This window comes from Grampus griseus (genome assembly GCF_964374135.1).
Source record: "Grampus griseus genome assembly, chromosome: 6".
NCBI classification, from domain to species: Eukaryota; Metazoa; Chordata; class Mammalia; order Artiodactyla; family Delphinidae; genus Grampus; species Grampus griseus.
The window spans coordinates 7,494,004-7,630,125 of NC_139000.1; the positions used below are offsets into that span (position 1 = coordinate 7,494,004).

The window sequence follows — 136,122 nt, forward strand, 5'->3', positions numbered from 1 at the left end:
AACATTTGGAATTACGGCTGGAATTAGGGTTGAGGATAAGGTTAGAGTTAAGCAAAATGACTAGTATAGAGTTAAAGAGGGAAAGATATCTTGCTGTAAGTTTTTTTTTATATAAATTTACTTATTTATATTTATCTTTGGCTGCGTTGGGTCTTTGTTGCTGTGCACAGGCTTCTCTAGCTGCGGCGAGCGGGGGCTACTCTTTGTTGCGGTGCGCAGGCTTCTCATTGTGGTGGCTTCTCTTGTTGTGGAGCCTGCTCTAGGTGAGCAGGCTCAGTAGTTGTGGCACGTGGGCTCAGTAGTTGTGGCTCATGGGTTTTAGAGCACAGGCTCAGTAGTTGCAGCATGTGGGCTCTGCGGTGCGCAGGCTTCAGTAGTTGTGGCTCGTGGGCTCTAGAGTGCAGGCTCAGTAGTTGTGGCGCACAGGCTTAGTTGCTCCACGGTACGTGGGATCTTCCCGGATCATGGAAGATGATCATGGATCGAACCTGTGTCCCCTGCATTGGCAGGCGGATTCTTAACCACTGCACCACCAGGGAAGCCCTCTTGCTATAAGATTTGAAATTAGCTACCAAAACGAGGTGGGAGAAATAAATAAAATAAAAGGAAGGATGAATTAATTACAGGAAGGTCAACGTTAACTAGCTAGATTGAGAACTAAGAGAGTAAGAAGTGGTGGAGGTGTGGAGACGTGGTCCTACAACTGTGGTACTGACAACAGTATAATAACATTGCATGCTGTATAGAGAAGTGGGAAAAAAAGGGGAAAACCACCAATAATCCTACCATCTTAACTAAGCATTATTATGGTTCATTCCCTTTGTTTTTGCTTCCTACATGTCTTCTTTTAAAGTCTTTATTGGATTTTTTTCAAATCATAAGAGTTAAATTATAGGGACTTCCCTGGTGACACAGTGGTTAAGAATCCGCCTGCCAATGCAGGGGACACGGGTTCAAACCCTGGTCCGGGAAGATCCCACAGGCCACAGAGCAACTAAGCCCGTGCGCCACAACTACTGAGCCTGAGCTCTAGAGCCTGTGAGCCACAACTACTGAGCCCGCGTGCCACAACTACTGAAGCCCGCGCGCCTAGAGCCCGTGCTCTGCAACAAGAGAAGCCACCGCAATGAGAAGCCCTCGCACTGCAACAAAGAGTAGCCCCCACTCACTGCAACTAGAGAAAGCCTGCGCGCAGCTACGAAGACCCAACGCAGCCATAAATAAATATAAATAAATTTATTTTAAAAAGTATTTAAATTATGAAACTTGTAAGTTGTGGAAAGTAAAAACCACACCCATCTCAAAAAAAAACAAAAAAAAAACAAAGACTGGCCCAAAATGCAGAGTTGGGTTACAATTGTGTTTGGGAGAGGCTTCGTTCCTAATCACTCTGCAACCAGAGTCCCTTGGAGTCCTGGGTTCACTAAATTCTCGGCCTCTGGGCCTTTGTAAATAGTTTCCCCCCTGGAATACTACTCTCCCACGTTCTTGTCTGGCTGACTCCTTTTACTGTGCAGGCTTCGATGTCTCTTCTTCCAGCGTTTCCCCAATGTCCCGAATTGGCTGGTGCCGCTTAAATGTGCTCCTGTAACCCCATGACAACCTTTATCACGTTACACTGTCATTGCTTCTTACTTACTGCTGGCAGAGAAGCGCTGTGTGGCAGAGACCCAGACACCGTGACTCCCAGCTCCTCCTTCTGCAGACAGAGGCAGGATAATCCAACTGTCTGCGATCTGCAACAGAACCAGAGCATGGGCCTGGGTCACGCCGTCCCCTGAGCAGGACGGGTTGCTGTCCAGCATTAAAGGGGAGCTGGACTGACGTTCCCAGGTGCTGGGTCCCAGGCAGTTGCTCATCAAATCCCTGAAGCACTCTCTGGAGGTAGGTACTTGTGGCTGAGACAGCAGCTGGTCCCCATCAAATACCTGGGTGCTCACCCAGAGCAGTTCAGGCCACATGACTAGCTCTGGACCACTGTCTGTGAGCAGAAGTGACGTCTGCCCATTTGGGGGTGAGTCGGTTCAGAGCTGACGTGTCTTCTCCATCTCTTTCCCCCAATTGTGGGTTCCAGTGGTGAAGCTCCAAAACGTAGGAGGGCCACCAGATCCTCATTGGACTTTGTGAAACAAAGGCACATTTACTGCATTTAGCCAAGGAGGTTTGGGGGTCGTTGAGGCAATTCATGCTAATTGCCCTCATGCATACGGCACTACTATCATTTCTACTCATCGAGGCCAAGACAGCTGCCCACGGTCACACAGCTTGTAAGCGGGCAGAGCTGGAACTCAAGCCCAGGCCTGACTTGCATGGCTGGTGTTTAGAAACTAAACGTACTTCACCTCATGAAAGCCTGTCCCCAAGCACTGCTCTAACTTCTGAAATCTCATGAGAATGTCCAGCGGGAGCAGTCAGAATACTTGGCGGGTCCGAGTGGACTCCTGCTATTCTGGATTGCACTCCGCAGTTGCAACACTCAAGCTGTACTTCTGCCAGTGATGGTCGTTCAGGATGAGCAACACGCGGTGAGGAAATGACAACAGCTCACCCATGCTTGGCAGAGAATTACAACTGGGGAGTGGAACCCTGATTCTATAGATCAGGGAAGAATTCCTCCCAATGTCACTATTTCACTCTCAGCCCTTACCCACTTGTTTCCCAGCCCAGAAAGGCAGTGTTGCACACCAGAAGCTTCAGAGTTAAGACCTGGGCTCAAATCCCTGCTCTGCCACTTACTGGCTGTGTGACCTCAGGCAAGTTACTGTGCCTCTCTGAGCCTCAATTTCCTCATCTGTAAAACGGGGATAGTAATACTAATTCCTCATAGGATGGATTGAAGCACTAAGAGATAATGGATATAAGGCACTTAGTACAGTGCCTGGCACATGGAAGTTTGTTATAATCCAAGGCAGGCTCTCTTTTTCCAGGGTAGGATCGGGGGCTATCAGAGGAGAGGGAATCATACAGATTCGCACCCAAATCGCTCATATGTTTATTTACAAACAGGATACACATACACATACACAGGTATCACTGGAACATTTCAGGAACCTCAGGGCTGGGGACACCCCTTCCTGACTCGGCTTGGGCTCTCTAGAAAAGGGCTTCTGACACTTTCTCACTGGAAAGCCTGTAGGTGCTCTGGTTGGGCTTTCACTGCTTCTCATGTCCACATCGGCCTCTCCCAGTGGGCCGTGGACAAGGGGCTGTGAGCTCAGTCATTCATGTCCAGGTCAAATTCTGGATACAACTCTTTGGTGGTGACACCTCGGATCACAGCTGAAAGGAAGGAAGGAAGGAAGGAAGAATGTCCAGTGGGAGAAGTAGGAGGGAAAATGGCCAAAATCCTGGCCTACCCAGGACCCTCTCCAGCACTTTCTTCCTGCTCCCCTAGTTGGCCCAGATAACCCTCCTGCTACCCCTTCCAGGCTCCTCCACGGTGGGCCCTGTCTGGTCCCTCCAAACTAGACTCACTTAACCCTCACCCACGTGAAGCAGCAGCAAGAGTCATGTGCTGAAAGTGTAAGTGTACACTCACATTGCATCAGTGGCCAGCTGCAAACCCTGGCCCATGTGCATGCCCTTGCCACTTGGTGATGCCCTTCCTCATGCCTCCTCACAGACTCTTCTCTCCTCCCAAGGGAAGGGGTCTCCTCAGAGGCCTGCCCTGATCACCCTGTCTCATCCCCACCTGCCACCCTGTTCATACCTCAATATTTTCCATCTGTCTTTTGTCTCCTTCACTGCACTTAACACATTTTATAATTCATTTATTTGTGTTCCTTTACTTCTTGACCATTCCCCTCCCCCACCCCAACACCAAAACGTAAGTCACATGAGAATGGAGACACTCAAGTGTCTGGTTCACCAAAATGTCCCCATACCCTGTTGAGTAGCACAGAGTAGGTGCTCAGGAAATACTCACTGAATGAATGAAAGAGGACACTCCGCCTGCTCCAGGTCCTATGACCTGGAAGGACAGGTCTCAAACTGGGTTCTGTCGAAACAAGAGCTTATTCCCCTTGGCCTCTAGGCGACAGTCCCCTCACATTCCTTTCTTCTTGGGCCCTGATCGTCCTCCACCCACTTCTGTTTTCTCCCTCCCCTCCTTTGAGACCCATTCCCCACTGACACACGGAGAAGCCCTTCCTGCCGTGGAATCCCGGATGCTGATGGGCAATTCTGCGACAAGAGCTACAACTCAGGCAGCCAGCGGGCAGACAGCCCAGCTCTGGGCACTGTCCCAAATGGTCCCTGCTGGCTGAACATCAGAGTGGCCACCGATCCACGCCAGGTGATGGAACCAAGGCCACCTACACGTTTCCTCACCTCCAAGGCGGGCTGTCCCAGCCAGCTCAGACACACAGGTGCCTGTGTCTCGGCTCGGCCCTCTAGATAGTGAGACTGTGTTCGAGCAGGAACAAAATACCCCTTTAAGCCACAGAGTTCCCCTTGCACTTTCTGCCTCTGTAGCATGTCGGCCACCTGAGGCGAGGCTGGGGTCTCCATTGGTCTGAGTAGGCCCCGGAGGACTGGGAACCCTAGTCCTCAGGCAGGCGGGTGAGCCCAGACTCAAACCTGCCTATAGCTCCAAAGCAGGCTCTATACCCGAGGGAAAAACCGCAGGCACTCAGGTAAGAGCTGTACAGCTGCTTCGCGAGGTGGCCAGGAAGGGGGAGGGCATTCAGGGAGCGTGGCAGCTGAGAATGGTAGGGGGGTTGGGTAAGTTTAGAAGGCCCAGGAGCAAAATCCCACCACCCCTGGGGCATGGGGACTCCCTCACCTAGTCTGCCTAGCAGCATCTGGCCTACATCCTTGATGTCATTATACTCATGGAGCTGGGAGATGTGGTCCTCCAGTTCATCGACACTGTAGCCTCTGGGGTGAGAAATGGAGAGAGAGAGAGAGGGAGAGAGAGAGAGAAAATATCGTTGAGAAAGCTGCTCCAAGGTTCAGAGAGTAACGAGGCATCTATTTAACAAATGTTCACTAAGGGCCTACTGGGTGCTTGGCATTGGGAACTAAGATAGTGATGCCAAGATAGACCCTGCCCTCATGAAGCTTAAGGTAGGGCAGGAGATCTGCCTACTCCCTCACTCCTGGCACATTCTCCCTGTACTCTTAGGGAGGCAGCCTCAGCCACGCTGGTACTATGTAACCCTGGTCACAGCCAAGGGATTCACAGATGGGCACATGAGTGGCTAATCAGATCCCCTCAAGGGTGACATGCACATTCAAAGGCTGCTCAGTCTGTGCCATGTGACTGGAGCAAAGGGCATGGGAAAACCCAGGAGTTGTGGAAGAGCCAGCTTCCCCTGGGCACTGAAAACCCCACCTGCGGAGGGAGGACAGAGCCCATGTGCGGACAGAAGCAGAGGTAGAGACCGTGGGCCCCAGAAAAGACTGGGAGAGCCATGGCTTTCCAGTTCCCAGGTCCCCTTATTCTCCTGGGAATTCCTGGCACAGTCCTGTTTTTATGCTAAGCTAGGTTGCAGTTACTGGGCACTAGTTAAATGTTATCTAGAGATTCCCTGGCAGTCCAGTGGTTAGGACTCGGTGCTTTCACTGCCATGGCCCAGGTTCAGTCCCTGGTCAGGGAACTGAGACCCTGCAAGCTGCATGGCGTGGCATGGCCAAAAAAAAAAATAAAAGTTATCTTAAGCACACTGAGGAAGCCAAAGAGACTTACTCAGATATTAATTGGGAGATTTCCTCGTCCAGCATGTCCTTCTTCTCCTTCAGCTTCTGAACGTCAAGGTGCAGAGAATCCTCGCTGGCCCCATCAGCCTGGCCAGACTTGGGAGATGGCCGCTGCGTGGCACAAAGAGTCATAAGCCAGACTGACCAATTATCTACAATTCAGAACCTACACATTATCCCCCAATATCCACTCCCTGCTTCTGGTTGGTAATAGACACCCTCCACCCCAGAATAAGACATTTCCCAGCTTCCCTTGGAATTAGATGTGGCCCTATAACTAAGTTCTGGCAAGTGGAACTTAACTAGAAATAGCATATGCGATGTCTGGGAACTGTCCTTCCAGGGAAAGGGCATGCCTTTCTCTAGCCTTCCTCTTTCTTACCAGCTGGAGGGATGCTGGAGTTGGTGTCTTGGATGATAGAGGTTATGGGTCCCTGATGACTGTTGGTCCCTGAAGCCACCATTATTTGGGGTTTTCTTTCACTCCCAGCCAAACCCAACTTTAACTAAAGGGCCCATCCTGGTTCCCAATCTGACCCCAGAGAATCTTGGATTCTCCTGTCAAGTCTATGATGTCACTGGCTTTATAATCGCATTGGGTAGCAAAAGCCATCCCTGGGGCTACAGTTCATCTTTGTCCTTTCTGCGTCTACAAGCTGTGAAGGGCGGTGCCTGGTACACTGCTAATTTTCAGGAAATGTTTGTTGGAGCAACTGTATAATACAAGAGACCGAGGAAGACGTGGTTCCCATTCTTAGGACAGGGGATTTTAACCAGTCAGTCAACACATCGTGAGTAAACACTAGCTACCATGGCAAAGGCTCCAGGGGTTCAGCAATGGATAAGACATCAAGCCCGGCCCCCTGCCTTCACGGAACGTATAGCCTAGTCCCAGACATAGAACCCCCAACAGTCACGCTCTTCCTCCAGAAATTTCCGTTTAAAGCTCTGCTCACAGGTCACACGTCATCAGAAAGTCCTTTCCTGACCACCCCGTTTACATGGCCACACCTCAATCACTATCCTTTTGTCCTGATGTTTTCTAACATCTATCACCACCTGACATATTGTATATTTCATTAATATTATTTTCACTGACGGCCTTATACCACTGGAGTGTAAACACCATGACGGCAGGGACTCTGTTTTATTCACCGCTGATTGCCCTGTGTCTACAACAGTACCTGGCACATAGTAAGCACTATTTCGAATGAATTCGTCAAATTGAATGAGTGAATGACAAATAACCAATCAACTAACTACCAGTCTGAAAAGCGCTTTGAAGTTGAAGTACAGTGTTCCAGGGGAGTGGCTAACAAGGCTATTGGCCTGAGCCCGAAGTGGGCCTAAGACTTCTCTGAGGAAGCTCAACTTTAAAGGATGAGTAGGCATCAGTTTGGCAAAAAGCTGGAAGAAAAAGTATTCCAGACTTTCCAGACTAGAAATGCCCTAAGGCAGGAGAGAGTACACGTATTTGAGGAAAACGGTGTGGTTTCCATGTGGGTAGAATGGGTGAGGGAGGGATAGTGGTGTGAAAAGAACAAAACCAGCCAGCCACTTGTGGTGCTGTCAGGAAGGATGAGAGACAGAGCCCATCTGGAGAGCCTGGGGGTACCACTGACAAAGTACAGGACGCTGTTTCTTCTTTGAAGCTTGGTGGGCAGGAGGAAAAGATGGGGAAGGACTGAGGAATGACCTAGAGTTTCTCAGCAGAATGAGGTCAGCTGGGGGAAGACCTTGAAGAGGACTGGGGGTGGGTCAGCTGCTGCTGGGGACGGAGAGGAGGGCTGGGAGCAGCAGTGGGGTTGCAGGGTGGAGGGCAAGGAAGGGGGCACAAGCATACTCACAGGGGATCGGAAAGCCCCGCGGCAACTTTTGGAAAGTCCTGCTTGAGTCCTGTAGAGGAATCCGAGGGAAAAAGGCTGATTGGACCTAGAGGCCGCTTTGGGAGGAGAGGGGTACTGTGAGGGTGTGAGAGGAGGAACTGCTGTGAAGTACAGAGACCGGGACTGGATCCGGTTGGGAAGAGGGTAGATAACGCTCCCGGGATCGGGGTAGGGATCCTGGAGGAAGGAGAGATTCTGATGTGGAGCAGGGGAAGCGGGGGGGTGGTCTCTGGAAGCGATCCCTGGGGAGAGAAAAGTCTGGGGCAGAGCTTCGGGGAGTCAGGAAAACTGACTGGGAGGAGATGTGCTTTCCCCCTGCTGTCCGCTCCTCGCCCACCTCCTCAGCCCTGGGGTCCGGGGCCCCTGACTCGGGGAGCTCTGCAGTGCCGGAGGGTCCAGGGCGGGTGCGGAGAAGCGGCCTCTCAGGTCCGCCCGGTATTCGCAGTTCTCTGACGCACACCGAACCTCCACAGAGCTATAGCTACGTAAGCACGCTGCGAGATCCGGCCCCGCCCTTCCCCGCCGTTCGTCGACCAGGTGGACAAGGAGAGCGGCTGCGCACGCAGTCTTATTAGGCCTTCCCCCGTCCCTCCTGGTAAACTGTGGTTTAGCCACGCCTCTTTCCCTTTCAACTTTCTCATCGACTAATAGGATTAGGGATTTGAGGCTCTGCTCAAACCACTGCGGCCTAGTAACGCCCTGGTCCCTCCTCTTTTGGCTTCGTCTCACAGCGGCGCTGTGGCTGCCGGAAGCAGTTCCGCAGTGCTTGCCGGGATCGTGCTGATGTGGCCCCCCCCCTTTCCCCCGCCCCGTCCCGGGATGTCGGAAGAAACCCGACAGAGCAAATTGGCTGCGGCCAAGAAAAAGGTAAAACGTGCGGGGTCGCGGCTCCCTGACCCAGCCCGAGACCCCTCCGACGGCCGGGCCATGGCCAGAGTCTGTGCTGCCTTCGAGGCACACGGGGCGAGCCTCTCGGCGCCCCTTGGCGTCCCCCTCCAAAAGTATTCTCAGCCAGTCCCGCCCCCCGGCAGCCCAGCCCCCGCCCTCGCTTGTCACCCCGGGGTGACTTTGGGCCGGTGACCCCGGGGGCTTCCCGCACCAGGCTCGGCCCTCGCCTCCTGCCGCCCAGAACCGGACCTCCTGGGTTCCCTGGGCTCCCGGTCTCAAGGACCTCGGTCCTGGCCTTGCGTTCCCCTCCTCCACCGCTGAACGGCGACTCGGGCATCGGTAGGGAGGAGTGGAAAGTAGTTACGTCATAATCCCCCTCTGAACTGTCATTACCGCCACGAGCCCGGTGTTTGATCTTACTACCCAGTCCCCCTGTGTTTTCACATTCTTTCCGGATTCTCTGGTCGCAGCACAAATTTCTAGCTTGAAGGGGACTTGGGACTATGGGACCTAGGTCCCACCTGGGTTTCAGGCTCCCTCACTCTAGACTGTACCCCATCCTTTGGTGTCGATAGCGTAAAAAGCCAGTGATCTCGAAACATTGACAATATCTCTGGGTGGCAGTGGGGAGAATGTGCTTTGTTTAGTTTGGTTTTTTCCCAGGTTTCTATCCAGAGAGACTTTCACAGTTTTAATCTGAATCTTCTACCTTACATTCTAATGCGCTGTGATTCTGAGACCAGAATGCCCGTCATTCAGTGCTCCTTTGGAGTGAGATCTGCTTATCCTCTGTGGAACAGATCGCGTGAAACTGAACTTCACAGCTGGGACTCTTTCCCAAATCATCATCTGAACATGGGTTGCCCTGAGTGCCACAGGATAAACATGGGACTGGAGCATCAGTTTTGCTTGATTCTCTTAAGAGAGAAAAAGCCTTTTATATTAATGTGCTTAGGGATGACGTTTGCATAGATTTGTAAGATTATAATAGACTTCTCTCTGAAATGGTGTTTGGGTTGTCCTCTTTCTGTTACGTTCCCAGATTCACTAGGGGTGTGTGCCTTCACTGCCTTCTGCCATTAGGATACACTGATGTAAAAGTTTGAGAAGCAGTGGTGTGCAGCTCTAAAAGAGGTGTAAGAAAGGACCCTGATGTCTGATTAAATGTTTACTTTTCCACCTCTGCTTCCTGTAAACTGTAAAGTAAGATGTGAATATAGGGGGCTTATAGGTCTCATGAGCCTCACTGCTTTTCCTTTTTGCAGTTAAGGGAGTATCAGCAGAAGAACAGCCCTGGTGTTCCTGCAGCAGCTAAGAAAAAAAGAAAGATCAAGAATGGCAGTAGCCCGGAGAAAACCACTTCTGGTGGTTGTCCTTCACCTGAGGATGTGAGTCTTGCCACCTTCCAGGGATGGGGTGCTCAAGGGACAGCAGGAGAGGGCAGTGGTTAAGATTGTGGAAGAAATGTCAGATATTGGCTAAGAAGTTTGGGTTTGAATTCTACCTCTCCCTCTGTTGGGGATATGGTTTTGGGCAAATTGTTTAAGCTCGTTGGGTCTCTGGTTCCACATTGGTAAAACTGGGGTAATACTGTCTTACACTTACGAAGTTTAAATGAGATTGTTGTGGTTTTTATAACAATCCCCTAATACAGGGCCTGGTGCAGAGTAAACATTCAGTAAAGAGTAGTTGCTATTTGACTTACTGCTCTGGTGATCTTCCTCAGCCCCGTCCTCAGTGGGAAGCCAGGCAGTGAGAACAGCCTCTTGTCCTCAGGCTCTCCATTTAGAGGCACCAACAGAACCCCAGGGTGTGGTGAGGAGAGTCCCTAGTCCCTTGGATTAGGAGATCATCTGAGTTTCAAGGCCATCTTTGCCACCAGCTTGCTGGGTGACTTCAAGAAGATCACTTCTTCCCCTGGGCCTCAGTTTCCTCATCTGTAAGATGACACTGTTGGATCAGATCCTTGTCTTTCAGACTTATTTTTTAGCTGTAGCCCACTTTGTTCAAGCGGACCCTTGTTCTGAAGTCTGGTTTTTAAAAATCTGGGCCTGAGGGTCTAAGAAGCTATTAAGAGCTGCACTGTTGGCCTAAGGAGCTATGTGACTGCATTGTTCCGGGGACTTTTCCATCTGTTTACCTTGATTTCTGCCTCTGGCAAGGCAGCAAGTGGCTGTTTGGATAATGGCACAGGCTGTGGTATTGATCCCTTTCTGTCTTTTCCAGCATTCCATTGCCCTGAACCCATCTCTTCTTCCTTCCCTGACTCTCTTGCTTCTCTAAGCCACTTTTCTCTTTCTCTCCCTGCCCTTGTTTTTCCCTTTTCGCCTCCTATAGATTCAGGACATTCTGAAGGTGCTGGTGTCCGACCTTAACCGCTCCAATGGGGTAGCGATCCCCCCATTGGACAAGTGGAAGGTGAGGCAGTGCCGAGACCCCCTCTCTGGCTTGCTCCCTCCCAGCTCTGCATGCCCTGAGGCTTCTCTGGTTTGGGGGATACTTGGCCTCTGGCTTATTTTATGTTGCTGTCATTAACCCTGGGCCTGTTCATGTCTGCTTTTCACCTGCTTGGTTGATTGGGTTCCCCCCTGACCCCCCCCCCCCATCTTTTATCGTCTTGGAGAAGGTGAGATGCTCCTTGGAGGTTAAAGGTAACTTGGGAATAGCTTCCAGAGCAGGTGTGTGGGATTTGGGCTCTTTGAGCCTCCAGTCTGAATGTCCGTGGTGCTATCAAACTAGGAGAGGTTAAATAAAACCAAACCTTCAAGTCTTGGCCCCTGGGCATCTGACCCCAAAAGACCAATAGACCACAAAGTAGTTGGTGATTTTTTTTTGAGTTGATCAGTTCATTTTGGTTTGGCAGTAGGGAATGTAGGGTTAAGAGAAAAGGAGTTTGCATTATAGTTACAAGGATTGAGGTTATTTTTTTCAGTGGAGCTATCTGTAAGGGATGTGAGGTTAACCAAACGCATGAGTGGTCAGGACATTCTGCCCCTATTCTCTTTTAAAAATTAACTGGACATTTAACCATATTCAGTGGGCCCTTGAGAGCAGAGGCATGTTGCTAGGGGCTGTAGAAAACAGATGAAAGAAACATTTGGAATATGGCAATATTCCAAATGCTCGACAAGGCAGAGCTTGGTTCTAAATGGACTCGAGGCTGGAGGGTGTGGCATTTGAGGCCGGTTTGAAGATTAGAGGTGGGTAGCAGTCATCCACATTGAGAGTAGGGGAAATGGGAGTCCCAGGCAGAGGGTGTAATACAGGTAACAGCCAGGATTATGAGCTCGCAGAGTACTTTCCAGAAAGGCGGGGAGCCTGGGGTGCCCCTGGACTAGGAGATGACCTCCTCCGGACATGATGTTGTCACTTCCTCCTTAATTAACTTCCTTGGGGGACATCTGCCAGGCTAGAGGAGTAGGGCTGGAAGGGGGCCAGGTCCTGCTGGAGATGGGCACGGGGAGAGGGGCTGGGACGGGGAACTGTTGGCTGGGCTTAGAGAGTCTTTCAATCATCAGGACTGCTCATGCCCAGTCGGTCGGGTCTGTCCAGGTGCTGTGACTCACCTTGTTGACTCAGAGGAGATGCTGGGTGGCACGGAGGGGAGCGCAGGCCTACAGGAGTCCCGAAGCTGTGCATCTGTACTCTTGTTCTAAGACCCTGGGCCCGCATCCTTCTGCTCTCCTGGAAATGAAGACCCAGATCCCCATATTCCCTTCTTGTCGTTTTAAAATCCTCTCTATATCAATAATTGTTTCTCACTTAAGTTTTCTGCTCTAGTAGTGCAGGCCTGTGATTGCAGTATCCTGGGCAGAGCTGATGACATTTCCAGAACTGAGGACTAGTGGATAGAACAAAAACGTTTTTTTTTTTTAATGGAATGGGACATTGGAGGGGAGTGGACAATGTTTTTTAAAATTCCATACTTAGCTATATGACTCAAAATTATGAAATAACTTGGTTGCTCACAAAATTGTCATATTAAGTATATTTAAGTCCTCAGAAAAAGACTTTTTTCCCCTTCTGAGCTTTCTTGTTTCTAATGCTAGGGATCCGTGGGCACCCAAGAGGCCAGGAGGGACCCAGGGCTCGCCAGGGCCCCTGGCTAAGAGTGTGCTCCCCTCCCACAAAGTCTCGTGCCTAGCCAGCTGCTGAACCCCTGCTCTTACCTATTAGATTCAGTAGTCCAGGTTGACAAGGCAACACCAGGTTCTGGCGTCAAAGGTCACAGCGTGGACAGTCACCAAGCAAACAGCTTGATTCATCTTCAGCTCCCCAGGCTCTGTGCTGCTTGCTCTAAGGAGGGCAGTAGCTTTGGGTTTTCAGAGGCCAGGGCTGAGGCTCCAGAGAGCAGGCAGCCCTTTCCCCCAAGAGAGGTGCAGCCTCTTCCTTCCAGACTCAGCTTCGTTGGCCAGGCCTTGGCTCCCCGGTGCTCTTCCCTCGTCAAGCTTTGGCTTATCAGCCCTCTTCCCCATCTCACCTATTGAACATTAGATCCCTTGAGCCAGAGGCTTGGAGTAAGTGTCAGGCCTGAGCCTGGAGAGAGGCCGAGTGGGGCTCTGGTCAAGCAAGTGGATCCATTTGGGCCAAGAGAGAACTTCTCCATGGCTCCTGGCCCTCAATCCCACGTTTGTTCTCCAGGATGACAGGAGTCAAAGCGTAGACGTCTTACCTCTGGTTTCTCAGCTGTTTCTTGGTTGGGTAGGTGTTTTGGAGCCAGGAGGTTGGGATGGGTAGTGGCCATGGTTTTCTTTTTACCTGTAAGAGCAGGGAGAGCCTTCTCGTTGGGCAGCTTCTTTCCCAGCAAAGGCCTGAGTCATGGAGACACACCAGTAGTTGCAGGAAGGAGGGAAGGAAGGAAGGGAGAACAAGAAGAAAGAGGCAGATCGCTCTGCTCCTTCATCACTGCCACCCTCTGCCCAGCGTGGGGCCCCGGGTGAGGGGCCCTCTGGGCACAGACTGGCTTTCTGGAAGAGCAGGGCCTTGCTTCTCCCTGACTTGGCACACCTTCCTTCCACCTGCTGTAGCTGCCGTAGGTCAGCCAGGGAGCTGAGCTCCAGGGAGAACAAGGCCCTCGTGTTCTCGAAGGAGGCTGTGCAGTCCCGGAAGGCTGCAGACTGGCCCGAGGTCTGGGCGAGCCGTAGCCACCCCCCAGAGTGGCTCCCAGCATGTGTGACTGTCACTCTGACTGCAGCAACACCTGTCCTACCCGCTCTGCACCCCTCCATTCATGGCAGTGAGGCGACTTTTGCCCTGCGTGGCCCCCTAACCCCCTGCTCTGTTCTGTGACAGGCGCCCAAAGACCGCGCCGCTCCTGTTACACCGTCTGCTGATGACACCGTGTCACCTGGCGGTGTCCCTTCCCCCTGTGCTAGTCCCCCCCGTGTCACTAGCATGGCATCAACTCAGGTTCGTGCCTCTTCCCCCTTGGCCTGCTGCCCCACTCTGTGCTCACCCCCTCCTCCTTCCTGGAGGACTGGACCTACCGTGGAGCCTCTTCCCCTTTCTTCAGGTAGCTTGGCTCCTAGAGCAAGGCGCCCTTCCTGAGGACTGGGGTGGGGGAGGCCAAGAGCAGGTTCTCCTTGAGGTGCGGGCAGACGGAAAGCGGTTGGAATGAGCTTGGCGCCATGGGTGGTTCTTACTGGAAACTGAATGACCGATTCATACGTTTCTTTCCAAACAGAACCGTGATGCTGACAATGATTCTAGTCCCGTTGACGAAAGCACGTGAGTGTCTCCCGCGGGGCCAGCAATCCCTAGGCCACTGCCCGTGACCCCCTCTTTCCCATCGAGCCTCCTGCACCCCTGACTGCTGTGTTCATCCTCAGATCTTTCTCATCCACTGAGAGCCTGCGACAGCTATCTCAGCAGCTCAACGGTCTTGTGTCCGAGGTACCACCCCCAAAATTGGAGCCCGGAGTGGGCTAGAGAGGGAAGGAAAATATGACGGAAAGAAACCGAGACAGAGGTTCCCAAGAGGAAGGGAAGGTCCTGGGACCAGGCAGCTTGGCTGGATGATGTTTAGCTAGTCATTACTTCTCTGAGTCTCTTTTTTTTTTTTTTTTATAAATTTATTTATTTATTTGTTTGTTTGTGGCTGCATTGGGTGTTTGTTGCTGCACGCAGGCTTTCTCTAGTTGTGGCGAGCGGGGGCCACTCTTCGTTGTGGTGCGCAGGCTTCTCATTGGGCTGTCTTCTTGTTGCAGAGCACGGGCACTAGGCGTGCGGGCCTCAGTAGTTGTGGCTCGCGGGCTCCAGAGTGCAGGCTCAGTAGTCGTGGCACACGGGCTTAGCTGCTCCGCGGCATGTGGGATCCTCCCAGACCAGGGCTCGAACCCGTGTCGCCTGCATTAGCAGGTGGATTCTTAACCACTGTGCCACCAGGGAAGCCCTGAGTCTCCTCTTTGACGCTGTCCAAATGAAGGGGTTGGATCATGAGATTGGTTACATCATTTTATCCTGTAGATGAGAGCTGCTTGGGAGGGGGGGACAAGGGGGAATTAAGAACGAGGAGAAATTGGCACAGGAAGGAGTTAAGGGGCGGGTGGCAAGTTAGGCAGAAAAGGAAATGTTGCCAGTCGATGGGGAAGATGTTGGAGGGCTTAGGCCTTGAGGGGGATAGATCACGTTTCCATGTGAACCCTTTCATCTCTCCTAGTCTCCATCTTACATCAACGGGGAGGGTCTAGCATCCTGTACTGACATAAAGAATCTGGAGGTAAGGGGGCCTGCACTGTGGCCCGGTGACCCTGCAGGCCAGCCCCCACCTGCCCCCACCTCCCTCCTCCCACAGCGGGGGCTGGGTGCCCCACTACCAGCTGACACAGCCCAGACACCCCCCAACCCTAGTGATCGCTCTCTCTGCCTCCCCCACCCCTCCTCCAAGTCCTCCTCTTCCTCTCTGCATGCGCCTCAGAGCCGGTACCAAGAACTATCAGTAGCCATGGACTCCAGCAATCTAACAAACAAACAACTCAGTAGCAAGATAGAGCAATTGGTAAGAGTCCAGCGTTGTCCCCGGATTCCACGCTGCCAATATGGGGCCCCAGTCTCACCTTGGGGCTCTGAAGAAAGGGGCTGGGGACCCCGGTGCCAAGGGAGAATGGGGTGCAGGGGGGCCTAGGTCTCAGCTGGAGGGACCCCGAAGCACGGCACGCAGCATGGCTCTCTCTGTGGCTGCCCTCTTTGCCTACTCTGTTCTCCAGAGACCCCCGCTTGAGTCCTCCCCACGCTTGCCCTGGGGCTGTTGCCTGTAGGGGGAGCACTAGCTTGACCGGTGTGTCCCAGCCCTGACTCAGCCCCTGATTTGTTCCAACTTGGACCTTGGACAAGTCAGCTGTCCTCTCTGGGCTTTAGTTTCCTGAGGAGGTAGGATTAGAGGGTGTCCAAGGTTCCTTTAAGCTCAAAAAATCAGAGATTTAAAGGTCCTTTTCGTTCCCATATCTTTGCTCTTAAGAACAGAACCTGGCCTGCAGTGTGTGCTCAGGAAACATTCCTTGAGTGAATGAATGCCCCCTTCCATATTGTGAGCTGGCAGAGGGTGGTCTGACCTTCTCAGACTCCATTTCTAGAGGTTTATGTCATTGTCCCTTCAAGGGAATCAGATCCAGACTCTCACTACTGTAGCCGTGATTAAAACTTCCCAAGACCCAAAGTCTCTTAGCTTACGAAGCGTTCATCCATTTATGTCCCCATGAACTCTCCCTTTCTAACCCATTCCTGGCCCCTGCCCGTCCCTCCTCCTTGGTCTGAGGATCGTGAGAAAGGGGGACAATCTCAGTCACCTTCCTATGACTCTCCCCACAGAAACAAGAGAAACAGGAAACTTTGGATCGACTGGAAAAAGTAACGCGATTTCTTTGTCTGCTCCTCCCGTGGCTGATGGGTTTGGGGGAGGAGTCAGATGTAGAGGCCCATTCTCCTCTTGCCTGCTGGCAGCCTGGAGAAAGAGGGGGCCTACCCCCTGCCCCTCCCCGCCCATCCCCTACTCCCGGGGTGGCCAATTACCTGTTCTCATCGGTGGGCCTGTCCTGGGCCAGTGATGACATTCTGGGGGCTATATCCTTTGCTATTTCACCTCTGCCTACCAGTAAGAGCTGTTTCTTCTCTTTTCCTGCAGGAGAAGAAGGAATTTGAGAAGAAGCTCGTGAAGGAACAAGGGGCTCTGAGAGAACAGCTGCAGGTGAGTGGGCTGAACCAGGGTCCCTCACGGCCCCCAGGAAACATTGCTTTTCTGCTTTTAGCACTTGTTTGCCCTTTCTCTCAAAGGTCCACATCCAGACCATAGGGATTCTGGTGTCTGAGAAGACGGAATTACAGACAGCTCTGGCTCACACCCAACAGGCAGCCAGGCAGAAAGCAGGTGGGAATCTAGGCACCCTTTGACCCCTCGGCCCGAGGGGCGCACTGGCTGGCCTTCAGCGGGATTCCTTCTTTGGGCTTCCCTTCTCATGCTGTCATTTCAGAAGAGTTGGAGGACCTTGCTAATTGCCTGCGGTCATCCAGGCAGCGTGTGGGAGAGCTGGAACGGACGCTGTCTGCCGTCTCCACGCAGCAGAAGCAGGCCGATAGGGTGAGCCCAGCAGTCTGCCCATCCGCTGGAGGTGGTACGTGGGTGGGGTGAGCCTAAAGGTCCCTTCGGCAGCATGGAGTGACTTGCTGCCCAGAAGGCAGCACTGGCCCTGTGTTGCTGCTTTAAAGTTGTGTGATTGTGAGAAGCAACCCGGGCGCGAGCCCACAGCCAGAGCGCCAGCCTTGCCCTTTACTGGCAGCGGGCTCTGGCCCAAGTGCTAGGTGTTCGGGCTGTGAAGGTTCAGAACAGTATTTTTATCCGTTACCGCGCTAAGAGAGAGAGAAGTACGTGTGTGAAATACGTATAAGACAGGTGGGAAAGGATTCATAAAAGCCAGGGGACAGGAACAGGATGGCTGAGAGACGTGGCACTTCGGCACCTTCTGAGTTAGGGGCTGTGTGAGTGTATCATCCATTCAAAAAATGAACAAGAGATTACAATACAGTTTAATCCCCCCATCATATCTGTGGTCCCGCCCCGGGGAGAGAACATGGCTCAAGAGTCCCAGCTCTAAGTGATGTTAGGCGAGCCATTTAACCTCTAACGCTCCGTGTCGTTCACCCGTAAAATGGAGATAGTAATAGTAACTGCCTCCCAGGGTGATTGTGAGCTTGAAATGGGAATGTTGGCTGAGAGAGCGTTCAGGAAAGGTTCAGACGTGGGGCTGGTAACAGTGAGAATGATGGCAGTGTTACCTGCTGTCCCTGGGCCTGTGAGCCCGCCGTGAGTTAGAGCTCTCCACCTGCCTTTTCCACCCTTCCCGAGTTCTTATTAAAACCAAATGAGAACGTGAGCTTGGAAGTGCTTTGAAAAAGTATAAAGCCTGACACCAGGTGAGGACGTGTTGCTGGGAGTCGTCCTGTTGCTGCTGTTAGTCTGCATCTTCCACCTCCCTTCTCCTGACCTTGCCTCTCTGTGTTTGCAGTACAACAAAGAATTAACCAAAGAGCGAGATGCCCTCAGGCTGGATTTATACAAGAACAAGTAGGATAGGGATAGTGGGGGAGGGCTGGGAAGTGGGGAGGAGCCGAGGGAGCGGGTGAGGAGCTGGTACAGCTTCGCATGCGTGCAGAGCCAGGCTCTGCTGTCCCAGCTGTGCCACCGACTCCTGCTGTGGCCTCAGGCCACTCATGTCCTCTCTGTGGCCTGCCACTTGTGACTCTTGATCCTGGGGTCCCTTCCAAAGCAACTGTTCTGTGGTTCTGTGGCAAAGGTAGTGGGTTGGTCACCGGAGTGACCCTTTCTGTTCTTTACTCACGCCTCCCTCCACTACCGCCGGTCACAGCAAAAGCAACGAGGACCTGAAGCAGCAGACCTCGGAGCTGGAGGAGAAGCTGCGGGTCATGGCGAAAGAGAAGGCGGCCATGCAGCTGGGGATGGAGGAGCTGCAGAAGAAGGTGGAGATGTCCGAGCTGCTGCTGCGGCAGGTGGGCCTGGAGCCCCAGGGAGTGCGGGCCCCACCTGGCGGGGCCCGGGCCTCTTAGGGTCACTGTGGGTGGCCTCCGGCCAGGAGCCAGAACATTTGGATCCTCGTTCTGGTCCTGCCATAGACTCCTCTAGAGATAGGAGAAAAACTGGGGCCTTGCCCAGACCTCTGGAATCAGAAGCTCAGGGATAGGCCTTTTTTAGTTTTATTTTTAAAGCATCCTGGTTGAAAACCATTGTTTTATGGATGACAGTTACAAGGCTAGCCCGAGAGTCCGCTCCCTTCCTCTCGGGGCCAAGCCTCCAGGTAGACAGGGCGCTCAGGTCTCAGAGAGCCTCCTCTTTAGTTTTCCTGCATGCACAGTGATTCTCTGCCTTCCTGCCCTCAGTAAGGGTACGGTTAAAGTATGCCATGTTCATTTATTGGACTACTATGTAACCATTACAGAAATTGAGTATATCTTGTTTGCAGCAAAGTGAAATTAAGGTGCAGAACCATATATGATACACCCCGTGACAGCACAACTGCACTGTGCGTTAATTAAACGTGTTTGCGTGTGTATGGAGAAGGGTCGAGAAGGATACACACTGGATTGGGGTGGTTGGGGAGCCATGAGTATTTAGTAAAAATAAAGCCTGTGGACCTGGTTCTAATAACACGAGGACAACCCTGAGTTGTACGTTGACCTTTTGGGGGGCATTGCGTGGGGCAGCCTGGGCTTCCCAAATCCAACCTCATTTTTCACCATCCAGTTTTCTAGTCAACCTACCGCTGACAGCAGCCAGCAGTTACAGCAGGCCCTGAACGAGCAGGCACAGCTGGAGACCCACGTGGAGCGGGTGAGATTGTGCAGGGAGAGGGGTGCGGGAGGACGATGACCCCAGGTGACCGGGAGCAGGTGAGGCCCCAGACAGCCCGTGGTAACTTCTGTGCCCACTCTCGCAGCTGAAGGATTCTCTGAAGCAGCTGCAGGCAGAGAGAGACCAGTATGTGGTGAATATGAAAGAAGAGAACGCCGTTTGGCAGCAGAAGATGCAGCAGATGCTGGAGCAGGTGAGAGGTGACCTTCTACCCCCCTCCTTAGACAGGTCACCTGGGCATCTGTGAAATAGGAATCACGACACTTGCTGTGTGCAGCCAGAGGTGGAAGTGTGTATCTAGAGGGTGGGGGTGGAGAGGGAGGTGGTCGCCCGGCCTTGACCCCCTCCTGTGCTCTCCCCCCACCCCCCCACCCATGCTTTGGGCAGATGGGCAAGTTGAGGGAAGAAAAGGAGTGCAGCATGAGTCAGGTGCGGGAGCTGGAGACCAGTTTGGCCAAACTGAGGACCGAGATGGGTAAGCCAGGGCCAGGGGATCCGGGAGCAGGGTTGTGTCGGCGCTGGTGAGGGTGGCTGAGAATGGAGGTGAGTGGATGGAAGGGCACCGTGGCCAAGGGAAAGAGGTCTGTCCCAGGAGTTGGCAAGTCTTGCAGTTTCCCTGCGCCTCAGGGTCCCCATCTGCAAAAAAGGGGTGAAGTGCCCACTGTGGTCTTGAGCATAAAGATGTGAGGAACTCTGTCTGAACGTGTCTTGAAAGATTGAGCCAGGAAGCCAAGATTTGGGGCAAGGAGGCTGAATCAGGAGCTGTGGACCAAGAAGAGGGTGTTTTGGAGGGACTTCCCTGGCGGTCCAGTGGTTGAGGCTCTGTGCTTCTGCTGCATGGGGGCACGGGTTCGATCCCTGGTTGGGGAAATAAGATCCCTCATGTCGCACTGGTGTGGCCAAAAAAAAAAAACAAAACCCGGTTTTTGGAGACTGCAGAGGCGAGAGGCCCTGACGGTGTGCTCCCTTTCTCAGCTGTGCCTCCGCCTCAGGAGCCCCCAGCCGGGCCCTCGGAGGTAGAACAACGGCTGCAGGCGGAGGCCGAACAGCTACAGAAGGAACTGCAGAGCCTGGCACAGCAGCTGCAGGCTCAGGTGAAGGACAACGAAAGTCTGAGTCGCCTGAATCAGGAACAGGAGCAGCGGCTGCTGGAGCTGGAGCGGGCGGCCGAGTGCTGGGGGCAGCAGGCCGAGGAGCGCAGGCAGATTCTAGAGAGCATGCAGAGCGACCGCACCACCATCAGCCGCGCGCTGTTCCAGAACCGCGAGCTCAAGGAGCAGCTGGCTGAACTGCAGAATGGATTCGTCAGGCTGGTGCGCAGCCCTTCGCGGCCAGCCTGCCCTCCTCCCTGGCCAAGTCCTCTGGGGGCGGGGCGAGGCACTTAACCTGTCTGGGGCCTTGGTTTTCGCACCTGTAAAATGGGTGATATGGACCTTTTGTGAAATGGTGCCCACGAAGGCACGCTGTGAGTCGGAGAGCCCTGCTCCGAGGGTTATGGGGGGAAGGGGCAGACTTTCCTACCTGCCTCCACCCTTCCCTGAGCTGTGGGTGGCAGACACCAAGTTCTGGGGTCTCTAGCTGCATTGGGTGGCCGCTGATTGCTTCTCTCTGTGCAGTCCAATGAGAACATGGAGATAACCAGCGCGCTGCATTCGGAGCAGCACATCAAGAAGGAGCTGGCCAAGGAGCTGGAGCAGCTGCAGGGGAGGCTAGGAGAGCTGAAGGAGACGGTAAGCCCTGCCCCAGCGGGAGGGCCAGGAGATAGGCACCAGCCTCTGGGGAGCCAGGGACCTGGGGCCAGGACAGGTGACCCCAGAGTCCTTCAGAGCCTGTGACTGCTTGTTGCCCCCTGGCCTCTGATTTTCAGAGTTGAGTAGCCCTGGGCCATAGGTCATTGTCCCCGCTAGAGGCATCGAGCCCCTAATTAGAGGGGAAGAGAGTGTGTACGGTGGCCAGCTCCTTGGGTTCAGCCCTGGATTCAGCCCTCGCATCTCTAAGCCTCAGTTTCCTTATCTTAAAAGGTTAGCGGGACTTCCCTGGCGGTCCAGTGGTTGAGACTCCACTGCAGGTGGTGCGGGTTTGATCCCTGGTTGGGGAACTAAGATCCTGCGTGGTGGTGTGGAGCTACCAAAAAAATAGAAAAGAAAAAAAAAAGGAGGTTATCATTTTCCTCCTAGAGGTGTTGGAGATTAGAGAATCATGCATGTAAAGCCTTAGGCGTTCAGTGTGCACCTCACAGATGTTGGCTGGAGCTCTGCTTTTCCACCCGTCTGCGGCCTCAAGTTAAGATAGAAAGAAGCTTGCTATGAGGGCTGGGTGAAGGCGGCATGGGGCTCTGGGCAGCCAGCAGAGCCTCGCGGTGCCTGCCTCAGGCAGAGGGGTCTGTGCCCAACCTCCCCAGTCTATGGGCTCCGACTGCGGAAGTGAGCCACAGCCTGTCCTCACCCCCAGCGTCTTCCCGCAGGTGGAGGTGAAGAGCCAGGAGACTCAGGATCTGCAGCAGCAGCGGGACCAGTACCTGAGCCACCTGCAGCAGTACGTGGCTGCCTATCAGCAGCTGGCCTCTGAGAAGGCGGGGCTGCAAAAGCAGGCGCTGCTGCAGACGCAGCTCATGGACCAGCTGCAGCACGAGGAAGTCCAGGGCAAGGTGGCGGTCCAGATGGCCCACCAGGAGTTACAGGAGACCCAGGTGAGGGCGTCGGAGTGCTGGGCCCCTGACGGGAAAGCCTGCAACCTGTGTCCCTCCTCACTTTCTTTCCTGGCCTCTTAGGAGCGCCTGGAAACAGCCAACCAGCAGAACCGGCAGCTACAAGCCCAGCTGAACCTCATGGCTATGCCTGGGGAAGGTAAGTAGGACGGCCCGCAGGGAGAACACCCAGCCTGAGGAGCAGGGGGACTTTTAGCAGCATGGAATTGAGTTAGAAGAGACCTTTAGGACAGCGAATCCTCTTCCTGCAGCGAGTGAGGTGAGGGGCAGAGCTGGGCGGCACGCTCTCTTCCCGGCCTGCTCGCCCTGCCTTGTCGGGTTGTCTGAGGCCCCTCCATGTGTCCCCAGCAGGAGGTGGACCAGACGGTGAGGAGAAGGATGAGGAGGCCCCCCGGCCGAAGCTGAGCGTGCCGGAGGAGCTCGACAGCCGAGAGCTGCTGGTGAGCTGACCTCCTACTCCTTGCTTGTCTTACTTCCTACCTCCTCCTGTGCTTCCTCTCAGACACTCTTTGTGGTTTCCCTCCCTCTGACTTCTCTGGACCCCCAAGCTCCCCTGGGAGCCATAGTCAGATGCCATGTCATCCTTGAACCACAAGCATGCCCACAAAGACCCCGAGAGGAGGAGCATCCCTCCACCCGCCGCCCCTCGCTGGTCCTCAGTATCCCCCACAAAAGCATGCGCACACCTCTTGCCCGCAGGTGGCATTTTTTAACTCGGCCCTAGCCAGTGCTGAGGAAGAGCAGGCCCGGCTGCGCGGGCAGCTGAAGGAGGAAAAGCTGCGCTGCCAGCGTCTGGCTCACCTGGCAGCCGCGGCCCAGGACGGGGCGGAGAAGGAGGCCCCAGCCTCCGGGATCGGGGGGGACAGTGTGCCTGCGGAGACCCACCAGGCCCTCCAGGTGGCCATGGACAAGCTGCAGGTGAGTGGGTCGCCCCCAGTGGGGTCCAGGAAGGGTGGGGGCCTGCGGTCAGATCGCTGCCGAGCCCTGACCTGCTGTTGTGGCTTCAGGGCCGTTTCACAGCGCTCATGCAGGAGAAAGTGGATCTGAAGGAGCGGGTAGAGGAGCTGGAGCATCGCTGTATCCAGCTGTCCGGAGAAACAGACACTATTGGTGAGTGGAGAGGCGGGGGCCCGGGGCGGGGGGCCGAGGGCTGGATCGCGGCAGCCCCGCACCTGAGCCCTGTTCGCCCTCCCCGCTCCCCGCAGGAGAGTACATCGCCCTTTATCAGAGTCAGAGGGCGGTGCTGAAGGCGCGGCACCAGGAGAAGGAGGAGTACATCAGCCGCCTGGCTCAGGACAAGGAGGAAATGAAGGTAGGGGTCCTTGTGACCATCTCTGTGGGCGGGGGTGGGGTGGGGTGCAGGTGCTGAGCGCCTGTCCCTCCAGGTGAAGCTGCTGGAGCTCCGGGAACTGGTATTACGCCTGGTGGGCGAGCGAAATGAATGGTATGGCAAGTTCCTGGCTGCCCAGAACCCTGCTGGTGAGCCCACTACAGCGCCCCCAGCCCCGCAGGAGCCTGGTGCTGCCGAGCACGGTGGTGAGTAGCACCCTCGGGGAGGACCGGCGGGCGGGCAGGGGAGAGCTGGCACACCACTCCGAGCCCTGCCTCTCTCTTTCTCTACAAAGGTCTCCGCGAGGTGAGCCTCAAGGACAACGTGGACCCCACCCAGGGGGAAGCCCTGCGGGGCCAGACGACCCCTGAGAACCCCACTGCGCAGCAGATCATGCAACTGCTGCGCGAGATCCAGAACCCCCAGGAGTGCCCAGTCTTGGGTAGCAGCACCTGCGTCCCCTTCTTCTACGAGACTGACGACAACGATGAAGTGAAGATCTTGGTGGTCTAACTGCCTGACACTAGCGGGCAAAGACCGGAGACCTGGGGCTGGGGCGCTCTGCCCCTGTCCGTACCTGCTGCCCCGTCCCTCCTTCCTGGCACCCCTTCATCCCTAAAAAAACCCCTGAAAAGGGGTATAGCCCCCTGTCTAATGGGGGGAGACAAATAGGTGCAGACCCCTTGCCATCTTGGCCAGGGCTGTGTCTTGATCTCTGGGCTATTAATAGTTCCAGAAAAACAAAGAGCCGGAGGCTCAGTAAAGGTAGTTTATTTAAGAGGCTGCCGTTCTTGGGGAGCAGGGGCTCCCTGCTGGTCTCCTCACCCCCACCAAGCAGTCCTCCATTCAGAGGCACTTTGGGGCACAAGTGCCCCCCTCCCCCTTGCCCAGCCAGACAACTGGGCAGCACTCTCACAGGCCTTGGGCAGGTTGGGCAAACCAAGGCCAGGCAAGGACATAAGCTGGTGGCGGGGTGGGCTCCCTCCCCAGTGTTTATACTGTAACTGTGTAACATTTTGTATATTCTGGAGGTAGGGAAGCCCCCTGTATCACATTGGAGGTTGGCGCTGGTAAATGGGGAGGACCTTCTATTAAATATTTGGGGCTGGGGAAAATTATTTATTGATAGCGTAGGTCGGAGAGAGAAGGTGGAGGCGGGGACGGGTTTGTGCCCGGGTGATTCGACTCCTGTTTCACTTTTTATTTCAGAATAAATGAATTTAGCCATACTGCTTGTTCTTGCGTGTTCCTTTTTCTTCTGTCGCTGGGTCCTGTGCCGTGAGCACTGAACAGGGAGTGGGTCCTGCCAGCAGAGGGCAAGCTTCTGGTTGTGCTGGTCCCCAGTGTGTCTGAGCACATCCAACCGGGCTGTTAAGAGATCTTCCAAGGCCTGTCACCTGCATGCTGCCTGGTGAAGACTGGGGGTTCCCGGGGGACCGCCGTGGGGCTCTCGGGGCAGTCCTGCCTTAATGGCGGAGAGACTCAGAAGTCAGATCTAATCCCAGGGAGGGAAAGCAGGGTGCCACAGCACCCTGAGTGCTGACTTGTGGTCCAGGTGTTTTCCATTCCATCGCCCTGCCCCTCTGGTGGCCTGTTCTGCCTGTCCTTCCACAGTGCCTGCCTGGCCAGCACCTCACGGTCCTCCCTCCGCGCCCCCTAGTGGCCAGAGCCTGTTTCACAGGACGAGGATCAGCCGACTCCAGGTGCTTTCCCAGTAGGCCTCGGAGAGGATGCGGCTTTTTTCTCCACATCTTACAGCACCCTAGCAATAGCTGGGCCCTTCCCCATCCCTCACCCCAATGTTTAAACCTTTACCTCTCCCTGAGCGCCACAGAGGACACACTGTTCCCCATCATCCAGAAATGGGTTTTATTCTCAGCCAAGAGACAGCAAGACCGGTAGTGGTCAGAGAACCACACAGCTGCCAGTACGGCACCCCCGTGTTCGAGGGGGGGTAGGGACGGGAGGGCGGCAGAGGGGGGCTGGCTGTCCACAGGCTGCGTACGACGGGGGCTCATCGGAGGTGGCACGCTTTGGAGGGGGATGTCAGGGTGACAGCGTTCCCTTGTAGTTGGGCCACAAGACTCCTCAAGGACAGCATGGTGATTGATTCCCGACACTAGAGGTGAGGCTTGGCCATATATGTGTGTGTGTGTATATATATATATATACACACATATATATATATGTGTATATATATATATATATATGAGTATTTATAGATATTTATAGAACTGGGCAGGAGCAAGACCACAGAGGGGCACAAGTTTCACCAACGTCACGCCTGGATGTGTCAGCTCACCACTACAACAGACTAAGTCACAGATGAAGGGGAAGCTCTGGGGCCGGGTAGCCACTGTCAAGTCACAGAACAGCCGTCCAGGCAGGCTTGGAAAGGGAGGTCTCCGAGGAATAGGAGGGATCTGGTTAGAGGTCGAAGGGGGGCCTGGGGCTCTCAGGTCGGGATGGACTTGCCTGACCCGATCGGCTGGCAGTTGGAGAGAAAGCAAAGAGAGAACGGGAGAGAGAAAAGGGGGAGAGAGCTGGTAAGGCAAGGGCAGCCTAGCCCGGCAGTCAGGGGAGAGGAGGGGAGGGGCAGAAGACCCAGGTGTGGGCAAGGGTTCTGGAATAGAGAAGAGAGACGAGAAAGGGAAGGTAGAAGGGCAGGAGATGGGCAGGGTCCAGAGCCTTACGGGGGTCTGGGGTAAAGGCTGGGGCAGCGCCCACCCCTCCACACACGCTAGACTCTCACACACCACCAGGCAGTGCACCCACAGCTCCAGACACGTGCTCGGCCCCCTCTGGCTTCCCTCTTCTCTGGCCCCCTGTCTTTCAACCCACTGGCGCAGGGCCATCCCTAGCCTCAGGGAGTATGGGGCCGTGAGCCCCACGCGACAGCCACCAGGCCTGATGGAGGAACACACGAGAAAGAACACTGTTTGAACCAGGAGGGCAAAGCTAACAGAATGGCTGGAGGGAGCGCTAGAGGCCCCTCTGGGTGGGCAGAAAGCCCACGAGTCCTCTATAGGGACCCTGGGGAGGCAGGGAGGGCAGGCGGCTGGATGCCAGTGGCCACAGGCTTATAAGTCTAAGAGGGGAGCCTCAGCTGGTCGGGGGGCCGCAGGTCGCGTAGGTGAGGCTGGGCCCTTCCTGCTGGGGAAAAGCAGAAGAGCAAGAGTCAGTGCAGGCGCGGAGTGGCAGGCAGGCTCGCTGGGCGAGTTTGGGGCCCAGCTGGGGCGGAACTCAGAGAAGCTGGCTTGCCCAGGTCCGCAGACACCGTCATCCCCTTAGCGGAAAAGTGGAGGTCACCCCTAGGAGCAACAGGCCCAGGTGGATGAGCCTGCGGGCCGGCTACGGTGCTCCACCTGGGGCTGAGGACGCTGCCTTCAGTCCTGCACCAGCAGGAGTGACAGTACCGCGGAGGCAGGGGAAGGGGCGGTGTGACCTGCCTGGCCTGTGAGCTGTGCTCTGGGCTGATGGTGGGGGGGACACTCAGGCTTTCCCAAATCATCAAATAACCAGAGCCTTCACCCCCAGCTGCTGCTTGCTTGCTGGCTCGATAAAGGAGGTGGGACTTTGACTTCCTCTGCCCTATCGTGGATTCGGTTTCCAGAGCTCCCAGGCTGGGAGCTGGCTGCCCTGCCCCCGCGGCAGGGCTCAGATCGGGGAGTGAGTGTGGCACCCCAGGATGAGATCGCACCCCAGGGTGAGACGCCAAGGCCTCTGGGTGCCTGAGTCCAGCCAAGCTCCCTGCCCCTAACACCACGAACCATGAGCTCTGCGCTCTTTCTGACGCCTCCAGAGAGCACCCAGCTTTGCCTGCTTGGGTGCGGAGCCTGTCCCAAGACCTCCCCAGGCTCAGCCATGGAGGTCTTGGGCAGTGGCACTGAGTCCCGAGGCTCGCTGAGAAGGGAGGTGAGAGAGCCAGCTGGCAGCGAGGACAGAAAGAGGAAAGAATAAGTCTGGAGCTGCAGAAGGGAGAGGGAGGGGGCCTGCCTCTGAGGTCCCAGGTTCGCCCTGCAGTGTGGAGCTGGTGCGGCAGGGGGCAGACACACCGGTTCATGCAGCAGGTGGAGAGGCCTGTACCTACCGTGGCTGACGCTCCTCAGGGGTCACTGATAGTGATTCTGAAAGACAGCACGAAATCAACGTGGCAGTTCACGCTCACAGACGGGTCAGGCCTGGGGGTGGGGGGACACGCACACGCACACGCCCGGGCGTGCACACACATGCGGTGAGGCCCCACGGCCCCGCATGCACACGCTGACACACATGCCCACAAACAACACGCATACACCCCACCCCCCAACGCCCAGCAACCTCGCTGGCTGGCACGTGCAGCATGGATCTGGGGCATGCAGCCACTTGGCACACTGAAGCACACGCGGGGGCGGAGTCACAACACAGAAGCTCGCCCCCACACAGGAGGCATTTGCACCAGCTCCCTGCACACTCGTGCCTGGCGTGCTCAGAGGGCCACCTGCATTGCTCCAGAAGGGACAGGTCTTGCTTTCTTAGGGTCCAGCTTTCATGTCTCCACCCAAGAGCCTTCCATGGCTCCCTGCTGCTCACAGCACTGAGTCCCAAGTCAACCTCTTCTGTGGACTTTGAAGGTTCTCCTACCTGCCCCACCTTACCCAGGGCAAATTTGTTTTTCTTTTTCTTGGCCGTGCTGTGCGCCATGCAGGATCTTAGCTCCCTGACTAGGGATCGAACCCGTGCCCCCGGCAGTGGAAGTGCAGAATCTTAACCACTGGAACCTCCAGGGAAGTTCCCAGGGCAACCTCTTCTTATTCTTCCTCATTCTACCTGCACTCTGCTCTGGCCAGCAGCTCTCAACGCATTCCGCACTCAACTTTTGCCCACCTGCTGCTCCTTACCCAAACGCTCTCCTGACTCCTCACCACCTGAGCCTTATCTCCATCAACCCTGGGATCTCACCGAAGTCAAGCTGCCTTGAAGCTCCCCAGACTGCTCTCTCCTCTGAGGCTGTGACTTCCCATGTGTCAGCCAGACTAGAGCGGAGCAGGTACCAGATCTCACAGTTCTCATGTCACACCTCAGCACAGGCCTGGGCATGTCAAATACCCTTAAGAATCTGAACTCACATTGGAAGTTAGCAAATAGTTCCTATAGCCACTTTTGCAGTTAATGTGGCATCCCTATAGCCACTGCCTCCCCTGATCCCCACACCAACCCTGGGAGAAAGGCAGAATGTTAAATATCATTTGGTGGAAGGGAAACTGAGGCCCTGGAAGGGAAAGTGACTCGCCTAAAGGCCCACTCCAGTCCAGTGCCCCTGACCAACACCACGCTGCCTGCGTTACCCCATCTGCCTTGGCCGTCAGGTCACCATAGAGCAAGCCCCATCTCTGCTTCACTGTAGGTTCATGGAGGTTAGACCCATGGCCCTACCCTCCAGCCATCTGGAAACATAAATGGATATTATTGGTCTGATGTGTTCTTCCTCAGAGAACATGGCCAGTGGAAACAGGGCAGACTGAGTTAAATATCAGAGTGAGCTTCCTTGAAAGAGGGTCATGGATCAAGAAGGCAAAGGCAAGGGATGAAGTAGAACCCTTTTCCCTGGAGATTTCTGGGAATGGGGCAGCCTCCACTCCTGCCCGCACACCCACCACGTTGGTCCAGGCCAGCTAGGGCCAGAGGCAAGGGGAAGGAAGGAAGCCATCAGGCTGTCCCATGGCTCCCAGACCCCTTTCCCAGCTGCTCCACGTCCTACCGCATGCCTGGGTGCCATTCTTACACTCTCACATCCGTGTGCACGCCCACACACACATCACACACCTTGCTGGTCACACAGTCACAACCCTCGGGGACAGGTCCAAAGAGTCAGGACTGGGAAGTGCGGGCACCAGGGTAGCCCTGAGTGTAAGTGAATAAAATCTACCCATCCAGAGAGGATTTGGGTTCAGATCCTCAGACCTGAGGTAGGCTCACTAGGAGCTGGGAGACAGAAGTAGAGGACGGAATGGAGAACGGAGGAGAGCGGCTAGAAGGGGAAAGGAGAAGGGAGGCAACGTGTGGGAGAGAGAGAGAGTGAAAAAGGAGGGAAGCGCCATGCAAGTGCTGGAAAGAAGAGGGCAGGTGGGATGAGCCCCACGGCCCCCTCCCCAGAAACGACCACCTGCGGAACTCAGCGCTCCCTGGGGGCAGGCTCCGCCAGCCTTCGGCCACACCCCCGGTGGCTCTGGCACCCACGGTCCGAGTGACCCGGACAGAGAGGGCCGGCTCTGGCGACCTGGGCCGATGCTCCGGAATCCGGCCCCACCTCCCTCCCGGCCACGCCCGCCCGGCGGTCTCTGCCGCCGCTTTCAGCCCCTACTCACCTGGGGACCCCGGGCGGGGCGCGGTTGGGGCGCGAGGGCACCTGGGGGGGAGGACCGAAGGGGTCAGGGGAAGCCCCCGGCCTGGAGGGCACGGGGGGCGCCCCCCCTAGGGCGGACCCAGCAGGCGGAGGCCCAGGAGCAGGGCCCCGCGACCCGGGCCGGGCTGGGGGCACCGCGGGGGCTCGGCGCTGCGGTGTGGGGCTGGACGTGGGTGACCTGCGGGCGACAGGGAGCGAAGGACAAGGAGGGGAGAGAGATGAGCGGCTCCGCCCCACTGTGAGGCCCCGCCCCCAGCTGGGTGCCTGTCATGCCCATGCGCGCAAGCTCCGCCCCTCCGCGCCTTAGGTTTTCGCCGGAGTTTAAGCCCGCCCCCAGAGGCTCCAATGTTCCAGCTCCACCCCTCCCGGCAGCCAGCTTTCCACGGCAAGCCCCGCCCCGCGATAAGCCCCGCCCCGCGATAAGCCCCGCCCCTCGCTCCAGGTGGGAGCTATCCCGGTGACGCCGTCGCGTCACTGCCCGGTCTCGGCCCTCCTCCAGCGGGCCCCGGGCTGGGGGGCTTTGGGGCCGTGGGAGCCGGCCCTGGTACCTGCGTCCAGCCGGTACGCTCTGCACCTGCAGCCAGGAGTCGTCCACGGGCGGGGGCATGGGCGTGCTGACAGTGGTCGTGTTGATGTCGCCGATGATGCTGAGCGCCTCTTTCAGTGCGTGGTACATGCGCAGCATCTCGTCGCGCCGCTGCGCCTGCTCGGCCGACTCCTCCATCAGTGTGTTCTGGTCCCCGCACGAGTACAGGTTGGCCAGCAGCTCCGAGAAGATGAATTCCTTGGTCTGCGGGCGGGCAAAGAGAGGAGAGGGCTGGGACCTGACGCCTGTACCAATTTGCCCTCCCCGCCGGGCCCTACTAGCTCGGGGATGGGGCTCTGCCACTGCCTAAACTCAGAGATCTCCCTTGCTTCCCCGCCTCCCCGCTTGCCCTTTTTCTCAGATGGTCCAGAGAAGAAAAGTGAACTGTTCAAGGTCATAGATCTAGGAGAACACTCAGGGCCTATTATGCACCAGGACACCTGGTTACTCAGCTTATTTCAGCCTCAGTTTCCTCATCTGTAAAATGGGGTAGTTACACCCTTTCCAAAGACTTGTATGCTCCAGTGGACCAAAATAAGGAAGACGACAGTTTAAAATTTTCTGAGCCCTTGAGTAGCAGGTGTGAATGTGTGCCTGGATCGGGTGAAATGTGAGTGTCTGTGTGTAGGGCATGGGTTAATGTTCTCCTTAAAAATTCCCAGATGTTACCTGGGCCAGGCTCTGGAACATTTGTGGAGAGATGCTGAGGTTTTTTATGCCGTAGGCCTGTGTCTCATTTATTCATTATCTAAATTTATGTTGAGCACCTACTACATGCCAGGCACTGTGTTGTTATGCACTTTATATTCATTTAATCCTCAACTCTATCATTATCCATATTTTACATATAAGAAAACAGAGGCTCAGAGAGGGTAGTTCGTTTGCTCAAAGTCACACAGGGTTGAGGCAAAGCCAGGATTCCAACACAGTTCTAATTCCCTTCAGGCCATGCTTTTTCACTAAGCCATGGGTGGAAGTGGTTCCGTGGGGTGTGTATCTCAAAACATGGTCTGGGAGTTCTCAAAAGATGCATATTCCTAGCCCCTCCTGGAAAGCATTTAAGCATGCTTGGAACAACTTGGTTATGTGAATCTACAAAATAATATATGAAGCTCACATTACATTTCTATTGGATACCTCTGGCATGGACCCATGCCTCCCTCCCCAGACTTGGTCCCACATGACTAGCCCGTGGACCCATGCCTCCCTCCCCAGACTTGGTCCCACATGACTACTCCAGGCCAACCTGGCCACCTGCCTCCCTGGTCCCACGAGAGCACCCGCCCCCCACGCGGTGGTGCACCCACATTGTTGATCATGAGGTGCATGATGGTCTTAGGCATGAGGTCCCGGACAGTCTTGTTGACGATGGCCATGTATGAGTCCACCAAGTTCCGGATGGTCTCCACCTGCCGCTCCAGCTGTGGGTCCATGGAGTGCATGAAGTTGTCTGAGCCATTCTCCTCCGTCTCACTGGCCTGCCATTGAGGACAGGGCATCAGGATGGCTAGGACCTCAAAGCCAGGTTCCAGGCATCCCCAGGGTCCCAGCCCCTTCAAGGATGCCTGGAACGCTAAGATACAGAGAGAAGCAACCGGCCTGTACACAAAGACACCAGCTCCCCCATAGCTCTGGGTCTCTGGGCTCTGTCCACCCCAGTGCCTCTCAGGACCCCAAACCCTCATTCAGCCTTATCTTGGCTCTGACTCTAGTACCTAGAATTTGCCTTACTTTCCCAGTCCATAAATTAGGAAAGGACATCTCCAAGGACCCTTCATGATTCTAAAGGCCTGGCCAGATCTGTCGCCAGGCTAGAGTGCCTGGCAGAAGATGAGAGAGGGACACACTCACTTTCTCTTTGTCCTGGGAGGCCCACACCAAAGCCATAGAGGTCACCACACCAGCATTGCCATCATCGCCGCCGCCACCAGCGAGCACAGCCGTAGCAGACACACACAGGAAAAGAGGAGGGACTGAGTAAACCCAGGGCACTGCACCCCAACTGTAAGGCAACTCTAGACATTGTCACAGTGAAAGAGGGTAGAAAAGTGAAGGCAGTCAGAAGAAAGCATGATCATATGAAAGGGATGTCGGAAATGCCATCTGTGTCAGACAAAGAGTCATGTAAAACTGCACTGGAGAAGGATGGGAGGAAGGGTTAACTCTGATCCCACCCCAGAGCAGGTAGGGGGAGGATCCCTGCTATTTCTGAGCCCAATAAGAGCCGGAAAATATGGAATGGCTTGGCATCACTGTGGATGGCTTCCCCCGGAGCCCCTTATTTTAAGCAGCTTGCCCCTCCCCTACCTCCCCTGCCACTCACCCCAACACGCTCGGGGTACACGCCAGCTCTCAGGAAGGAGGCCTTCCAGCTATCCACCTCCTCCTGTGTCTCGCAGGCCAGTTCCAGCTGCCGATAATCCTTGTAGACGTTCCTGCAAGATGGGGCAGGTGGTGAGGGGAGATGGGGGGCAAAGCCCATTCACCTTGGTGGTTAAGGGCGTGCGTGGACTGGGGTCATCGTGCCTGTGGGCCAATCCTGGCTTTCTTACTTGCCAGCTGTGGCAAGTCCCTTCTTCTCTCCCAGCCTTAGTTTTCTCATCCGGAACATGGGTTAATAATAACAATTCCTGCCTTTTAGGGTCATTGAGAGGATTTAGTGAAATGAGCAGTAAAATACTCTATTAGAAAGGGACTGAGCTCTCATGAAAGGGGGACCCATGACAGTGCAGCCCCTGGCTTAGATCTCAACCCCCATTGGCCCCCTCCCAGGCTTTCCCCTCTTGGCAGCTGTATTGAACCCTCATCTCTGAGTAGGAGAAAGTCCGCTAGAGTCAGCCCTGGGTTGGGAGGGGAGAGGCCTGGTACTGCCAGTATCTCATGCAGGGCAGGTACTAACCGAGTGATTGCAGAAGGACAGGAGGGGAGGAAGGAGGGAGGGAGGGAGAGAGAGAGACGGAGAGGGAGGGAGGAAAGGCAGGAAGGAGAAAGGACGGGGTGGCGGGAGGGAGGCCAGGAACGAGATCTGGACGTGAGTGTAGCACAGATTAGAAACTCAACAAATATTTGTCAAGTGGGTGACTTGCTGGGGAGCCCGGGCAGATCTCTCCGTCTTCTGGATCCGTGGGCCCGTCTTTACTGCCCAGGGCCCCGTGGGAGCAGGCAGGCGCACCTCTGCTCCGTGTTGAAGAGGGCAAAGATGTGCTTGCTGGACATGAAGCCCTTCTCCACGTCCCGCAGCTTCAGGTTGTCCACGGACAGCATGTATTTCTTCTCTTTCTCCTGGGGGAGAGGGAGGAGCGATGGGTGAGGTTGGTGCTGTCTGTGCTACGCCTCACTCCCTAAGGATGCTCCATGTTGCGGCGCGGGGGGACCTGGGGCTGTAGACCACCAGCCCCTTGCACTGCGTGGGCGCTGTCTGATGAAACCCTGGCCACGGGGCCCCGGGTCTGCTGGGCACCTCGGCTCCCCACGGCGTTCAAGCCCTTCCCACCGCCTCCGCATCCATGCCAGAGCTCAAGAGCCTGGGGTGGCGAGGCTGAGCTTGGCTCCCACATCCTGCCCCAAGCCAGCCCTGGACGCAAGCCAGGCCAGCCCCAGCCAGGGACCCCGCACTCGGCCTCTCTTGCCGCCAGCCTGGTCGATGGGGCCTGCTCTGGATAAGCCTCTGACTTCATTTCCTGACTGGAGAGACGGGGAAGGGGGGCGGCCACCAGGCCTGGCAGCTTCAAAGGGCTGGCTCAGCCCACTCCCCACAGCTGCCCATGTGTTAGCGATCAGGCACACAGCACAAGCCTGGAGATGGTGAGTGTGTGTGTGCAACGTGTGTGGTTGTATGTCTGTGCAAACGTGCATGTCTGAGCACGTGTGCTCTCACCACTGTGCATGTGCCCATGTGTCCCTGTGTGTGCACGAGGGTGCCTGAGGAGGTGCCAGCCCGGCTGTGTGTGCGTGTGAGCATGTGTGTGTGTGTGGCAACTGTAAATGTCCATATGTCTGCGTGAATGTACCTGCGGGACCTGCGCTGTGGGTGCACGTACTTACGTGCATAGAGTTTTCGTAATGGGCTGAGTCTGTGTGGTTTATTTGTATCGTCTGGGAGGAGTTACGCTTATCTGTGGATGGCATGTGGGTGCCAGGCCTGTGTGCACATGTGTGTACGTCTGGTGGGGGCTGACACGTGACTGTAGGCTCCTCTGTCCTACAGACAGAGGGGAGGAGCTCAGGGGTCTTCGGAGGAGGTACCCCAGGATGGGGCTCTGGGAGGAGGGGAGGGGTTTCTGCTGCCTGTACCCCACTAGTCAACCCAACACCACAGGGTCCACACCCGGGGGCCCGGGGGGGGTGACTGTGTGGGTTTGGAGGACTCGGGGCTTGGGCATGAGCCTCGCCACGGATCTCGGGTCGGGGGTTGGGTTTCGGAGGACCCTGCTCCACGTCCTGGCGTCATCCTGCCCACCTCTCTCTGCCCCCCGCACCCCCCTGGCCCGTCCAGCCACATAAAGCCCTCTTTATGCCAGGCGGGTGGCTGGGAGCCCCAGAGGGCGGCTGGGGGAGGAGAGGAGGAAGTTGCACACGCGGCCAGGGAACATCTGGAAGCATTCGAGGGAGGCCCCGCCGCCACCCGCCCTGCGCTCTGCTCTGGGGTTGGACACTAGGTAGGAGCAGCCCCCTCCTTCCCGCAGGCCGGCCCGTCCCCAGGCCCCTCCTCCCCAGCCAGAGCTCCCGCTCACCCCTGCCACGTCAAAGGAGGCAGAAGGGGAGTCAGAGCAGAGAGGGGACCCCGGGCTGGCTGGGCTGGGCTGGGGACCTTGCATCTCCAGGACATGGGGCTGAAGCTCTCACCCGACGGACAGACACTGCAGCCTGGATGGATCAGAGGACACCTCCACTCCGTCTACCCAGTGTTTAGACTATCTGTTCAGGACTTCCAAATTGTACAGTAGTCTGCACATTGGTTAGGCTGGGCTGGGTTAGACCCTCGGCACCGCCGCTGGAGAGCTGGAGCGGCCCCCGCGCGCCATCCCAGAACCGGAGCCTGGAGCCGGGGCAGGGGGCTTGGGGGGCACAGAGTGGGCTGGGAGGAGGCAACAGGGATGGGGGCACCACCATGCTGTGGGACGGGGTGGGGTTGCTGATGGGTGGCGGAGGAAGAGTGAGAAGATGGGGGGTCAGTGAGGGCTGGGGATGTGGGCGGCTGCCTGTCTGCCCAGAGGATCACCCAAGTCCCAAAGACCAGACGGTTGGTGGCTGGGTGGAGAAGGGGGACAGATCACCCTCCGTTCAGCCCGGACCACCTCCCTGTCCCCAGCTGTTTTAGGGCAGAAAGATCCACTCACAACCCCACACACACACGCAACTTTACCTCGGCACGAACACACCTACAACTCGGAGACATACATCCCCACACTCGAATTTTAAACCACACATCCGTGTCCCAAGCACACACAAGTGCATGCACACACATGCGCACACAGACGCACACACCCGCTCACAATGGAACACCAGCCCTCTCCCATCCTTACATCCCCAACACGTACAATACACATCCTCAAACGTGCCACACGCACGCCCTCCCTCCTCAAGTCCACTCGCCACACATACACACAGATGCTTACACACCGGGCACGGGCACACACGCCTCAGGCACACATGGTTTGCCCCCAAACACACATGCAAACCCTCAAACACCGAACACGCCCCGACGCTTATACCCCAGACACTCTCCTGTCAAACACCCACACCCCACGTCCACAAGCCTCACACACACCCTCACCTCCCAGCACTCACTGCCCAGCCCTCCCCCACCCACACATACACTCAACGCCGGGGTCACACTCAACTCAACTCAAATGTACACACGAAGTTCCACAGAGACCAGCCCCCCGATACACACACACACACACACACACACACATATACAAGGACAGGGCCCTGCTCAGATATACTCCCTCCTCCCCCCAGTGTAGCCCGTCTCTAGCCCCCAGCCCCAGTCACACTGTCCCCTGGCCCTGTGCAAGGAACCTCAACACAGGAGCCCAAGGAATGGTGGGGCACGGGCACGTCTAGGAAGGCTGCCCAGGCGGTAGAGCAGGAAGCGGTCCCCACACCCGTGCCCCGCACAGCCTCACGCTCCACCCTTCGAGGGGCCCCATGCTCTGGGAGAGGCCAGGGTTGGGGTAATGAGGTCCAGATGGCTTGGCGCCCCCGCCAGTGACGACAGAGGGCCCCGCCCAAAGTGAGGAGGGGGGCCCTGCCTGGGGAGACTTGGAGGGGGCAGGGAGCAAGGACGGGGGCTTGGAGAGCGAAATCAGAGGCCACTGCCCCAGGCTCTGCTCCCCCATGGAGAGCACCTTCGCCTTCAACAGACCCCTCAGGAAGAAGGGGGTCCCTCCCCCCACTCCTTGGCCAGCTGGAGTTCATTACCACAAGCCCCCTCCCCCCCAGCCCTCCCTGCTCTCTCTGGTCACCTCTGGAATCCAGATGTGGAAGCCAAAGGGACTCGTTCTTAAAGGAGACCAGCAGCAGGGAAGGGGGGTGGCTGGGCTTCTCTGTGCCCAGTGGGCAGGGAGGGGTTTGGGGTGGTGTCTCTGTGGGGCCCCATCGCTCCTCGCCCCTCTGGCTGGAGGCACCCTGGGCATCCCCCTCGGACTGCTGGGGGCTGGGGGGCTGGGGTGCAGGGGTTAACAGCGTGTCTGGCAGCTGGACTCGTGTGTGTCATGGGCCTGTGGAGGCCACGGAGTAGGAGGCACGCCCTGGAGCAAGAAAACAGGAAGGCTGCGGGGCTGCTGGGGTCAGGGAGGGATGCCCAGCACCCCTGCCACCCCAGGGCGCTGAGCCCCAAGCTCCCCAGTCCTGCCAAGCCCTCTTCTCCATCCAGCCTGGATGAGCCCCCAGGATTGCCTGCCTCTGGTCCTGACCTCCCACCTCCACCCAGAGGTCTTTGATGAGAGTTTTAAATCCCCCTTTTGGGTGGTTCAGTCCACTCCAAGCCTGTGGTGGGGTCTCAGCCTGCCTCTGGCCACCAGCCAAACCCCTTGATGACCAGTGGCCCTTTACTTACCTCGTCATCCTTGTACCAGGACAGATTCTCGGCGGTCAGCACAAACCAATACTCCTTGGAGCCCCCCTTCATGATACCGATGTTGTTGATGGTCAGCCAGCCCTTCCGGATGACCTGGAGGGTGGGGGGGTGCAGGAAGTCAGTGGACAGAGGCCAGGATTCCCCATGGAGGATGGGGTGGGCAAAGAGAGACCCTCAAAAGCTCACCCCTCCCCCAGCTCTTCAAGGCCTGGCTGGTCAGAGAGGGTGGGGGCCAGACCTGCCCTGGTTTGAACCACAAGTGAACAGAGAGGAAGACAGAGGAAGGCAGAGGTCAGCTCAGGATAAAGAGCCTTCTGACAGAGCCATCTGAGTAGGGGACTGGTGGCTTTGGTAGGGGACGAGCTCCCCACTGCTAAAAAGTGTGCAAGCAGAGTTTAGGTGGCTGATTGGGCAAGATAACTCTGAGTATCTTTTCAGGTTAACAGTCAGTTTATTCAAAGACTTTTTCTGACCTCAGGGACTTTGCACGTGCTTCTGTTGACTCTGCCTAGAAAGCACTTCCTCCTGTTGGCCTGGCAAATCCTACTCATCCTCTGGGTATGAGCTCAGAAGTCACATTCTCAGGCAGACTCTCCCCGGCCCCCCATATAAGTCAGGACCCCTATTATAATCTCTCATCACTCCCTTAAGCTTTCTTCTATGACGATGACTGGAATTTTGAATTTGCGTGCGTGTGTGTGATTATCTGTTGATGTCAGTCTGTCTTGCTAAATTGTGAACTCTCTCCCTCACTGGTGTATCCCAGCACTTGGCAGAGGGCTAGGCAAACAGTAAGTTATCAATAAATATTTGTGGCATGAATACATGAATGCTGTGATAGTAGGGTTCTAAGAGTCTTTGCCTCCAAGCCCCAGGACAGGGGTGCGGTGGTAGAGCACAGACGCGGCGGGGAGGAGCTGAGCACAAATTGTCCAGACTCCTCTTCCCTGGAGAAGCCCAGAGTGACAGGCAAAGGTCTCTTTTCACAGCAGGAAGCAGCTGTCTCTGGGACTGTCCTGAGCGACTGATGCAGATTAGGGCCTGTGGATTCTGCTGCAAGGGCAGGGACACTGACCAGACCCTGGTGGTGGGACAGACTGAGGGGACAAGGGAGCCACTTCTGCTCCCTCCCCCAGCCCTGGCCTCCCTGGCTTCTCCCCTGAGCATCTGGAGAAGACTGAGCAGCCTGGGGCTGGCAGGAAAGCCCTCTGGGGTCAAGCCTGCTTCTAAGGCCCTCAAAGCGTCCCCCCCGCCCCCCGCCCCCACTCCCAGCCCTCCTTAAACCTCTCTGGCTTCCCTGAGAACCTTGCGGAGAACCCAAGTCACACAGCGGATCACAGCTAGTAGCTGCCTTAGTCATTAACAGGGATGTGGTAGCCAAGTGCCTCATGACCACCCTTCCACCCTGTCCCGGTCTGGAGAGGATCCCCTCAGCATCTTGTCACTGTCTTTGGAATTGAGTCTGAATGCCACTCCCTGGCCCTCCATCTCCCCTGTCTGACCAACAGACCTCTCCACCCTGCTCCCGCCCTGACTCCTGTCCTCCCTCGGCCACCCCCAGCTCTGCCCTCCTCCCTGCTCACCCAAAACCCCCTTCCAGAGCCCCAGCGCCAGGGACCTCCTGTTCCCCCCACTTCCACCCTGCCTGGGGCCTGACTACAAGCCCAGGCTTCCAAGGGGCAGGGCCAGAGTCTGACTCCTGTCCAGGGGCCAGCACAGTACAGGCACCAGTGAGTGTTTGCTGAACCGAATTGCCCTGGGATACTGCATTCATTAGCTCCTTCATTCTATTTAGCACCTACTGTGTGCCAGGCACTGCACTGGGGGCTGAGGATTTACTGGTGAACAGGACAGACCCAGCCCTTCCCCTTATAGGGTTCAAGAGGGAAATGATATGATGCCAGTAATCACACAAACACCTATATTATCACAAAGAAACTACAGCTTCTGGAAGAGCTCAGACTCTATGGCTGGTGGTACAACCGGGGCTGAGAAGTGATGTTTCAGCAGAGATCTGAAGGACAGAATAGGTAAGGAGGCACTGGTCTCTTGACACTTCATTCACTCTTTACTCAACTCTCTGGTAGAGATGCCAGCTTAAAAACATTCTCTCTCATCCATCCGTCCATCTATCCAACCATCCATCCATCCATCCATCCATCCATCCATCCATCCGACCGATATTTAAAGAGCCCCTACTCAGTGCCAGGCCCCTGCCAGGCATTCTCACCCACCCCAGCCCACATGGTCTACCTCTGGCTGAAGTAGATGCTTAGTTCATGCGCAGTGATGGACAGATTGGTGGGACTCTGTGTGTGGCTAGACCCTGCCTCTGGCCTGAGCACATATGTGGACACCCATGGGCTGGTGTGTGCAAACCAAAGGGTGCCCTCTTGACCTCTGCACATTCCCACTACAAATGGGTCCCCTCCTCCCCCTCACTACACAAACCAAGAGCCCCAGTCCTGGTACTCACCAGAATCTCATCCTGCAAAGAGGTAACCATAGCAACCACGAGAAGCACCGGGAGAGAGGAGAGAGGGTTACTGATGCAGAGTGGGAGGCTTGTGGCTGGCATCTGACAGGCTCTCTGGCCCCTGTGGGACCCTTCCCCTCGGGGGAGGGGGATCTCAGAGCTTGGCGTCCATCCGGCACCCTCCATCCCTCCGGCTGGGGCACTGGAGTTCACTCACCTGGTTCCCTGAAGCCTTCTTCTTGTTCATCTGGTTGCTCCTCTGCTGAGCACTAATGAGGAGAGAAAGAAGAGTCCCAGAAACTTCTCTCAAGAGGCCCGGCTTCATTGCTACTGCTCAGTGGGCACCAGACCCAGAGGCTTAACCCAACAGGCCTGGGTCCTACACACACATACACACACAGTCACACGAGGTGTCACCTCCTCTGACCAGGGAGCACTCACTTGGCAAAGCCTATGAAGTCCTCATGGTTGGTATTCATGTAAGCCAGTTCAATATCGATGAGGAGCATGACCTTCAAGGATACACAGGTCAGCAGTAAAGTGGAAAAGATACCACAGAGTTTTAAAATGCATGAAAAGCTGGGAGAAGCATACTTGCAGCATGTATAGAGTCCATAATAAATCAATGTATAAGCCACAATAAATAAATGTATCCATAATAGTATCCATAATAAACAAAGAATTCCTATAAATCAATAAGTGGAAGACAAGAAACACAAATCAAAATAGTCCAAGAACATGAATGGGTAACCCATAGAAGAAATGCATACAACCAATAAGGATATGTAAAAAATGCTCCCTCTCATTGATAAAGAAATGTAAGTTAAAGTGAGACCCCTTTTTAACCCATCAAACTAATAATAAATATTGATAATGACCAGTGTGGGCACAACTGTGGGAAGACAGATTCTCTCACATACCATTGGTGGAACTGTAAATTAGTATCACCTTCTTGGAGGGCAGTTTGGCAATATTTGACAACATTAAAATGCATATATTCACTTCTAGAACTATATCTCACAGATAAGCTCCTTGAGTGAGCAAAGATACATGTACCAGGGTGTTCAGTCTGGTGTGGTGTGTTGCAGAGAAAAACTGGGAACAAGCCAATGGCTATCAGAAGGTGAAATAGATTATGGTATCCTCTAAACTAAAAGGCACTCTACAGCTGTTCAGAAGAATGAGGATAACTTCCAGATTCTGGCATGGGAAAATCCCCTTTGCAAATAATTAAGAGTGATGGGATTTGTGACCAAATTGTGATGGGGGTGACATTCCTGATGCTCACTGCCGGGTTCAGACCCGGGCCCTGCTGCTTCCTGTGAGTTTGTCCTCACCGAGCTTCAAATTCCACAAATGAAGGGTTTCAGCCTCACAGGAGTGGTGAAGACACGGTGAGAGGAGGAAGGTCATGGGTCTGACCTGTAATAGGTGCTCAACAGATGTTAGCTACAATTATCTTCAGAGAAAAAAAGGCAAGACACACCGCAGGACTGTGATTCTTTAAGAGTAAGAGGAAATCTGGAATCTGTATGTGCCTAGGGAAAATGTCTGGAAGGAGACACACCACACTTTTAATAATGTTTCTTTTATGGGAGACTGCGGGCGGGGAAGCGTGAATGGAGGAACACTTACTCGTAAGTTAATGACTTCTATACTGATTGAACATTTTATTGAGTATTTCTCATTTTGTCATTAAAAAGAGACCAGTGAGGATTTAGAAACACAACATCGGCAACAAAAATGTGAGTGATTAGGGACAGCGCCATTGTGGAGAAGGGGTGTATGAGGATGGAAGCTGGGAATTGGGAGCCAGAGGTGGGTATAGACAGAAGATGACAGGGAGATGGCCAAGGGAAAAGGACTCGCCTGTGAGCTTTGTGAGAGCCATGAGGGAGCCTGCTCACCTCTGCCCCTCCCAGCTCAGAGGAGCATTCAGGGAATATGCTTCTTATTGAATGAACGAATGAATGAATGAATGAAAGAATATTTGATAAATGACTACATAAAAGGAAGGGAGGGCGCCTATGAGGGGTGTATGGTGACCCAGAGAAACAGCAAAGAGAGAGAGAGAGGCCCCAAGTGAGATGACCAGAGTATAGATAGTTGAGAAGCAGATTGTGGGATTGTAAAGTGGAGCGGCTTCTCTAGAAAACTGTATGGCAGGTCCTCAAAAAGTTAAACATAGAATTACCATATGATCCAGCAATTCCATTTCTGGAAATATACCCTAAAGATTTAAAAGCAAGCTCTCAAAGAGATATTTGTGCACCTGTGTTCATAGCAGCATTATTCACAATAGCCCAAAAGTGGGAAAAAACAGATAAACAAAATGTGGTCTATTCATACAATGGAATATTATTCAGCCTTAAAAAGGAAAGATATTCTGACACGTGCTACAAGGTGGATGAAGCTTGTGAACATTATGCTAAGTGAAGTTAGCCAGAAACAGAAGGACAAATGTATGCTTCCACTTATATGAGGTACCTAGAGTCATCAACTTCATAGAAACAGAAAGGAGAATGGTGGTTGCCAGGGGCTGGGAGGAAGGGGGAATGGGTGTCATTTTTTTGGGTTTGTTTTTGGCTGCGCTGTGGGGCATGTGGGATCTTCGTTCCCCAACCAGGATTGAACCCGCACCCCCTGCATTGGGAGCGTGGAGTCTTAACCATTGGACCACCAGGGAAGTCCCTAGGAGTCACTGTTTAAGGGGGACAGAGTTTCATTTTAGGAAGATGAAAAGTTCTGAAGATGGTTGGTGGTGATGGTTGCACAGCAATCTGAATGTACTTAATACCACTGAACTGCACAATTTAAAGCGGTTAAAATAGTAAAATTTATGTTATGTATATATTTTCTCACAACAAATAAGAGAGCAAGAGAGAAGCAGAAAGTTAATACAAGGAGAGAAAGTATAAGAGAGACTGAGACAGAAGAGACAAAGTGGGAAGAGGGAGGTGAGCCCAAGGGCAGGAGTGAAAGGTGAGGGAAGAGGGGGTGGTGCGTGGGCTCACCTGCTCCTTGGTGCGACCCTCGCGCTCCCGGATGTGGGTGGTCACGATGCGCTCCATCTCCTCCCGCAGCCGGGGGTACTGCTGGAGCTGCGGCGGGGGGGGGGGGGCAGGGGAGAGAGCCACGTACACTGGGGGCACGGGTAGGGGGCACCCAAACCCCACCAGAATCCAGGGCCGTGGGGTGGGAGGGACACACAGAATGCCCCACACCTGGGGGCCCAGGAAGCTGATGGCACCCAGCCACAGCCACCCCTTTCCCCCAATTGTGGGCTCCAAATGGCAAGTCAAGGGTCTTCCCAGTCCCGGGCCCTCTTCACTAGCCTACCTGGGCAACTTCACGGGGGCCGGCAGTTCCCATGAGCACAAATGCCTTGGGAATCAGCCTGCTCCTCGGCCGCCATCTTGGTGGCAGCCATCTTGGAAACAGACCTATTCGATTGAGGCCTCTGTTTGGGGCGCTGTTAGCGCCCCAAACTTTCACTGATCCTCAGGGCTACCCCTTGCCTCCTCAAAGGCTTGGAGGCACAGTCAGGTGGGGAATCAGGCAGGTAACAGCCCGCAGATTACGATCCAGGGAGAATCTGGGGAGGGCAGGGCCCGAGGTGCCAGGTGGCCTCCTGAGTCAGGCTGGGGACAGGCAGTGCTCCTTGTCAGAGCTGGGGGAGGGGAGCAGGGGAAGACCAGCAGCTACACAAAGGACATGCAGGAGGCACAGGCATGCGAGGGCATTGGGGGTGGGGTGGGCATGCGGAGTGGGAGTGCCAGCAGCATGAGCAGTACCCTGCGGGGGCCCTCTTGGTCGAATCCACCCGGCTTTGCCTCCCTTTGCATGCCCTGTCCCGGCACCGCTAACCCGACACATCTGCCTGGCTCAGAGCTGGCCGGCCAGCCTGTCTCTACCCCACTCCTCTGGGGGTAGAAGCTCAGCAGCACCCTTCTACCCACCCCCCATCCCCCGCAGTTTTTATCAACTGAGGCCAAAGGGAAGTTGCTCCAAACCCTTCCCCCCTGCCTGTGGACTCTGCCTTCAGCTCAGCCAGGCTCTGGACAAAACCCGGGTTGACTCCTTCTTCAGGACTCTGTTGAATATCGTGTCTTCCAGAGAGCCTACTGTGACCACCTCCATGTGCCCCATCCCTCTCCACCCCACTTCCCTCCCCAAACTGGACTGTAATTGCCCTGAAGGTAGGGCCCAGGGCTGGGCACACTTCCAGTGCCCAAAGAGGGCACGTTGAAAGAATGAGGGAATGAATGAAGGATGGAAGTCTTTGCCCTCCTTGCCAGGGTGAGCAGACATCAGCTCCTCTGCCCTCTGGCTCATGAACCGGCAGCTCCTTGGAGAGGGGGACTCGCTGAGCTGCTGATGGTGGGAGTCTATCCAAGGGGACTTCCTCCTCTGCCATGGAGGGGCCCAGGCTGGGCAAAGCTAGACCCACACCTTGTCCCTCTTCCTATCCTGGGTCAGGCCCCGCAGGTGGATCCCCCTATGTGGGAAGAGAGCTGGATGTTAGCGTGCCTGGGTCACAGGTAGTGATTCTGAGGGCAAGATGGAGGCCAAGGGGATGGGGTGGGGGAGGGGTGGGGGGCATCAGGAGAGGCAGGAGGATGGGGGAGAGAGCAGCGCCCTGGATGCCAGCCCAGGAGAGGCAGACTTGAGAGATGCCACATCCTCCCCACTCCCCCCTGACTGTTCCGTGGCTCTGCCAAGGGTGTGGCTCATGTGGCCAAGCTCAGGGGACCTGGAAGAGAGGCAGCCTGAGAGGCGGGGCTTAGAAACAGCACTGGCTGGAGGGACCCAGTGGACCCTTCTGCACCGAGAGGCTCAGGGATAGGCCATCACTCCTTCTCACGATCCCCGAGTTGGGGTAGATTTGGGACCGAGTCACGGCCACCAGCAAAGCCTCCTCTGAGATGGTCCCAAGTGCTCCCTCCCTGGGTGGCGTCGCGGGAGGGGCAAGGAGGGAGGAGGAGGGAGCAATTTGCCAAAGAGCATGACCAGTTCTCCCACTAACGGCCTGGATATTACATTTGTCAAGTTTTCCATGTGTCACAAATGACAGGGCAGCCTCAGCCCCTTTGAGAAGTTCTGTTCCCTTTGAGCATCTTTTTCCATTCTGGCTGCCTCTGAGCATTTCCAGAACTTTCAGCCAGTTTTTAAAATGGAACTTTTCTCTCTCAGGTCTTGGCTAAGTGGGGCAGTCAGCCTGGAGCCCACTGTTTAGTGGTCAGGAATGCAGGCCCTGGAGCCACCATGGCTCTGGGTTCAAAGCCAGCCCCCTACCCTGCTGACCTTCCTTGGGAAAGTGCTTGGACCCCTCTGAGCCTCAGTTTCTCCATGTGTGAAATGAGGTAATAATGGCACCTTCCCTCTTAGGGTTGTTGAGAGGACTGAGAAGCACACCCTGTGCTGGACATTAAACTCCAGATTTCATCCAGAGATGAAACTCTAATCCCAGCAGGGCTAGGAATAATCAGCAGGAATGGCTTGCTAAATTTAGAAGATTTGGGGAGGGAAAAAAAAAGAGGAAAATGGGTGAATTTTGCTATGTAAACAAAAAACTACTATGCATTAAATCAATTAAAAGGCAATTTTTTAAAGAAATAATTTATAAGCTTTCCTTTCTAAAGTTTTTGTTGATCAGTTTTTCTCCTTACAAAAATTTACTGACTCACTGTAAGAAATCTGAATATGACAAAAGTTTGTGAAGTAGAAATGAAAAAATTCCTGTGTTCTTTGCCTTCTTAAAATAATGGTTAGTAACTATGCCTTTGGAATTTTATCACTTATGTAGATTATTATATTATATATATTTATCATTTATATATATTACTTTCCCCCCCAAATTCTATACGTTCGTCTCCGAAACCTGCTTTTCCCCCCACAGTACATTGTGGAAGGACACGTGAATGGAAATAAATATCCCTTGCCCTTTTAACAACTATAGTCTTTCATTGTCTGTGTGATACCATAGTCAATCCCCTCTTGATGGACATCAGGGTTGTTTCCAAAATATTACCATTTACCCTAATTAGTGCTTTTTTGGAAGGCAATTCAGCAAAGTGTTCCACAGTTTTTAAATGTTTATATCTAGTAATCAGTCTTCTAGGAATCTATCCTAAGGAAATAATCCTAGAGAAAGAAAAATAAAATTCTTTATACACAAAGATGTCCATTGCCAGGGTATTTATAATATTGAAAAACTAGAGACTGTTTCAGTGTTCACCAATAGGAAAATGGTTAAGTAAACCGTGATAAATCTATTCAATAGAATATTATGCAATCATTAAAAATGTTCACATAGGGACTTCCCTGGTGGGCCAGTGGTTAAGAATCCACCTGCCAATGCAGGCGACACGGGTTCGAGCCCTGGTCCCGGAAGATCCCACATGCCGCGGAGCAACTAAGCCCATGCGCCACAACTACTGAGCTTGTGCTCTAGAGCCGGTGAGCCACAACTACTGAGCCCATGCACTGCAACTACTGAAGGGTGCGTGCCTAGAACCCGTGATCCGCAACAAGAGAAGCCACTGCAATGAGAAGCCCACGCACTGCAACGGAGAGTAGCCTCTGCTCGCCGCAACTAGAGAAAGCCTGCACGCAGCAACGAAGACCCAACGCAGCCAAAAATTAAATAAATAAATAAATAAATAAATTTATTTAAAAAAATGTTCACATAGACTATGTAATAACACCCACCAAAATGTATGTTATTAAGAGAAAAAGCAGGATACTAATATATTCACAGTGTAAATACCTAACAAAGTAAATAAACCTATGTATAGAAAAAAGAGTTTGGAGGAATAAATTGGTGAAAACTCTTTGGAGAGCAAATCTTGCAGAAGTTACCAAAACTGTGAGTGCTCACATCCATTGACTAGGCAATTCTATGCTAGAAATTTGCTCTAAAGAAATGACAGGATAAGTACTACAAATATATTTATAAGGCTATTCACTGCAGCACTGTTTGTAAAAGAAAAGAAAAAGTGGAAACAACCTAAATGTCTGTCAATAGGATATTGAATACATAAATCATGTCATATTTCTACAGTGGAATACAATTCAGCTGTTCAAGGGCATGATCTTTACGTAGCTACTACAAGGATTCCACTCCACATTGCTCAGTAAAAAAGAAGAGTTCACTATCAGTGTGGTCAGTGTGATCCCTTTTAGGTTAAAACCGGTGTATATTTGTAATTAGTTAGGAAGGGTGTGCTGCTAGCAGTCTTTATCTCTAGGGCTGTGAGCTTATAGGGACTTTTGCTTTCTCTGTGCAGTTTGAATATTTTGATAGCAATCATGTATGATCAGAACAAAATCAATACCGATAATTTCATTTTTTAAAAAAAGGAGTGTATTTGCAGGAAATGTACAAAAATCTCAGTGTGGCTCTTGGAAAGGGAGTGTTGTTGCCTCCTTTTCACTCTTGGGCATTTTCCAAATTTTCTCTAATTGAGAGTGTGTTCCTTTCAAAATGAAAACCCAAAATTTTTAAAAATTTAGATATATTTTGTGTTCTTTTGTAAAGAGATTTGAGGCAGCTTAAAATAAACTCGGTATTTTTTAGTTTAACAAAAGTTAAGATTGCATTGCTTAGTATTCATGATGCAGTGGGACCATGATTTAGATATCATGATATATACTATGCAAGGGAAAGTCCAGCCCAGATTTGATTCCACCTGGATCAGGCACTGAGTGGATGCTAATTTGCTTAATCTATCCCCATTTGGCAAAAGTGAGATAGGATTGTGTAAGGGGCGCACAGGACTAATTATATATGAGCCACAAAAACCGTGATACTTATTTAAAACATGAAGTTAAGGCAGATGTTCCCCCACCTCCCAGTGTAGGGAGCTTTTGCAAATACAAGTGAGGCTGGGCTCATGCAGGCCCCTGGGAAGCACTGCTTTAGATGATCTGGCGAAAAGTCCCCAAAATGCCCCAAAGCAGACAAATAGGAAAAAGCCATCTAAAAGGTCACGGACGACTCAAAAGAGGCTGACCCTGTCAAACATGTATGGATTACAGTAAAGTGAGTAACCCAATATGCTTTTAGGCAAATTGGTTTTGAGGGGCTCGGATAGCTCCCCTGCCCCAGGAGGCCCTGATCCCAGATCTCTTCCCTCAGCCTCCCTAAATCTGAATCCCACTCTGCTGTTCTTTTCTGAGACTCAGTTTTGTCATCTGCAAAATGGGGATAAGACTACTCACTGCTTAGGGTTGTTAAAAGGATTAAGTCAGATGACAAGGGCAGGCACTTAGCCTAGTGCTTGGCACACAGTAGGTGCTCAATAAACAGCGGCCATCTCCTTATCATCATCACCATCAAAGCGGCCATTGAGGATGCTTGGGTTAGAGCAAAGTCTTCTGGGAGAGGTGGGGGCCTGAAGGAATCATGAGTACAGTAGACCCGGGGTTAGAAGCCGGCATGAGACCTTGGGGCCAGGAATCAGCCGGGCCGGCCTGGGCATCTGGGTCCACCTGGGTGGCTGAGAGGCTGCCGGGCTTGCTCAGCAGTTGGTTCTTGCCCACGGGAGGCCCTGGCCATGAGGAAGGGGTGGCCAGGCCCAGCCCCTCCCGGGCGGCCATCATACCTTTTCGCTACACTTTCTGATGGTGGCTGTGAGCTCACTGACTACCATATCCACACACTTGATACTGGGCTCTTTAAGCTTCTGCACCTGCTTTTTCACTGTGGCTTCAAAAGCGAGGTCAGGTGTGAAGAGGCCTGTCCTGCACCCGGGGAGGAGGAGGGGAACAGGGGAGGAGCAGCCGGGGTGGGCGGGCGAGGAGAAGGAGGGCAGTGAAAGCCAAGCAGAGCCAGGGGCCGGGGTGGAGGATGGCACGGACACGAGGGAAGAGAGAGACACCGACACAGAGAAAGAGAGACAGAAGAGAAGACAATGTGAGCGTGGGACCTGGCCCTCCTGCCCACCTGGATCGGCACCTCCCAGGTGCTGCCAAGCAACCCCCAGGGCTCTGAGGGTGTGGGAGGGGTCTGAGGGACCAAGCCCCTGCCCCGTCCAAGGGCACTTACTGAGTTCATATTCTCCCCCCAGGGCTTGCCTCCCTCCTCTCCCCCACTCTTCAGCTACACCGAGCCTGCCCTCTCTCTCTTTGTCCTTTTCCTATGCCATCCTGCTGAGGAGCTGACCCAGGCCACACCCACCCACCCACATTCTGTTCAATTCTAGGTTTCCCAGAACCTCCTGTATTCGCTTCATCCCGACTCCAAAGCCCAGCACCATTCCCTATTCTCCACCAAGGTTGTTGCATTCAGCTGCCCAGGCTGTGCACTGCACAACTCCAGGGGGCTCCATTTCCATAGACTACGGGGCAGATGATGCCTCCTGGAGTTGCTGTGTAGCTGCCTGATCGCCATTCTCCAGCTCCCTGCTCTACTCCTGCCCTTCCCTTTCTCCTCAAGGGGCATCCTTTGCCTCTCCTCCTAAGGAGTCTGGAGGAGCTCAGTTTGGAAAGACAGAGAGAGAGAAGAGGAAAGACAGAAAGAGTGGAGATGGTGATAGAGAGGGGCCAGGGCAGCAGTGGGGAGGGGAAAGGAAGGGAGTCTGGGGCACTGGATTTGGAGTCCAAAGCCTTGGCTCCAAGTAACAGCTCTGCCACCTCCTAGCTCAAGTCCTCGGGCAAGTCACTTGATCTCCCGAGCCTCAGTTTTCCTGCTGTGAAGTGGGCGCCATCCTCCCTGCCCTGCCGTGCCCTCCTTGAGTGGTTCTGTGAGGCTCAAATGACATAGCAGAGGGGGCTCTGTCCCTGGAAGGCTGGATGTGGATGGAAGGGACGGGGAAGGTCCTGAGTGAGGGTCCTGAGTGAGGATGGCGTGAGATGGGGAAGATGAAGGACAGTGGGGAGTCAGGGTACCTGCTTGACCTGGGTCCTCTGAATCCCTCTGGTGTTCCAGGCCCCTAGGGCAGCACCCAAGAAGGTCCAGTACTTCATCTGTCTCCAGGGACAAGACTTCCCCAAGACCCCTCCCTGGAGCCCCCAAAGATGACCCCATCTCTGAGAGCAGGGAGGGGGCTCAGGGTCCCCTCTTCTCCCTGAGCTGGGGCAGCTCTTGGTGGGCTCTCAGGGCAAATTACCACCATCATACCTGTCTTTCCAATGTCTAATCCCTTGGTTCCCCTGGTCTGGGGGCCGGGGCTGGGTGAGGCCCCCTCAGAGAGTCCCCCTCTCCTGGACTGTGGTGGCCTGCCTCCCCCACCCCGCTGAGGTCTGTACATGCTACCAGGAGGCACTGGGGGAGGTGGGGAAGGAGCGCCTGGCAGCAGAGCAGGGCGGGGCAGAGGCAGGGGCTGGCCGGGCAGCTGGTTACCTTCTTGGTGCACTGTCTAACGGTGCTGATTAGCTCCGAGATAACCATGTCCACACACTTGAGACACGGTTCTCGGATCTTCTTCACCTGCTTTTTCACAATGGTCTCAAAGGCCATGTCTGGGGTAAAGAGCCCCGTTCTGAACGCCCGGAGCGGAAGAAGGGCACGGTGTCACAGACCGGCTCCTGCCAGGAGCACCAGGCCAGGGCCCCGCCCCGCCCCCCTGAACTCTGCCCTCGGGGTCCTCCCACTACCCCTGTCTGGACTTCAGTGTCCCCATCTGTAAAATGGGCAGGAGGGATTCTGATGAAGGCCTTTCAATCGAAGCTCTTTAGGGCAAGACAAGGTCTGCTTATAACTGTTGCATTTGTCCTGCTTTGTCTTCAGATTCTGCTCATACAAAATGTTCTATGGCTAGAAATGGTTTGAAAACTGTCAAACTGGGTTTTCTTTAAGAGCCTTTCTGGGAATAAAGCATTTTATTTTAAGACTAGGAAAGAGATTTTTTTTTCTTTTCTGTGCCTTAGCCAATGCAGTCTGTAAATTCCATGCCAAACCTTGGAACTGAACCTGCATGAAAGCAGTGACATTTCAGTCTTGTTCACTGCCTGGCACATAGCAGGTGCTTTAAGTTTTCTTGTTGAATGGACAGTGTCGATCTGGGTCCCTGGAGCGGGGCGAAGCTTTTTAGGAACAGTCTATTTTCCAGCCTTTGTCCCGGCTCCACAGGCCTTGGGGCTGGCTAGCAGGAGGGAAGTGGGGTGGAATGGGGCCAACTTCGGGCTAATGGGACTGTGGCAGGGTCTGGAGGGTTGAGAGGCCTCATCCCATCATAAAAGTTTCACAGACTAACACCTGATGCACCAGCCCAGGCCCTACCCAGTGGTTTGGGCAGCTTTGTTCTGGATAGCACTGGGGGGAGCTGTCCTACCCTGGGGATGGGCAGGGGGCCCAAGCCCGAAGGGTGCTTCCCCAGCCACCTGTGTCTCGGGCTCTACCCCACTGTTCTAGCCTCCGGGCCGCTCCCAGGGACAAGCAAAGGAGGGTAGCAGGCTGCAGGTAGGGGGATGGCCTGGGTCTCCCATCCACCTCCCCTATCCAGAGCCTGTCCAAGCTGGGAGCCAGAAAGTCACGGTTGAGGAGATTGGGGACTAGGTAGGGCTCTTGGTCCTTCCTCAGGGAGGCTCACTCCATCACTCCCTCTGTCTCTGCACTAGACCCCTCCTTCCTTGCAGGGTTCAGCTCCCCTCCCCGGTCCCAATACGTGCCTAATGCCATGTATATTCTTGATGGCATAGCTGATCTCCCTTCGGAGTTCCTTCTCGTCAAACTCCATCTGTGTAGGAGACAAAGAGATGGCTGGTCAGGGCCTGTTCTGCTACCTGGGGGGTCAAACAGGGTCCACCTCACTCCCAGAGCTGGGCATCAGGGCCTCTAGTGGGGTCAGCACATGTACGCATGAGAGAGTCTTAGGTAGGTGGGTGGGAGGGTAGTCCTGAGCCCTCCTGCCCCTGGGGGGTCTGCCTACCTTGACCAGTTCAAAGGGGAAGCGCTCATGGAAGATCCGGTTGATGCGGGCTCCCCCCGACAGTTCATAGGTATCGATCTGGTCCCCTGAGCCCTCAATGCGCTTCTCAAAGTCTACAGCAAATTGCTGGACCATCCTGGGGAGAGAGTGATATGACCTGAGGGGGCAGCAGCCACCTCGGGCAGGGAGCCCTGCGAGAGCCCTGTGCTGAGAGGCTGCGGGGAGTGGCAGCCCCATGATGGGGAGTCAGGAGTTGGGGAGGGCCTCACTGCAGCAGAGCCTTGGTCTTGCGCGCTGGGTCATCAGGGCGGAAGTTCTTGTACTCCTCCACCTCCTTCTCAATGGACAGCAGCTGGCTCTGAAGCTTGTTCCGCAGCCCTGGCAGCGTGTCCCGGATGTGGTTTGTCAGTTGCTGGCGGTGGGGGCGAGGAAAGGGTTAAGGCCATGGTCACAGACCCAGAATGCCCACAGGACCAAGCAGGGGCCAGGATGTCTGGGGCCCATGTGGATGTGGTGAGGTGCAGAGCCACAGCCCTGCCCACTGCTGTCCTGCCCACCAGAATGAAAGCTGCCTGAGGGCAGGGACTGGCACACAGTAGGTGCTCACAGAGGTGTATTAATTGAATGAATGAGTCAATAACTCCATTTTCAGTAGAAGCCAGAAATCTAGATTTTTATCTGAAATTGCCTGATCTTGACTAATTTAATAGTTTTAGACACCACAAGAGCCAGATGAAATGAATCAGGGGCAGTGATGGCTGGAAGACTGCCCCCTTGTGCCCTTTGGGTTTAAGGCCTCCCTTGAGGTAATTCTCAAGTTCTGAGGCTCACTCTGGTTAGGTCTCCACACGCAGCATCTCCCTGAACTACAGAATGACCCTAAGAAACAGGTTTCATCTCCATTATCACCATTTTACAGATGCAGAAATAGAGGCTCAGAGAGCTGGAGAGTCTTGGTGGGTGAGTGACAAAGCTGAGACTAGAACCCAGGTATGTGGCCTCCAGAGACCCCAGTTTTGTCCCATGCCACACTGCCTTCCTACTGTCAATACACATACACACACACACCCCTCAGTAATTCTGGAAGCCCCATTCCAGATGGAGAAACATCCTAGGGAAGCCCCTGGGTTCACCCCCTCCGCAGATCAGCCTCTCCCCATTTCAGAAGGAGCAAAGGTCTTTAGCCAACCATACTCCAATCCTAGCCCCCAAGCCCAAGCCCTTGTCAATGCCACCGTCCACACAAGGTCTTGGACTTCTCTCCATTCTGGGGCGTTCCTAGGGCTCCCCTTCCTGGCCTTGGACAGGGAATGGTCAGCAAAGCTCTGGTGCTACCTCACTGTGGGACAGTGGGCAACCCTCACAAAATACGCTTAAATGATTCTGTTACGCTGGTTTCTTGAGGCCTCATCCTGGCCTGAGCCCCTACCTGGTTAAGGAGCCCCTACCTGGTTAAGGACCTTCTGCAGGTAGGGCGTGCCCATGCGGTCAGCCAAGTGGCGGTAGGAAGGGTGGGAGAGGAAGAACTTGCGTTCAGCGGCCAAGGCAGCCGTGATATCCTTCTTCCCATCGATGTCCTTCTGGCTCCGGTTCACCACTCCAATGTAGCCTGTGGATGGGGTGGGGGTCAGGGGCAACCAGCCTTGTGGGGGGTGGGGGGCGGTGTTACGAGGAGGGGCAGTGGGGGTGGGTCAGGTGTGTGGCCTGCCGACCTCTGCGCAGCGGGAGCAGCTTGTTCTCCAGAACATCACGGGCATCTGTGCCCTCGTCCATCAGGTCCAGCTTAGTGATGACCCCGATGGTGCGCTGACCTGGGGGTGGCAGGAGAGGGTTGTCTACACCTGCACTTGCCCTCACACAGGCGACCCCAGGCACTCCCAATCCCACCCCACTCCCCCATCTCCCAGCCCACTCCCTCCCTTACCCACTGCCTGCCTCTGGTCTCCCCACCTCATTCATTCTCCACAGTAGCCAAAATGATTTTTAAAGGCATAAATCTGATCCCACCCCTATTCGCTTAGACCCTCCAGTGGCTCCCCCTTACGCTGTGAATAGACCCCCAGGGCCTTGCGCATCGGCTACCTGTGAAAACCTACCCTGGGGGTCCACCTCCTTGGCGACCTTGAGGGCATCAGAGTTGGCCAGGTCGGAGTTGGCTGGGGACACGGCCAAGATGAGGCAATTCTCCTTGGTGACGAACTGCATAAGCATGTCCCGGATCTGGAACTCGATGTCGGGAGGTTGGTCCCCCACTGGGACCTTGGTCATTCCGGGCAGGTCCACTAAGGTCAGGTTCAGCACTGGACAGGGCGGCGAGAAGGCGTGTTCAAGGCGAGGGGCGTGGCCGGGGGCGGGCGGATTAAGGAACAGGGCCGGGCTTAAAGAGGATCTGTTTGGGAGCGTGGCCGTAGGTGGGTGGGGCTAGGGAAACGCGAAGGGCTAAACGGAGGCCTGTTAGAGGCGTGGCCAGGGGTGGGCGGAGCCGTGGCAGTGTGGGACTGGGGTAGGACGCACAGAGGAGGAGTCGCTGTGGGGGCGGAGTCTACAGGAGGAGTGAAGCCCTTGAGGAGGTGCCAGCTAAGGGGCGGGGCCAATAAGATGGTTCCCAAGGGGCGGGGCTCAGAGACGGAGCCAAGAGGCTGGGGGCGGGGCCAGGGCCAGGTCTCCTCACCGTGCGGCGAGTAGACGCGGAGGTTGATGGGCACCGGAGAGATGCCCTTGTTAGTGCCAGTCACCCGGTCGGTCTCAGCCTCAATCTCCAGGCGCACCTCCTCGAAGTCGGTGAATTTCTTCCCCTTGCAGTGCAGGAACTCGGCATATTCTGCCCCAGAAGGAGGGGGGCAAGGGCGAGTAAGCATCATAATAGCCGGCACCCACCTGGGTCCCATCTTCCGCTGGGAAAAGACCCCCACACACACAAACACACAAAACGTTGCTTTCTTCTCCCTCCCCCCACGCAAAGCCACCTCTCTGTTACGCATTTTTATCCCTGCTGTTCGGATGGGGAATGAGGCCCAAAGAGGGGAAGCCCATACCTGTGGTAGCATTGACCAGCTGCAGGACCAGGGGGCGTCGGGTGACAATGCCAGATCCTCGGGGCAGGAAGTCCCTGCAGTGAGTTGGGGGTGAGAAGAGGGGCAAGGTCTGAGGAGGCTCCCTCTGTCCCAGGGGCACTTGTCCTGCCACTGGGAGCCCCAAAGCTTGCCCAAAGTTCCCTGCCACACCTTAGCCTAAGGGCTTCACTATGGGAAGAGGGCAGCTGAGAAAGATGTAACAGATCACCCCCAAATCCTCTGGGTCACAGAATTTGTGCTTCTGAACTGGCCCCCAGACCTCTCTCAGGTCTTCCCTGTGTTAATTCTGAGCCAACAGGAAGTCCCTGCCCCAACCCAACCACTGCCATTCAACTCAGGAGAAACTGAGGCATGGGGTGCCCCACCCCATGTGCCCAAGCGTCCAGTGGCCACAGAGTGGATGCCAAGGAAACGGAGTTGCACCTCCTCCCCCCCTTCTGCTGTGGGGAAAGGCAGCATCTCACTTCCCCTTCCCTGGCCCCATCTGGTTGGGGTTGAGGATGAGGGGGATGGGGGGAAGGAGGAGGCAAGGAAAAGAACTCATGCTCCTTAAGTACCTACTGCATGCCAGGCTTTTACGTGGGCAATATCTCCTGGACTCCACACAATAGCCTCATGAGGAAGATACTGTTATTATCCCCATTTTACAGACAAGGAAACTGAGGCTCAGAGACATTCAGGTTGCCCAGCCAGTATCTACCAGACCCTGGGCACAGATCTGTTTGACTCTCTGGTGAAAGCTTTCTGCCCTTCAACTCCCTGAAGACCCAGCTCTTTTTTTTTTTTTTTTTGCGGTACGCGGGCTTCTCACTGTTGTGTCCTCTCCCGTTGCAGAGCACAGGCTCCGGACGCGCAGGCTCAGCGGCCATGGCTCATGGGCCCAGCCGCTCCGCGGCATGTGGGCTCTTCCCCGACCGGAGCATGAACCCGCGTCCCCTGCATCGGCAGGCGGACTCTCAACCACTGCGCCACCAGGGAAGCCCCCCAGTTCCCTTTGAAGGACTGGACTGAGACGTCCCAAATTCACCTCATGCCCCTAGACCTGATGTCTATTCCTCAGACATCTGCTGTGTCAACTTCAGCAGTCCTTTCAGCTAACTCTTGAGGGTGACACTTCTCTCTGTCCTGTCAGCTCTTCTCATCTCCCCACCCACACAACCACGGCCCCACCCAGGCCAGCACAAGAAGGAGGGTGGAGGCCTCTCCAGGGATCAGGCTCTTGGGATCACAGTTATGGGATTCCCAGGACTCAGGAAAGGGGGGAGGAGGCCAGAGCTTGAGGGACCACAGAGATCTGGCCAGTCACCTCATTCATGGAGAGGCACATGGAGGCCCAGGGAGGGGAAAGGATACACTCAAGATCCTATAAGGGGGACTTCCCTGGTGGCGCAGTGGTTAAGAATCCGTCTGCCAATGCAGGGGACACGGGTCCGAGCCCTGGTCTGGGAAGATCTCACATGCCACGGAGCCACTAAGCCTGTGTGCCACAACTGCTGAGCCTGTGCTCTAGAGCCCGCGAGCCACAACTACTGAAGCCCGTGCACCTAGAGACCGTGCTCCACAACAAGAGAAGCCACTGCAATGAGAAGCCCGCGTGCCACAACGAAGAGTAGCCTCCGCTCGCTGCAACTAGAGAAAGCCCACGTGCAGCAACGAAGACCAAACACAGCCAAAAATAAATAAATAAATAATTTAAAAAAAAAAATCCTATAGGGCTGGGACACAGCCAGATCATGAACATGGATCCCCTGCCCTCAGCCCAGAGCCTGACCCGGACTCACAAAGCAGGTTTGGGGCAGAGGGTTTGGGGACAACAGAGTAGGCCCAGGTTTCTGGGTTCAAGGCCTCATCTGGGGGCCCTGGGGAGGCCTCTTTCATCCCCTGTTCTCACCTTGCCCCACCTCTGGGGAGAGCAGAGGCTAATTGGGAAGAGTCAGCCACCTTATGGGGAAGGAGAATGATAAATCCTGCATTTATCCATCATTTCTAGGTGCCAGGCAAATGCTTTTCATTTGTGCAAGACTCTGAGCTTCAGAAGGGTGGGCTTGCATCTTTCCGTCTGTCGCTGTATCCCATGGCTCAGCACAAGGCTTAGCACACAAGACGTCCTTAATAAATGGGCACTGAATTCCCAAGTCCTCCAAAAGTGCTCTCATATGGAAATGATCATTTTCCAGATGAGGCAACTGAGGCTCAGAAAGGTGAAGTGACTTGGCCAAGTTCACCCAATTAGGAATGGCAGAGCTGGGATTCAATCCTGGTGCTGTTGGACTCCAGAGCCTGCGAACTTTCCCATCAAACTCTGCTGCCCTCGAAACCTGAGGAGCCAGACTTGGCTTTTTATGTAATTCAATTAAATTCAGTCTAGAATATATTTGGGAGCAGCTGCTCTGTGCCAGGCTCTGTGCTGGGCCCTGGGGATGGGAGATGAGTCAGACAGTTCCCACCCCGAGGAGCTCACAGTATGGTGGGAGAGACAGAAGTAAACAGATAATGCAATGCAATGTGACATGTGCTGGAATGGAGGTGCACCAGGCAGCACAGAGAGGGAGGTGATTAACTGGGGGCAGGGGGAAGCAAGCAGGGTGGGAGCTTCCTGTCTCTGTCTCTCCCATCCTTTATCCGCTGATGCCTTTGCAGGGGTGACCCCCTAGTACTTGGGATCCCTCAGGGCTGTGGAGGTAAGACATCTATACTCACAGAGGCTGGGGTGGGCCTGGGGGCCTGGGGTCTACCTTCTTCCCCACCAGCTCCTCACCCAGCAGTACCATGGCAACAGTAGTTGCCATGGAAACTGCAGGAGGGTTTGGGAAGGATGGGACTCCCCACAGAGAGCCCCCTCCCCATGCAGAGACATGAACCTTCCCTGGAGCTCTTCCCTGAGAGCACCCCTCCGCCCCCCACACCGATGGGCCCACTTGGCCCTGGCAGGCCAGAGGGGTGGAGGTCCCTGAGGTGCCCCATAGAGGGTGTGGGGAGCCCAGGGCCCAGCTGGAGGGGTGGTCGAGGGTCTGCGCCAGCCTGCTCCGAGTTGCTGCCTCCCAGGGCTACTTAAAGGACAAGCAGCTTATGGGAAGCTGAGATTAGAGCACAGGGCCATGTGTGGGAGAAGAGCGCCTCCTCAGACCAGGATCTCCCAGGGCTGGGGTGGGGATGGGGTGCCCAGGTGGGGAGGGGCCCCATCTTGGCCCTGGCCCAGGTTCTCAAAGGGAGGCCCTCACACAGTCTGTGTCAGAGTTCCCCAGGCAGCCTGTTCAAATGCACATTCCTCGGACAGGCTGGGTTAGAATCTCGGGGCGGGGTGGGGGGGGGCAGGGGAGGGGAGGAGGGAATCTGGATTTTAAACATGATCCCCATATGATTTTCATGTTCCTGTCAAGTTTAAGGATCACTGGCTCAGTGGTGAGGAGCCAGTGCCAGGCCGAGGCCCTGGGTTCGAATCCTGCCTTGGCCATTCCCCGGCCTGGTGCCCCCGGGGCAAGTTGCTTCATGCTCTGGGCCTCAGGGGCCTCAGCTGTAAAGCACATGATCTAAGCCGGGCATCGTACACTGCCACGCATGGCTGCGGGAGGAGCCCTGGAGCCCTTTCACCAAAGAGCTTAGCGCATGCCTGGTACAGAGTAGGGCTCAGCAGTCGCAGGGGCCTGTCAAGGAGGTCCTCCCGTCCTCGGTCTCTTCCCTCGGAGGCTCCCCAGATTTCAGCAAGGAATCCAAGATCCTGAAGAGCCCTCTGCCTCACCTCCTTCGGGCACTGAATTGGATCTTGGGATTCTGACCACAGAATGTTGGATGGACACGATGGACATCAAGGAGGTGCAGTTTTCAGAGAACATCCCACTCCCCTGTCATTATCCAGAGGGTGGAACAGAGGCCCACAGAAAGGCAGGGAGCTGTGAGGCCACACAGCAATGGGAGAGGTAGGAGAGGTGGCCGAGATGGGACCAGGACCGGGAGGCCGGCTCTCCGGCCCCACATGCCTGGACAGGCAGTGACAGGCACCGGCTGGTTCCCATGTCCAGACTGAGCGCCTTGCTCCCTGTTGGATTCCCACGCTGGGCACAGGCTGGGCTACAGCAGGGGCTCAGGCGACACTGGTAGGAGCGAGCACGGCTGAGCGGCTCCACAGCTCCTGCCTTTCAACCGGAAAGGCTGCCCCACGCTCTCTGTTAAAGTGTACCTTGGTGCCTCCCCACTGGGGATTCGGGCCTGATCTGGTTTCCAGCCAGAGCCCCCCCTGCACCTCCCACCCAGCTCCTGGTTAGCCTGAGGGAGGACAGAACAGGTGCCCAGAGAAAAGTGTGCCGGGCCCACCAGCCTCGAGTGACATGTGGGAGGGGTGGATGGTGACAGGCCAGCCCCTCCCACTCATCCTGGACAGATGGTGGTTTCCCGGGGAGGCCGTGCCTTGCCATCTGCAGAAGTACCTTCAAACCTGAAGCACAGGGAGGATGAAATAAACACGTCTCACGACCTCCAGGCACTACATACTCCCCGTCTGAATTGGCACTGTCACCCCAGAGGGGCCTGGAGAAATGACACCAAAGGGCCGAAGTGACCCCACCCCTACTCTGGTGTCCGAGATCCGGGACTATTGCTCTGGAACCCTGGTTTCCGGGTCCTGCTGAATGTAAACAACAGCAGAAAGTAGCATGCTTGGTCTGGCGTGTACCCAGCGGCAGTCATCCTTACAAGTCTCTTGTTTCCTGGGCTCTGATGTCAGACGGGCCAGGCGTTGGATGTCAGAGCTGCCACTTAGGAGCTGTGTGGCTATGGACAAATGACCAGGCCTCTCTGAGCCTCAGTTTCCTTATCAGTAAAATGGGTTTCTGTGAGGCTTATATAAATTAATGCCTGAATAAATGGTAGCATTGATTATAAATATAACTTGTTGAGCAATCTGAGAACACAGGCTGGGCTCCCACAACCATGTCACCAACTGATGCAGCAGGGAGGGAGTTGGAAGGTGGGTCTCCTGGGGGCTGGCCGGAAGAGTGGACGGAGGCTAGGATATTTCCTGCCAAACCTTGCCTTGGAGGTAGAAGGCAAGCGGGCCAGGCAGGCTGTGAGATGCCCTCTGAAACAGGGATCCAGGGTGGAGGTGAGGGAGTGGATGGGCCAAGAAACACAGTGGGGAGGAGGTGAGGCCAGGCAACAAGTCCTGCTCTGTTCCTGCTGCCCCAGGAGGTCCCAGGCCGGCCCACTTCGTTGCACAGCCCATGAATTTCCAGCTGAGGTTTGAACATTTTAGGGCAGCCCTGGCCTTAGCTTCCCCTGATATTCTGATGTCCAGTAAACAGGGCTGGTCCTGTTTACCACCGTATTCCCAGCACCGAGCTCGGAGCCTGGCACTGAGTGGGCACTCGGGACACCCCTGTCGACCAAAAGAATGATTTGATGAAGCTCCTACAGTTTTCCCACCATCACCCTCATTGCACAGATGTGGAAATTGAGGCATAAAAAGGGGAAGAGTGTTGCCCAAGTTCACAGTGCAAGTTGGCGACAGGGTAGGACTGGTGCCCAGGGCTCTGGACTCCAAGCCCGGTGCTCTCTCCACAACATCCATTTTTTCTATTAAAGAAAATCTGTGGGGCTTCCCTGGTGGCGCAGTGGTTAAGAATCCACCTGCCAATGCAGGGGACACGGGTTCGAGCCCTGGTCCAGTAAGATCCCACATGCCGTGGAGCAACTAAACCCGTGCGCCACAACTACTGAGCCTGTGCTCCAGAGCCCGTGAGCCACAACTCCTGAAGCCCGGGCACCTAGAGCCCATGCTCTGCAACAAGAGGCCACTGCAATGAGAAGCCCGTGCACCACAACGAAGAGTAGCCCCCGCTCACCGCAACTAGAGAAAGCTCGAGCACAGCAACAAAGACCCAACGCAGCCTAAATAAATAAGTAAAATAAATTTTAAAAAAATGTTAAACATAAATTAATTAATTAAAAAAAGAAAATCTGTGATCTTTCCTTCCACCTTATCTTTCCATCCTTCCTACATTTCTTCTTTGCTTCTTTCCTTCCTGCCTCCCTCCCTTCTTTCCTCTTTCCTTTCCTTCAAGTGTTGATGACTTTATACTCTCAAAATGAAAATCAATTTCTCTTTTGCCTGTACCTTAAAAAATCATATGTTCTCCCTTTAAAAAAACTTTCGACTACTATATATAAAATAGATAACTAATAAGAACCTACTGTATAGCACAGGGAACTTTACTCAGTACTCTGTAATGACCTATATGGGAATAGAATCTAAAAAAAGAGTGGATACATGTATATGTATAACTAACTCACTTTGCTGTACGGCAGAAACTAACACAACATTGTAAATCAACTATACTCCAATAAAAATAAATTTAAAAAATAAAAAATTAAAATAAAATTGAAAAATTTTTTTCACAAAATAAAATGTTGAGATGGCCAAGAAGCACATGAAAAGCTGTTCAACATCACTAATTATTAGAGAAATGCAAATCAAAACTACAATGAGGTATCACCTCACAACAGTTAGAATGGGCATCATCGAAAAATCTACAAACAATAAATGCTGGAGAGGGTGTGGAGAAAAGGGAACCCTCTTGCACTGTTGGTGGGAATGTAAATTGATACAGCCACTATGGAGAACAGTATGGAGGTTCCTTATAAAACTAAAAATAGAATTACCATATGATCCAGCAATCCCACTACTGGGCATATACCCAGAGAAAACCATAATTCAAAAAGACACATGCACCCCAATGTTCATTGAAGCACTATTTACAATAGCCAGGTCATGGAAGCAACCTAAATGCCCATCGACAGACGAATGGATAAAGAAGATGTGGCACATATATACAATGGAATATTACTCAGCCATAAAAAGGAACAAAATTGGGTCACTTGTAGAGACGTGGATGGACCTAGAGACTGTCATACAAGTGAAGTAAGTCAGAAAGAGAAAAACAAATAGCGTATATTAACACATATATGTGGAACCTAGAAAAATGGTATAGATGAACCGGTTTGCAGGGCAGAAATAGAGACACAGATGTAGAGAACAAACGTATGGACACCAAGTGGGGAAAGCGGCAGGGGTGGGTGGTGGTAGTGGTGGGATGAATTGGGAGATTGGGATTGACATATATACACTAATATGCATAAAATGGATAACTAATAAGAACCTGCTGTATAAAAAATAAATAAAATAAAATTCAAAAATTCAAAAAAAAAAGAAACTGCTGTTTCCAGCTATTGAGTCAGCAAAATAAATAAATAAATAAAATGTTGAAAAAATAAAAAGCAACCAACACCGCAACACCTGGGGCTCACCACTGTAAACATTTTATCATTTATAATAAGAGTCATGGCAAACACTGATGCATTGTTGACTGCTGGCCAAGGACTCTGCCGGGGGCTTTGAAATCTGCATCATCACGAGGTTTCTTTTGGGGGTGATGGAAGTGTTCTAAAATTAGATTGTGATGATGGTTGCACAAGTCTGTAAATATGCTAAAAATCGTTGAAGTGTGCACTAAAAATGGGTGAATTTTACGGCATGTAAATTATACCTTGATAAAGCTGTTTAAGAAATCTGCATCCTCTCGTTTGATTCTCGAATGGCTGTGTGAGGTTGGCATGTCCAGTTTCCCCAACTTAAAGGGGAAGAAACTGAGGCTCAGAGAGATGAAGTCAGGTGCCCCTCACGTGCCCACTTGCGCCCGGGGCTCTGAGCCACACTTGGGTAGTGGCTCTGCTTGCCTAACAGCTCAGCACAAACTTTTCCCAAGTCGCTCAATACAGAGCTACATCTGGATCCTTATTTCTTATCACCAGCAGCTTGCTGTGAAGGAATCTCAGCTCCGCCACTAAATTATTTCCCTGCTCCTAACCTCAGTTTCCTCATCAGTGAAATGGGACACAATCCAGCAGCTCCCTCCTAGGGTTGTTGAGGGGATGCCTTGAGATCCTGGCTGTAGAAAGACCTAACATCTAACAGAGTGCCCATTGGTGATGCCATGAGCCACCTGAGTGCCCAGCACGGGCTAGGTGCCTGTGTGTGCTAGAGAGCATTGCATTCACCTGCTGAGACGTTTCTCCCCGTCCTGGCTGGTGGCCTTGTTTCCCTGTGCTAAGACCAGCGATAAAAGAGTGACGCAGTAACAAACAGGCAAAATGTTCATAGTAACCCTGGTTGGAACTCGCTCTCAGCCCAAGGCCATGGGCCTCTTTCTCCCTCTATGGTCCCTCATTCTGGAAAAACTGAGCCCTACCATACACACGGAGGTCATGGGCTGGAGGGTGATCAGGGAAGGCATCCTGGAGGAGGTGTTGGCTGATGTGAGCCTTCGAGGTTGAGCCAGTGAAGGAAGAAGACAGAGGTGTGGTGAAGAGCCTTCCCGGAAGAGAGAACAGCACACGCAACGGCACTCAGGAGAGTGAGAGAGCGGGATGGCCCATTTCCCCATGAACTGCAAGATACCCAGGTGGCCCAGCAGGGAGCGGCTGGAGGAGAATCAGGCTGGGTAAGGCAGGCCTCAGGGTCCCAACTCAGGAGCTAGGGCTCTGGTTGGAGGGCAAGGGGGCTAAGGAGGGCTTCAAGCAGAGGGGATCAGATTGGGAAGCCATAGAGAGTTCTGTGCTGTCAGATGGAGAATGGCAAGAGAGGCAGATGCCCCAGGTGCTAAGACAAAGGTGGTGGTGGCCAAGGTAGAGAGAGCGGGGTGGACTGGGGCAGAATACACAGGGCTTGTAGACTGAATGGATGCAGAGGATGAGAGAGGAGGGGGGAGCTGATCCCGGGGCCTCTGGCCAGGGCACTGGGAAGATGCCATTTAGGTGACTGTCTCAAACACCTTCCAAGGCCAATATTCCTCTTTTTCCTGTTGCCTGTAGTAATTCCAAGTTGCTAGAGCTGACTGCTGCAAACAGTTCATATTCCCTAGCCAGATTTCAGTCCAGGGAGGGGATAAGAGTGCCCGAGAGACAACCAGAGAGAGCAAAGGAGGAGAAGCTGAGGTGTATGGAGATGTAGGCACATGGGTTGGGGTGAAGATGGTGGACATTCACATGGAGGCAGGAGACCTGTGCTGGTTCCTGTCCTGCCTCTGATTCCACCGCTGTGTGACTTCAGGCAGGTCCCCTACCCTCTCTGTGCCATTTCACCACCTGAAAACTTGGGATGATGCTCCTCCTACTGACAGGTTGTTGGTTCCAAGAAGACAATAATCAGCGCTGCCCTTGGACCTGGGGAATCGGGGCCCTGACCTTGCACCCCATCCCAGTTGAGATCTCCGGCCTCACCATCCCCATGAAGCATGGGGTTCCCAAGGACCAAGGGAAGGTGCCCAACTGGAGCCTGTGCACCCCTCCTAGGGGTCCCAAGCCTACCTCTAGCTTCTGTCCCCACTGGGGGTGGCCCTCGCTTCGGGGAGGCAACCCTGGGGGGCTAAGGGGGATCCTTTCTGGGGACGGGGTTGGAGCTGGAATATGAGGGCGGCCTGGAGAGAGACGCTTCCCATCCCATCACAGAGCTCGGAGGAGTCTGAAATTCGATATTCAACACCAGCCTGCCAGGCTGCGTTGAAGGTGTGTTTGTCAAGGTGGGCGGGCAGAATGTATTGTATTTAGCAATTCCTTAGCTTGATTTATAACAGGAGTATTTAGACCTACGGCACGTGGGCTCCACTTCTGCTCTTGTTCCGGGGCTGATAACACCACGTCCGTGAATGGCTGCCTCCGCTCCCGCCCCGCCCCTCCTCACCCGCCCGCCAGGTTCCGACCCTCCGACCCCAGCCAAGGCCTGGGAAACTCGATTCTCCTGGCGCCGGGATCAGCTGCCGTCTGCCAGAGTCACCTTTCATTCCCAGCTCCTTGGGGCCACTGGGTGGGGCGGGGGTTTGGGGAAGACGTCCTCTGGCGGGGCTGGGCACGCGGGTCTGGCTGTGGGCGCGTGGCAGGTGCGCGCTCTGAGCAGGGAGACGGGGAGCAGAGTGTGGCTGCCCGGCAGCATCGCGGGCTCTCTGGGTGGGGATGGCTGAAGGGCCGGCAGCGCCTCCCCGACCCTCCTGGTCTCACTGTGACCTCTGCTCCTCACTGCCCTTCGTCCGGGTTCTCAGACCCACTGGGCTCCCTCCCACCTCGGGCCTTTGCTCAGGTGGGACCCTGCACCTGGAGTGTGTTCACTCCTTTGCCTGACCAAGTCCTGTTTTTGCTCAGGCCCAGACTTAAATGCTCAAATGCCTTCCCGGGCCCCCTGACGACTCCCCTCCCTTCAAAATCGAGGCTCCTGGTACCCTTTTTCCAACACACAACAAAAGAGCTCTTTGTGTGATGTAGCGTCTGTCTGTCCTGCTCAGCTGTGAGCCCCCTCCCCCGCAGCCCCCCTCCCCCAGAATAGGGGTGGGTCTGGCTTCTTCAGAGCTGTATCCTTAGGGCCTGGCACGCTGCAAGTGCCAAGGAGATGTCAGTTCTCTCTGCCCCCTCCAGTCAGTGACTTTCTACTTTTGATGTCTCAATTATCCCCTAATCATCTTTGGCCTCAGTCTCCAAACCTGGGAAATGGGACCACTAAGATGTAGCCCGAAGTGTTCAGAGGAAGCGACAGACCTTAGTAGTGGGGAGTGGGCTGTCCCCCATGGCAGGAGCTGGGGCTGACCAAGAGAGGGGCTCTCTGAGGCCAGAGACCAGCACAAGTCTGTGCTGGGACGCGAATGCAGAGAAAGGGGCAAGGGGATTGGTAGGAGGCAGGGAGCCTGAGCAGGGGTAGGCAGAGTCACCAGGGAAACCCAAAACACTACCCCCAGGCTGCCCCGTGGGCTCTGGGCAGAGGCTCACTCCCCAGGCTCCCTTCGCTATCCTGGCTAGAGGAGATTCTCCCACCTCCACCCTCACCCTGGCCCTCCTCCCAGCTGATACCTATGCCCAGGCAGGAACAGAATGGGTGCATCCTCTGTGCCAGACCTTACCCCGAGTGCTTCACGGGTATGACGTCAACACTCGCCACAATCCCATTAGGAAGGTGCTATTATTATCCCCATTTTACAGATGAGGAAATAGAAGCTGAGCAGGGTTTAAGAAACATGCCCAGTGTTGCCCAGCTTGTAAGTGGCAGAGGTAAGCTACAAACCCAGGTCTGATTCCAGAGCCTGAGCGCTCAGTCCCTCTACCACACTCCCACTGGCCTTGGCCTCCCCAGGGGCCAAACGGGAGGGAAGGTGGGCACTGCCCAAATGTCAGCATGCCTGGGCACCAAAGTGAGTAAGGCCAGGGGCGTCGGAGGCTGGAAGCCTATCCCAGGACACCAGACTTGACGTAGGATGGGTATTGCAGGGAGGGGGCACACAGCTGGGGGCAGACAAAGGGAAAACTAGGGCACCAGACATCTGCTCACAAAATGCTGGGGTGTCCTGGGGCCCACACACACTCCTCTGTCTGCACTCACCCCCAAGATGATCTCATCTATGCTCACGGGTTTACATCCCATCTCTTCCAAATTTATATTTCCAGCCAGCCTTCCCCCTGAGCTTCCGACTTGCATCACCACACTGCCCACCTGACATGTCAGACTCAAAGAGTTCAAAACCAAACTCCTGGTCTTACCCCCAGCCCCCCAACTGGCTCCTCCCGTACTCTGTTAATGGCGCCAACACCCACCTGCGGTCAAAGGTGCGGAAGTCATCTTGGATTTTTCTTTCCTCACCTTCCACATCCCATCCACCAGCAGGTTTTGTGGGACTTTCCTCCAAAATACATCCGGAACCCCACAGGTCTCCTCCTCTCTCTGCTAAAGCCCTGGTCCAGGCCCTGTCACCTTTGCCCACCACAGCAGCCTCCTCATGTGTCTCCTGCCCCCCTTCCCAAGTCACATACTTGCTGGAATCAGCTCAAGTCACTCCATTACTTAAAAGCTTCTGATAATAATGAAAACAAACCCAGCTCCTCAGCATAATCTGAGGGCCTTGTAGATCTAGCCCCAGCCTACTCCCCGATGCTGTGTTCGCCTTGCTCACAAAACACCAGCCCCAGTGCTTCCTTTCTGTTCTTCAAACACACCAAATTCATTACTGCCCCAGGGCCTTTGCATTTGCTGTTCCCTCCACCTACAATGCTCTCCCCAGATAGTCACGTGGCTTCTCATCCCTCAGTTCTCCTCTCAGATGCCACCACCTCCTAGAGACCTTCTCTGACCTCCCTGTGGAAAGTGGCCCTTTTCCCTCCCAGCATTGACCCCATTCCCCAGTTTTCTTCTTCATATATCTGCTGAATGACTTAATGAATTAGCCTCAGTTTTCCCTTCTGTAAAAGGGGGACAAAGAAATAGCATAGACCCAGACCAGTCCTAGCGGGGTCCTGGGCAGCTGGTTGGGTCACCTCCATTGCAGAGCTGACAACAGGGTCCTCCTTGTTGCCCGGGAGCCCGGGCTGGCCTGGAGCAATCTTTGCTTCCTCTGTTGTATTTTCCACTTCCTCTCCATGGGGGGATGACTGCCGGGAAGCCCCAGGAGGCAGAGCCACTGTTACCATGCTTATGCGTCTGGGGACCTAGTCCTAGGTAGAGAGGCTGGGACCCATGACAGACCAGGCAGGGCTGGCTGGGGGCCCCGGTGAACTTCAGTTTCCCGACTGCACTCCAACACCGGCCTCCTCACTAGCTTTCATGAGGATCAAGTAATGCTTCCCTGCTCACTCCTCCGCCTCAGGCCCAGTGACCCCTGCTCTGCCCCCGGTCTGTGTCTGTACACCCCGTGCATCCTCCTGCAGGGCCACAGTCAAACGGTATTGGGTTGTGAGAGGGCCCAGGCCTCCTGGGGCAGAATCCACATCTCACTCCACCACTCAACAAGCAAACAGTTGCCCAAGTCAGCTGTGACTAGGCTGGCCTGCTGTGCTGGCACCTCTCTCTGCTGGACAGTGAACTCCAGAAGGGCAGGGGCCTGGTCTGTACTGGCACATGAAGGCCCCAAACCTAACTGACAATCAACACCTCCCTCCCACGTGTTTACAAAAGGGGGCTTTGACACCCGTGAACTCACTGGAGCCCCACGGCCACTGTCTCAGGAAGGCAAGGCAGCAGCTGTCAGTCTGCCCATCACTCAGATGGGGAAAATGGGGACCCACACCCCTGCACGTCCCTTTGCTCAGTGCAGAGCTGGGCTCTTAGAGGCTGTGCAGGCTCCAGATTGGAGTCTAATAGATGCTGTCCTTCCTGGCCCTGTGACCTTGGACATGGCCTCTAACCTCAGTGTCTCAGTTTCCTCACCTGCAGGATGGGCATCATGGTACCTGCCTCATGGGGCTGTTGCGACCCATCCCATATTGCATGGCATGGGGCACATGGGAAGGGCCCAGCAGGTGGGAGCTGAGGTCACCTTCCCCTCTGTGCCCCCTGCCCAGAGCACGCAGCAGGCACAGAGCAGGCGTTCAGCAGATGTCCAGGGGATGAAAGGCAGGCCTATGGCTTGTACACTGGAAGGTTCTGGATGTCCACGAGTGCTATATAAAGCACGAAGACCCCAGGGCTTTATTGTCTCCAGGGTCCTCCTACCCCCTCACTCTGACAGCCAGGCGTAGGGACGGGGACCATCTGTGTGTCTCTTGCTTGTGCCTCTGCTGCTCTGGGGGGTCACGTGACTAGGAGGGAGGTTCTTTGGGAGCCCGTCCCTGGGAGACAGACGGCGTCCCCCTCTGCTGACCAGATGGGTCTGGCTGCCCCCCCAGATTCATAGCTCCAGGCAGGATCCTTCCCTCTCATCCCTGGGGTTGACACTGGGCTTCCCAGGTCATTTGTGGGGCAGGAACAACCACCTGGTCCAACTGTCCATATTAGAGATGGGGAAACTGAGGCTCTGAGAGGGCAGTGACTCGCCTGAGGTTTCACAGCAGAAGCTGGCTTGGACCCAGGATGTCTGGCCTGGAACTGCTGTCCCTCTGAGGGCAAAAGCCTCTACCTGCCTCCCTCTCCCACATGTCATTCGCTTCTTTAGCCATGAAGGTCATTGGCACAAAGCTAGGGTTTCTGAAGAAGGCGAGTTCCGAGGGAGATGACACAGTGGGCCGGTCAGTGTCAATTCTCCCGCACCCCCCTCAGTCTGCCCAGCCCCCACTCGGTCTCCAGCACCGGGCCGAGAGCGTCATCCTCTCTCTCTCCTTCTGAGCACCCGAAAAAGCCATCTCCACCTCCCCTTTCTTGGGGGACCCTGGGGTGGGGGTCACGACCCTGCCTGCCTCCCTAAACCCAGGACACCCTTTGTCTTTGTGGTTGCCCCCGACTCCCTGCCACCCGGCCCTCCCAGCGCCTTGTGGGATCAGAGACAGGAGGGGGATTAGGTTGTGCAAATGGCTCCCCCCTCCCCGCCATCCTACCTCCCTGTCTTAGTCATCTCTGCCCTCCGCCGCCTTCTCCCTCCATTACAATCCCTCTGCCAGGCCAAGGGGAGAACGACATTGACAGGTGCCCCCACCCAGGGGCGGCGGCGAGGCAAGGGGCCGGCTGCTCAGTAAAGGATCAGAAGCGGTTTCTCCCCCACCCCGTCCTCTTCCTCATCCTGCAACCCGCGCCGCCCCCCTCTTCCGCGCTGCGCACGGATGGCGGCTGGAGCCGCAGAGGTGTGTGTGTGACGGGGGGGCGGGGGGAGGCTGCGTCTGCTCCCCGATGCCCACGGGGCTATCTCCTCTCCCAGGGGCTATGGGGGGGGGGTCCCCTGCCACGGGCCGGGAATTCCCATGAGAGGAGGGAGCTGTCCCCCGTAGGGCCTGGGGTTGGGGGCACTGCCCCAGGGATGCTGCCCGCCTCAAGAGACCCCCAGAGCCGAAGGGAGGAGCTGAGTAATGCAGGCCCCTCAGTACCCAAGGGGGGTTCGGGGGACAGCCCTTTGCCAGGGTCTCGCTGTCTTCCCCAAAGGATGGGGCGGAGGAGGGGGGCGTGATCCCGCGGCCGCTGGCTTGACGTTTGCGGACAAGCCGGGGGCGCTGCGCCCCTGAGGGGCTCTCGTGGCGGGGGTGGGCCGGCTCCTTCTGGCTGGAGGCGGGGGGCGCGCCTTCCACGGCGCAGCGCCAGGGGCTGCCGTCGGGGCCGGGTAGCGAGGCCCGGAGGACCCGGGCGGGGGGAGTCCGAGTTCAGGGGCGCGCCGCTCCTACCTGCCTACGAAATTCTCGAGCACCGAGCTCTTGCCGGCGCTCTGGCCGCCCACCACGGCGATCTGCGGCAGGTCGAGGTCCGCGTTCTGGCCGATGGCGGAGAAGGCATCCTGCAGCCGGTTGACCAGCGGGATTAGATCCTCCATGCCACGGTTGCCCATGGTTGCGGCTGGCCCCACGGGCTGCGATCCGGCGGCCGCTTGGGCTCCCGGCTTTGGCTCTGCCGCTGCAGCGCGCGCTCTGACTGCCTGCGCCGCGGGCCCCCGCCCCTCGGGGATCGGAGCGGAGCGCTGTGCCAGAGTGCCGCTAGAGGGCGTCCGCAGCCCTCCGGGCCGGCAGTCATGCGCAGGCGCCGCCCGTGGCACTATGGGGACTGTAGTTTTCTCCTTCTGCGGCTTTTGGGGCGCTGGAGCCGTGTCTGGGGGAAGCGCGGATGCTGCACCGCAGATATCATTCCTGGAAATGGTCAAGGTCTCCTAGGTACTAGGTACCGTTAGTACCAGGCCCCTCGGATAGTGGTCATGACTGCCTGACTCCATCGTACAGGTGTGGAAACTGAGGCTTGGAGACATGGGCCTCCTCCAAGGTCATAGTCTCCTGACCTTCAGTTCCACTTGCCCTCACTGCCTTCTACTCTAGGTTGTGACTAATTTATCTCCGGCATTTCCCTCCCTGACTTTGGGCCTCAGTTTCCCCGTTTCTAGAAGGAGAAGATATAGAACATTAATTCAACAAATATTTACTGAGCACCTACTATAAGCCAGACCCTGTTCTAGGCGCTGGAGATACAACAATAAACAAGACAGACAGTTGGAGATACAACAGTAAACAAGAACAAGAACAAGATCTTCCCTCATAGATCTTACAGTGGAGACAGACAGTAAATGAATAAACAGATAAATGAAACAGTAAAAGTGAAAATAGTTTATACTAATAGTGATGGGAGAAATAAACATGGGGTGTGAAGAGAAGTACCTGTGTGGGTGCAGAGTCCTCTTTAGCCTGGGAGGTTAGGGGGGTTCTCTGAGGAGGTGACATTTGAGAAGAGACCCAAATGTTGAGAAGGAGCCAGCCAGGCCAAATGAATGGCAAATACAAAGACCCTGACACTTGGAAGGACCTTCATGGGACAGTTGGGACTTCTTATCCTGGAGAGTGACAGTCTTTTCCCCAAACCATCAGGGTGGTGGTAAAACAGTGGGATTTGAATCCAGGACTTCCACAACCCTACCCTGTTTATCCTTTTCACATGGAGAGACCATGGGGCCCCAGGCCTAGGCATCCCCGTCTGCATTTAAGGAACCTAATTTGGACTCCCCACAAGGCTGGAAAGAAAGGCCCGCCTACCCTGTGCTACTGGGGATCAGCAGGTTACTCTGTCTGTGAACAGAGTGGGGACACTGCTGGGAGATCAGCGGCCTGTGAATTGGGGACTGTTGTGCATTCACCCATTTAATGCATATTTATTAAGCCAGGAACTACGCTAGACCCCAGTGATAAAGCAATGAGCAAAATGGATAAAGCCCTTACCCACATGTGGCTTATAGTCCAGTGGAAAAAGAAGGACAAAGCACAAATAAGCCAATAATTATGACTGTCAGATGGTGATGAGTGCTTTGGAAAGCAAGGAAGCTGGGGAAGTTGGAGGAGGGGGTAGTGTTGCTATTTTGTATAGAGTGGTCAGAGGAGGACTCTGGTAAGGTAAAAATTTGAGCAGAGACCTGAAGGAAGTGAGGGAGCAGCTCATGTGGACATCTAGGGGAGGAATTTTCCAGGCAGGCAGAGGGGAATAAGCGGATCCCATCCCAGGAGCCGGGCCTGGGTCTCAGACGAGCTGTGTGATCCAGGTCCCTGCAGATATTTGAGCCGCCGTTATCCAATGTGGGAATGACTGCGAAGGGCATGGCCCTGGCCTGGCACTTAGGAGACCCTTATTAAACTGCTGCTGTTGATCACAGCCTTCTAGATAGCTGGAGCATCAGTCACACACAACACACATCCCGTGCAGCTGCTCCAAGCCAGCCCATTATTATGCTCTGAGAGCCAGAGAGGGCAGAGATGAAGCCTGAATTGGAGCCATTAATTTGGAAAGAGGGTGCAGGTTACAGATGTCTGCCTAGAAGAGCACCACCATGGCTGGGTTGTTTTTCCTAATTACAATAGGGAAACTTATTGTAAAAATCAGACTTTACACAGTGTTTGAAAGCTTCTGGTCATTCTCCCACCCAGAAATAACCACTACTTATAGCTTAGAGTTTATTCTCTGGCTTATCCCATATATATTCATTTTGTTTCATTTTGTTTTTATAGAAATGGGATCATACTATAAATCCTGTACTTCTGTATCACCCATGCCAGACCAGCAGCCTGGGCATCACCCCGAGTTTGTCAGAAATGCAGACTCTCAGGCTTCACTCATGACCTGCTGGATCACAACCTGCATTCAACCAGAACCAAGGGCCCCTGGAGATTCCAGTGCACATCAAAGTTGGAACTCTAATACATATTATCACATGCAACTTGCTTTTTTAGCAACAGTATGTCTTTGACGTCTTTCAGCGTAAGAACAGTTTGGTCACATTCCTTGTTCACGGCTGCATAGTTTCCCACTGTTTGGCAGTGCTCTGGTTCTGTTCCCTGGTCTGCTAAAAATGACTGTGCTGGGCTTGAAGAACGGATGGATAAAATGCCACTTGGAGGGGAGTGTGAATAGAGAAGTGCTGATGTTCTGGGCAGAGGAATCAGCATAAGCAAAGGTATGGAATCAGAAAGGAAACGAACCTGAAGTCTACCCTGTCTTTGTTCCCACAGGGCTTGGTGAGGACCAAAGGGGGGATACTGTAGATGGTTCTCCCGGGTGCTGAGAAGTTGGGGATCCAGAAGGCCAATGAGTTAAATGAGAGTCTTAGAAATGGCTTTGACCCTCTACTTTGAGCGCTGACGAGGGAGAATTCTCTCTGGAGCCCCTGAAGCTGTAACCACCACCTATGCTTGCAGATCAGTAGCAGGAACACTCACTGTGCATTTCTTCCTGGGCCAGGTTACTGTGCTGATTCAACCCTCAGGAGGGAGAAGTCCTTATTAGTTCCCCTTGACAGATGAGGCAACTGAGGCACAAAGAGGAATGTGGCTGAGGTCACAAAGCCAGAAAGTGATGGAGTGAAGATGTGAATTGGAGGTAGGTGAGACCCAGGGCTTCTATGTTTATATCCTATACTGCACCAGCCCGTGCAACCTATACACTTCTAATGCACATGAAATAAAACACTAGTCCCTTCTGATGGGGTTTTTGTTGGGCATACAGCAGGTGCTTAACAAATGCTAATTGCATTAAATTGTGCAACGGCCTTATTGCGCAGCCTTGACTCTATAGCTCCTGGGTCAAGCCATTATATTTAGTCACTAAGTCTGCTCAGGGTCTGGCCCTTTGGATTCCTTCATTCATTTATTCTTCAGCAGGTATTAATCAGTGGCTACTTCATGCCAGACCTCAAGCAAGACATAGGGGGATGAAGAGGTTAATAAGATGCAGGACTTGTCCTGCTAGGATGCGGATCCACTGTGAGAAGAAGACAAGCTAAGCAGACCTGGCGCACGAAGCCAAGACACCTGGCCGTGTCTGGGGCAAGGTCACTGCTGAAGAAGCATCTGGGCCAGGCTGGAGCACACATAGTGCCCTCCTCTGTGTGGCTGGGGGATGGGCACCAAGATTCCCCAGGGGCTTTGGGGCACCAATGGTCCAGGCATCTTGGACCATTGGAATTCCCCATCTTACAATGAGGAGCTCCCCATAAGCCTGGAACAACAGCATAAGCCTAGATCCCTTGTATGCTGAGGATCAAGGGCGCAGCTCCAAAGCTAGATTGCCTGCTGTTCAAATCCCACCCCTACCACTGTCTAACCCAGTGACCTTGGGCAAGTCATTTCACCTCCCTGGCCCTCAGTTTCTGCATCTGTAAAAGGGGATAAGACTATTACCTAACTCATAGGGTTGTGTGAGGAGGATTCAGTGATGTAATAATTCAGGTGAAACATGAAAACATGCCTAAAACAGTGAATCCTTAGAGCTACGATTAGTATAATTATAATCATCATTACCGTTGTCCTGCCTGAAGAAACTTCAGCCTCATGAAGGTAGCAAAGCATGTCACCTCTTGGTGGGAAGGGTAAGGGATCATAAACGTGCCAGGATTTGTGGGGGAGAGACAGAGCTAGGTCTGGAGGTGTGGATTGGGGGCCAAATGAATGAATGAATCCAAAGGGCCAGACCCTGAGCAGACTTAGTGACTAAATATAACGGCCCTGGATGGCTCAGCCTGTGGAAATCCCAGGCCCCAGGGGGCCCCAGATTACCCAATTATTCCCCATGTGGACAGAGGCCTTTGAAGGTATATCCGGCAATCAGGAAAGGCCTCCTGAAGAGGCGATGTTTGAATTGAGCTAGGAAGACTGGACAGGGATCAGCCTGGTGACGAGTGAGAGGAGGGGGGAGCATTGTAAGGGAAATTTAGTTCCTTTGGGGACGGAAGGCAGCCACTGTGGCTGAACCTGGTAAGCGGTGGGGAGACCCTATTACACATAAGCCAGTCCTGTCTAGAAGAGATGGCCAAACTCAGATCCTAAGTCGGGAGGGGTCCTGCCCCAGGTCTCTCTGGAAGGTAGGGACAGCAACAAGGCTGTGCCCACCGTGCCACTCCCACCTCTGTTCTCTGTTCCCCTCATCCTGCTTCATAATAGGTAAAGGCGCAGGTGGATGACAGATACTGATACATGATAACCGTATGGCCTTATATTTTTCTCTGCTCTAGTCTGGCCGGGAGCTGTCGCTAAGCACGGACTATTCCTGGGGTTTCTGAGCTGGGCGTCTGGTTGTGGGTATACTCTGTGAGCCTGCGTTGGTGTGCTGTGCTGGGTGCCTTGCTGGGACTTGCTGCTGTGCGGTGATGGACGTAGATGTCAAGAAGGGAAGAGCTGCTGTGATGAACACCAGCCCGAGGATGGAAGGAGGAAACTGCATCCTGGAGTCATTCGTTCATTCTTTTGCTCATTAGTCAACCTTCCCCAAGCAACCATGATGTACAGGGCTCTGAGCTGGTGTCCCAAGGACATGGGGACAACTCAGCAGCTGTTTTCTACTGTCAAAGGGCACATGCCATTACTGAGGGCAGAAATAAGAGGAGGAAGTAGCAGGTTACAGGATAAGGACACCATCATCAATAGCTGGTTAGAAAGTGTACTGGGAAAATAGCGACAATAGCCACTATAGAAACTGCACAGATGCTAGATCAAGAAGCCTGCAAAACCATAACATAACGCAGTGCTTGAATAGATGGAGATGTTTACCTCATTCTTAAACTGAAAAACTTGGGATAAAGTTGGCTGTGTTTTTCCAACTTAAACACGTTTCATGCAACACCAGTCGAAATTCTGATGGGATTTTGGCGTGGGTGGCGGAGGGAGAAGGTTTGACAAAAATCATTCTGTAACTTACCCCCCAAAATCTACATGATTGGGAATTGGCAAATTTTAAAAAAACTTAACAGTATCAGGGGCTTGTGTGGTTAGGCATTAAAATATATTCCAAAACTATAACAATCACACTATGTGATATCATCACGGGAAGAGACAAGTAGATTCCTGGAGCAAATAGGTCTGGACATAGAGCCACGTGAGCATGAGTCTACTTCCTGATAAAGGTGCATCTCAAAGTGGAGGCAGGAATGAGGCCTCCAGGTGATGCTACGTCGTCAGACTTCATTTGGGATGCAGAGAGATGGGGCCTTTCTTCTCCCTCGGAACATACTTCATTGGGGGGCTTTGCCTGTAAGGGACTGATTAAAAGCAATTAACATGAGTCTAGCCCCAAACAGTGTCCCCAGAGTGTTTCCATCCACAATCTAGTCTGGTCTTCAAGGAGGCAGCACAAGATCATATACATTAAAAAAAAAAAAGTTCACTCCCTCCCCATGATAAAGTCATCCAACTGGTCACAGCAAATTAGTAAAAAAGGAGAGAAAGTGAATCCCCCCCAGCCCCCCACCCATGAGCCCACTACACACATTTATTCTTTCCAAAACTGAGGTCATAATGTGTATGCACTTTGTAACCTACTGGGTTCAATTCATATCATATCATGAGTGTTTAAATATCCTTTGAAGACATACTTTCTGAAGGCTGTGTGCTATTCCTTAAGAGGCAGACACCATGATTTATTTAGCTGTTCTCCAAGTTGATTATTTTCCAGACAGCTATTATAAATAATGTTTCTGTGAGCGACCTGCTGGCTTTTTAAAAAAAGTATACTTTAATTTTATTGGAGTATAGTTGATTTATAATGTGTTAGTTTCAGGTATAGAGCAAATTGATTCAGTTATACATATACATATATTCATTCTTTTCTAGATGCTTTTCTCATATAGGTTATCACAGAAACCTTCTGTCTTTTTAAAAAATAAATTTATTTAATTAATTTATTTTTGGCTGCATTGGGTCTTTGTTGCTGCGCGTGGTCTTTCTCTACCTGCGGCAAGCAGGGGCTATTCTTTGTCGAGGTGCGCGGGCTCTTCATTGCAGTGGCTTCTCTTGTCGCGGAGCACGGGCTCTAGGTGTGCAGGCTCAGTAGTTGTGGCTCGTGGGCTCTAGAGCACAGGCTCAGTAGTTGTGGCACATGGGCTTAGTTGTTTCGTGGCATGTGATATCTTCCCGGACCAGGGCTCGACCCTGTGTCCCCTGTATTGGCAGGTGGATTCTTAACCACTGTGCCACCAGGGAAGCCCAAAACCTGCTGTTTTTTTTTTTTTTTTTTTTGCGGTACGCGGGCCTCTCACTGTTGCGGCCTCTCCCATTGCGGAGCACAGGCTCCGGACGCGCAGGCTCAGCGGCCATGGCTCACGGGCCCAGCCGCTCCGCGGCATGTGGGATCTTCCCGGACCAGGGCACGAACCCGCGTCCCCTGCATCGGCAGGCGGACTCTCAACCACTGCGCCACCAGGAAAGCCCCCTGCTGTCTTTTAAAAGGCTTGTTTCTGATTATTTTCTTGGGCTAGATTCCTACAAGTGGGGACCAGGTCAAGGGTCAGAACACGTTCAAGAGTCTTGATAGAGAATTTTCAGATTGCTTTCCAGAAAGATGAATTAACACAGGAAGCCACCGCTGCCTTCCCTACCTTCACCAGCATGAGCATTATTATTATTTTTTTACTTTGGCAATTTGCTAAGCTCCCCAGTGCTAAACATTATGTAATATCATACACAGACACACACGCACAGACACACACACACAAAATCCCCTGCAGGGGGTACTCATTTTACAGATGAAGAAACAGGCTCAGAGAGGACTCCTGCATCAGCCAGGGTCGCCTAGCCAGAAGGCAGTGGAGCCTCAATTCAACACCGGACCTCTCCAAGGCTAGCACCCAGATCTATTGGTTGCAAGCCTAGGCGATCTTGACTCAACCCACCCCTCCTTCCCCATTGCCTCCGTCTTGGTTCTCACCAGAGCCGAGTGATCTAATCTGGGCGGATATGATGCTGTCACACTCTTCCCTAGCCATTCCCTGCCCCTCAGGAGTAAAGCCCAACTCTTCAGGCCCGCCTTCAAAGCCCGCATAGTCCGGGCTTCCCTTCCACCCAAAGGCTCAAAGTCCCCTGAGCCCGAGCCCGCCCCGCCCTCCGGCCACGCCAAGCCGCGTTCGCGCCTCCAAGTCCAGACAGAGTTAGGCACCTGTGCTGCCGCCCGGGGCTGTAGTAGAGCCGGTCCCTAGCTTTAGGGCAGCGCTAAAGTCACATGACTGCAGTCACATGACTGCAGTAACTGGTTGACACTCGGATCTCCGCTGGGCCGACCTTAAGTCTGCGCGTCCCTAGCGCCACCGTGCGCCGTGTGGCACACAGTCGGCGCTTAATGCAAAGTGAGTGCATTGCCTAGGGCTGTTACAGCTCTGGTAGGCTCTGAGCAAGAGAAAAAGCAAAGGGAATTGTTCTTACTAACTGCGGATTGTTCGCCTCAGTGCTTGTGTGGGGACCGAGGAGAGGCGCACCGGGACGCGGGACAGAGTCGAAATTAAAGGGTCCTTGCCGGCAGGACCGTTCAGGGGCAGGATGAGCGCCGTTTTTACCATTAAACTCTGCCCTCCTCACCTGCTCCCCAGCCAAACCGGAGAAACAAACAAACAAAAAAACACTTTCAAACCGATCTCCCCACCCCTTCCAGGGCTAATTCTTCTGCCCCGTTGTGCCGGTCGTCCTCTCGAGGGGTCTCGGTCCCCGAATGTACAGCCGGCGGCTGCACGCCCCCTCCCACCCCAGCCCCGCGCGGGGTCTCCGGATCGCGGGACAGTGGCGGCCGCGGCAAGGTCCGCTGGGGATGGTCCCCCTCAAAGTCGCCCGCGATGTCCCTGCCAGACGAGAGACCCCTCTGGGCGACAGACGGACCTGGGGCTCAGAGCCGCCTCTTACCGATGCGGAGGACGCGGGGCAGAGGGTCTGCGCTGCCCAGGGTCCCCTAGCAGCTCGGAACCACTCCCAGCGCCGCCCAGCAGCTGGGCGAGCAGGTGCCGCCCCTGCAGCGCGAAGGGTGCACGGGGAGGGATCTCGCGGCGCGGCCGTGGGCACCCGGGCCTCCCGTCCTCCAGAGGGCGCTGCCCTGCCCTGGCCTGCAGACTGGCCTTCGGAGCGGACAGGCCGTGGCGGAGCAGCGGGGACCCCGGGAGCTGCGGGGACCGTTGGAGCCGCGATCCGGAGCTGCGGCCCACCCCCCACGGTGGGGGCTGCGCGACTGAGGAGGGGGTTCGGGGAGGAGGCTGTGTGGTTCCCGAGGCCAAAGCCGCGCTGGGAGGCGAAGTGCGCGGGCCGAGCGCGGCTGGGGGGACGCCGGAAGCCTTAGGGGCCACTTGAATGGAGGCCGAGGGCTTCTTTGACAGGTGGGGACACCGGTTTTGACGTGTAGTGCTGGCTCTGTCTGTAGAGGAAGGGGTTCAGCGGAATGGGGGGGATTAGGGTGGAGGGAAGCCTTCCTCCTACTTTGTTCGTGGAAGAAAGGGAAAGGTGGGGGTGGGGCGACGCTGATGTTATTGACAACATGTGCGCAAGGGACAGGGTGGGCGTATCAGAGGTGTGTGAGTGGACAGGGGCTGGCTTCGCTACGTGATTGGCGCAGAGAAAGGCTGAAGGGTGGGGTGGGAGGTGTATTTCTGTCGGACGCTCGTCCTGGAGCTGCGGAGCGGAGGGAGTCGGAGGGATGGAGGGTGCGGTTGGGCATTTGGAGGAGGGACTATTGGGAAGATATGGGGGAAATTGGCGGGAGGGTGGTTGAACTCTGCTGCTGGTGGAATTGGAGGTGTATGGAAAGGATGGGGCGCACGCGTGGCACGCTCTGGGCAGGACCGGGAGGGTAGCCGTGAAGCTCGGTCGGCAGCGTGTGAGGGCCGCGGGCTGGGGCTGGGCGACGGGGACCCGGCCTGACTCCTTCCCTTCCCGCAGCCGCCATGTTCAACCAGCAGCAGCAGCTCCAGCAGCTCCAGCAGCAGCAGTTGCTGCAGCTCCAGCAGCTGCTCCAGCAGTCCCCACCTCAGGCCCCACTGCCCATGGCCGTCAGCAGGTAAGCTCCCCACTGGAGGGGTGGGCGGCTCTAGACCTGCCCCTCTGACCCATGCCTTGGAGACCTCCTCCCAGCCCTTTCTCTCAGGAGCATCCCTGTCTGAGTCCTGGAGGTCATCAATTCCCACCCTAAGGGGATGCTCTGTCTGCAGTAGAGGGGGGCAGAGAATGGAGGTGAGGGGTCTCAGGGAAGAGGGAGGGTTTGACTCTCCCCAGAGCCCTCTGACACTGCTCTCAACACACAGGGGGCTCCCCCAGCAGCAGCCACAGCAGCAGCTCCTGAATCTCCAGGGCACCAACTCAGCCTCCCTCCTCAACGGCTCTGTGCTGCAGAGAGCTTTGCTGCTGCAGCAGTTGCAAGGTATGACTGCGGGCCCTGTCTCGCTCCATCTTAGCGGGAGATCCCCAGCAGCCCCACGGCACTGAATCTCATCAAATCCACACAGTAACCCTGAGAGGGAGCTGTGTCAGCGTCCTGGTTTACAGATGAGGACACTGAGGCTCCAGGAGGTGGAAGTCCCTAAGTTGCTCAACTGAATGCAGGTCTATCTGATCACAGAGGTGTACCCTTGGCCATGGTGTTAGCTCTGTGGGTGCTACTCAGCACAGTTTGCTGACATTCAGATTAGATGATATGATGGATGGCAAGATCTATTTTGACCACCCTCCTTTCTTTGCATCCTATTTGACAGATGAGGATGCCGAGGATGTCAGAGAAGGGAAGTCATTTGCCCTGGGTCACATAGCATCAGCAGTGGCTGAGCTAGACAGAGGCCTGGGCCTCCTGACCCCCTGGGTCTCTGAGTGGGTGTCTCTAGCCCTCTGCGTTAAGCCTGTGTCCTTACCTGAGTTTCCCCATGTGGAGAGCAGTCTTTCATCTCTTCCTTACAAGAAGCTGCTCCCGATACCTTAGCCCCTGCAGGAGTAATCCAGGGGTCCAGAGACGTGGGGCCAGCTCATCTTCAGACCCAGCCTCTCCCGCACGGTAGCTGTGGCTTGCTGGCTGGTTCCTCAGGGCTGGGCACTGTGCTGAGGCCCTGACAAACCCAATTCCTTGACTCTGCTGACAACCCTAAGGGGAGATACACTCATGATCCCATTTTACAGATGAAGAAACTGAGGCCCAGGTGTTGATTAGTGGTCTTACTACGGAGCTATGTTCTGAGACACCAGGCTATCCTGCCTCCCAGCAGGGTATGCAGTCAGGTCAGAAGATGTGATGGTCATCACTCTTCAGCCCTCCTGGGGCCACATGGGTGTGGATGGTCCTGAGAGCTGGCTTATAAATGATAGGTGATGAGTAGAGAGATAAAACCATACACAGGGACCCACAATGTATATATATTTTTTCACTTTTTCTTACTCATTCTAAAAGTCATACTCTTCAGGCTTCCCTGGTGGCGCAGTGGTTGAGAGTCCGCCTGCCGATGCAGGGGACGCGGGTTTGTGCTCCGGTCCGGGAAGATCCCACATGCCGCAGAGCGGCTGGGCCCGTGAGCCATGGCCGCTGAGCCTGCGAGTCCGGAGCCTGTGCTCCGCAATGGGAGAGGCCACAACAGTGAGAGGCCCGCGTACCGCAAAAAGAAACCAAAAAAAAAAAAAAAAACAGAAACAAAATAAAAAGTCATACTCTTCAAAGAAGAGTGAAAGAAATATTTTAAAAAGAGTATAAGAAAACCCAAATTGTCATATGCAGATTCACTCCTAAAGAAAAAACCACCCTTTAAAGTGTTGGTGTATTTCCTCCCCTTTTTTTCTAGGCACAAACCTGGGGACTTGTATATGATTGTGGTTATTGATATAAGTGAAAGGCTGTATCTTGTTTCTTTTTCACTGAATATAGCGGCATGATCATTTACCAAATGATTTGAAAGTCTCTGTAAAGATTGTTTTTGAACAGCTGTTTAATATTCTGCTGGAGGTGTGTGCCCTTGGGTCCCTAAACTTTCTCAGCTGTTTTCTTCTACTGCTTTTCTTTTCTTTTTTTTGCTTTAAATAATGGAATGAATATCATGTTTCAGAATTTTCTCTTAGAATGGATTCCCAAAAGTAGAATGACTGGGTCAGGGGGGATGGGTATTTTATGGCTTTTGATAAGTATTGCCAAATTGCTTTCCCAAAGGACTGGACCAGTTTGCAATGCCACCAGCCACATATGACAGTGCCGGTCTCACCATGCCCACGGCAACATTGGGTATTATACTCTTGATATATATATATATATATGTATATATACATCTAATCTACTAATTTGCTTGGCAAAAGCTATGTCATTAATGTTTTAGTTTACATTTCTTGGAGTGCTAGTGCGGTTGAATATTTTATATTTGTCTGTTAAACATTTGTAATTCCTTTTGTGACTTGTCCACGTGCTTTGTCTATTTTTCTTTTAGAGTGTGCCACCTTTTATCTTACTGTTTTTAAGAGCTCGTTAGCATTCTCTCTGCACATATGTGTATATGTATTTGTTTTAAGTTAATGTTAATTAAACCCTTAGTAAATACCAGGCACACTTGTATATCTCATTGAATCCTCATAGAACATTGTGAGTCAAGCACTCTTACTATCCCCATTTTACAGATGAGGGAACTGAGGCTAAGAAGGGGAAACTGATTTGCTCAAGGTCACAGGTCTTGTACTGTGGAGTCTGCATTTGAACCAGTTCTCCCAGCACATCTGACCCATGCACGCCCTTAACCCCTGTGCCTCCCATCCCAGCACTGGGTCAGGGATTTAAACTGTCCTTTATTGGGTCACACAATTCCCAGTGCTGGATCTCTGAGTCAGATGAGGTGCCTGCCCTTAAGGAGTTCGCAGGGTGGTTAGGTGGTGGGCAATGGGAAGCAGACAAGGAAATTGTGCAGGTGGTCCTAGAACAGGGAAGCTGGGGCCTCTGGGGATACAGAGAGGGTCTGGGAAGGCCACCCAAAGGAGATCACCTAAAGAGAGGAATGAAGGATGATTGGCATGTAGAACAGTCCAGACAGAAGAAACAGCATTTGCAAAGGCCCAGAGGCAGGCAGAGACCAGGCTTGTTTGAGGGATGCATGGGAGCATGTAGCTGGAATAAAGTGGGCACGTGTGTGGGGAGAATTGCGAGAAAGGAGGTCAGGGAGGAGCGCAGGACTGGACCTTGCACGGTGAAGAATGGGCTTCATTCCTGAGTATCAGGGAGCTATGGAAGGGCTTAGGCAGGGGGAGGGGCCAAGTCAGAATGTGGTTTTTGAAAGATCACTGTTTGCTGCTATCCAGTGCAAAATCTGTGGCTGAAATTCATACAGGGGATGAAGTGGCTTTGGAGGAAGGGGGGTGGTAGGAGTGGAGATTTGAAGAGGGGTCAGGCTAGACTGAGGAGAGGAGTAGGAGTCAGTGTTAATAGAATCTGGTGTTGGCTTGGATGGGGGAGCGTGAAGAGAGGGAGGAGTCAGGAAGATGCCCTGAATCCTCTCCGGTAGCCAGCTGTGGACAGCAGTGCCACTCCCAGAGACCCTGGACAAGCCACTCCTTCGCTTTGTGTCTCTATTTTGTCATCAGTAGAGAGGATAATGCTTACTCTGATGGTGGCTGGGCGGGGTGAGTGAAGCCATGCATAGAAAGTGCTTAGCAAGTGGCTGCTTCCCAGGAAACTTGATGAAGGGTAGCTTCTATTGGTAGGAGAGTGTCGTCTTATTCCAGGGACCAGTCATCTTGCTGGTTCTCCCTTTGGGTCCTGTGCTGAATCTTTCACATACCTTAAGGTGTACACTAAAGCATGCCTGAGGGTGAGTGGAGTTGCTGGGGGTGCTTAAGCCACTGACCAGGGAGGCATTTGGGGTGGGAAAAGGCCCCCTTCCCTCCCCAGCTGGAGCAGAAGATGCTAGCCCTAAAACCCCCTCTCCACCAGTGGTCCAGGTGGGACTGCGTCTTCAGCTCTCATCTCTCCCCTCTGGCTGCCCTTGGGTGGGGAGGGTCCCCTTGGAAGTTAACTGTGATGATGCTTTGGGGGACTGACCCCTGACCCTAGCCTCTACCACCCAACCACAGTTGTAATCCCTTTTCTCCCTTCTTTTCACACACAGGTAACCTCCGTGGCTACAACCTGGCAACCCCAAACCTGACAGCTCCCAGCCTCACACCCCCGCAGTTGGCCACCCCAAATCTACAGCAGTTCTTTCCCCAGGCCACTCGGCAGTCCCTGCTGGGCCCTCCTCCTGTTGGGGTCCCCATAAACCCCTCGCAGCTCAACCTTTCAGGGCGGAACACCCAGAAACAGGCCCGGACCTCCTCTACAACCCCTAGTCGCAAGGTGAGTGGTATCTGGACTGGAGCAGGCGAGGATGGGAATGGGAGAGGGTGTATCTGGGGATCAGCCCAGCTCTGCCCTCTCTGGCTCACATTGGCCTTTGGGCAGGTCATACCCCTCTTTGTACATCAGTTTCCTCATCTGTAAAATGGGGAAGGGGGCAGGAGTTAGACTCGCTTAGTGTTTCCCAAACTTTAAATATTCCTGAACCCCAATGTGATTTTTGCTATATCCAAACACCACCAGTATTATTATTTATTCCCTTTTTAATTACTATTTATATTATTTACTAATATCTCTCTCTTTCTGAAAAAACTGATATGTAACTGACATATAACATTGTATTCATTTTAGGTGTATTCTACCAATTTTCTTTAAATCAGCTCTGCCCAGTGGAAATAAAGTGTGAGCCATACATGTAATTTAAAAATTTCTAGTAATCACAGTAACAAAGTAAAAAGAAACAGGTGGAATTAATTTTACTAGCATATTTTATTCAACTTAATATATTTAAAAAATGATTTCAACCTGTAATCAATATAAAAAATGAACACGGCATTTTACATTCCGGTTTTTTTTGTTTTTTGTAGTAAGTCTTTAAATTCCGGTGTATATTTTATGCTTACGTCTCAATTCGGCTTCCAACATTTCCAGGGCTCAAAAGCCAGGTACATGTGACTAGTAGCTACGGTCTGGGATAGCACAGCTTTAAATGAAGTAGCTGCTTCTCTGCTACATTTAGTTAAAAAGGAAACATTATATCACTGTCTGAAATTTAAAAAAAAAAAAGCTAAATTAATTGCCATACATAGAAGTAAAAGAAAAGTGACTGGGGGTAAAACAATGTTCTAAAATGCTCAACTCCACTCCGTTGCCAGCCGAAGGTTCTCAGCCGCTACAGGCCTTTCCCTGATGAAAGCAGGAAGCCTCAGAGAGATTTTCAAAGGGAATAGTATCCTCCCTGAGCCTGTCCTGTCCCTGAACGTCCTGGCAGCTCCTCACACACACCACACTCCTGAGAGCACCTGGCGGTGGAGGGGTGGAACACCCTCCTTTTCTGGCTGCTCTGGCGCCAGCCCACATCGGGAGGGGAGGCATTTCCCTCCAGAGGGGGGCCCAGGCGGCCTCTGACTTTACGGTCGGGCTTGTCCTGACACAGTCTGGCCTAGTGTTTACCTCCTTGCCCCCATTTTACATATGGGAAAACCGAGGCCGTGGGGTGGAGGTTGCCCTGGACTGCACAGCTGTCACGACAGACCCAGAGTCCAGCCCTCCTGACTCACAGCCAGTGCCCATGTCGTGCAGGGTGAGAGCTGGGTAGCTTCTGAAGGGTGTGGAGTCCTGATGTGGTGCATGTTTGCCCTGGTTCCTCGGGCTTAGGAGGAGGGAGGGAAGCTGCATGTGGATTCCTGAGGCTTCCTGGGGTGCCCTGGAACCATGTGGAGCTGTGTGTTCATTTCACAGATGTCTGTTAAGTCCTGCGGAGGACTCACTGGTGCAGAGAAGGCATCTGGAGATGCTCTCCTGGAGATCTTGGGCTGGGGAGGGGGTGGTGGTAGTGGTGAGATCTTAATGCAAATAATGCTCCAGCCAATGAATTATGACTATGAAAAATGCCACAGAAAGGAAGCCTGGGGCCCCTGGGGGCCTGTACTATGGCTTAGGAAGGCTTCCTGCAAGAAGTGCCTTTGAGGCTCTGGGAGAAGGCCTGGGGCTTTGGGGAAACAGAGAGAAGGCCAGTGTGGACATAGGGAGGGGGAGGGGGAGCGTGGGGAGAGCTGAGGCTGCAGGGGTGGGCATGGGGTACGGGCCAGATTGTGCAGGGGGGTGGGGCGGGTGGGTAGTTTCAGGCTTGGGGTAAGGAAGGAGTCATCCAGGGCTATGGGAAATCACGGGAGGGTTGCAGCCTGACAGAGATGAGAGACATGATCAGGTTTGAGAAGGGTCCCTCAGGAATTCCCTGGTGGTCCAGTGGTTAGGACTCTGCGCTTTCACTGCCGTGGCCTGGGTTCCATCCCTGGTCCGGGAGCTAAGATCCCGCAAGCCAAGCGGCATGACCAACAAAAAAAAAAAAAGAGAGAAGGATCCTTCTGGCTGCTTTGTGGAGAACAGGGTGGGGAATCAGGAGGCAACACCGTGGACCACGTGAAGGCATTGCATCCCCCAAACCTGCATTTACTTAACCGGCAGGCAGCTAGATGGAACCCCCTGGACAGAATTCCTGGGGTGTTTAGGATCTTCTCTGGGGCCAGGCCCCGTCATCCTCTGGGGGACGTGTTGCAGCCGCTCTTGGGCAAGGGAGTATTTACTGGGGTGGGTGGCAGGTATCATAAATGGTTTCTGAAAGGAAGCAGGATTCTTCTTCTCAGACGATGCCTGTGGAGGACAAGTCAGACCCCCCAGAGGGGTCTGAGGAAGCCGCAGAGCCCCGAACAGACACACCTGAAGGTGAGGGAGGGAGGTTGCTGGCCCTTCAGAGGGGACGCGGGTTAGGGCAGTGGGGCGCAGGGGTGGTCATGGAGGCAGGGATCTTGCAGGGTGGGTGGGGGGGTGAGTCCAGGCCCCATCTCCTGGAGCTCGTACGTGCTATATCCAGCACGGCAGTCATTCACCTGCCCTCCATTCCAGACCAAGAATCTCCCCACTGCCTAGATTGCATCACTAAGGAGAAACGCACTGCAGCACCTGAGCCTGAGTCTTGTGTGGCGTCTGAGCCACCAGCTAAAAGGTCAAAGAGGTAACTGATGCTGAAAACCTGCCTGGGGCCCAGGTACCCTGTACCCTGATTCCTGCAAAGGCAGAGGGTAGGGGGTTGGTGGGGTGAGATCCTTCAAGGAAAGGGCCTTGGTTTCTGGCTTGGAGGAATGTCAAACCTAATTCTTCACCTTACCTGGGAAGGCCCTCAGCCAGACGGACTCTGGCATCTTCACTGTGACTGAATCACCTGGAGGCAGGTGAGGTGGCCAGCTTGGAGGGGTGAAGACGTGAGCCTGGAACCTCAGAGAGTGGGCAGAGGGTAGGCAGGCTTACAGGACCTCGGATACATATTAGCAAGCTGTGGGAGGTGGGAGCAAGTGATCCAATTTATTTAGGTGCAACTGGGACCCAGAGAGCCGAGGGGGCTCGTCCAAATCCCTAGCTTTGTATGCGGCATAGCTAGGACTGGAGCCTAGGTCATGGCCTTTCTTGGGAGCCCCTGGGGCCAATTGAATTTGATCTTCTTTTGATCCTTCCTAGCTCAGAGGAGCCCACAGAGAAGGGAACCCCAGGGCAGCTGCAGGCAAAGGTCCAGCCACAGGCCCGGTTGATGGCACCAAAGCAGACACAGACAACCGAGCTGCTGCCTGAGCCACTGGAAGCTCGAGTGCTGCCACGATTTCAGCCACGAGTTCTGCAGATCCAAGCCCAGGTGCAGCCACAGACTCAGCCAGAGACTCAGCCACAGATGCTACCATTGAAGGCCCAGGTGCAGCCAAAGCTGCAGAAGCAGGCACAGACACAGACCTCTCCAGAGCACTTAGTACCACGACAGGAGCATCTGCAGCTGCAGAAGGAGGCAGAGCCACAGAAACAGGTGCAGCCACAGGCACATTCACAGTCCCCAAGGCAGGTGCAGCCACTGCTGCAGAAGCAGGCACAGACGCAGACGTATCCACAGGTCCAGACAGAAGCGCAGCCGAGGGTCCAGCCGCTGGAGCTGCCACTGGAGCAACGTCCAGTGCAGTTGCCAGTGCAGCCACTGGAGCCAAACCAGAGACAGCCTCAGACTCAGCCACAGGTGTCGGTGCCGGCACTGGAGAAAGCCCCAGTTCCGGTTCCCTCTGCAGTGCTGGAGACGCTGCCCGATACAGTGGAAGCTGGAGCAGGTAAGTGAGCAGTGGCTCCCAGCCGGCCTGGTGATGGGACAGCTCTGCCTGAACCCTTCAGTCCTGCCCTGGCACTGTCCAACCCTGACTGGGTGCTGCCTGGGACTGAGGGTTGGGCCTGGATCTAGGGTTCGGGGCCGTCTGCACTGGAGGCTTCAAGGTCCCGGATGTGGGCAGAGAAGGTGGCTCTTGGGCCTGGGTCCCTCAGGGCCCAGGTGGGAGATGGACCCTGGGGAAGCAGAGCACATCTGTCATTTCAGGCCTGGAGGAGGCCTCGCCAGAGCCAGTGGGCGCCCAGGTTGGCCTGGAGGAGAGCCAGGAAGAGTTGACCAGTGGCCTGGATGTGGGAGAATGTGAAGAAAGAGCAAGAGAGATGCTGGGGGTGGGTAGAGATGCTGATGAGGACCACATGGTGCACCCCCTCAGCGCCCCCTCGGGTTTCCCCTCCTGTGAAATGTGACAGCAGCCCTCCACCTGGGTTCGTGGGCAGACCAGACTGGGTTTGACAGTGGTTCAGTGACAGTGGTTCAGCCTTCACATGCCTTTGCTCTGATGACCTGGAGGTACTTTTAGTGATAAGGGTCCCTTCCAGCCGGCTCACCCTGAAACTAGAGACCCCAGAGCCCCCTACAGGTAACGTTGCTCCAGCGGAGGGAGCGCAGCTGGAAGCCTGTGCCTGGGGCTGGGGCCCAGCCCTGCCTCCTGGCCAAACCCCCTCCCTTCTTCATGCGTCTCCATCTGTCATGTGGGGGGTGGGGTGGGTAGACTTTTAGAGTGAGGCGGACCTGGGTTTGAATCCTAACTGTGGTGCTTCCTGGCTGAGCGAGCTTGGGCAATCACCTGACCACTCAGAGCCTCAGTTTCCCCACTTGTAAAGTGGGCTGTCAGGACGGCTCCTAGATGTTTAGCATGGGGCTGGCCCACTGTAAGCGCCCAGCTGGTGGTAGCTCTGCTCCTGCTTCCGGTGTAGGTGTGGGGTGCTGGGGGCTCCCTGAAGGTCACCATCCTGCAGAGCAGCGACAGCCGGGCCTTTAGCACCGTACCCCTCACACCTGGGCCCTGGTCCGGCGACTCTACCTCTGCCACCCCTGTGGCGGCCAGCGTGCCCTCTAAGCAGGCCCTTCAGTTCTTCTGCTACATCTGCAAGGCCGGCTGCAGCAGCCAGCAGGTACCGCCCCCAGCGGGTGGGTGGGGAGGTCGCGTGGGCGGGCGGAGGGCTTGGGGTCTGTATGTGATGCCTAGCCTGCCCTTCCCACGGCTGCCTCTGTGGCCACGTGGGCCCTCAAGCCCCACCCCCAGCAGCTGTACATTTGCTCACAAAACATTTCCCGACCAGCCAAGGGGGCAGGATTTTAGAGTTGGGTGGACCTGGTTCAAATCAGCCCTGACTGGCCATGTGGGTTTCGGAAGGTGAATTCCACCCTTTGTGCCTCGGTTTCCGCATGTGTCAGAGGAGGAGACATTTAGAACCCGCCTCTAGAAAAAAAAATAGAACCCACCTCACTGGCAAGTTCTGGGGATTCAGCGACTTGACACTGAAGTCATAAGCCCCAGGCCCGGCCCAGAGCGAGTCCAGCATTAATAACAGCATCATACTGGTATGATTATTACTATCGCTACTGTTACCTTCGTCCCTCTGTGCCTCCCCTGAGCAGAGTCATGGGAACCTGGAATTTGATCAGACTGCTCCTCGCCTTGGAGGCGCTCAGTCTCCAGGGGGAGCAGAGGCTCTGGCTGGCGTGTACTCACTCCGTGCCTCCGTTCACCATCCTTCTCTGGCCCACACAGGGTTGTAAGAGAAACGGCCTCCCAGCGGAGGTGGGGTGAGCATAAAGCTAAGGTTGAAGGCCTCTTCCCCGGGCCGCACTCTTGCTCACCATTCTGGGGCTCACTCCTCATGCCCCTTCCTCCCTCTCGCCTGCCGCAGGAGTTCCAGGACCACATGTTGGGGGCCCAGCACCAGCAGCGGCTCGGAGACATCCAGCACATGAGCCAAGCCTGCCTCCTGTCCCTGCTGCCTGTGCCCCGGGATGTCCTGGAGCGAGAGGACCAGTGAGTGGGGGATCTCAGAGCCGCTGTAGGGGGGGTAGGCGGCCTCGCAAGCCAGCCCCGGCAGAAAGGGACCCTGAATCTACCATCCACAAGGTCTGCTTTTGGGTTAAGCATTGCCCAACCTGAGACACCTCGTCACACCACTAACTGTGTGGCCTTGGACCTCAGTTTTCCTTATCTGTAAAATGGCCTCACGAGGGGTGTAATGCAGGAACTCATGAGCTAGACAGTCTCTTAAGGTTACATCCAGGCAGGAACAGTGTGACCATGTATGTGGGAGGGAAGTGGGTTGTGGGACATCCTGCTCCCCTGGCATATATGCTGACCCCAACCACGGGGGCCTGAAGGTCAGGATCTGCTCATCTTGTGGCTTGAGGTTAGAGCTTCCCTGGGTCACCCCTTTTCTTTGTCGTGGGGACTTGGCCCATCAGAAATGTCAGCCCTCCCAGAGTCTGGGACTGGCTCTTGGGGTGCTCTGTGGGCAATCACTGAGGCCTGCAGGGGCTGCGAGGCATCATCAGTGAAAGAAACAGGATGGTGCTGGCTCGGGACACCCTGCGGGATATGGGCTGTGTCTCACAGGACAGCTGCCACTCAGCTCCAGACCTCCTGGTTTTTCAGAGGCATCTAGAAACCTAGATTTGTATGTGAATCTCCCAATTTCAAAATGTTAACAGCTAGTTCAGAATTAAAACAAGATGAAACAAGTCCTGTGGAGGCCAAATCAGACCCTTTCAGAGGCTAGATAGGCCTTGGGTCAATGGTCGGGGACTGTGCCATGAGCATTTATAGAGGCTCACAGCTTGAAGCTCCCTGCATGGGGTGAGGGGACAGGAAGGGCCCTCGGGTAGCTTCAGCTTGCATCTCCTGCGTGACGGGAAGCACTCTCTCCAAAGGCTTCTGTGTCTCTGTTAGGCAGTTCTCACTAAGAGAAGAGCTTCCCTGTGGCTTTGTAGGATGTTCTCCAGCCTTAAGGCTCCCTTTGCTTGCTGACCTAGGAGTTATACTTAGGCCAAATCATCATAAAGACAGGAGAAAGGTGACTCACAGAGTTGCTCCTTGCAGAGTTAATGCAATGGTGAAAAAATTTAGTTGGAAATGATCTTTTCAAAACTAGGGAATTAGTCAGATCAGTTTAAGTCTTATCCACTTGGTGGTAGAACTAATTCTAGGGAATTTCTGATAATGTGGAAACATATGTGTGATGCAGTGTCAAGTTAGAACAGGATCCAAAATAGCGTTTGCAGAATGAGTTTGATTATATTCAATATAAAAATAGATCTTGGGCTTCCCTGGTAGTGCAGTGGTTAAGAATCTGCCTGCCAATGCAAGGAACACAGGTTTGAGCCCCGGCCTGGGAAGATCCCACGTGCCGCAGAGCAACTAAGCCCGTGCGCCACAACTACTGAGCCCACGTGCCACAGCTACTGAAGCCTGCGTGCCTAGAGCCCATGCTTCGCAACGAGAGAAGCCACCGCAATGAGAAGCCGCGCACTGCAACGAAGAGCAGCCTCCGCTCGCCACAACTAGAGAAAGCCCACATGCAGCAACGAAGACCCAACACAGCCAAAAAAATTAAAGAAACAAACTAATTAATTAAAAAAAAAAAGATCTTGTGACGGAAGAAAACTGCAGGGCTGTAGCCCAAGCTATAAACAAGCTTCAGGTGGAGGGGATTCCGATTACACTGTCTTCTGATGATGTCTGCCCTTGAATCTGGACTTGGCCCTGTGCAGAATGTGGCAGTCCTTCCGATAGGCTGTGTGTCCTTCTGACACAGTCAGAAACTCTGGGCTGATCCCATGCCAGGCCCCGGGGATGCTGGGGTGGTGTCCTGGCTTCCCAGAGCTTGCAGTCCAGTGAGGGCAGAGAAGGGATCAGGTCCTCCCAATTCATCGTGGAAAATGCTGGAGCAGTGGCACTTTGGGGTCCCAGAGGGGGGCCTGGCTACCTGGGATTGGGACAGGTCCAGAAATGGGGGGAGGTGGAAGAACAGCTCTAGGAAAGGGAGGTTTTATCTAAACTGAAGGATAAGAGGAGATCTCCAGGGCAGATATCCTCAGTTCTGTCACCGTCCTGGTGGCCTCCTGGTATCCCAGATGCTTCTAAATCTCATTTCTCCCCCCAAGTTTTCTCTCTTATTCCTATTTAAGTATTCTTCCAGATGAGCCTCAGGACCATTTTGTTAAGTTTCCAAAAAAACGCTTCTGTTGGAATTGCATTCCGTTTATGGAGCGTCTGGAAGAGCTGCTGTCTTTCCAGCAAGAATGCGGTGTCACACTGTACTTGTTTTGATTGTCATCATTTAGAGAGCCTCCACCCAGGCGCTGGTGCAACACCTGCCAGCTCTACTACATGGGGGACCTGATCCAGCACCGGAGGACGCAGGACCACAAGGTATGAGGACCCACCTGCTGCAAAGGCGCCCAAGCCCAGGGCTGCGGAGGAGGGAGCCCAGGTTGGGAGCAGAAAGCAAACGTCAGCCTTTGTCACTGCGTGGCCGTAACTCATGACGAGTCAGTCACGTTTCCTCTTTGGGCTTCAGTTTCCCCATCTGTCCAGTGTGGGCAAGGCACCATCTCACCCTGCATTCAGCCTCGGGGCTCGTGGGGTCCTCAGGTGCCTGCCCTCTCTCCCTGTCTTCCGACGGTCCTGTCTCTGTTACCATCTGTCGTCCTTCCTTATAGGGAGGGACGGGAGGTGTTTGCCTGTGTTCTGTGCAGCACAGCCGGCTGATCACAGAGGTGGTGGGCCTGCAAGTGGGAGGCGAGGTCTCGCTGGGCCCTGCCTGGCTGCGCCTGGGGCTGCTGCCCGCCGCCCACTTGGCCTGCCCTCCTGTCCCCAGATCGCCAAGCAATCCCTGCGGCCTTTCTGCACTGTTTGCAACCGCTACTTCAAGACCCCCCGCAAGTTTGTGGAACATGTGAAGTCCCAGGGGCATAAGGACAAAGCCAAGGAGGTAACCCCAGCTCCCTCAGAGGACATGGGCCCAGGGAAGTAGAGACTTGGCCAAGGCCACACAGCAAGTTGAGGTGTATTCCAGTCCAAGTTCATAGCAGGTCTGGGGGGACTGGAGTTCTTTGGGGTGTGGGGAGGATGGGGTGTCGCACCCTGGCTGCCCAGAGCTGACTTGAGCCTTCACCCACTCCCTGGGAAGCTGAAGATGCTCGAGAAGGAGATTGCCAGCCAAGATGAGGACCACTTCATCACGGTGGACGCCGTGGGCTGCTTTGAGGGCGATGAAGAAGAGGAGGAGGACGACGATGATGAAGAAGAGATCGAGGTTGAGGAGGAATTCTGCAAGCAGGTGCTTGGGGGGAGGTGGTGTGGAACGGAGGCTGGTGGCTGGACTCCCAGCCCAGGAGAGACCTCACCCCGCCTCCCAGGGGCCAGGAGGCACCGTGCTGGCATCTTTGGGCACTAAGGCCTGCCACGATTTAGTATCAATAGGAACTCTATTCAATATGACGATATGTAAATATACATCATGACACCTATAGGGTAGCAGGTGAAATATGCAAGGTCTTCAAAGCCTGGCTGCTGTTTTTACTTGTGGAAGAGAAAGGGCATCCTGGGGCAAGAGAACAGCATCATAAAGGCATGGAGAGGACTTCCCTGGTGGCGCAGTGATTGAGAGTCCGCCTGCCGATGCAGGGGACACGGGTTCGTGCCCCGGTCCGGGAGGATCCCGCATGCCGTGGAGCGGCTGGGCCCATGAACCATGGCCGCTGAGCCTGCGCGTCCGGAGCCTGTGCTCCGCAGTGGGAGAGCCACAGCAGTGAGAGGCCTGCGTACCACACACACACACACACAAAAAAAAGTCATGGAGAGGGGAGCTATGTGGTGCATACAGGAAAAGTCAGTGAAATATGATGATGAGGATGATGGCGAGAGCAGTGAACATTTTTCGAGCACTTACTGTATGCCACGCGTGTACCAAGCACTTTCCTGGCAGAATCTTACCCACTTGGATGCCAGGAGGCGAGACTGCAGAGCCCGTGCTCAAAATACCCCAGCTCTGCTGCTTCCCATGAGTGAGGAGCTGGAGGAGCTTTGCAGTTTAACAAGTGTTTCCAGAGCATCTGTTCTGGGCCAGGCCCTGGTGCTGGATACCAGGGGTACTTGGGGTTGAAGTTCCGGCCCCTGTCCTCACAGAACTTGTCTGTTACAGTCCAGGGTGGTGAGGGGGCAGCCACAGGGGGCGGTGCATAACGGGGCTGTGGATGGAAGGTTGCGTGGGTGGCCTCCAGCCCTAAGCAGGTTGGGGGAGATGCCAGCTTTGCTACTCAGTGGTCAGCAGTGGCATGACCCTGGGCAAGCCCCTTGGCCTCTATAAGCCTGTTCCTCTGCTTAGAATAGTCCCAACTCAGACTGTAAGGAAGGGTCACAGCCCAGGGGGTGGTCGTTATTCTTAAAAGCCAGATTTGTTTGCAAGGCACTGCTAGGCGTGGCCTTGTCTGGAAGGGGCTCATGTCCAGCCAGTGAGACAAGGGATCCTTGATCACTTGAAACCTACCCCCTAAGACTGTGATTGCTGCAGCATTAGGGAGCTGGCGGGGGGCTCATGGCAGAGTGTAACCGGGCTGGGGGCTCACCAGGGCTCACTACCCTGCACCTCCATAAACCCGCTGTATGACCCTGGGCAAGTGAGTTAATGTGCCTGGGACTCAGTCTCCTCTTATGTAAAATGGGCAAACCATAGAAAGTTGTTATGAGGATTCAGCGAAATGACACGTGTGATGTGTTGGGCATACCTGGCATGGATTATGGCCAGTGTGGGAGCAGGAGGGCTTCCTGGAGGAGGGGACTGATTGAGCTGAACCTGGAAAGTATAGATTGGGAAAGGCACTCGGGGGGCAGGATCAGCATGTGCAAAGGCTCAGAACATGCCACCCACAACCTCCTGGAAATCAAGGCGGGGTTCCTTGATTGAAGAGCATGGGTGGGTTCCAGTCCCCGCCTGCGTTTAGGAGGAGGCTAGGGGAAGCCAGAACCAATGGAGGCCCACACCTGTGTGTGTTTCCAGGTGAGATCCAGAGATATATCCATAGAGGAGTGGAAAGGCTCGGAGACCTACAGCCCCGACACGGCATATGGTAAGACCCCAGCCCTGACCCCACCTGCAGGAGCTGCGGCCCTCAGGTCGCCTCCAGGCGACCCCCCAGATCCCAGCCACAGCATCCTGGCCAGGCATCCTGTCCCCTCGTCCTCTTTTCTTTTCCCATCTGGAGGGTGGGGAGGGGTAGCAAATGGGCCCCTAGAGAAGGGGGGACACCTGGCTGGTGAGGCATGTGAGTGCACAGACCCTGCTGTCCCACAGGTGTGGACTTCCTGGTGCCTGTGATGGGCTACATCTGCCGCATCTGCCACAAATTCTATCACAGCAACTCAGGGGCGCAGCTCTCCCACTGCAAGTCCCTGGCCCACTTTGAGAACCTGCAGGTGAGTCAGGCCCCCTTCCCGGCTCTGCCCTGCCCAGGGAGTCAAGACTGTGTCCTAGATGATGGGGACAGCCAGTGGCCACCTCCCTCCTGTGTTTGGCCTCAGCCCCTGGGTACAGCCCCCAGTGAGAGGCTCTGCCCACAAAGGGAATCAGAGCCACGTTGGGGCCAACGTCTCTCTGCAGTTGTTCTGGTGGGTGCTGAGGGCTGGGCTGTTAGCTCTAGAGCTCTGGCCCAGAGAGGCTGAGCACATCACACAGGGTCACATAGCATGTCTGACGCTGTCTCAACTGGGCTGGGGAAACAGCCTCTGGCCAGGAGCACACCAGGTGGGGAGGAAGCCTGGCCTCACCTGCACTCTCTGTGTCCAGAAATATAAGAAGGCCAAGAACCCCAGCCCCACCACCAGGCCCGTGAGCCGCCGGTGTGCAATCAACGCCCGGAACGCCCTGACTGCTCTGTTCACCTCCGGCGGCCGCACACCCACGCAGCCCAGCACCCAGGACACAGCCAAAACGCCCAGCAAGGTGACAGCCCAACCCGCTCAGCACCCTCTACCCCGGCGCTCAAGCCGCCTCAAAACCTGATGGAGGGAGCGGCCCACAGCTGCCCCGTCTGGGTCTAGATCTGCTACGCTTTTTAGGAGTCTGTGTGGAGACTGTGACATGGTTGGTGTTTTTACTCAAAATCCAATAAAAGAAGGTAGTTTGGCTGTATAGTCCCCACCAGCACTTCCGTCTGGGTGGACAGGGAAAGGGGGCCCCCAGCTAGCTCTCAGTCAGCACCCAGCCCCTGCGGGTAGTGTGGTGGCAGAACTGGAAAGCTGAAGACAGGCTCCCTAACCAGGGACTCTGGGATTATGAGGTGTTTCACCTCCTGAGCCTCAGTTTCCCTCTTAATAATGTACCCAGGCTAGGAAAGTACTACCTTCAAGTAAGATCTCATTTAATCTTCACAGTGTCCCTAGGAGGTAGGTCTTGTTATCCCCAAATTATCCCATTATCCCAGATGAAGAAACTGAGGCCTAGCAAGGTCAAGTGCCTGCTGAAGGTCATATATCTGGTGAGTGGCCAGGATTTGACCCCGAGCCTGAACTCTGGACCCCTGTCCTGGCCTCTCCCAGCTGGACCCTACGGAAGCTGAAGGGCAGGAGTGGGGGCCCTCACTGCTCAGGCCCTCTGGTTCCGAGTTCATGTTCATTAGCGGGGACCCCACCCTTCTTGTCAGGAGACCTTATGATGAATCATTAGTGAGTGGGGCCCAGGCTGAGCTGGCTCTTTAGTTCCACTTCCCCATTTGGAAAGACCCTTAGAGACAAGATAACCAGACCAGCCCTATTATTGGCCAGCTGGAGAGACTGAAGCCAGGAGAAAGAGGGTGGAACCCAAGGTTGCACAGCATGTCTTTATTTTTTTGAATTTTATTTATTTTTACACAGCAGGTTCTTATCTATTTTATACATATTGCACAGCATGTCTTGGTGTTGGTTGTCTTAGTGAAAGGCCCTAGAACCCAGAGAAGCTGAGCACATCACACAGGGTCACACAGCATGGCTGATGCTGTCTCAGCTGGGCTGGGGAAGCAGCCGCTGCCCAGGAGCACACCCGGTGGGGAGGAAGCCCTGACCTCACCTGCATCTGTGTCCAGAAATACAAGAAGGCCAAGAAGCCCGGCCCCACCACCATGCCTATGAGCCGGTGTGTGATCTATGCCTGGGATGCCTCCACTGCCCTGTTTACCTCTGGCGGCCACTGGGGTCCTCATCCCGGGATACAGAGGAGAGAGGAGGCGCAGTGGTGGTGGAGACCAGTTTAATGTGGACGCTCAAGGCCTGGGCAGCGTGGGGAGCGTCCAGGAGTTGGGCAGACAGGCAAGGTGGGTGGGTCGCTGGCCCACACCTGGCCAGCAGTGGGGAGGAAGCCCTGAGGAGGGGGTGCCGGGAGGTGGGGCGGGCCTAGGTACGCCAAGTGAAGTACCAGAAGAGTGGCCTAGGCCGGCAAACACCACCTCCCCCTGCCCCGGAAAATCTGTAGGCCAGCCCTTGAGAAGGTATCTAAGCCAGGTAGTGAGTGCTCAGGCCAGAGCCTGGCCGGGGCTCCCAGAGCCTAGGGGCTGGCATCGCTGGGGGCCTCCCCGAGCTGCTGCTGGAACTCAAGGCGTGTCTGCCGGTTGGATTCAAGCAGCTCCTGGAGGCGGGCGTGGAGGTGGTCATTCTTCTCCTCCAGGTGGTCCAGACAGGAGTTGATCTGGTCCAACATGGAGTTGATAGCAGCGTATTCTGGGAGGAAGGGGAAAGAGAGTCAAGGTCCCATATCTCCTCAGGGATCACAGGCACACACCCCGCCCCCCCTCACTGTCCCCCAGCCTGCCTCTAAAGAGCTTTGGGCAAGTCCCTACTCCTTCCTGAGGCTCACTGTCACCAACTGGAAAATGGCTGGATATCAAAGGAGGAAAGGCTTTGGAGAAATACCTTAGTGTACCAGCTTTTTCTAGGGTTAGGTTGGTCACAGGGAGGTTAGCCAGACAGTGTCCTGCCCGGGAATTCCTGCCAGGTGCCAGGTCTCCTCTCTACTTCCTGCACCAGCTGCCTAGAGGCCAGAGCCCATGCTCCTGAGCCAGGCAGTCACGGCCTCTGTCCCCAGACAGGTCCTCCTCTCCAGCCCTTCTGGCTCCCCTGCCCTAGCTCCTAGCAGACTCCAAGGCCCTGCCCCCTTCTCTAGCCCCACCTCCCCTGCCTTTTCCTTTCCTCTCTCACACCTGCCTTTGCCCACCTCAGGCCCCTTGAACATGCTGTGGCCTCTGCCTGGAATGTGCTGTGTTCTCCTTCTGTCTTCCTTCCCTCCTCTCCTCCTGGATGAGCCCCACTCATCCTTCAAGTGTCAGCGTGGATGTTGCCACAGGGAGCCCTCCCACGCCCCAGCCTGATCGGGCCTCTATTCCTGATCGCCTTGCCCTCTCACACCTCCACGGCCCCCACCGCCGGCTCGGCTGCTGTGACTGTGTGCTAGTCTGTCTCCCCCACCAGACTACAGTGAGCGCTGTGTGACAGGTGGAATGTGTTCACTGTGTTCACTTGTGTTCACTGCTGTTTCCCCAGTGCCCTCAGTGTCACACAGTAAGCATCTGTTGAATGAATGAAGCCTGACTTTCCAGGCTTTCTGCCTTTCCTTAACTGCCCCTGCCATCCAGAATGCCTCAGACGCTCAAGGACCAGCTCCAAATGCCTCCTCTTCCAAGAATCCTTCCCTGGTCTCCACCAGAAACCATCACTCCCTCCTCCACAGACACTCCTGACCTGCCTCTCTCAGCCACACAATGTCCCCTAGGACCCAAGGTCTGGGCCTGTGCCCACTGCGGGACCCAGTTCTGAGCCAGCGCATGACTCAGATACACTCAGCTGCCAGCTTGGGATAAAGGGGAAGCGGCTGGTGGTGTGTGGAAACGACCAAGGCTAGAGGAGAGTGTCTGGGATAAGGGTGCAAATGTGTCTGCATTCTGGGGGAAGGGTACCCATGGCCCAGAGTTGTCCTAACTCACAGAGGACAGAGTCCTGGAAAGCCTCTGCTGGATCCTGGAGTCCAACTCCCTTGTGGTACAAATGGGGAAACTGAGGCCCAAGAAGGAAGAGACCTGCCTAGAGTCCTCCAGCTGGTTGGTGGCAGAGCCAAGATTCAGACTTGGGGAGCAGTGGCACTTGGGTTTCAGTCCCAGCTCTGCCCCATCCCAGCAGGTTACTACGCCTTTCTGGAAAAAGGGAATGAGAACTGGGTTATTGTGAAGATTCAAATACATATATCAAGAACTCAGGGTCTGGCCACAGCAAGCACTTAGTAGATGGTCGCGATTATCAACATTTCACATTCCGGTCAAGAGACACAAATGGGGAGAAAGACGGGGGAGGCAGCTCTCTCCGCTACTGGGGCTAGGCTTTGTCTGCGTCAAGTGTCACGGGTACCTCCCGGTTCCAAGTTTTTGCCTTCCATCGGGGACACCCTCCTCCCCAATGCCCTAAGTCCTGTCAATCTGCCAACTTCCACTCAGTGTGACTCCTGGGAGACCCTTCCAGATGCGCCCAGCACAGCTGCCAGCGTGATTACCACACCTGGCCTTTGTTCACCAGCAGTGCCCCAGGCAAACCGGGCAGCCCACCACTTACCCCACTTACTCTACCTCTTTATTAAATGCAGACCTTGAGTGATGAAGTGCTTTAAAACTATTGTGGTGATGGTTGCACAACTCTGTGAATATCCTAAAACCCACTGAATCATACAGTTTAAATGGGTAAATTGTACAGTGTGTGAATTATAGCTCAATAAAGCTGTTACCCAAAACAAAACCAAAAGCAGACTCCAAACTTACCCCACATTTACTAAGTCCTGCCCTCTGTTAATAAACTAAATTTTATTACACTAAAGGGAATAATAACCACTTACAGAACACTTGCATGCAGAACACTTGCATGAAGTCTACTATTTTCCATTCACTTTCTCATTTAATCCTGATACATCTCAATGCGGGAGACACTAACCATCATTGTTATTTTACAGATGGGGAAACTGAGGCTGCAGAAGGGGAGAAGGGAGCTGATGGTTCTCTCTCCTTCCCCCCCTGCCCCCACCCGCTGCAGTGCTGTGTAGGCAACAGGCCGCTTTGTAAGCAAGTCACATTCGCCAGGGCTCCAGGCCACACCAGCAAAGGTGCCTGGGGTTGCTGACTCAGCAGGGCGGCACGCCCACCCAGATAGCCCCTCCTGCCAAGCCAAGACGGTCCACTCCCGGCCCCGGCCCCTTAGGAGTCTCCGTCTCCACATGGGCTGAAAGAAGTGTCTGGAGCAAATCCCAATCCCAAAGGGCGAGTGACCTGAAGCGGCCTCAGTTTCCCCATCTGTAAAACGGGGCCTGTCGCCCACAGTTCTCGAAGGCTGCGGTTTCCAGGGACCCGCTCGCAGGTGCTCTTCCCAAACCCCCGGAGGGCGCTTGCTGCTCCGGAACCACCCTGGGGCGGGGGGATGGGAGGGCTCTGCGGTTCCTTCCCGGTCCCTATCCCGGCCCCGATTCCCCTTCCCAGGAGGGCACCCCAGAGAAAGCAAAGTCGTTTCAGCAGCCCCCCTGCGTCACCTGCTTCCTCGAAGCCGTCGTCCTCGCCTTCCGCGCCCGCCTCCACCGGCATGCCCAGGTCCCCGTTGGGGCCCGACATTGTGGGATCGGGAGCCGCAAGGGCAGCGCGACGACTGATCGCGGAAACGGTCGCGCCGACAACCGGCGCGGGGCGGAAGAGGGAGGCGGTGGATGGAACTCGGGGCCGGAAGGGCGGAACGCCGCGGCGGAACGCTCCCAGTAGGCCGGGACCCCGCCCCCAAGGCGGAGCCCGGCGGCCAGAGCTCCGCCCTGCCCCGCCGCCAGAACCCCGTCCCCTCCCGTCCGTAAGACTCCGCCCCCACACTCGAGCCCCGCCCACACCCTGCCTCACAGTCGAGCTCCGCCCACTTCCGCCGGTCCCCGGGCCCGCCTCTCTCCCGGCGGCCGGGTTGGACCACCCCATGAGAATCTTAGGGTTGGGCCACCTCGTGAGAATCTTAGGCGGCGGGGGCTCGGCCCTCAGGTCGAGCAACCCGGCACAAGGGCAGGGCAGCCTGGGACCCCCCCACTCTGCCCCATCCTGCTGCTGGGGACCTGCGGGTAAGCTAGCCGGCGCCTCTGCATGGGAGAAATCTGAGACGAGTTGTTTCTGAGGCCCCCAGTGTGTAGGGAAGATATCCGTTCACAGCCTACTTGAGAGTCACGGTCAGCAGAGTGCAGCTTGTGGCTGTCAGTCACGGAAGGCTTCGGGATAGTCTGCCCAGCTGCCGTCATACCCCATCCTTTTTACCAGCTGGGAAAGAGGGCCCTGCCCAAAGTTACACAGCCGGAAAGTGTGGCTCCTGAGCTGGAACCAGGGGTGTGATCTTGGCCAGGGATACCGCTGAATGAGGCCCATATCCAGGGGAGAGGGGCTCACTTACTGGGACTCCTGTAGCTGGGCCTCCTGGAGGAGGCCACATGGCTGCTGCAGCCTGGTGCTGGTCTCACACTGGTAGTTCCTGAGAGCAGGCCATCCCTGGGTGGCGGTCAGACCGAGCCATGTTCCCCGATGATGACAATGGGAAGGGATCCTCTCTGTCCCAGGAGCTGCCTTACCGTTTCACTGAGGAACGTGAGCCACCACTGACTTGGATAACGGCAGCCCCACCTTCTCTATGAAGCAGGTTGAGTGGAGGCGAGACCCACGCTGAACCAGTGCAGGAAGGATTGCAGTGAAAAACGCCTCACCCAGGTCAGCTGACCCTCCTTGACTATAATGGGTAGGTACCCTTCCTCCCATCCCCCCAGCTGCCCTCCTCCAGCCAGGCATCCACTTACTTCCCACCACCTGGGGCAACCACAATATTTCTATTATTTCTTCCCACTACCTGGAACTGGACACATTGGCCAAATAAAGTTGAAATTTTCTGCCAAAAAAAAAAAAAAGGTACTAGGCCCATGGATGGAACAGGTGGCAGACAGCACCTGGGCCATTCCTGGAGAGGGATGAGTCTTTGGCTTCGGGAGGGTGATGGGAGTGCGCCCCGGGGGTAGCCAGGCGCTCTGATGGGTGGACACGTGCATCAGGCATCCCCGTGCAGGCTGCATGCATGAGCGCTCGCATCCAACTGCTATGTCTGTGTGGTGTGTATCTGTACATGCCTCGGCATGTTTCTGAGAACCTGTATGTCTCTCTGAGGGTCTGTTGCCCGTCCCTGTGTGCCTGGGAGTCTTTGTGTTTCTCCCCTCGTCTGTGGGGTCCTGTGATCTCAGGTGTGATTTCATAACTGGGAGAAAACATGTGCCTGTGCTTTTCTTTGGGTGTCCTATGCTTGTAGGGTTAAACATGTTTGGATTGTGTCAGCATGTCCACATATGTGACCTGTGTTTCTGCCATGTCTCTGCGCACTTGTGTGCTACACAGACACAGGTGTTTCTGCTTCCGTCAGAGGACACAGGGCTCTTCTGTCTTAGTGAAATGCCAGGGTCTCAGGGAGGGCCTCTCACTGATCAGCCAGCCCTCCTTTCTCAGCCCTGCTCACACCTCTGCCAAGTGTTGACCCCGCTCAGCTCCTCTCTTTCTCAAGGAGACAACGCAGCCCCAGAGAGTACCCCCTCCCTGACCCCGAGGTGCCTGTCCCATTGTGGGGACCAGGCAGGGGAGTCACTTAGCTTATCCGGTTGAAAGTCAGACTCCACGGAGAACTGGGCAGGGTCCGCAGGACGCTGCACAGCCCCCAGCAGGACCCCACCATGGCATTCAAGGAGTGGCCTTTCTCCTGGGCCTGAGCGTGTGCCCGGGGCCTGAGGCTAGCGGTGTGGGCAGAGGGAGGCAGGCGGGAGGAGAGGAGAGGAGAGTCCAGCCAAAGCCTCATCCCCCAAGTGGCTGAGTGAGGGTGGGAGGATGGAGAGCTGGATGGCACATGTGGTGAGGCCCCTACCTGGCTGGCCCCTTCTCTGCTCCCAGAAGCCAAAGCGAACCTGGACTCTGCCCACCTCACTCCCGTGGTCAAGGTCCACATAGCAGACCACAGGACAAAACAGCCACTACCCCAGCCAGCCCTGATGGGGGGAGGGGGCGTGCTTTGGTGCTGCCCCGCCTCTGGCATCGCTGTTCGCCTCTCACCCCTCATCTCACAAGTGATGGTGATGGTGAGCTGCCATCACCCCCGCTGCAAGCCCTGTGTGGAAGAGGCTGAGTAACAGTCCCCGAAGAGATCTGGGTCCTAGTGCTTGGGACCAGTGAATGGTGCCTTATTTGGGAAAGGGGCCTTTGCAGACTTGCTTACACTAAGCCTTTGAGATAGAGAGATTATCCAGGATTATCACAGCTCCAGTATCTCCCCTTCCCCCAGCCGAGGGTGAAGGGGTAGGTGTGCAAGTTTGTGGGTGGAGAAGCCTGGGTTTCTTCAGAACCCCACCCTCTCTGACCTCTAACCTTGCAACGGAAGAAGAGGCCAGGGAGGGGGTTCCTGTGTGTGGTGCAGACAGGGAGGGGCTCCAGCTGCGGCCTGTGGGTGAACAAGGGCTTGCTGGGCCCAGCCAAGCGGAGGGTACAGGTCTGGAGCCCTCGAGTCTCCTGGAATCTGAATTCCTGGCAGCGTATTCCCCTCCCTGCCATCCCCGGCTCTGCCCCTGGTGGTCTGGAGGTCATCATAGAGGAGAGGTGTGGGTGAGGACAAGATGCTGAATGGGGTCAGCATGGACACTGCCACCCCCTAGGGGCAAGGGACCACCCCTGGCGACCCTCAAGCTGGGCATGCCTCTGCCCCACCCACTGTGCACCCCTCCTGCCCTGGCTGCTGTCTTCCAGCATCCACAGGAGTCCTGGTGAGTTGGGGGTGACAGCACCTCAGCCCTCGCAGCCCCCATCCAGCTCCCCGGCCCTGGCTGGGCCTCTGCTGTGGCACCCACTGCAGGTGATCGAGTGTGGGAATGAGGTGTGGCCCCATCAGTGTTTCTGTTGGACCAGGCATCCCTCAAAGGCAGGGGCGGGCCTGGGGGTGGGGTGGGGGTGGGTGGAGAGCTAGGAAGTGTCCAGCCATAGCTGGCCATGGGTTCTGTGGCCGCCATCACTTGCTGAGGACCAGAGGGGGGTCCAGGAGTGATGCTAATGTGAGCCCATCCTTTGCCTGTCCTCCTCCCAGGTGGCCCAGGGGTCAAGGAGCACAGATTGGGGACCGGGGCATGTGTTTATTTAGCAGGCAAGGTGGGGCTTCGGAGAGCAGCTGGTGGGCAGTGCCATGAGAAGGGTCTCTGGACTCTCTCCTGTCACCGGTGTCTGGGCTGGTGGGGACAGCTGGGCACCAAGCCGGGCAAAGGCTGACAGGAGGGCGATGGGAGCAGAGAGACAGGAGGCACCTGAGAGGGAGACGGGGAAGTAGAGACAACAGCAGTCCTGGGCAGGGGGGGCAAAGGCAGGCCTGCACCCTGGCTCCCATCAGCCCCCTCCCCAGCCATACTCACTGCACCCTCACTGGTCATCGATGCACTTGTCTGTGGGGGAGAGAGTCTGTCAGAATGGGCAGGTGTGTGTGTGTATGACCCCTGCCCACTGGGACCCCTGCACTGCCCCTGGGCACCCCAGGCCCCAGCCTGGCCCAGCAAAGGCATATCTGGGGGTTCCCTTCAGGGCTGGGGGGCTGGGGCAGGGGATTGGGAGAAGGGCCTGAGGACGAGCAGACCTGGGGGACTCCCGTTCTGCAGAGGGAGCAGGTGAGGCCCAGCCACACATCTGCTCGGGCACCCAGGCCTCCTGCCTGTTTACCTGCTGACCCTGGCAGCCCTTCAGCTTTGGGGAGCCAGTGGCTCCCTGAGTGGCCTAGCTGGAGCCCCCTGCCCAGTCCAGGCCACCTGAAGACAAGGGCACTTTTCAAGTCAGTGGTGAGCCGGCCTCAAGGCGAGGGGGAAAGTGGCCCCGGACGAGGGGGTGTGAGGAGGAAGTGTCTAGGATGGTAGGGCCTGGGGTGTCGGGGAAGTGGCCTGGGGCAGGGAGACTGGGAATTTGGACCTGGGCCTGAAATTCTCATCTGTCACGGAGGAACCCCTGGGGCCCAGATCCCCGGGTGCCCCACGGATCCTTGGGTGGGGCAGGGTCTTCCTGAACCCAAAGTGGCTCCCAGGGGCTCCAGTGACTGGAGTAGAGGACCGAGCCCCTCCTCCCCCCCTTTCCCTGGTGGGGCAGCATCAGGCCTGGGTAGTCCCCACATGCCCTTTTCCTCTCCCCAGCTGGCCATTACCGATTGGAACAGGGAAGAGGATGTACTCATCGGTGAGGCCCAGGGATTTGGCGAAGTGGATGAAGTTCTCCTTCAGTTGAGGGGTCAGCTCCTTGGTCCTCCCTGTGGCCAGATGGCCAGTGAGTGGCCGGCAAATACTCCATAAATATCGTTGAATGTGTGAACAAGGCCTCTGATCCCTTCCTCATGGAGGGTCTGCAGAAGGACCTCCCTCCCTGGCCGCCCACAGGGATTGCAAGCTGACACTGGAGAGGACCTTGGGGGGCTGGGTTGGCGTGGGCCTCTCCCCTGACAGTGTGACCAGGAGCCGGGTCCCCGAGGCAGTGGGGGAGACCCACCGTAGAGGGTGGTCTTGAAGTACTCCTGGTTCTTGTAAACCTTCTTGAAGTACACTATGGCAAACTGGTTGTAGTTGGTAGTCGCCACTCGCACAGTATAGCTCTGCACCCCGGGGAAGCCTGTGGGGAGGACGGCGAGGGGTCAGCCTGCCCAGGCTGGGAGGAGGGAGCCGTTCCTTTCTCCCCGGCCCATCTGCAGGGGCTTCTCCCACAGAACAGCATCTGTGTGGACGGGCAGGGAGGTCTGCGCCCCTTCCTGGAGGACCCTGCCCCCCCAGAAGCCCAACCCCAGGGCCCGCCTCATTCAGGACTCACCCTTAATATTGCCCAGGGTGAACTGGCCGGGCCGGGAACTTGGGACAAAAGTTCTGATCCAGTGGTCACAGCGCTCGTCCCTGTGGGAGGGAGAGATGGGTGAGTGAGACCGGAGTGGACACAGGCTTGGACTCCTTGGGCTGGATGAGGTGGGGGCCAGGGCTGTAGCTGGAGGGGGTGGGACTCTGATGCCCCTGGCCTGGCCCAGCCCAAGACAGTCCATCCCCACCACAGCAGGCGGTCCCTACGCCACCCAGCTGAGATGGGCCTGGGTCTTCCCCTCTAAGCCTACCCCTGTCTGTCACTGCCTGGTCTGCCCTGGGACATCTGACCCTGCTCAGACCCTCCCTCCAGCACCCACTGTCCTTTCCTCTTTAGGGCTGTCTCCCCTCGGTGGCCTTCCCTACACACTGTCCCCCTACCCCCAACCCCAGGCATTTATCCCTGCTCCTATCTACCCTCTGCTGCTTCCCTGTCTGTAACCTCTCCTGGGGGATTCGCCCTCCGAGGTTCCAGTCTGCTCCCTGCCAAGGACTCCTCTAGCTCCTGGGCCAACCCTGACCTGAGTCCCACCCCGTCTCCTGGTATTCCAGAGCTGATCTCCCCAAACCCATCCTTCTTCTGCTTCTTGCTCCACAGATGCTCCAGCCTCAATCCCCCTGGGTGCCGGAGCCAGAGACTCATAGGGGCTGGGCGACCCTTGGCACCCTACCATTTCTCTCTCCACCACCCCCAGAGGGACCCTGCTCAGACCCACTCCTCACCAGATCGCTTCTGTGCTGGTGCCTGAGGCCCCTGGCAGTGTGAGGGCTGCCCCCCTGCCAAGCCACTCAGCTGCTGCTCAGAACAGCTGTACGACGGCTGCTTCCTGAAGGAGTGCTTCTCTCTGACTCAGGGTCACCAGCCCCTGCCGTGGACGCCTCATGCCTCCTTCTGAGGCAGGTGGCTCGTTCAAGGCCCAGTTCCAGAGGCTACCTCCCTGTAAGCCCTTGATGAAGCCCTGGGTGGCGGCGGGGGTGGGGGGGTGGGGGTTCCAGGCTGTCTCTGTCTTGTTTTCTGAATGACTGTTCAGCCCCAGCACCCTCTGTGTGTCTGCTCTGAAGGGACCAATAAATGCTGATCTCATGAAGGAAGAAATGAACAAGTACCTGAATCCGCTGCTGAGCGGAAGGATGAATGACTGTCTCTCGCCTTCGGTCAGCCCTTGACTGTGACTCAGTCTGCCGCTAGACCCTCAAGCAGCCCCTCAGGTCTCCCCCACTTTCCCCAAGGAGGTGGCAGCTCTCACCTGAGCAGGGCGGAGGTGACATTGTAGCTGCGGTCTTCTTTCAGCTCGTAGGTGGTGGCGTACATCTTAAACTGGCCTTGTTTTTCCTTCTTAAATGCATTCCCTGCCAAGCCTACGATGTACCACTTCCCCTGGAACTACAGGGGGCTGTAATAGGCAGAGCCCACGAACGACCCTAGGGCCCCTGCCCTGAACCAGGCCCTGAACCAGGCCCTGAACCAGTAACTAAGCAGCAGAGCCTGGGACTGGGCATTCAGTTCCTGCACTGATGAAGCCAGCGGGAGCCGGAGGCAGCCAGGCCAGGAGGGAGCCCCGAGGATGGCAGGGAGGGGGCGACCCTGGGCAGGGTGGCCAGCTGGCCTCCCTGTGCCTCAGTTTCCTCCTCACGCAGAGGGACTAAAGGTGTCCCCACCACGCATGGACTACAGCAATTATGGGAGAGAGACTGGACCTGGGAAGGTCTGCCCAGGTGATCCCCTTGTCAGCAAGGTCGGGGTCGGTGTGGGACAATGGAGCGTGGCTTCCATCGGGGGAACCAGGGCAGGCTAAGCTGAAGCCTGGGCGTCCTGCCTTTACCTGTCTGCTAGGACCCTTCACCTCTCTTCCCCTCTGCCTGCACTCTTCCCTGGGCACCCCTGCAGCTCTCCCTCCAGGGCCCTTACCTGGTCAGGCTGGAAGTTGGGCTGCAGCGGGACCCTGAACAGAGGTGGGGCTGGGATCAGGTTGGGGGTGGAATCCTGGGCTTGGGTGTGCAGGGCCCCCAGCAGGCTGAGGCCCAGCCACAGGAGACCTAGGGGCATGGCTTCAGGGCTGAGCTGGCTGGCGTTCCCTACAGCAGCTGAGGGGGGAAGTGAGTGCGGAGGCTGCCTGCGCACCCCTATTTATGGTCCACCTGCCTCATAGCCCCTCCCAGGGTGGAGTCATTCATATTTTGCCATATCTGGGAAGGCTGAGGCATTTGCCAGCACTCTTGCTGAAACACCTGGCAAGATTTCTGCCCCTTTCCCCACTGGTCAGGATTGTGCAAGACCAGGGGCACAAGGTGGGGAGCGGACACTGCCCAGAGCTCTGCACGTCTGGCAGGCACAAGGGCTCCCTCCACTCTCTCTGTGCCCCTTCCCTTCATTCTGGTCGGCTCTGTATATGGTCGGTGGTCCCCGATCAGGACAAGCTGTCATCTCTGACTTTCAGGGGCCCCTGCTCAGCCCCAGCCCAGGGTGGGTATGTGTGGTGAGACCCCCTTCCCACATCCGAGGAACACAGACCATTGCTCACCCTGGCAGCCTATGTGCTGTGGCCTGGTTCTCAGAAGGGACAGGGAAGGGTAGGGCAGCTGAGAGTGAACATTTCTGACCAGGAAGGACAGAGAGTGTGGTGTGTGCCCTGAGCTCTCGGAGCCCAGATCCTGGCCCTCCCGGGGGCCGCACACCAGGCCAGAGGCTGAAGGAAGAGCCCCTCCCCTCCTCCATGCCTCGGACCTTAGCCAACCCCTAAAGGACTTGGTCCCTGCTGTGGGCCCAGGGGATGAGACCCCAAGCTGGGCATTAGAGCCCCACGCGTGGACCCTTGGCAAAGCAGAGAGCAGGTGTTGCGGTCCCAGCGCCATGCTTGTGGGGGGCAGCATGGGGCATGTGTCTGTGCCGGGTGAGGGGCGCTGGGGGCTGGGGCCTGAAGGTGGGCTATCCACCCAGCTGCTCTGGACACCAAGTGCTTTGGGGCACAGGGAATGCAGGGACTTGGACTTGTCTTTGAGAGGTCCTTGAGGCCAGCTGCTGTCTCTGGCCACAGCCTTGGAGCCCAGTGCCCTGGGCGTGGGACCCCAGAATTGTCCCTGCCATGGCTGATCCCAGCTTTGTCCTTGGAGGGGTGCAGTTTCCTCACTGGCGGCCTGGCCGTCCTTGGGAGGCAATGGTGGGTCCCAGGCCCTGGGCAATGTCTCCCAGATAGCTTACCACGAGGGCCAAGGCTGTCTGGATGCCTGATCTGTGGCCGAACTGAGGATCCGCTGGCCTCGCATGAGACTGACGGGGACCTCAATGGCTCTGCCTGCCTGCTGCTTGGGAATCAGCTTCCCCAGCCTAGGCTCTGGGGTGCCGAGCCCTGAGGGGAGGGGCTTTGGAGGGGTCCTGAGCTGGTGGATAGGACGCATCCTACTGAGGCAGAGAGGCCCCCACAGAGGCAGAGGGCCCCACAGGGCCCCTGCCCTCTCAGGCCCTGACCTGCCGGCCTTTCCGGGTGATGAAAGCACAGGAAGTAGAGATGAGCAAAGCCTCTTCAGGGATGTTGCCACGGAAGGCCGGGCCCTCTGCAGGCACCCGTGGCCACTCCCACCCCACCCCTTTCATCCGTGCTCGCAGCCCCAGGGCCTCTACCCCTGCTATTCTCTTTGACCTTAAAAGGTACCCTCGAGTCTGTGGTGAGTCCTAGACGTTGGGGAAACTCATGGATGGAGGCTCAAAGAATTTTAAGTAGGAGAGGGACAGTACCCTGGATCACCAAGGAGCCGCTGCAGGGAATATTCTAGATTCTAAAAGTCAGGGTTGGGACTTCCCTGGTGGCACAGTGGTTAAGAATCCGCCTGCCAATGCAGGGGACACGGGTTCGAGCCCTGGTCTGGGAAGATCCCACATGCTGCGGAGCAACTAAGCCTGTGCGCCACAACTACTGAGCCTGCGCTCTAGAGCCTGTGAGCCACAACTACTGAGCCCGCGTGCCACAACTACTGAAGCCCATGCGCCTAGAGCCTGTGCTCCACAACAAGAGAAGCCACCTCAATGAGAAACCCGCGCACGGCAACGAAAAGTAGCCCCTACTCGCCGCAACTAGAGAAAGCCCGTGCACAGCAACGAAGACCCAGTACAGCCAAAAAAAAAAAAAAAAAAGTCAGGATTACTCTGAAAAACAAAAAGGAATGGGTCCTAAGAAAAACGCTAACTGAATGAGATAGAAGGAGGAGTGGCCCGTGCTCTTCCGTGTTTTAAGATTTGCCATTGATGTTGATGAGCAATAAATATGAAAACCTGTTCACATTGAGCGATCTCAAAAAAATAGAAAGTCAGGGTGAGGGAATTCCCTGGCGGCCCAGCGGTTAAGACTTGGCGCTTTCACTGCTGTGGGCCCAGGTTCGATCCCTGGTCCGGGAAGTAAGATCCCGGCAAGCCGCTCAGTGTGGCCAAAAATAAAATTAAATAAAATAGTAAAATAAAAATAAAATAAAATAAAGTCAGGGTGGCCAATGCTCCCCTGGTATGAATTGGGGATGGGTGTTTGGGCCAGGTCTGCAGCATGTGAAAACCAGGGCCAGGTGCAGGAGGGGAGACGGCCCAGTTGCCCAGCTCAGGGCCCCTGTTGGAGTCCTGATGCCTCCGGGTGCTTGCAAATCTCTGTCCACCCCCACACACACACTCCATCAGTCTCCCCGTCTGTAAAGAGAGCTGCAGGCAGATCCTGCAAAGCCATGCAGCTGGTGCACACGTGGGGGGGTCTCTACAGGACGTCACCTCTGAGTTTCTGATCACACCCACGCAGGGCCCATTCTCTCTGTGCTGGCTCCAGGCCTGTCTCAGACCCACTGGCCTTGTCTATCTCTCTGTCCTTATCTCCATGTGGTCTTGGCCTCAGCTGACACACCTGGTGACAGCCATCTCATCACCCCTTCCTCAGCTGGCTGCCTTCTGCCTTCTCTCCTGGCCCAGCCCTGGAGATTGGCCTGGTCCAGGAGCCGAGGGAGGAGTGAAGGGGACGAGGCCTGTCCAGGGATTTGAGTCTCAGCAGTGTGCCGTGTCCCAGCCATACCTCGTGGGGGTCCAAGGATGGTCCTGGCCTTGGCTGGAGCAGAGGTCAGGCCAATCCCAGCCAGCAAGAGGTGGGTTTGGGGCTGTGTGGAGCTGGGCGGCAGGAGGTCAGCCGAGGGTGCTTGCAGCTGTCTGCCTTAGGAAGGGAAAGGGTCCTGCAGGGTGGGCTGGGGATAAAGGTGAAAAGCTCTACCCACCCTCTTCGGAGTCCAGCTGGGCTTCAGGGAAGGGTCAGCTCAACACACACACCCACCTCGCACAAGCTGCAGAACTAGGTACTAGGAGGGTTGGGTGAGGACCGTGGTGTAGACCTCCTGTCTAGACTTGGGCCGACTCCAAGGACAGGACCCTGGAGGCCTCGTTCCTTGCCCAGCCCCCTCCCACTGGGCCTGGGCCCCCGGCCAAGGAAGACACTTGCAGGTTCACACTGCCCAGAGCTGGGAGCAGTTCCTGGACTCCAGGGCTTCAGAAAGTTCTGCACTGCACTCGTGGCGCCATGTGGGGCACCCCAGGTGCTTGTTTGACTCCCCTTGGCCCCTCTCTTTGTTTCCACTGTGGCCCCTGGGCTGGTCTTACAGGCCACCCCTGCCGGCTTTCCCCGCTGTTTCTCTAGGAGCTGCAGACGTCCTGAGTGAGGCCACAACAAGCCACAGGCCGCAACAAGCCACACAGGAGTCTTGGGGCCAGGCCCCTCTTGGGAGAAGCCAGGGCTGGACCTTCCAAGTCCTGCTCTGGGTCTCTTTAGCAACGGCAGGAACTTAAAAACCATCCACACGTGGCTCTCTGTGGCAAGAAGCCAGGAGAACGGTGGCTGCTCTGAATCTGTTCTGGCAGGTGCTCTCCCCCTCCACGGGCCCCAGAGGAGAAGCTCCCCAGGGACTGCAGTGGCCTGACTCCCATGGAAGGACCCAGGCCTCATCCCCGGTCTAATCCAATCAGGAAGGCAGTCAAATGCTCTCTGACAGCTTTTGCATCTCAGGAATCCACTCTAACCCCCTGGACTTGTTTCTGGAAGCTTGGGAGCAGTGTTCAGCCCAGCCTGGGATGTTTGGGGCAAAAGCACCCCTCTCTCCCCTACCTGAAGGGCTGAGCAGGAGGTCCCCGGGGCAGGGGCGACTAGGCTCCTGGGGGCCAGGGCGACACCTGGGAGCAGCCTACAGGCAATGTGCCCCCAGGAGGCCAGCTGTGGCGACAGCAACTCTTGGGGTCCACAGATAGGCCCTCCTTGGCCACTGCGGGTCCAAACACCCAGAAGAACGAAGGACTGTTCAGTGTGAGGTGCCTGCTCCTCCAGAGACTTGGCTTGAGTCTCAGGTTTCCAGAAGCAGCTTTCCAACCCCCATCGCTCAGCTCTCAGCCAGGGCTCACTCGAGGATCTCCTGATTCCCGCCCTTTCCACCTACCAGAAAGCCTACCTGTGGCAAAGCTTAGAAAGGCAGCCGCGGACTTCCCTGGTGGCGCAGTGGTTAAGAATCCGCCTGCCAATGCAGGGCACACGGGTTCGAGCCCTAGTCCGGGAATGTCCCACATGCCGCGGAGCAACTAAGCCCGTGTGCCACAACTACTGAGCCCGCGTGTCGCAACTGCTGCAGCCCGCGTGCCTCGAGCCCGTGCTCCACAACAAGAGAAGCCACCGCAATGAGAAGCCCATGCACCGCAATGAAGAGTAGCCCCTGCTCGCCGCAACTGGAGAAAGCCCACGCACAGCAAAGAAGACCCAACGCAGCCAAAAAATAAATTAATTAATAAATTAATTTTAAAAAAGAATAAAAGAGAAAAAGAAAGGCAGCTGCTTCTGACACCCCCCACAAGACACCCACTGGATTCCTCCCTCTGGGGAAATCCTTAGGGTCTACCGGGCAGCAGCAGCATGAGGTCTGGGGCCAGGCCCTTGTCCTGCTTCTGGTCCTTGGGTGCCTGGCCCATGCATGCATGCCCCTTAGATGGGTGCTCCTGCCTTTCACTCCAGGGCTTGGACTGCCATGCAGGCAAGAGGGCCTGTGATGATTACAAGGGGTCCAGGGGACTGGAGGCCACTGCTCTGAGCAGGGTCTGCAGGGGGCACCAGGCATCCAGCCGGCGGTGGGTGGATGCTGGGCTCCGGGGGAGTTGGGCAGGGGTAGCTGTTTCCATAGGCCTCTGCCTGGTATGTGGCCCTGACACTCAGCAAGACCTGCTCCTTCCTGCTCTGCACCCGTCCTGCCACGACCAAGACTGTGACAGTGGGGACAAGGTCAGGCTCCAAAGGGGCAGTGTGTCCATTTTCATAAGGAGAAGGGGCCGACCTGGGCCAGTGGACAGTGGGGCGAGGGGCCGGGAGCCTGGTGCAGGGAGCAGAGGAGAGTAAAACTCTGAGAACACCAATTGAAGCCTTGGGCCTGGCCACTGCCCCTCTGTAGTCCAATTCTCAGGGGGACAAGGTAGGGGCCGGGGGGAGGTGTGAGTTTCTGGGGACCTTGGGCTGGAGGGAGGACCACCCCCTTCCCTCCTCTCATGACTCTCAGAATCACCTCAGGGGTGCGAACCCTCTACAGAGGTGTGACAGGCAGGCTGAGGACGCAGGGCATAGGTATAGGTGCTCCCTCTGGGCCCAGAGTCCCTCAACCCTCAGATGGGCACTGGCCTCCCCCAGGGTCAGTGCAGCCCGAGTGCTCTCCCTAGGAGCCAACCTGGGTCTGCCAGGATTGAGTGACCCATGGCTCCTTGGTCTCTACCCATACCTCTGGGGCCCCCTGTCCTGGGATACTGCTACGAACTGAATGTTTGTGTCCCCCCAGAATTCATGTTGAAATCCTAACCCACAATGCAATGGTATTAGGAGGGGCGCCTTTGGGAGGTAATTAGGTCATGAGAGTGGAGCCCTCATGAATGGGATTAGTGTCCTTATAAGCGACCCCAGAGAGCTCCTCGCCCCTTCCACCATGTGCAGACCCTGTGAGAAGACGGCTGTCTGTGAACCAGGAAATGGGCAGAAATGGGCCCCCACCAGACACCGAATCTTCTAGTGCCTTAATCTTGGACTTCACAGACTCTAAAACTGTAAGAATTAAATTTCTGTTGTTGGGACTTCCCTGGTGGCGCAGTGGTTAAGAATCCATCTGCCAGTGTGGGGTACACGGGTTCGATCCCTGGTCTGGGAAGATCCCACATGCCATGGAGCAACTAAGTCCGTGCGCCACAACTACTGAGCCTGCGCTCTAGAGCCCGTGAGCCACAGCTACTGACTCCTAAATCCTAAACTTCTAAGCTTGCTCTTTTTGTCCCTAAATTGCCACATTTCCTATCCATTCCTAATCCCCCATCTTCCTAGAAGTGTCATGTTTCTAAGTCTCCTAGATAATCTTCATTCCTGGTCAACCTTTTAAAAAAAAGTTTAGTTTTTTTTAAAGTTTAGCTTTCTGAAAAGAAAACTGATTTCACTTGTTCAGAGCCTTCCTAAAAGACTGGGCTAAGAAAACATCCCAAATATTCTGTCCACTTTCACAGAGTGAAACCATACACTGACAGATTTCCCATCATTTCCCTCTCCTAAAGAGTTACTAAAGGATCTTTTAGGCCTCCTGGACTATTAAAACTATGCTAGGGCCTCTAGTTTGCACAGCTGGCGCGTGGAAGCCTTGCCCTTCTCCCACTGTCTGCTCTTCATCCTCCCTTCCAATGTTCCCCTTCCTACATGGCTGAAGTTTCTCACAGGTTCCCAGTGTACACCAAGTGTTTCCTCCGAGTGTGTGCTGTATCAGGTGGGAGAGGGGGGAGAGGCCCGTCCAGAGGGCCTTGCCGGTATTCCAGGGCCGCAGGGTCCCTCCCTTCCGTGATCAGAGCCCTGCCCTTTTTACCTCCTAATTATCCCCACTAGGAGCAGGGAGCTGCTTCCTCCAGCTCCTGCCCAGTGAGGCTATTTTGGAGAATCGATGTGGAAGGTGGAGGGCTGACTTCTGGTCTTGGAGCTTGTGGACTGGAGTCAGACTACTGCCAAGAGAAGTCAAAAGGCGAGGGATGGTCAAGATTGGCCCCTGCTGGCGAGGAGAGAAAGGGAGGCTATCGGGAAGATAGGGCTGTTGCTCTGAAGGGTAGGCACGGAGGGGTGCCCAGTCTTCCTGTGGCCTGAGTGGACCTTGGGGAGTACACCTTGGGGAGGACTCATGTGAAAAGCAATCCTGGTGAACAGCAGTCTAGAAACTCTGAAGGGCCCTCCCTCCACCAGACAACCAGATCTAGCATGAAATAGACTCTTAACGCCCTGCTGGGCTCACAATAAACAAGGGACACGCATGGCTTTGAGGGTGTGTTTTAGAATAACTAGAAAGCCTGCAGAGTCATGAGCAAGGCGTCCAAAATAAAAATGTATAAAATAAACCACAGAATAACTTCAAAGAAAACAGAAGGAAGGAGAAAATGAAGTTAAGAGAAGAAATTAATGAATTAGAAAGACACAATAGGAATATCAAAGCCAAAAGTTGACTCTTGGAAAAGACTTATAATTTAGATAGAAATTTAGAAAAATTTCTCAAAACAGAAAGATATAAGGCACAAATAAACAGAAGTAAAAGAAGGATATAACTATAGATTCTATAGACATTAAATGGATAGGTAAATGTTACGGGTAATGAAATGGGAAATTTCCCAGTAAATTGTAATTTACCCAAAGGGATTCAATCTGAGCTGCCCTATAGCCACGACAGAAATCGAATCAACCATTAACAAACCTTCCCACAAATACCAGACGAGCAACATAAACTAAGCATGTTCAAAGTAGGCAATCTGACAAGTTTTTAAAAATAAACATTTAATTTTAAAATAGTTTTAGTTACAGAAAAACTGTGAAAAGAGCTCCCATATACCCTGCACTCAGTTTCCTGTATTATTAACATCTTATATTAGTTTGATACATTTGTTACAATTAACAACCCATCAATGATACTTTATTAACCAAAGTCCATGCTTTATTCAGACTTCCTTGGTTTGTACATAAGGCCCCTTTTCCTGTTCCAAGATCCCACATTACATTTAGTTGTCATGTCTCTCTTTTTTTTTTTAACATCTTTGTTGGAGTATAACTGTTTTACAATGGTGTGTTAGTTTCTGCTTCACAACAAAGTGAATCAGCTATACATATACATACATTGTCATGTCTCTTTAGGTTTCTTTCGGCTTTGACAGTTTCTCGGATTTTCCTTGGTTCTGATGACCTTGACAGTCTGGAGAAGCGCTGCTCAGGTATTGTGCAGAACGTCCCTCTCGGGATTTGTCGGGTGTTTTCCTCATGGTTAGACTGGGCTTATAGGTTTTGGAGGAGAAAGAGTGCAGAGGTCAAGTGCCATTTTTGCATCACATCCTATCGAGGGCACATACTGTCAACATGACTGATCAATGTTGATGTTGACCTTGGTCACCTGGCTGGGGGGTGACTGTCAGGTTTCTCCATTGCAGTTACCCTTCTTCCCCCTTCCCACACTGTCCTCTTGGGAAGAAAGTCACTCTGTACAGCCCACACCTAAGGAGGGTGGAGTTTTGCTCCACCTCCTTGAGGGCAGGATGTCTACACAAATTATTTGGAATTCTTCTCTACGAGAGATTTGTATCTTCTCCCCCCTTTACTTATTAATTCAATCATTTATTTATATCAGAATGGGCTCATGGATATTTATTGTATATGTTGGGTTATAATCCAATACTACTTTATTTTGTTGATCAAATTGTTCCAACTTTGGCCATTGGAGCTCCGAAGTCCTTTGTTTTATATATATACATTTACTTATTTTTAATTTATTTTATTTTTGGCTACATTGGGTCTTTGTTGCTGTGCACAGGCTTTCTCTAGTTGCAGTGAGTGGGGGGCTACTCTTCTTTGCAGTGCATGGGCTTCTCATGGCGGTGGCTTCTCTTGTCGCAGAGAACGGGCTCTAGGTGCGCGGGCTTCAGTAGTTGTGGCTCGCAGGCTACAGTAGTTGTGGCTCGCGGGCTCTAGAGCGCAGGCTCAGTAGTTGTGGCGCACGGGCTTAGTTGCTCAGCGGCATGTGGGATCTTCCCGGACCAGGGCTCGAACCTGTGCATTGGCAGGCGGATTCTTAATCACTATGCCACCAGGGAAGCCCTCTGAAGTCCTTTTGACATACCGCTTTCATTGTAGTTTTCGCGCAATTTGTTATGACATATATAAATACCCATGGAACCACCACCACAATCAAGACAGTGAACATACTCATCACCCCAAAACCCCTCATGCCCCTTCCCTCCTGCTCCTCGTCATCACACACCCCCTACCCCACTCCCAGGCAACCCCCAGGCTGCTTTCTCACCATAAATTAGTTTGCATTTTCTAGTTGTATATAAGTGGAACCAAATAGTACATATGCTTTATTGCCTGGCCTCTTTCATTCAGCACAATTATTTTGAGATTCATCTCTTCAGTAGGTTTTGGGTGAGATGAAGGGGCAGTGGGACATTTGGGTAGAACCCACTGGGGTGTTAGAGGGGTGAGTGCTGGGGTCAGGAGGAGTGGCAGAGCAGGGGCTGGGCAGTCATGGAGGGTGAAGCGGTTGGCAGGACTCTTGGGTTCTCCCTTGACGACGGAGGCAGGAGCAGAAAAGGTGAAAATGGTTAGGTGGGAAAGATAGTCAATTGGGTGATTATGCCAGGATGAGGGTGGGGTGCCTGTGGGACATCCCAGCTGACCCAGAGGCAATTGTAAACCCAGGATAGGGTTGACCTGAAACCATTGGCTGGGCATTCACGACACAGATGGTAACAGAAACCAGGGTAGGGAAGAGGTGGCTGAGGCCACATGTATGGGGCCTAGTGGGTCCAAGAATGAACCCCGAAGAACCCAGTTCTTAAGAGGCAGGGCTGGGGCTTCCCTGGTGGCGCAGTGGTTAAGAATCTGCCTGCCAATGCAGGGGACACGGGTTCGAGCCCTGGTCCGGGAAGATCCCACATGCTGCGGAGCAACTAAGCCTATGTGCCACAACTACTGAGCCTGTGGTCTAGAGCCTGCGAGCCACAACTACTGAAGCCCGCGAGCCACAACTACTGAAGCCTGCGCACCTAGAGCCCATGATCTGCAACAAGAGAAGCCACTGCAATGAGTAGCCTGTGCACCACAAGGAAGAGTAACCCCTGCTTGCCACAACTAGAGAAAACCCACATGCAGCAAAAATAAATAAATAAATACATTTATTAAAAAAAAAAAAGAGGCAGGGCCGCATAAGAGAGGGTGAAGGAAAACAAGGAGGGTGAGGTCACGGACTCAGAGGGACATGTGCCCAAGAGACTGGCTAGTAGGGTCACATACCAATGGGAGGTCACAGAAGCTACAGCCTAGAATGGGGCTCCTGGGCTGTGCCAATCTGGGCTATGCCTGGACAGAGGCTCTGTCCTCTCTCCCGTGTGAGAACCCTGGGTCTTGGCCACCTGTCCCCAGATGTCCCATAGCAACAGGGAACAGCACAGCTACCCCTAGGGTTTGCTCAGACTTGGGCCTAGGGATCCATCCAGCTCAGCCACAGACAGAAGGTTCCTGCCTGGAAAGAACTAAAGAAGAGGCCGTATAGGGACCCAGGGCAGTGAGCATCGGCTGGCAGGTCAAGACACGTGGGCCTGCCCTTACGTCCTGCCCAATCTTGGCCAGGAAGACAAAGTGAGAATTTGCCAAGTATTTTGGTGGAGGATTGGGTTATTGGGTTTCCTTTCTGTATTTGGCAAAGATGGAGCAAGCTGCCAGGTAGGCAAAAAATAGGGGTCTCTAAAACACCCCAGCCTCACTAGTCTCCAGACTCTCCCCATTCATTTCCCCATTTAATTCTGACAGATCTCATTGCAGGAAACACTAACCATTATTGTTATTTTACAGATGGGGAAACTGAGGCTGCAGAAGGGGAGAAGGGAGCTAATGGTTCTCTCTCCTTCCCCCCTACCCCCACCCCCTGCAGTGCTGTGTAGGCAACAGGACGCTTTGTAAGCAAGTCACATTCGCCAGGGCTCCAGGCCACACCAGCAAAGGTGCCTGGGGTTGCTGACTCAGCAGGGCGGCACGCCCACCCAGATAGCCCCTCCTGCCAAGCCAAGAAGGTCCACTCCCGGCCCCGGCCCCTTAGGAGTCTCCGTCTCCACATGGGCTGAAAGAAGTGTCTGGAGCAAATCCCAGTCCCAAAGGGCGAGTGACCTGAAGCGGCCTCAGTTTCCCCATCTGTAAAACGGGGCCTGTCGCCCACAGTTCTCGAAGGCTGCGGTTTCCAGGGACCCGCTCGCAGGTGCTCTTCCCAAACCCCCGGAGGGCGCTTGCTGCTCCGGAACCACCCTGGGGCGGGGGGATGGGAGGGCTCTGCGGTTCCTTCCCGGTCCCTATCCCGGCCCCGATTCCCCTTCCCAGGAGGGCACCCCAGAGAAAGCAAAGTCGTTTCAGCAGCCCCCCTGGGTCACCTGCTTCCTCGAAGCCGTCGTCCTCGCCTTCCGCGCCCGCCTCCACCGGCATGCCCAGGTCCCCGTTGGGGCCCGACATTGTGGGCTCGGGCGCCGCAAGGGCAGCGCGAAGACGGGACACAGCGATTGTAGCACAGAAAGCCGGCACAGGGAGGAAGGTGGAGGTGATGGGTGGAACTCGGGACCAGCTGGGCTGAATGCCACAACTGAACGCGCCCGGGCCCCGCCCCCACCCTCTGTGAGACTCCGCCCCACGTCCCGCCCCACTCAGAGCCTGGTCCCTGTTGCAGCCCAGCTCTTGCGACTCACCCCGGGAGCGAAGCTTTGTGCCCGCCTGGCCTTCAGACTCCGCATCGCCCCGCCCACAATCTGTCCAGCCTTCAGATCCCCATCCACTCCTCGAGCCCCACCCATCTCCCGGCCGCCGGGAGGGGCCATCCCGGGGCTGCCCGCCGAGAAGCCTAGGTAGTTGAGCCTCGGGCCCTCAGTTTGGGCCAAGGAGCCCGACAGAGGGGCGGGAGGGCTTGGAATCCCCACTCCGCCCTATCCTGCCGCTGGACACCTGCGGGTCGGCGACTCGGCGCCTTCGGGTGGGCGAAATAAATACGAGACACGTGGTTTCTAAGGCCCCCTGTGTGTATGGAAAATTTTATGGTTCGGGCCACAAAAGAAACGGTGCAGCGGTGCGGGAGGGCAGAAAAAGCCCGATTCGAGGATTCCCACCTATTGTGGGTCGGGCTGGGCGGTTTCTGCGACTCTCCTGGACCCGACGCCGTGACGCTTTCCCTGATAGTCTGAAGGGTTCACTCTCTTTCGATTGGGTGCGTATTACGGATGACGCTGACGGCCACATGGCGAGCTACGTGGCCGAGTTCCTGCGTTCGTCTCCGGGTCACCACCGAGACCAGTTACATCTACACTTTAGAAGCCGGGGCATTTAGCAGACATCCCTAGGTGTGTTTCTTCGGCTCTGACGGATGTGTGGAACTGGGCTCCGAGGACTCACGCCCAGTCCCACGAGAGCTGGCCCTCCCCACTCGGCATCACTGTCACTCCGGCAACCTGCAGGGCGCCGGAGACCTGCTCCTTTAAGAGGAGCCTGAGCCCGGGCCATCTTTGTTTCTCGCGCCCTCCCGCTGCGCCGGCGGAGCAAACATGGCCCACGCTGTGCGGGCGCTGTGGCCCGGCGGGCTCGCTCTGACCTGGAGGCTGGGCGGTCGTCCCGCGCTGGGACTTCCCGCGCAGAGCCGGGCCGGCTTAACCGGGGCGGCGGGAGGCCCGGGCCCCGCCGCCACCACCCGCAAGGGGGGCGCACGGCTCCTGGGGGCGGCGGCGCTGGCCCTGGGAGGAGCCCTGGGGCTGTACCACACTGCACGGTGGCACCTGCGCGCCCAGAACCTCCGTGCCGACCTCTCAGCCGCGCAGGTAAGCCCGGGTCGGACCAAGCCTTGGGTAGGGGCGTTCGGGTCAGCGCCGAACTTCGGGACTTCTGGGAACCGGCGGTGTCAGGAATCGCCTCCTCCGTCCGCTCTTAACCTTGGACCAGTGACTTGGTTTTAAGCCCTCGAGCCCTCAGCGTCCTCATCTGTGAAATGGGGCGCTACTGATGCCTGCTGACTAGAATTCTCGTTGTTTCAAAGTCGTTTTTCTAACGTGTTTTAAGACTTTTTGATGGAAAGATTTGGAGATCACTGAAAAGGGAAAGCCTCTTGTACAGTGGATGGCTTTACAAACATTTTATCGTGTCCCTGCCACTGTCTCCAAATCCCGAGGTTGTGTATTTATTAGTACTGTTATTAGTATTTTTACGGAACTGATGACCCTTAGACTCCAGGCCCTGAGACACGGAGGAACAAGGGTATGTCCCCCAAGCCGGGTGGTGGCCCAGCTGCCCTTGCGATGCTTTGTACACAGCACCAGCACCCCCCCCACACACACACCCCCACAGGCGCCCCTTTCCTGAACCCATGGGAACAGGAACGGTAGATGGGGAGTGGAATTCCGTGTCTGCCTGCCCGCCCACCTCCATGGCCCAGCCTCAGTCTCTCATCTCTGAACAATGGGGGAGCGGTACTGCAGCTGTGGCTTTCAAACATGAATATGCTGCGAGCTCTCGTGAGGCTCTCCTGCTCTATGCAGGCCAGTGGCCCAGATATAACGCTCCCCTTTTGTAGATTTGAGGTAGACCCCGCTCGGAAACGCTGGGCTCTGCCTCCACACCCCTTGAAGGGGTCGGGGTGGGCACTCCCAAGTTGAAACAGTTGCATCTGGGGGGGCACACCTGGCGGTGTCTGAAGTTCCCTTGGGACAGGAAGGAGAGGGGAGATGTCTGTCTAGCGTTGGACAGAGATGAGAAGATTCCTCCTACACAGAACAGACTTTTTACCTGGGGAGCCCACTGGATGGGCGCTTGGCTGTCCACTGCAGGAGCCTGCTGCCCACCTCCCTTCACCTCCCTTTCTCCCTGTCACCCATCCCGCATTTCTCCTGAAGTTCTCAGGTCATCCTAGAAAACTCTCCTGGGAAACTTTTGCTTGGGGGTGGGGCCTGGACCTGGGGGCGGGGCCTGGGCACCGGGCCTCAGAAGCGCCCTCCTCTGCTCCTCATCCAGCTCTCCCTGTCCAGCCGCCTGCAGCTGACTCTGTACCAGTACAAAACGTGTCCCTTCTGCAGCAAGGTCCGCGCCTTCCTCGACTTCCACGCCCTGCCCTACCAGGTGGTGGAGGTGAACCCTGTGCGCAGGGCCGAGATCAAGTTCTCCTCCTACAGGAAGGTGCCCATCCTGTTGGCCCAGGAAGGAGACAGCTTGGTGAGCCTTGGGGAGCTCCCTCCCTGCCCCGTTGTCCAGGCTTGTCCTGAGCTGGGCCCTGCCCTGCAGCCCTGGAAGGAACTTGGGCTCTCCGGGCCTCAGCTGGGGCTTATGAACCCGTGAGTCTAAGGGAGACAGAGGACCACAGAGCTTAACAACGTGGCTTCTGAGGTCAGGGTGGACTGGGTTCAAGGTGGAGCTCTGTCACTCACTGGCTGTGTGACTTGGGGCTAGTCACTTAGCCCCTCTGGGTTTGCTTCGTTAATCAACGGAGAACCATACTCTCCAGGGTGTAGGGCTTGGCTCCTAGTACGTAGCTTCTGAGTCTTCCCGGCCCCTCAGTGCCCAGGAGGCCAAGCAGGTGAGTGGGCGGGGCTCAGATCCTGGGTCCTCCCCACATTCTCCTCCCCATTAGCCACATTTGGGTCTCCCTGACTCGGGACAGGCTTCCCTGAGGGCGGGGAGTGGGTCCTGGGGGAAGGGAAAGCTCAGTGGGCATCGATTTTAGGGGTGAACCTCCAGGGACAGACAAACAATGCCCAGGTTCCACCCGACCAGCTTCTGCAGAGTGCTTGGGTGTCAGGATTAAGAGCCCCTGGTGATCCTGCCAGTGGCCAGTCAGCCAGTACCCCCCGCCCCCCACAGTCTTGATCTAAACCATCCTCTTCTCCAGCAACAACTGAACGACTCCTCTGTCATCATCAGTGCCCTCAAGACCTACCTGGTGTCGGGGTAAGGAGCCCCTGAGGCCCAGGCTGGTGCTGCATCTCATCCTGTCTCCTATCTCAGGGAGGCCTCCCCTAGGTTCCTGCATGGGAGTGGGGTGGAGCTGCTGCTTAGATTTCCAGGATGGGCCACGGGCATCACTCTGAGACTCCCCCTTCTTCTGTGCATCTCCCTCTGTTGGGGAAGTGCTTCTGGTATCTGCCCCAAGTCCCTCTTGCTGCAGGACCTCCTGTGTCACCCACAGGAGGGTGGGAAAGCTTTTGTGGGTCAGTCCTGGGGCTGGATCAGGCTGGGATAGATATTCATCCCGAGGAGGTGAGGGCTGAGTCTCCTGGAGGAAGAGGGAGTCAGGGTGAGGCTCTGGATATCTCCCAAAGGCAGCCCCTCGAAGACATCATCACCTACTACCCACCCATGAAGGCTGTGAACGACCAGGGCAAGGAGGTGACCGAATTCTGCAACAAGTACTGGCTCATGCTGGATGAAAAGGAGGCCCAGCGGATGTATGGTGGGAAGGAGGCCAGGACGTGAGTGGGGCCGGGGCCGGCCCTGGGGATGTGGGGAGGGGCTGGTCTTCCCCAGAGGGGACCAGGCTGCGCGAGATGCTGTGAGCCAGGAGCAGCATGGGAGACCACGAGGGCTGGGGCTGAGCCACGGGCGTGACTGACTCTCCTGAGGACCTCCTGCTTCCGTCGTACACTGGGCTGTCTAGATAGTGCGTCTGCTCCCTCAGCTCCCAGGCCCTGGCTCAGGGAGCCCACCTGGCCCACCTTCTGTCCCCCCTTGCCCGCAGGGAGGAGATGAAGTGGCGGCAGTGGGCAGACGACTGGCTGGTGCACCTCATCTCCCCCAATGTGTACCGCACGCCGACCGAAGCCTTGGCCTCCTTTGACTACATTGTCAAGGAGGGCAATTTCGGGACCGTGGAGGGCGCCATGGCCAAGTACATGGGCGCAGCTGCCATGTACTTCATCAGCAAGCGGCTCAAGAGCAGGTGACGGTGCACACGTGTGTGTGTGCGCTCGTGTGTGCGCGTGCGCTCATGCGCGCGTGCACCTGGGGGCCTGCCCTCCCCAAGTCCCCAGCGTTAGCCAAGCTGAGACTCAAACCCAGAACCCCTGATTGCCTCCTCCAGCCCAGGGCAAGCAGGGCTGGCCTGGGAGTCCAGAGCTGGGTCTCTGCCTTGTACCTTCCTCTGTTTTCCTCTCCATGGTTGGGTCTCTTGTCCTGCTCCACCCGCCGAAGTAGCCTTGGCCCCCGGGCCTTCTCGCTCCCCCCACCTGGGCCAGGTTTCGGAGTTCCCCTGATGGACTTCCCCCATTCCTACCCAGGCACCGCCTCCAGGACGACGTGCGTGAGGATCTCTACGAGGCTGCCAACAAGTGGGTGGCAGCTGTGGGCAAAGACCGGCCCTTCATGGGGGGCCAGAGGCCGAACCTGGCTGATCTGGTGAGTGTGGTGGTGTCAGAGGGTGCACAGACCAAAGGGTCTGTCCTTGGGGTGGGGGAGGCCCAGGCAGGCAATACCTACGTCTCACAGCTCCTCCATCCCAGAGGCATCTGCCTCCACTGGTTGTCAAGGGCTTAAGGAAAACCAGTGCTCCAGGCTTCTGCCCAGCAAGATTCCTGGGACAGTGTCTTGTTGGCCTGACTTCAATGCCAATCCTTGAAGCAGTCCTACAGCCAGGGTAGAATATGTTGATTGCAAGGCTCTGGTCTTGGAGCGAGTGGTGGGGTCCGCTCTTCCCGAATCCTACAGCCAACCCACACGCTTCATTCAAAGTCCTGCGTGCAAAATTGGCCCGTCAGTGGGTCACGGGGCTCCCTGAACGGGGAGGTGATGGGCCCAGGGCACACACCGGGCAGAGGGCGGGGCAGGCATGGACACCCCCTCTGTACCCGCCCCCCCTCCCCCAGGCAGTGTACGGTGTGCTGCGTGTGATGGAGGGTCTGGAGGCCTTCGACGACCTGATGCGTCACACTCACATCCAGCCCTGGTACCTGCGGGTGGAGAAGGCCATCGCTGAGGCCCCCCAGTGAACTGAGCATCCCTGCCGGGAGGAGGGAGGGAACAGTGGAAGACACCGGCTGTGGGGGACCAGGGCCGCTGGGCCAGCACCTGCTGATGCTGTGATACAGTGCAGCAGGGGACAGGATCATTCGACCTCTTGCCCACCCACCCTAACTGCCCCCTCGCTTCTAACACTGGACGTCTGCTGGAGCCCTGGGGCGCTGGGGGACAAAGCCCAGGCTCAGTTTCCATTCACAAATGTACCCCCGCCCCCCGGGGCATGGAAGGCTACCTCCCTCACCAGCTGGACCCCCTCCTGGGCCTCCCTGCTCTTTAGCCTTCTCTGGGGCTCTCAAGGCTGCCTTGTTTACACCCCGTGGGTGGGAATCAGGTTGGGCTCCTGCCCTGGGCAAGGGAAGTAGGAACCGTCTGGTTTGGGGAGGCCCCATCCCTGGCTCCCCCTGGTTCCTGCTCTTCCCAGGTGTCCCCAGGACTGTGTGTCATGTTCACAATAAAGAAAAGGTTTGCTGCTCCCCGCGTGGCGGCACCATAGTGGAGGTCCGCAGCCAGTAAATACCGTTTGTCCAGTGCTTACTAAGTGTCAGGCCTGGGTGAAAGGCTCAGTGGGCTTTGTGTCCCATAACCCCTGGGACACGGACATGGGATGTGCAGCAGGGAGGTGCAGAGATGGCCCAGGGTGCAGGTCCAGTTCTGCTCCCCACTGACCGTGGGGCTCTGGGCAGGGGCACCCCTCTCGGCCCGAGTCTCCTCATCTGTCAGATGGGCACAATGGTGGTCCCCACCTCAAGGGGAAGTTGTGAGGGCTTGATGACAGGATACAGGTCACGTGTGCAGAAGGGTGCCTGGTGCAGCAGGGGCCGGGGTTGTTCCAGTCTTGCTCTGGAGACCAGGAGACGAGGGTGCAGAGGACACAGTGCCTTCCAGGGGCCCCTCTGGCAGCACAGAGCCACCCAGGGCTTCAAATCCCAGGCCTGGCATTTCACGGTGGGGGGGGGGGGGACGCTGGGACAGGGGGCTATAGAGAGAAGCGGTTCTGGGAACGAGGCAGGGCTGTGGGGTCCCTGTTCCCCTGGTTTCAGCAGATGAGGGGCACACTGGTCTGCTGAGGTGGCCCTGCAGAGGCCCGACAGGCAGCCAGTGAGCTGAATTCTACCTCCCGGGCCCTCCCTACTGTGCAGTGACTGGGCAACCCTCTCAGGAGAGTTTAAATTTTTTCTTTGTTAATTTTTTTTTAAAAAAATTATTTTATCTATTTGTTTTTGGCTGCGTTGGGTCTTCGTTGCTGCGCACGGGCTTTTCTCTAGTTGCGGCGAGCGGGGACCACTCTTCGTTGTGATGCACAGGCTTCTCATTGCGGTGGCTTCTCTTGTTGCAGAGCATGGACTCTAGGCCCGCGGGGTTCAGTAGTTGTGGCACACAGGCTCAGTAGTTGTGGCTCGCGGGCTGTAGAGCGCAGGCTCAGTAGTTGTGGTGCACGGGCTTAGTTGTTCCGTGGCATGTGGGATCTTCCCAGACCAGGGCTCAAACCCGTGTCTCCTGCATTGGCAGGCGGATTCTTAACCACTGTGCCACCAGGGAAGCCCTGTTAATTTTTTTAAAACATAAAAACAATTCATGGTCTTTGGGGACTTCCCTGGCAGTCCAGTGGTTAAGACTCCATGCTCCTAATGCAGGGGGCACGGGTTCGATTCCTGGTCGGGGAACTAAGATCTCACAAGTTGCACGGCGTGGCCAAAAAAAAAAAAAAAAATTCATGGTTTTTGTATTAGCAAACATTCAAATAAGGTAGAAGCGACAAGCACTCTGGAGGCAGACAGTGTCATTTTGGGAGCAGTGGCCTCAGCTTCTGCAGAGCTCTCTGCCACCTGCTTGTTTTTGTTCCCATGGCGAGCATCTGTCCTTGTCACCGTGTCACACTGGCTGGGTCTTCATGGCTGCAGAGTGCTCCTTCCTCTGGGAGGAAGGAGAGAAGCTGAGGCCTGAGGCCACACCAGTCTGTGGGTTGAGGAGCCGTGGAAGCTGCCTCCATGGGGCCCACAGGTGTTGAGGTCTCCCGAGTCACCGCTGTGTCCAGGATGCAGTTCCCCCTTCATTGATCGGCCTTTAAGTCCCAAGGCGCCTTTGCTCCAAGGACCTGCGTTGGCCTGTGGACCCCAGAGCCTCCCTCAGCGGGGCAGGCACTAGGCCAGGAGCACCTCGGGGCTGCATCCCTGCCCCCCTCCCCACTTTGCCTGCTCTTCACAGACAGGCTTTTCCTTGTCACCCCCCAGGGTTACTTGGTGCTTTTCCAGCTGCTCAAGGAGGCCGACTCGCCTTTCTCTGTCTCAATCCCAAATTCCCCAAAGGGATCATTTGATGTGACCTGCTTGGGATGAGGCGTCTACCTTCAGTCCATGGCACCATGGCCTGGGGAGGGTCTCACGTCCCACAGTCTCACCCTGTGCTTCCTGCCCTTTCTGCTCCCTGCTAAATCCAGTGATCATGTCTTCCTCTTGAGGCCTGGTCTGGCGAAGGAGGTGCCAGGGGCAGGCCAGACCCCAGCTACTCATCACCACCCCTCTCCTTGTTTTCACAGAGATGTTTTCTTCTGTTTTTGCATTTCTCAGAGGAGGATATGGTTGATGGCAGAGCCATGCCGGGGATAGGGGCCTCACTCCTGACTGGGGCTTTATCCCTGGGGCTGCAGCAGGCAGAGAGGAGCCTGCTCACACCCTCCTCACCCACCTCCACTAAATGGTCACCTTGATGAAAAGTCACCTTGATGAAAAGGACTGTGCTAACTAGACCCATTCCCTGTGACGGGCTGGAGAATGGCCAGTCAATGCAAGGCCACCACGGGGCACTGAGTCCTGCTTCTCTCACGGAGTATTTCCCCCAGAGGTGACAACCTTGCCTCAGTTACCTTTTCCCATAACCAGCAGAGGGCGGTAGAGGATGCAAAAGCCCTGTAGGGGATGGCCACAAGACCTGGTGCTGCCACCTTGTGGCCAATTCTGGGATCGCACCTTTGGGCCATCTTCATTTTCCAGGGACCCTATTTGCCCATCTGTAAAATGGGTTTAGCATGCAAAGTGCTGAAGATGGGTAGGTAGGAAGAGTCACACCTTTCAGGGCAAAAGGCCGCAAGCTAGGAACCCTTGCCCCATCTTGGTAATGCTTAGGTTATGGCTTGTGCCTGTGGGCATTGGTAGCAGCAGAAGGCCTGAAGTGGGAACTCTGCAATTGTTTGCTGTGACCTTGGGCAAGCCCCATCCTTGGCCATCCGTGGGCAAGCTCTCGGAGGTCAGTTACCCTTCATGGGGTTGTTGAAATCAGGGATGGGAAGGTTGCACAAAGTTGATGTGCATTGTTGATGTGTGAGGGGTGTTTTTCTGCAGCCGGTGGGGTCTGCTGTCTCTTCTCAGAACACACTCCCTGCTGTTTCCTGCTGGGCTCCTGGAGTTCACGGCCAAGTGCTCCAGGAAGTAAGAAGGGAAGAGAGCCGTGAGAATGGCGAGATCCCTCCTCCCTGGGAGTCAGGGAGGGCTCCCTCAGGAGAGCAAGCCACAGCAGGGGCTTTAAGGATTAGGATTCTGGTTCACTATTTTTGTTAGATTATTAAATTTAAAATTTTCATTTTGATTATGCAAGTAATTGTTCATTGTGCATAAATAGAGCTTGTGGATAAGCAAAAAGATACCAGTTATTCACAGACCCATCACTGAGATTTAAAAATTTAAATATCAAAAATTTAAAAAGTTTTGAGACTTCCCTGGCAGTCCAGTGGTTAAGACTCCGTGCTCTCAATGCAGGGGGCACAGGTTCGATCCCTGGTCGGGGAACTAAGCTCCCACAAGCTGCGTGGCGTAGCCAAAAAAAAAAAGTTTTTTTTTTGGAGAATAGCCTTCTAGTTATTTTTTATGTATCTGCATATAGTGTGTATGTATATATATATATATATATATATATATATATATACACACACATAAAATATTTTATATTTATATATATAATTTATATTTTATGTACAATATTTATATCTAACAGTTAAATGGGGCCTATTTTGTGGCAAGCACCACTTTAAGCACTTTATACATATTACCTCATTTAATCCTTTCAACATCCCTATGAGGTAAGTACAAATATTCCCATTTTACAGATGAGGAAGCTGAGGCATCAGAAAGGTTAAATGAATTGCCTGGTGTCACACAGTAAATGGCACAGGCAGGATTTGAACCCAGATCTCCTGGCTCCAGAGTCGATGATCTTAATCACAATGTCACATTACTTCTCTCTCTCTCTAGATACATATTTTTTGAAATAAAAATTCAGATCACACAGTAGCTCCTGAATCACATTCCAGATCAGTAACTGTTCTCCCTCACCATTTCTAATGACTGTTCCACAGTATGCCATGCTCCACTGGATGACTCTTCCCTAATTTTTTTAACCAGTCCAATGGGAAGGATGTGGACGGGCAGAAGTGTCTAATGGGGAACAGACGTGGTAGTGGGGGGATGGTGTGGTGTGGGCTGAATAATGGCCCCCAAATATATCCAGGTCCTAATCCCTGGAACCTGGGAACGTTACCTTATGTGGTAAAGACACTCTGTAGGTGTGATTAAATTAATGATTTTGAGATGGAGAGATTTTCCTGGATTATCCAGATGAGCCCTAAATGTAATCACAGTCTCTTTATAAGAGGGAGGCTGAGGGAGGTTTGACTAAAGAAGAGGAGACGTGAGAACAGAAGTGAGAGGTTGGAATGACGCCAGGAAGAGGTCGAGAGCCAAGGAAAGCAGCCAGCCTCCAGAAGCCAGAAGAGGCAAGGAAATGAATTCTCCTTGTGAGCTTCTGGAAGGAACCAGCCCTGTGGGACGCCTTGATTACGGCTCAGGTGAGATTGATTTTGGATTTCTGGCCTCTAGAACTGTAAAGGAGTGTGTGTGTGTGTGTGTGTGTGTGTGTGTGTGTGTGTGTGTGTGTGTGTGTGTGTGTGTGTGTGTGTGTGTGTGTGTGTGTGTGTGTGTGTGTGTGTGTGTGTGTGTGTGTGTGTGTGTGTGTGTGTGTGTGTTTTGCTGTGCCACGCAGCATGCGGGATCTTAGTTCCCTGACCAGGGATCGAACCCGTGTCCCCTGCAATGGAAGCACGGAGTCTTAACCACTGGACTACCAGGGAAGTCCTGCTTTTGTGTTGTTTTAAGATGCCACGTTTGTGATGATTTGTAGCAGCAGCCGTAGGACACTAATACAAATGGTACAGACCAGTGTAGTCAGGGAAGAGAAGCGGCTACAGGGAGCCAGGTGACCTGGGGGCAAGTCCCTTGCCCTGTGTCAGTTTCCTCCTCCCTAAAATGAGGGGCAGGGGTTGGGCTCTTTGGTGCAGCAGGGGACCCCCAACCCTGGCAGGTGTGGGTGGAGCCAGCTCATGGGGCTTTCACAGCTGCCGTGGGGAGATAATGTTTGGTCCCTTTGTGCCGCTCCCCCGCCAGCCTCTGTGTTATGGGACGCTGACAGCAGGAGAGGCCTAGGTTGCCTGGCCCCTGGGGGCTGGGGTGGGCCTCTGGCCTTCTTGTTTCCTTCCTGCACTCCTGCATCACTCCCCTCCTGCTGGCCTTCCCACCCAGCACTGGCCAGCCTCTCCAGCCACTGTAACTGGGACTCGCTGGTCTGCTCTTGCTTCTTGGCCCTGGAGGGCAGGGACCAAGGTCCACGCCTGGGCAGAGGGGCCCGGCAGGCAGGCTGTTCCTCTTCTCACCCTTCCCCTACATTCCAACCTGCCCAGACCAGCAAGATGCGGACTGGGGACAGTCTGGCCAGAGCTGAGGTTGAGAACAGGGCTTCAGAGTCAGCAAAAGTGGTTTGAATCCCGGCTCAACATGTGCCCTTTTCTGGGGGGTGGGGGGACGCTATGGCTTGTGGGATCTTAGTTCCCTGAACAGGGATCGAACCCGGGCCCTCAGCATTGAGAGTGAGAAGTCCTAACCACTGGACCGCCAGGCAATTCCCAACATTTGCCCTTTGTATGAACCGGAGGAGTCCCTTCCAGCTCTGAGCTGTAAGGCAAATATTGTGCCCGTCTTGCTCGTGAGGAAACTGAGGCTCAGAGAGGCATGAGATTTGCCCAGGATCACGCTGCCAGGTGCCAGGATTCAAGCACAGGCCTGCCCCACTTTTCTCCGGCTCTCTGTGGCCTCCTGGCCAGGAGAGCAGCCAGACGCCAGGTGTCACCTACCTGAGGTGAGGCAAGGAGCACCTGCCCCTCAGTGAAGGTCCCTGCAGGTGGGTTGTGGTGTGGTTCCAGGCCGCCAGGCCTGCTCTGGGGGCAGGGGCCCCAGCAGACCCCATGGCATCTTCACCCCCCAAGCATGCAGCGGGAGTGGGGTCCTCTGACCTGCCTTCGAGGCCGCGTCACCTGCTCACGGTGAGGGCCTGGGCGAGTCCCTTCCCCTCCTGGAGTCTTAGTTTCTGCCTCTGTAAAATGGGGACATGGCGGCAGCAGCACTTGTGCCCTGTGTTTGCAGAGCCCCAGCTGGCGCTCAGCGATGGCGCTCCCGTGACTAAGAGATGAGAAGGTCTGGCTTCAGAAAGGAAGCACGAAGAGGATGGGCCAGATCCCACGGTGGGAGCTGCCCCCACCCCCATCCCATGCCAGAAATCCCAGGCCTCCTCACCCCGGGAAGGAGGGAGGGGGGACTGGAATGAAAAGCATTTAGGGGAAATCACTCTGTGAGTTTGGAATCCAGGATGGGGCAGGGGAGCTGCGAGATAAAACTCTTTATTAAGGACCGGCCATTTCCGTTTCCTGTCTCATTTCAACTTTCCAGCAGCCCTCCCAGGCTCGTCTGGAGGTAGGACAGAGGTCTGAAATGCGTCTCGCCGGGCTAAAATCAGGGTTGTCAGCAGGGGAGCGTTCCTTCCGCAGGCTCTCCAGGACTTGGTCCTTGCCTTTTCCAGTTTCTAGAAGCCGCAGCATTCCTTGACTCGGGCCTCATTCCTCCATCTTCAAAGCCAGCGACCTCGGGCTGAGTCCTCGCCCGCCTCCCCGCCTCTCCCTGCCTCTGTCTCTCACGTGGCAGGATCTTGTGACTCCATTGGATCCCCCTGGATAATCTAGGCTACTCTCCCTATTTTAAGGTCAGCTGATTAGCAACCTTAATTCCATCTGTGACCTTAATTAGCCTTCGCCATGCCACCTCATTCACAGGTGGTGGGGGTTACGACGTGGCTGTCTTTGGGAGGGGGTATAGTTCTGCTTCCCACACCATAGAACGTTTGGATGGGTTTTATCCGATTAGTAACTATTCGTTAAGCCTGTAGTGGGTGCCGGGCACCTACTGGGAACAGCAGTGAGAAAGCCAGCCGGTACTCCCACCCCCTAGTTAGCGGGGAGAAGTGCAAGGGAGAAGAACAAACGGCGTGGAACAGGGCTGCCATAGGAAGCAGGGTGGCCAGCGACAGCCTCTGTAAGAAAGTGACCTTCAATTAAAGACTGAAAGGAGGGATGAAGGAACAAAGGAGGGAGGTTGGCTTGGTGACACATCAAGTGTCACCCACCTCAGAGCACCTCCCAAAATTAACTTCTGTGCTGGAGAAGCCCCACTCCCAGCTGGAAGGAACTGAGGACCTGGGAACCTGGGACCTGGCCACCGTCCCAAGGAGAAGCCTGGACGGGGGCGGGCGGGGACGACCAACTTGACAAGACCCAACCAATGGTTGGGAAATGGTTTATGCCTGTTACCCTGGTAACAAGCTGACGCAAGTGGCATATTTGTTTCCTGTGGCTGCCATGAACTTGGATGGCCGCAAACAATAGAAATGAATTCTCTCACAGTTCAGGAGGCCAGAAGCCAGAAATCCAGGTGCCAGCAGGGTTGGTTCCTTCTGGAGGGTCTGAGGGAGAAATCGTTCCTGCCTCTCCCCTCGCTTCAGGTGGCTGCCTGCAATCCTATTTTTTTTGGCCGCACCCGAGGCTTGCGGGGTCTTAGTTCCCTGACCAGGGCTCGAACCCGCACCCCCTGCAGTGGAAGCATGGAGTCTTAACCACTGGACCACCAGGGAAGTCCCAATCCTTGGCATTTTCTGACATGTCGATGCATCACTCCAACCTCTGCCTCTGTCCTCACGTGGCCTTCTCCCTGCGTGGCGCTCTCTTGCCTGTCCAGATTTCCCTCTTTTATAAAGACACCAGTCATTGGACTTAGGGCCCACCCTCACCCAGGATGACCCCATCTTGACTTGATTACATCTGCAAAAACCCTACTTCCAAATCAAGCAACGTCTGAGCTTCCCAGTGGACAAGAATTTTGGGGAGACACTTGAACCCAGCACAAGTGGTATATGCGTTTCACGCAAGGGCACACTTCTGTGTCTCCCTACAGCCTCTGAATGCCAGAGCCCCCTGGCACGTTCCCCAGGCTGCTTCATACAGTGCCCCACCAGCCAGTGGCACCAAGGGCTGTCAGTGGGGGGATGGGGACGGGGGTGTCGAGTTATTTAATGAACATTTCATTGAGCACTCTGTGCACTGGGCACTGCTAGAGGTACAACTGCAGACACATTCCCTGTTCCCAGAAAGCGGATAAAGAATGTCCAGGGGGGCCCTCCAGCATCTCTACGTCAGAAGGATGGGCAGGAACCAAATCTGAGGCTGGGGAGGGGCACCCAGTGAAGTGAAGAGAGGCACAGTGGTGTCTAGAGGTGCTTCAAGCAGGAGACAAGGGATCAGCTCGGCTCGACATGGCCTGAATCAGCTGAGGGCTGAGGAAGGACCAGACTCACTATCTCCTGGGGCACTGGAGACCTGTCAGAGCACCCCAAATACAATGACCATCCATTCTAAAGAGGGGGTGCGTCCAGAAGCCCAGAGCGGGTAGCTACTCTGAGGGGTAGCTTTCTCATGTTCTCTCATGAGAAAAAGGGATTTGTATTCTAACATGTAAACAGCCCCATGCCGCCCAAGCCCAGGTCAGGAAAACCACGGCTCCATCATCAGCTCTGAAACAACTTTATTAGAAGGCTGTTTTAAATGACAACTTCCAATTCTTTCTTAATTTGCTTTGTCACCAATTCCAGTTATAACTCTATTTATATATAACAATAAATCTTGCATTGATCTTTGCATCCTATTTAAATTGTCCTCATCAGGCCGTTCTGGTGAATGGAAGTGTGGCTGTGCAGTTGCACGCTGACCAGCATTACTGAGCAGGGGTAGCGGGGGGCCCAGGACAGAGGGGGCCCGCTTCACAGGTACGGGGGGGGAGCCGGCCGCCCTCTCCTCTGGCCCCCACCCCAAACTCACAGTGATAGGCACCTCACTGCCTTGTCTTTCAAAAAGGGTGAATAAAGAAATCCCTCCCAGTCTAAGAAATGATTTGGACTTCCATCCTGAACAGGGTTGAGATTCCCCCCTCTTCCTGGCCCCTGATCAAACCCTCAGATCCTAAGGCTTCCTAGGTGCTGGCCCTGCCCTGACCCGCCGAAGGACCGTCTCTCCGTGATCAGGGCCCTTCTGCCTTCTTGCCTTTCTTCTGTCGCCAGTTCCGAAAGAAATTTCTTTGGACAGACATGGTGCAGCAGCGAGAAGGGTCACTGCCACGGCCCCCTCCTTCCTCTTCCCACCCCACCTCACAGGTGTTGGGAAGGTGCAGTCAACCAGGAACATAAATATGAATAAAAAATGAACTTGAAAATGACAGGCTATTAATTAAACACATCTATAAAAATAGTTAGGACATAACTCTGTTCAAATAAATACAAAATAAATAGGCTCCCAGCAGTGTGATACGTTGCGTCAGTGGAATGTGAGGCTGGTCCCACTTTGCCCCAGTTGGGATTGGACACGAATCCCCGGGGCGTCAGAAACAGACTTTAACGCGGTCGGCCGAGCCACTGGCTCTTTGTCTTCTCCCTGGAAGAGCAGAACTTGTACATTTGTCCGGCTTGTCTTTCTGAACAAAACCCTTTTTCCAACAATACATAATTAAGGCCTTGATCACCTTTTCCTTCTCTCGCCAGGGCGTGCAGACTCAGGGCGGAAACTGCCCTTCCTGCTTCAACACAATGCCCACTGCCCTCATGCCGGCGGGAAGGGAGAGGGAGTTAGTTCTGAGCTGGTGCCAGTCCTGCCAGGGGCCGGGGCCCGCTCGGAGCCCCACGAGCCCCCCAGCAGCAGGGAGCAGAGGCCCTCTGGGTCCCAGGACCCATGAAGCCATGCGCCAGGACGCCAGGCAGCCTTGCGCTCGTCACGCACACGGGCATCCAGGTGCCCGTCTGCGGGGCAGCTCAGAAGCCAGACTCCTCCCTCTTCCCTGCCAGTGGCTGCGCTGCCGGTTGGGAAGTCGGCCTTAGGTCAGGTAGAACCACCCTTCCCCACGGACTGGGCGGAGAGGAGCAGCGTGGCGGGGGGAGTGGGCTGCGGGCCCTCCTCCTACCATTTAAAACAGCAGCAAGGAAGGAAGCAAGGTGGGCCCGGGGAGGACACTCAGCAGGCCCGAAGGCGCCCCGCGCCAATGGTCTGGCTGCGAGGACGCGATGGAAGAACGAAGCCAGCCTCCCAGCCCAGCTATTCGGCAGGCAGCACAGGAAATGTCCTGTCCCCACGCACGCGAGCCTGTGTCCTGCTGAGCCCTGGACCCTGAGGAACACCCACAGGTCTTCCCTGGAATGGACCCGAGGGTCAGCCAGGGTCAGCAGGACAGACCCAGCGGGCCTGCCGGCTCTGCCCCCACCCCTGCAGGTGCGTCCCAGGGTCTTCACAGCTTGGCTTAAGTCAGCTTAGTGTTGGCACATTCACAGAATGAGATGGCTACACATCCCGGGGCTGCAGGCCCAGGATCAGCGAGTCCGCGGGCAGGCTGGCCTCCCTCCCGTCACCGCGACTGCACGCCCAGGGTGATCTTCAGGTTCTCGTACACCACGTAGCTGATGCTCACGGCCGGAATCACCTTCATGAAGTTGGGGGCCAGCCCCCGGTACAGGCCGAAGGCCCCCTCGGTCCGCAGGATCTGTCTGAAGAGGCTGCTCATGGTCACCTCCGGGGCGCCCTCAATGGAGGCTGCAGGGAGCGAGGTCGCCCGTCAGGGGCCTTTCGCCGGCCCCTCCCTACGTCCCAACCTGCCCGGGGAGACGGGCCCCTGGGGACTGACTGGCCTAAGACCAGCCTTACCTTGGGCCTGCATCCGGGTCCTGACCAGGGCCAGTGGGTAGCTGGCCAGCTGGCCACAGGTGCTGGACATGGTGCCACAGGCCAGGAGCACAAACACGCCGGGGTCTGCACTGTTCACCGCATAGCGCTGCAGCCAGGCATTCTTAAGTGTCTGAAAGGGCAGAGGGGGGCGGGGATGAGCCAAAGGGCCTGCAGGCCCCAGGAAGAAAGGGCTTGTGAGGCAGTGAGAGACTGGGGCGCTGAGGGGACAGTTACCGGATCCACACAG

The 136,122-nt window shown here is 55.2% G+C and overlaps 8 protein-coding genes and 1 long non-coding RNA gene across 21 annotated transcripts in view; 4 read left to right on the forward strand and 5 right to left on the reverse strand.

The window, feature by feature from the left end:
• Nucleotides 1-2,987: 2,987 nt before the first annotated feature.
• On the reverse strand, nt 2,988-8,227 carry SWI5 (SWI5 homologous recombination repair protein; the record flags this gene model as incomplete). Its single annotated transcript, XM_082656277.1, has 6 exons — nt 2,988-3,279; nt 4,784-4,878; nt 5,690-5,811; nt 7,548-7,596; nt 7,924-8,100; nt 8,202-8,227. The coding sequence occupies 6 exons, from the start codon at nt 8,225-8,227 to the stop codon at nt 3,215-3,217; spliced, it is 534 nt and encodes a 177-aa protein (XP_082512403.1). The 3' UTR covers nt 2,988-3,214.
• Nucleotides 8,228-8,361: 134 nt separating this feature from the next.
• GOLGA2 (golgin A2) lies at nt 8,362-24,732 on the forward strand. Of its 4 annotated transcripts, none has more exons than XM_082655863.1 (27): nt 8,362-8,453; nt 9,740-9,862; nt 10,812-10,892; nt 13,767-13,883; nt 14,158-14,201; nt 14,303-14,366; nt 15,133-15,192; nt 15,391-15,471; nt 16,281-16,319; nt 16,594-16,656; nt 16,743-16,836; nt 16,940-17,046; nt 17,972-18,030; nt 18,332-18,473; nt 19,225-19,311; nt 19,418-19,525; nt 19,720-19,807; nt 20,308-20,645; nt 20,949-21,062; nt 21,797-22,021; nt 22,103-22,178; nt 22,388-22,479; nt 22,739-22,957; nt 23,047-23,149; nt 23,245-23,351; nt 23,425-23,575; nt 23,665-24,732. In XM_082655863.1, exons 1-27 carry the CDS (start codon nt 8,370-8,372, stop codon nt 23,880-23,882), a joined length of 3,084 nt encoding a protein of 1,027 aa, XP_082511989.1. In that variant the 5' UTR covers nt 8,362-8,369; the 3' UTR covers nt 23,883-24,732. The 4 variants fall into 4 exon arrangements, with proteins under 4 accessions (XP_082511989.1, XP_082511990.1, XP_082511992.1 ...); XM_082655864.1 differs by having other exon boundaries at nt 22,391-22,479; XM_082655866.1 differs by lacking the exon at nt 13,767-13,883.
• A 129-nt stretch (nt 24,733-24,861) lies between these two features.
• Nucleotides 24,862-70,159, reverse strand: DNM1 (dynamin 1). 2 transcript variants are annotated; one of them, XM_082656405.1, is made up of 21 exons: nt 69,953-70,159; nt 54,809-54,882; nt 54,445-54,594; nt 53,870-54,073; nt 53,486-53,584; nt 53,222-53,382; nt 52,043-52,185; nt 51,774-51,909; nt 51,514-51,581; nt 50,246-50,384; nt 42,915-43,001; nt 40,342-40,412; nt 40,118-40,169; nt 37,404-37,517; nt 33,513-33,622; nt 32,664-32,775; nt 32,192-32,203; nt 31,648-31,818; nt 30,303-30,544; nt 29,717-29,932; nt 24,862-25,857 (listed from the first exon to the last, which is right to left on the reverse strand). In XM_082656405.1, exons 1-21 carry the CDS (start codon nt 70,111-70,113, stop codon nt 25,797-25,799), a joined length of 2,583 nt encoding a protein of 860 aa, XP_082512531.1. In that variant the 5' UTR covers nt 70,114-70,159; the 3' UTR covers nt 24,862-25,796. The 2 variants fall into 2 exon arrangements, with proteins under 2 accessions (XP_082512531.1, XP_082512530.1); XM_082656404.1 differs by having other exon boundaries at nt 24,862-26,522.
• An 8,452-nt stretch (nt 70,160-78,611) lies between these two features.
• CIZ1 (CDKN1A interacting zinc finger protein 1) lies at nt 78,612-95,904 on the forward strand. Of its 4 annotated transcripts, XM_082655988.1 has the most exons (18): nt 78,737-78,873; nt 79,433-79,550; nt 79,795-79,910; nt 81,672-81,743; nt 83,608-83,834; nt 86,186-86,279; nt 86,460-86,568; nt 87,069-87,405; nt 87,490-87,697; nt 87,958-88,079; nt 88,668-88,865; nt 89,625-89,749; nt 92,059-92,146; nt 92,595-92,708; nt 92,907-93,056; nt 94,776-94,845; nt 95,070-95,191; nt 95,562-95,904. In XM_082655988.1, exons 2-18 carry the CDS (start codon nt 79,438-79,440, stop codon nt 95,775-95,777), a joined length of 2,481 nt encoding a protein of 826 aa, XP_082512114.1. In that variant the 5' UTR covers nt 78,737-78,873; nt 79,433-79,437; the 3' UTR covers nt 95,778-95,904. The 4 variants fall into 4 exon arrangements, with proteins under 4 accessions (XP_082512112.1, XP_082512114.1, XP_082512111.1 ...); XM_082655986.1 differs by lacking the exon at nt 78,737-78,873 and adding an exon at nt 78,612-78,713 and having other exon boundaries at nt 87,069-87,697; XM_082655985.1 differs by having other exon boundaries at nt 87,069-87,697.
• Nucleotides 95,905-96,570: 666 nt separating this feature from the next.
• On the reverse strand, nt 96,571-100,518 carry BBLN (bublin coiled coil protein). Its single transcript, XM_082655991.1, has 2 exons — nt 100,308-100,518; nt 96,571-97,468 (listed from the first exon to the last, which is right to left on the reverse strand). The coding sequence occupies exons 1-2, from the start codon at nt 100,384-100,386 to the stop codon at nt 97,296-97,298; spliced, it is 252 nt and encodes an 83-aa protein (XP_082512117.1). The 5' UTR covers nt 100,387-100,518; the 3' UTR covers nt 96,571-97,295.
• Nucleotides 100,519-100,701: 183 nt separating this feature from the next.
• Nucleotides 100,702-105,070, forward strand: LOC309823588. Its single transcript, XR_014296842.1, has 3 exons — nt 100,702-100,868; nt 101,355-101,530; nt 104,979-105,070. It is a non-coding gene; the product is annotated as an uncharacterized lncRNA (long non-coding RNA).
• LCN2 (lipocalin 2) lies at nt 103,938-107,768 on the reverse strand. The gene is made up of 7 exons (XM_082655990.1): nt 107,593-107,768; nt 106,931-107,067; nt 105,643-105,722; nt 105,328-105,447; nt 104,990-105,091; nt 104,217-104,246; nt 103,938-104,111 (listed from the first exon to the last, which is right to left on the reverse strand). Exons 1-6 carry the CDS (start codon nt 107,728-107,730, stop codon nt 104,224-104,226), a joined length of 600 nt encoding a protein of 199 aa, XP_082512116.1. The 5' UTR covers nt 107,731-107,768; the 3' UTR covers nt 103,938-104,111; nt 104,217-104,223.
• Nucleotides 107,769-120,085: 12,317 nt separating this feature from the next.
• PTGES2 (prostaglandin E synthase 2) lies at nt 120,086-125,965 on the forward strand (the record flags this gene model as incomplete). 2 transcript variants are annotated; one of them, XM_082656370.1, is made up of 7 exons in its annotated part: nt 120,095-120,567; nt 121,754-121,951; nt 122,625-122,683; nt 123,055-123,204; nt 123,471-123,671; nt 124,009-124,126; nt 124,594-125,965. In XM_082656370.1, exons 1-7 carry the CDS (start codon nt 120,298-120,300, stop codon nt 124,714-124,716), a joined length of 1,119 nt encoding a protein of 372 aa, XP_082512496.1. In that variant the 5' UTR covers nt 120,095-120,297. The 2 variants fall into 2 exon arrangements, with proteins under 2 accessions (XP_082512495.1, XP_082512496.1); XM_082656369.1 differs by lacking the exon at nt 124,594-125,965 and having other exon boundaries at nt 120,086-120,567; nt 124,009-124,264.
• A 7,720-nt stretch (nt 125,966-133,685) lies between these two features.
• SLC25A25 (solute carrier family 25 member 25) overlaps nt 133,686-136,122 on the reverse strand; it is a 10,774-nt gene continuing 8,337 nt past the window's right edge. For all 5 annotated transcript variants that reach the window (XM_082657352.1, XM_082657349.1, XM_082657350.1 and 2 more), the window contains 2 exons: nt 135,855-136,005; nt 133,686-135,743 (listed from right to left, as the gene is read on the reverse strand). In XM_082657352.1, the coding sequence (XP_082513478.1) occupies nt 135,559-135,743; nt 135,855-136,005 (336 nt within the window). In that variant the 3' untranslated portion in view covers nt 133,686-135,558. The remainder of the gene's footprint in view (nt 135,744-135,854; nt 136,006-136,122) is intronic.

Excerpts from the sequence above, each read along its gene's own strand:
- GOLGA2 (XM_082655863.1), top strand. The coding sequence starts at position 8,370 with ATGTGGCCCCCCCCCTTTCCCCCGCCCCGTCCCGGGATGTCGGAAGAA. Across the intron at positions 16,657-16,742 it reads CTCTGAGAGAACAGCTGCAG|GTCCACATCCAGACCATAGG; the intron begins GTGAGTGGGCTG and ends TTTCTCTCAAAG. Across the intron at positions 18,474-19,224 it reads CCGAGCTGCTGCTGCGGCAG|TTTTCTAGTCAACCTACCGC; the intron begins GTGGGCCTGGAG and ends TTCACCATCCAG.
- LCN2 (XM_082655990.1), bottom strand. The coding sequence starts at position 107,730 with ATGCCCCTAGGTCTCCTGTGGCTGGGCCTCAGCCTGCTGGGGGCCCTG. Across the intron at positions 105,448-105,642 it reads CACCCTGGGCAATATTAAGG|GCTTCCCCGGGGTGCAGAGC; the intron begins GTGAGTCCTGAA and ends TCCTCCCCACAG. Across the intron at positions 104,247-104,989 it reads CCTCTTCCCTGTTCCAATCG|ACAAGTGCATCGATGACCAG; the intron begins GTAATGGCCAGC and ends TCTCCCCCACAG.
- CIZ1 (XM_082655986.1), top strand. The coding sequence starts at position 79,438 with ATGTTCAACCAGCAGCAGCAGCTCCAGCAGCTCCAGCAGCAGCAGTTG. Across the intron at positions 86,569-87,068 it reads CCAGCTAAAAGGTCAAAGAG|CTCAGAGGAGCCCACAGAGA; the intron begins GTAACTGATGCT and ends GATCCTTCCTAG. Across the intron at positions 92,147-92,594 it reads GGAGGACGCAGGACCACAAG|ATCGCCAAGCAATCCCTGCG; the intron begins GTATGAGGACCC and ends TCCTGTCCCCAG.
- BBLN (XM_082655991.1), bottom strand. The coding sequence starts at position 100,386 with ATGTCGGGCCCCAACGGGGACCTGGGCATGCCGGTGGAGGCGGGCGCG. Across the intron at positions 97,469-100,307 it reads CGACGGCTTCGAGGAAGCAG|AATACGCTGCTATCAACTCC; the intron begins GTGACGCAGGGG and ends CCTTCCTCCCAG.
- DNM1 (XM_082656404.1), bottom strand. The coding sequence starts at position 70,113 with ATGGGCAACCGTGGCATGGAGGATCTAATCCCGCTGGTCAACCGGCTG. Across the intron at positions 54,595-54,808 it reads GCTGGTCAATGCTACCACAG|AATATGCCGAGTTCCTGCAC; the intron begins GTATGGGCTTCC and ends CTTCTGGGGCAG. Across the intron at positions 54,074-54,444 it reads CCGCGTCTACTCGCCGCACG|TGCTGAACCTGACCTTAGTG; the intron begins GTGAGGAGACCT and ends CGCCCTGTCCAG.